Source organism: Nymphaea colorata, chromosome 8 (genome assembly GCF_008831285.2).
Source record: "Nymphaea colorata isolate Beijing-Zhang1983 chromosome 8, ASM883128v2, whole genome shotgun sequence".
Classification (NCBI taxonomy): Eukaryota; Viridiplantae; Streptophyta; class Magnoliopsida; order Nymphaeales; family Nymphaeaceae; genus Nymphaea; species Nymphaea colorata.
This window is the reverse complement of record NC_045145.1, coordinates 16,048,846-16,162,644: the sequence shown is the minus strand read 5'-3', so window position 1 is coordinate 16,162,644 and position 113,799 is coordinate 16,048,846. Positions and strand designations below refer to the sequence as shown.

The window sequence follows — 113,799 nt, the reverse complement described above, 5'->3', positions numbered from 1 at the left end:
TTTTATGAATAGTATAGGGTTACAACCTTGGTGATTATCCTTGCAAACCGATGCCTGATTTTGTTGCAATGTGGTTGCATTAGGATCAGTGGCAGAGCCACAATATGTGCCCACACCAGCCCCCACAAAATCTCTTTATTTCTTTATTGATACTCTTAAAAGTATGCTCATTTATATATTAGACTGCCCCTTGAAGTGTGAAGGTTTTTATAATTAGTGGTTTTCGGTCTAAAATTTATAGCTCTGCCAATGATTAGGATATATACTTTCGGAAACATTTTCTTTACATGACATGGAAATATCTTCACAAGATTTTCAGTGCATGCTAGCCATGTTCTTCAACTTCATCTCCTTAACTGCTATACCATAAACTGCTTCCGCTGCACGGTGTTTTTAGTGATGTCTTTTAACTATTTTGTCATCCGGTAACAGCCGGCAGCTTGCTGATTTTCAGTTCCTCATTTGCAAATATTTTGCGTTTGTACAGTTAGCAGTGCCGCCTTAATTTCTTCCCCAGTAAGGCAATACCTTCTCGAAACTTTGATTGGCAGTCGCTTTTTTCCTGCACCATAGATCGAGAAATGTGAGAACAGAGGAAGGGCTTCTGATCTGGTCAGCTTTGGCATGAATTAATTTGTATTTGACTTAGGTTTTGCATGTGCTCCGGATCGACACTGCACTCACATCTAAGCACCTTTTTCTTATTGTATAAGTAGATGATCGACCACGTAGTCCTTCACTGCTTGGTTATGCATGCATCACATGTGCTTCCCATGCAAGTCTGCGACATTCATCTCCATTTCCCAATATACTGATTGGGTTGTTCTATATGTGCCCTAGCTTGAAGAAATGGCAAAGTGCATTGCTTGGCGCAGTGGGTAAAGTGCTTAGATGATGGCCTAATTTAATTGGAGTCCTCGATGACATCACTGCTTGCTCAACGAGCTCTCTATCTCACGTATTAGTTTGTTATCTACATTTTTCGAACAACAGTTTTATATGTGGCACCTTAAATTATTTACTGAGTTGAATATACTGGACAATGATAAAAACGATTTGCTGATCAAAAAAAAGATGTCGTGAGTCCTTTCTTTAGAATCCAATTACTCGGTGCAAGATGATTCATAAAAGGTGAATTTCGAAAACCATTTTGATGTTTTCTTTTGCTTACGGTTTTCTTGTTTTTTTTTTTTAACACGACCAACTTGGCAGCCGCATTTTCTTGGTGGTCAGTTTTTGTGCATTTCTATATATGAATCATTAATTTCTGTAGAAAGTATTTGTTTTAGATGATCACAACCGCTACAAGGGGACACATCGTAAATAAATCTAAAAAAAAAAAAGGCAATATAGATTCGGTGAACATATACGTCGAACATACCTGCAGAAAAATAAACAATTGACAGAAGTACGAGTTAAGTCTAAATCCAGTCTCCGACCACTCTGAACATTTTCTCACCTAACTCTTGTGTTGGTAATGAAAAGGAGAGAAATTGATGTGTGTGTATATATATATATATATATATATATATATATATATATATATATATATATATATATATATATATATATATATATATATATATATATATATACAGATTCGGTATATAATGTTTCTGCTCGAGTACTTCATCTTAGAGTTGGTTTCACAATAATTTGAATGTTAACCTCAAGAGAGTGAATTAGCCTCGCGGTGTTCCTCCCCACTTTTCTTTGAGAACAGTAACCTGTCTCAACCGCAGCCTTCGAACGTCCTTGTGTCGCGAGCGACTCAAGAGATTACTACATCATCGCAGTTTCTACTGCAGAAAAAGTTGCAATTTAGTATTTTGTTTTATACAAAGCAAAGAACGCTTGTGCGGCCCTCTGTTGAAGATGTGTGTGTGTGTGAGAGAGAGAGAGATGTGCACCTTCCTTTCTCTTTCCCGCTTGGCCCCTTTATTTTCCACTGTGCATGGAGAGATCTCTGTTGGTGCATCATGTTTCTTCTTTTACCACAGGAAGAACTATGTGATGAAGGGAGCAAGTGTGCCCCCATTGGAGGGGCCATCCACCTCCTCCCACCACATCATGTTCCCTTCTGCTTTCTCCATCAAACAGCAGAGATGACGACCGGCTACCCTTTTCTTCTGGCTCTGCAAAATCATCTCCCCGCCGTTACCCGTAATTGGGCACCGACTTCGACTTCATTGGATTTTATACAATTGAATTCGGTCGCAAACTCGAAATCAGATCTTTGCTAACGTACAGGACGCGGCATTCACCGCAATCAGATAATTTTTTTTTCTATTCTCGATTAGTTATGAAGCAGCATAATCTGAACCTGATTAGTAACCAGATCATCTGGAAACTTTTCCCGAACTGGGCAACTCATTTGGCGCTTGGGTCATGTCCCATCGTTCATAATCCCAGCAGTAATGTAGTTGTTCTTGATTAAGACCATTGTTGCTATTATCATATCAAAGTGCGCACTTCTATCATATATATGCATTCTATCGGCCCATTGCCACAACAAAAGTATTGAATTAAAGACCAAAAACTAAAGAAAATCGGCTGGCAAGGGGGCAACTCGAAACCGAGACAGCAGCCATACCCAAGGGCGGAGGCGCCTGTGGGCGTGCGAGGGCAGTTGCCGACACAGTCCCTCGATTTCTCGTAAACTGATGATATCAAACAGATTGTTTATTCCTGTATTGTGTGCCGGACAAATTTTTATTTATTTTCACATTGGTGATACCCAACAGTTTGTTTATTTACATACTGTGTGCCTCTTAATTATTTGTTTAGTGTCTTTTAATTCTTTCGACAAAAAGCGCTCAATGGCTAAATTTTCCTAGTTCTGCCTTTGCTCTATCTACTTTTTTTTGGCCTTGCTCCCTATATCATTGAGATGGGCCAAACAATGTTTTCTTGGTAGTAATAACTAGAAAAAAAAAAAAAAATCAACCCCACTGTGAAGACTGCTAGCAGTTGTGGGGAAATAACATAGTAACTAAGCCCAATTTGTCTTCATATTATTAAAGTCTACAGATTCTTTACATATAAAGCGTGTTACTTGTTAGGACTATACGAGCCCTCTGCCCTGTGCATATAACAAACTGTCGTGACTCAACAATTCCCACTCATTAAAACCTTGTGAAGCTAGATGTTTGATAAGAACAGCATTACGTTTTTATAACACCTACTTTTAAAATACATATTTCTTTTCGTTTGAGAAGCATGGTTGATTACCGATATTTTTCTATATTCAAAAGCCAACCATTGAATATAATCATGCCATGTTATTCGAATCAATAACTTATATGTACCAGTCTAAGTTTATGTATTAGTTTGATGCATACATACATATACATATATATACATACACACATACACATACAAAATTTGATTGCAAAAGAAATTCGCATATCGAACCCTCTAGTCCTCATTTAACAATTAAAAGTTAAAAATGGCACTTTAGGTTTACATTTTTCGAAAGTCCCATGGTGGTTGTGTCACTAATTCTTCCCAAAATCTTTTTGGGCCCCGTTGACCACATAAGGGCAGTATTGGTACTTCCAAGTATTGGATTCCAGCTGTTTTTGTCCCATTTGATTTTTTTTTTTCCTCCTAATTTTTCTTCCCTCCTCTTGCAGATGGGGTGAAGTTGGTAGTTCAATTGAAAAATAGGGCACTTAGGTTTGGTTGCCCCAAACGGCTACCCAAGTGTAGGGAGGTCCATACTCCACCTGTAAATTGACACCTCACTATTTTAATTAAATGAGATCAGACAAACTTGCCCGAGTCAGCTTGGATCGCTAGCAAATCCGGCTACAAGTCAAGGTTGGCCCGACTCGCCCCTGACTTGTCAAAGTAGTGATTTACATTATGGTTATTTGAATGCTCAACTCGCCGAGTCGACAAGCCAGCTCACTGACCCAGTGACCTGACCATCTGTCAATCAGAGCCCGAGTTATGGGTTTGATAAGTTTTTGAAACACATTGTGTTCAAGACATGGTATCATTAGATTCAGTAATCAAACGCTGGACATAATTATCCTGTGCTCCCCAGAACAAGAACATGGTGTTCTTAAAACATCTAAGAATATATATTCTAAGAACTCAATGTTCTTCTTATCAAATGATATTTTTAAAGTGATCTAACAATGTCCGTCCCCCATTGTTGGCTGTACACCGGTTACCATTATAGCCATCAGTGATGTGCCTTTTCAATGGATCCTTCATCCTACCACTCGCATCAATTGGTAAAGGATGAATGTGTCAGATTGATTTCATGTTCGAACAACCAGTTGTCAATGATGATATTAATTTACAAGTAATCTTGATGATTTGCATAAAATATGCATTTAGTGTTCTCATTTTTACCAGGTTGACGGGATGCTATGGGTTTAAATTAATGTGGAGAGGGGTGGGCTGTGTTCAATAAGAACAGAGAGCAACTAGAGATGGAATCTCCACCAAAGTGAGAGTGAGTTGCGTAACCCATATTAGCCGAAAGAAAAGAGGGGACATTTTGGTAATTACTTAAAAAAGTAATATCTTTTTTTATTTTTTCACTTTTTTCGATATTAGTTTTTGTCCACACAAAAAGATTTTTTTTATTAATCGAGAGTATTTTCATCATTAGCTATACTGGCGCATGAAAAATATGTACACCAGTTAAGTGCTGGAAATTTTCCTCACCGGCATAACAGCAGTGACGTCGGTGAATAGTTATTGCTTAGATGAATTGAATAAACTCAAAAATGTCGCCGACTTATGGCAGCGCTACCAATATTGTTTCCATTGCGACTCGAATCAATAGAAAACAATGCACGTGATGATTTTTTGTTTTTTTTAAAGCTTTACAATTTTGTCATATTTGTACATCTTTGAATTTTCTTAAAGTTCAAACTTTGAATTTTTTTCCAGTTCAAAAGCTACCCCTACTTAAACTGATATTTTGAACTTTTTGAAAAGTGATTCGATTCAGAAACCGAATTTAAGAAAATTAGCTTTCCAAAAGATTACTTGTTTGAATTCAAAGCGTTGATAAAGCAGCTTTCATAGCTTTTCCTAGTTTGATTATTCAGCCTAAACGACCCCTATGAAACCGTGATCTCAAACTTTTCGTGAGTAAATCTCTCGCTCTCACTCTCTCTCTCTCTTTCTCTGTGAACCCTTGTTCTTGCTAATTATGGAGCAGCAATTCTAAGGATGTATCTCGTCGTATGCCACAGGCAAATGTTGTCTTGCGGCACCTATTATTTCCCATCATGCAGACATCTGCTCAATTGGTAGGAAGCCAGACAGGAGAACACACATTAGAGGCATGCGTAAACGCATGTGTACACAGAAACTGATAAGTTTGATCTATTTGACACTTCAAGTATTGAAATATTTCTTACGACGTACTTTCAGGCGTGAAGATGGAGATCTGTTCATTAATGTAAGAGGTGCTTAATAAAAAGTATAAACTTTGTCCTGATTGTTTATAATTTTCCTTAGCAACAAGATTATCTTTTGCGCATTGCGTACGTGCATCCGTGTATTATTTTTTGGCAGTACAGAAACACTGGGCATATTTTTATTGCATTGCTACGGCCAGATTCTCCATAAGCAGAAAGATTTGACAACAAAAAGAAAAGGAAAAGAGTTCGCTGCTCGCTTTATATGTTTCGAATACAAGGGTGGTTTCATTTAGGACTTGATAGCATTAAGATACGGCAAAAGGAGCAAGGAGGATCCCACCACAATCCTAAGCCACACAAGGTGTGCTCATAGACAGGATACACTAGGCATTTGTTCATAGACAAGATGCGCTATGCATTTCACTAAATTATCATCGAACCACATTGCTATTGGCGGTAGTGCGAAATAATGTCCCCCTATTCATGTATATTTTGCACTACCAACATAAAAATATACTACCATGAAAAAAATAAAATTACAAAAAGGAAAGTACTAGCAATATGCATAGAACTATTCTACTGGGCATCACCAATCATAGTCTAAAAAGAGTTACTTGCAGCATTAAAGTTGACAGAACACCTGAGTGCGACATCATTGACCGTGCATTCTCTAAAGTGACTCGTGCTACCTTTTATTCACTGATCCAGAGAGCGGTGAAGCTAATTGGTCGTGCATCAGATGGCAGAGATAATCTCAGGTTTAAATACTCACATAATAACTATAAAAGAAAAAACTACGTCATGTCTCCCTTGGTTTAAAAGAGCTAGATCCTCCACCGGATAAGCATTACAATGAGTCGCCGATGTGAAGCTTGCCTGTTTGAAGAGATGATCACAGATTATTGAGGCAAAGGTCAATATTACCATCACATTATTTATGCCACATGGCCTGACCACCAGTCACAAAAAGCTCAGAAAATGCTCTCTCTCTCTCTCTCTCTCTCTCTCTCTCTCTCTCTCTCTCTCTTTCTTTCTGTGACACTGGCATCGACTACCATTAGAGAACACCTTTTGTCCAACCGAATCCACTACTCTTTGTTGGAGAAAAAATTCAAGCTAAGATCTGCATTATAACCAGCACGCGCAGTGAGGCAGGAGAAAAGCTAGATCTTTGCAGCTCCACGTGACTGGAAACACAGTCGATACTGCAACATATGTCCCTGAAAAGGGACATCACCAAACGCACAAAATGCACAGAAATGCAACCGTTGCTCTAAACTTTTCAGTATTGACATCCAAAAACTAAGAAATACATGCCGATGCAACTAAATGCCGAAAAAATGCAGTATCAAGCTGGTCGATGGAAGGTCTATAGAGCCCAACATGCAGAACCCATTTGGTCACAATCTCTAATGCATTACTCCATATGTATAAATGGCTTGAAGTGATTAAATAATTGGAATAAATGACATAATCTCACCGAAGAAAAGTAAAGACCACGTGCAACTTGACGATGACAGAAAGCAGGAAAACAAATAAAAGCAAAAAAGGAAAGGAAAAGCAATAGAAAGGAGAAGAAGAACCAAGTTTTCTCCCTACTTTTTTCCATCTTATTCCACTAGATGTTTGCTTTCGACAGGAGAGAAAGGACAGGAAAACAATGAAATATGAACATAGACCATTTTTCATGGCCTGTCGGTTGTTGTACCAGTTAAAAGTGGGAGAGGAAAGCATGGCATGAACAAAGGCACCATTATTTTTTCTCAATAACGATGGGGAAACCTGACTTCGAAACTTCATGAGGACAATACTATGAGAAAGTTCAGACAACAGCAGGGCCGAGGTAAGACTTGATCCTGCATTCTCAATTTGACACCTTTCTCACCACATTGGAGATACAACCTTATCATGCCAAAAATAATGTAAAAGAAATTGCCAACAACAGGATAATATGCTCCAGTTACCGCCAGGTCAATCCATCACTTGAACGGTTCCCAGAGAGATACCGTTATGGCCTAACATGTGGCACAAATTCAAGACAAGATTATGTAATGTTTCAAAAGCATTAGGCACTTAAGAGTTTTCGATTTTTAATCAAAGGAATGCAACATTTCAATGCTTGAATATATTAATGTTCGGCACCTAAAGATAATGCCTAGTGGGCATGGCATTGTTATCAAACTCATGTAACGCCAAAACTGATAAAGCTCTTTGACGCACTAGATTGTATTCTAGCACTCGGAGGAAAACATGGCTTCGACGCTTATCCACGAAATTGCCATACCAAATCCAAAGTTTGGTTTCTTCTCCGGTTTGCCGGTTGTGAAAGCAATCCAAGGAGATGCTTTTGGCTCTCAAGCAACTTTTTTGGGAATAAATGCGTCTATAAAGATGTGTTAAAGAAGGGGAGGGAGGAAAAAAAGAATCTCCCTCTCTCTCTCTCTCTCTAAGACACAGGGACAGAGCAGTGGATGTGAGAAATACAAGTGCAGTCTCTACTGGATCACCTTAAAAAGTAAATTCCACTTGAAATGTTCTATTCACTATAAATGAAACCTTGAATTGTCCGATGCTGCTTTACTAATATAACTTTGTGAATAGTCAAGTGCATGAAAACACCTAGAGTCCAAATTGCAATCATATAATTCCGACGCAACCCTGCTCGGGGGATCAAATCTCCCACTTTTATTTCAATAAACAAACCGAAAGTTGTACATGATCCTTACGGACAAGCTAAAGACTGTACATGACAGCAAAACAAAATCCCCTTACAGAAGACTCAGGAGATAGATGTTCCATAGAAAAACTGGAAAAACATCATCAAATCAATAGCGTTTTGCATAGGGGTTTCACAGTAGAGTAATCGGGGTGGAAGTTCGGAATAACAATATGGTCCCTCCACTAGCTGATTTTCGTATAACGTCCAATGAAGCAAGCTTGCTGTTGGAGGGCAGATCTGCAAAATATCTAGATCGTTTACTCACACGATTTGAATATAAACTTGATTTCCCATAGGAAAACGGGAGGGGATGGAACAATATCCGATGTCCAGGTTTGAAACTCATGTTCCGATCCCTTGCCTAGTAGAAGAGCCTGGGCTATAGCATGAACATCATGTAGAACAGCTCCACAGATAGCACTCGGAGTTAGCGACTGGTCAGGGAAGAGTTTGTAATTTTGTGTTTGCCAAATCATCCAACAACAAAGTGGGGATCATGGGCCACAGATCGAGCATCCATCCTCGTTTAAATGCAATACAGTGCCATCTAAGTATCCCTTGAATTAGGCCCCTCTTGAAATGAAAACATCTACAGAATTTCTGACTAACGTACCTCCAAACCACTTTTGCCACTCTTACAAGTAGCCAAAATATAGTCGACAGAATCTGGACCATTCCCAGAGACAACACCTGCTGGCAAACTGTATTCCCAGTCTTTTCATTCTCTCCGTCGTCGTAAGGCGGCACCTCGCATGCAAGGAAGAGGAACCACTTTGCCCGCCGGGGAGCCTTAATATCCCAGCTTGCTTTTCAGTTTTCTCAAATCAATAGCAGGTTTCCTAAGGCGAATTTTCTCACAAAGGTCACTCACTTCTAGAAAAGGACTGGGTGTTGGCTCCATCCCAAACCAGGGTATCTTCACTGGAAGAGAGGATGACCTGGTTTGTGACATGCTTCAACCACGAAGCTTCCAGTCCCAGTAAAGTTGCCCATATGGCTGACAGACCGCCTCCTTAATGGTTGCGATATGGTCAAATTTGCTCGGCTATAGTCGTTTCCATTAAGCAAACAAAGTAAGATCCCCCATCCCCAAGGTTCATTCCAGAAATGGACAGACTCTCCACAATACATTGTGACCCACTTCCGACCAAGATAAGCCCTTCCATGACCAGGACTATCTAGGATGGATTTTTTCCATCCACAGGCTCGACCTATTCATATAATTGCATCTAATAAGACCTGCCCACAGAGACCGTCAGCCGCGCCCTGAGTGTCAAGAAAATCAAGTTTTCCCGATTGAGAGTGCCCGATTAACAAGTGTAATCTCCTCACATCATCCTGCCCTCCCCATAGAAACCGATAAAAGATCCGAGTAAGTAGTAACTTCTGAAATGGTGGTGTTGGGCAGTCTAAAAGTAAGCATCCAATAATTTAGGAGCTGCGCCAACACTGATTTGATAAGGAAATGCACGATTTCTTATCTCAGCTTCCATGACGGGGAAGGAGATGAACGATTTCTCACTTTCGAGAACACCCAGTCCATCCAACCATCCGGAATGGAGAGTAGGAACAACAGTCGCATCCTCGTAAAAGCTCTGGAAACGATTAGCGCAGAACTCCATAATCTCATAAGAGTCTTTACCTACCACTCCACTGATATCCATTTCAGCAGTCCAATTTTCACTTGCTCTGTGTTTCACCCAGGACTGAAAGGAGCGAGTACTACGATTCCCGTCCATCAGCCAACTGCAGCGGGCCTTTTGCTTCCAGAATAATGCTTCTTCGGAAAGGGCGGCGTCTAGTTCCAAGAGCAGTGTCTTCTCTAAGTGAAGCTCCTCCGTACTGAACCAATTGCCCCTGTTTTGGATCCTACCCAATTCCTCCCTTCCGCTCGCACCCTGGAGGAAATGTTACCATAAGACGACTTATTCCAGTTAGCCAAACGCTTTCGGGTAAGTTCACGTTTCTTGGCAGCAATAATCATCGCGCATCCTCTAGCAGGGACATCCCAGGCTTCCTCCACTATCTGAACGCAAGAAGGGTGTGAAGCCCAACATTTGTAAAAGCGAAAAAACCCTCGTCCCGCCTGCTGATTACTCGCCGGGGAGAAGGACAGAATGATCACATTGTTGGTCCGATGTCGTTCTCGGATGCACATGATGAGCCGGTCGAAGCTGAGTCTGCTGACGCCATCCAACTGCTAACTAAGGCCCAGTCCAGCCTGCAATAAACTCGTTGCGCTACATCCCTATTGTTAGACCAGATATAAGAAGTTGCGTTGTCATTAACTACGCTGAGATCCAAGCCCCACAGGAACCGACTGAATTCTCTGCAAGCCAGGGCATTTGGGTGCCGCCCAGACTTATCCTCAGGACCTCGCAGGGCATTTAGGTCTCCCACAATGAAATAGGGAATCTCACAGGAGTGAAGAAACTGGCGAAGCCCCTCGAACTGACTCAATATGATGGGATGAAGAGGACTTAGATAAACTCCAACACAAATGAAGTTGCATGCGTCTGAACGCCTTCTGCACAGAACAGCAATCCAAGAGTCCTCTCGCCAAGCCTGTAAAACTGTTAGATGATCCGGGCGCCAACCTAAGATGACCCTGGCAATGCCACCATTGAATTTATTGTTTGCTAAAAACGCCAAACTGGGGTACTGGCATTTCCACCCTTCAAAGTTTGGCACAGTAAGCAGAACGAGAATGTAAAAGAGACACGGATCCTGAAGTTGAACCAGCAATTTCAGGTCTAGTTGCGCAGACCTGCGCACTAGCCCACAAATATTCCTAGCGACACAATTCATTGAGAACTTTCAGGGATGGGGCCACACCCTTGGCCTGACTCTCCACTGTCCTTGTCCTTTGTACACTCATTAGCCTCAACGAGTTCAGAGTCGTTAAATTCGATACCCAAGACTTCTTCCAAAGTTGGAGGAACGAGCTCCAAATCCTCATCCATGGTAGGGGTAAGCGTATTGTTAACATCCCTGAGAGCCTCACGGGAAGCTCTCTTACTGATACCATCATAGGGGCCAATGTCTCTCTTTCCCTTGTTCCTACCTGCAGAACCAGCCGACTTCTCCATCCCACCGTGCCAGTTCCCATGCAGACCCTTAGAGGCTCGTGGAGAGCGAGAGCTTCGAGGGGCGTCCCTACTCTCGGAACAGGGTCGACGGCTAAAGCCCGGAGGCAGTGTTGAATGATTTGAGATCAGGCCAGAAATGGCCTGGATGGGGGCAGGGGACCTCTCTCTGGGCCAGCCGGGGTCGAGCACTCCTGCAGAGTCAGAAACCAAAGGGAAAGGGGTCAGGAACAGTACCTGCGGCGACAATCGCCCCACGCTGGCCTTGACGTGCAGGGGGTCGAAGCTGGGGTGGGGGTGGTCACGACAGGGAAGGTGCCACCAAGAGGAGATGGAGGATGTGCAAGAGTTTGGCTTGGAGGACCCTGTAAACGCGACGGCACAGGGGCCTCTCCTGCCCTTATCTGTAAAGCACCACCACCGTTGCCATTTTCCACCAAAACCCCAAATCTGTTTGCATTTGGGTGGTTTTTTAGTCCGCTCGTCCTCTCCCTAGCGCCCAGCATGTCCGCGCGTCGGGCAGGGCGTATCCCATATCTTCAACCAAGGACGTAGGGGAAGGATTGGGAGCAGACGAGCTCATCCCTGCTTTGCAATCTTCCGTTAAATGGGTAATTTATCTACATTTCGTGCAGAACTTGATCTGGCCTTCGTAGATCACCTCTTGACTTGATTCAGAACTTTACCTCCTCCCAGGGATAAATCCACCACCGACCATGGTCGGAAATTGAGTGGTACATCAATGCAGAGTCTGGCGAACCCTAGAGTAAGTAGGGTTTTAGCAAAAGGGTCCGCCACCAATTCCGCTCCCATCGGTCGGGCGATTCCAGCGAACACTCTTCGACACCAGAGAATCTAAGGTAGATTGGGAAGCCGGATCCAGATAGGCACCTTAATAGTCTCTTCTACGTTCATTTCCATCCCTGGAATCCAACCGACTGGCCACCAGCGTCCTTCCTCCAAGATTCCACGCTCTACTTCGCAGAACGACCTCCAACTCCTCTTCGAGTCTACGACTCTACACGGACCAGGAAAAAGCCTTTCCCAACAAAACTGAAACGGGGTTTTTTAACCTCCCTCAACCACCGACAAAACACGCAATGGCTGTCCAAGTGAACGGCTACATCATCCTTTGAATGTCCTCCTGGACAAAGACGGTTGGGAGCCCCTCCACTGTATCGACTTCCAAAGCTTCAAGATATTCCTCCTCATCTTCACAATTGTGGGAGAGCATTTCTGCCCACGAACGAAGGGATCCTCCTCTGCTGTTCCACCCCTTTGCGTAACTGCTCTGTGCGCCAAGGGATCTACCCCCTTCGCCCGCTTACCAGCTCGAGAAACCCTTTGACCCGCCGGTGGAGGATCGTCCAACTGGTTCGGCGTCATCGAGCACCATTCCCTCGCGCAGAGAAACCCTAGCGGAGCTCACGTTCCTTTTTTTTTTTTTTTTTGTGATCATATGATTCAAAGCCCGTTCTTTAATAAAAGAACCACAAATATCATAGTTTACGAGTTTATCCTACAAACTGTGCTAAATTGGTAATCAACGTAATCAAAGTTGATTAGCGAATTGAAAAGGGAGCCCCATCGATTTAGTGAATCGGCAAGATCAAATCACATTCGTTAGCTAATCAGATTAATTAAAATTATGTTTTTATTTATGTCCTTGTGAAATAACAACAGATGATTAAAAAATATGAAACAACAAACCAAGCATGGTGATTCGTTGATGATCAAATGAAATATGATATTCAATAAGCAAATCACATATCTATCGAGTACCAAGATAATCACAAACTTCCCTTTTGCAGACCAAAAATGTTCTAAAACAATCGATCAGAGAATTTGGGTTGCACGAACATGTGCAACGTAATCATAAATGCATTACGGTTTAACCAGGCGGCCATCCATGGAGGGTCTGCTTACAAATTACAGTGTGATCTAAAATCTGCGCAACTTAGGCAAACAGTAATACCATGCACGTTTCAACACAAATAACTTAAATCATCTAAGTTCATCCATCTTATAAGATCTTTTTTTTTTTCAAGATATTCTTGACCTAACGCAGAACCTGCTGGGTGCATAGGCAACACTTATCACCCAGCTTCTCAAGAGGAGTCCTCTCACAAAATTAAAAACCCAGGACCCCGTCCAAGAGACAACTGGTTGTACCTTACCACTTATACTATGGGTTACTCTGGCCTGAATGGATGACACCTTGTTACAGAATAACAGAAGTAAAAATGATTTGTGAAACCATGAAAACGTGAAAATGAGAACCTAATGGCACGATATAAATCCCCTACGAGAAAATGTTCTGGGCACTAACGGCGAACTGCATGAGAAAGGCCGCCGACATTGGATCCGGGGGATTTTTGCCGATTTTAACAGTACTGCTGCTAATAGCAAAACATGTGCAAATAGATTTAACTTCAAAATGTGCTGGTGTTTTCAAAGCAAAATTGAGTAGCGACAAAAAATTAGAGAAACAGAAAAGGTACCAAAACAACTTCCATAGTCGGCATCAAAACCAGGCAATAAAGCTGTCAATCCTCAACCCAGCATATGATTTTAATCTTAATCTTTAAGCTTCAATAAAACCCATGGACTTGTTTGGAACAGCAATGCGACTTCTATATCTCAAGCTATGGCTCATTAGAACCAGTGTACCACTGCATTCATCTAAAAATCTAAAACAATTACATGTAAATTGAAGCAACCAGACACCACCTCAAATCACTCGTACAGTTTTGCCCTATACTACATAGGTCATATCAAAGAACAAAGATGCCAGAAAAAGCTTATAAAACCAGAAAGCAATGAAGAGATTTTGGCCACAATGCCATGGCCCAGTTGCAGCTACACATTCCACCCAAAAAATTAGTATCTGCTTTTTGATAAAATAATTGAATTGAAACAGTTTCAGGAACAAGCACCTCTTTACGGACAAAAAGGCTGACACCACTTTTACTTTATCCTAGAGCACTATACAGGACCAGATCATCCAGTACGAAAATGAAGTACAATTCCATTAGGACTGGTAATATGGCTTACATATTATGCACATGCAATTGGTACTTGCCTGATGAAAGCCGTCCCAGAACCAATAAAAATATAGTAAACTTTCGAAGCATGCTGCAGCTCCATCCAGATACCAAAAACATCAGAAAATATAAGAGCACCAAAGCATATCGTATACCTAACTTCAGGGATGAACTGTAAATCGTCCAAAATAATAGCTGTGAAAAATGCAGAAATTGAACTTTGGCTGTACTGAGGGGAGGGAAATTTTCAGACGCAGTCAGAAGCTGCCAATGCAAACAAGCCTATCATTATCTGCTGCATAACAGCCAGAACCCCTGTGAATATGCCCACTGATCTCTGATACGATCAAATAACTTTCCCCAATAGCGCAAGCATCATTCTGATTAAAGTAAAAGTAACTCTCTTCTCTGGCCCCAATGCCACCCTCCCCCACTTGCCGTAATGTCATCTCTCTCATTCCCTTTTTTCAATAATCTGTACTGCCACCAACGGCTGTCCAGGGTTTTCCATGGGCCTTTTTTTTCTGTCTCCACTTCTTAGCAGAAACTTTAAGTAAGAACATAAGTTTTCAACAAATTTAATAGTGCATTACTGCAGTTAGCCTAAAGTTGATGACAGATCACCTATCCAGATGACTGTACAGATATCTACAAAAATTTCTTCTGCTTTTATTTTTAGAGCAACATGCTGTTTGGAGAGGTCTCCAGGCCAGCCGCTTCCACCTGTTATGAGTAGATAATCATCTGTATGCAGCAAACATGCCAATTCATATTTATCATAGTGGAAACTACCATGTTTCTCATTTGTACATCTAGGAAGTAGGAACCATTATGGAAATGTTTGCAAGTGGAAAAAAGCAATCAAGTTTTACTAACTTCTAATGCTTGCCAACTCATTTTAATTCAAGCAGGGCATCTGCCATCTTAAACTAAACAATCGAAGATGAATTTTGGTGCACATGTTCAATTTACCAGTTGATGCTCTTTACGCCTTCTGATGGAGCTCAAGCACTTACAAAACAAATAACATCAGTAGTATACAACAGATGCCTCACCAACTTTCTTGTGAAATCTGACAGAAAACGGCATCAACACACTTCACGCTTCAGCAAAATGGAAGATGAAAGTCTCAAACTCTAATGACATAAGATTGCGGCTAAAGATGAAACTTTACACTAGTAGCCTGGGATGGATGAAAATCTATAGCCATTGGCACCTCTCCATGAATAGTACGCAATTCTAGTCTCATAGAAACCTGTAATGACATCACACCAACATTAGTTGCCTTACCATCAGTGTCATGTAATCAGAATCAGCAAACACCATCATAGTACTTACTACTTAAAATTACTATTAACTATTAAGGAATTCTTTCAAATATAAGTTACTAATTACTCATTAGTCATGACAAATAGTTTCAGAAAAGGTATCTCTGAACTGTGTCAACTTGTATAGTCGGGTTTCAGAGCTTCACAACATCCATTAGCCAAAAATATTTACAAATCATTCAGCAGTTTCCCTCTGAATTTTCAAGTTTTGGACACACAGCTTAGCTTAACCTTCTTTCTTTGAAGGCCTGCTATCAAGACACTCTTGAAATCAACCAGGTTTTTTACTAGCTTTTTGTGCATCTGGAGCCACTATTCACTTCAGTAACATTAACAAGCTGAGTTTTACAAGAATTTCTCACAAAACCATAAGATTCATAATATTCTCGAATCACATCCAAACCTTTACTGGGATTTGACCACTAGGGTTCATTACAGTTGTACTAATCAATGTGAATAGACATCATGGCACTTCCAAAGTGGACGCAAAAAGATGTACGCACCAGTGGCAATGATAGTAGGAATATTTGTGAAAATATCAGATGTCACTGAGAAAACTATGAAGTCAAAATATTTAGAAAATGTCACTGAAATTGTGAGTATTATGCACACACAAAACACACAAACAGAACAGAATCTGTTGCAATTTATCCACAAGAGTAATTTGATACACTGCTTTCCATGCCAATCTTATTACAAACAGTTTTTGCCATGCAGCTAGGTTCATGCTGCAGAGTAAATGTTTTAGAATCACAATACCCTACCAAACCTAATCAATAGTGTAAGTTATCACAAATATGTATTTTACAACGACATTCAATTAATATGGCAGATAAATATACCGTCTCATTAAAGGATGTTAACATGAACCTAGATCCATGTCCAACTAGATCTGTCCATATCCAACCAATTTGCATTAGAACTATTATGTTTGTAACCTCTGATACAAATGGAAACCCTTATTTGTCAAATGCAAGTTTTCTAAGAAGTTTCCATCTTATCAGACAGACAGTGGACCTGGATCTACAATTTAAGCCCACCATAATTCAGTCGGCAAGTTAGACATGGGCCACTTGATGAGACAAAGTGGCTCACCCAAACTACAAAAAAAAAAACAAAATGAAGAAGCAAGGACAAGAGCAGTATGGCTTAGGGCTTCCTTTCAATTCAATAGTAAAAATAATTCGCAACATCAGTTAGAACATTTAACTCCAGATTTTCTTCCACAAATCGACCTTAACATAAGGTCAGTAAGAATAAAAGAGATGCATAAATCAATGCAAGCTAAATAAGAAAAAAAGGTCACGTTAAATCCATTCCTCGAACTCATACAAATTTTGCAATCCATTATCCACAAGTCAATAAATAGTAAATGGATCTCCTAAAGCCGAGGTGGGACAAGTCAATCCAAGTCAATTCTCCAGGCAAATTAATGAATGAAGGCCGAAACACAAAAATTGAATTTCCAAGATCAGTTAGAAGCATATAACAGTCAAATAAATAAATTAATCGACATATACCAAAAATGTGGCATGTACATATACTGTAAATGAGCACATACACACACACACATATAACCAGAAAAAAAAAAGCACTGTACAGGAACTAACTAACCACCTAGCCATACATACACATACACAAATATAATACACACACGAAATAGGAACCAAAAATACATCAAAAATTGATCAATTAGTCAACTAAGCACACACACATGCATAAGCAAAGAAGTATAAAGGAATAAAAGGTTACACATGAATCAAGTAATTAACTAACAGGCAACATGGCTATCTATAATTATAAAATATAAATTATGCATGTGCACACAAAAGTAGACACAGCAATTACATATGTGAAGGCTAAATTGGATTGCCGGAAAAGAAAATAAGTGAAAGAGGGAAAAAAAACCTTCTCACATGGTTTTGACCGACTGGTTGATCAACTGACAAGTCAGATTATCTTCTTTTTACTCAGACATCCAAGACCAGCAACTTAGCTAATTAGTCCAGATTTTAACCATTAAGCAACCAGTATAAGATTGCAATCCACAAACAACTCCATGAATTTACTCATTATTTCATGGTAATCTAGCAGCTTGATGTCAAGAATGTATTCCTACATGGAGACCTAAAGGAGGGAATTCATATGGAACAACTGTCCGGGGACACCAAAGGAGATGTAAAAGAATATGATGCATAAAGAGCATAATATATGGGTCGAAGCAAGCTTCACGGTCATGATTTGATATTTTTTCCTCTGAAATTCAAATGATGGATTTCAGAGATCTCGCCTGGCCCACTCATTGTTCATTTACAACCAGTTAGATATCACTACCTTACTATTGATAAATGTGGATGACATTGTTTTTACAAGTAGTTCAGATGGCCACATCAACGACGTAAAAGAGTTGTGGGCAAAAGACTTCAGATGAAGGACCATTATTTCCTCGGAGTAGAGGTTGAAGAACAGAAGATTGCATGACCTTTACTCAGTAAAGGTACCTTCTTGACATTCTAAGTAAAGCAGACATGAAGGACTGCAAAAAGCGACCCTTGGCTACTCCCGATATTTTAAATCACAAGAAGGGAGCACATGATGGCAAATTATATCATGATCCCACTAAGTATCATGGCATTGTTCGAATGTTGTAGTACCTAATTTTCACAGTTCTTGACATTGTGTATTTAGTTAATCGGGTCTCTCAATTTGTGCATGAACCGTAGGGTGGCCACATGGAGGTAGTAAAGCATATCCCACGACATTTAAAAGAGACACTTGGAGATGGTTTCATTTATAGACATACATTGACTGAAGAAGCAAAACATGACCTTTTTGTTTACAATGATGCAGACTGGACAAGAGATCCTGATGAAAGGTAATATGTCTCATGATAAAGTGTGTTCGTAGCGACAAATTTGGTGTCTTGGAACAGCAAAAAGCAAAAGGTCATGGCTAGATCTAGACTGGAGCTGATATAGAACTATGGTGGCTGACTGCTGTTACTTCAGAGGTAACGTAGGGTCTTACTTATTGACTCGAGTTGGAGAGAGAATTTCACAATCTGTCCTGTTTTATGGTGGCCAGTGTCATAAACATGTCCGTTAACTCTATCACTACAGTGATGTCAAGCATATTGAAATAGACCAACATTTCATGAGACAAAAGTTAGATGAGAAAAAAATACTAAACCTGGATTTATTAGTATCAAGAAACAAATTGCAGATGTATTCATGAAAGGCTTAACTAAAGATAAGTTCCAAAAGCTAAAAGGCAAGTTATTCATGGTTCAAACTTCAAAACCATGCATAATTTGAGAAGAGATGAAAGATGTGATTTATTATTTTGGGCGGGGACCTGATCTGAATGGGATCCAAACCCATGCTGTCACTTGCTGAATCCTTTGAATAATCAGTGGCAATATTGTAGTTTTCATCTTTTATTTTCTATTTCAGAAAATAAAAAATAGGGTGATACAAGCTGACAAGCAACAATTCATATGTCGTATCAATGATCGGACCAATACAGGGACAATACCACTACCGACAACATGGGTCGGACCAAGACCGAATACCTAAAGGTCATGCAAGAGCAACATAAGAGAAGGATACCTTTATAACAACAGTTTTTCCCATGAAATGAATTAAATATGAAACCAGGAAGTTTCTGCTCTTTTTCCCATCCTCAGCAGGATTCTGCACCATATCAACTTAGAGCATGTATTTGCAGCTTCTTACGCATTTCATAATGAAAATTTTTGATCGTCCTAAATTAGTTTTATTGGCAGACGGAAGTTCCCTAGACATAAAAGCTCATTATCAGTGAACTCTTGAGATTGCTTCAACCATTTGACAATCCCATCTCATGATAGGTTTACAAGATCATTCCCAACTATGTTTGGGGCATCTATTCCAACGTGGAGGTTGCAAAGAATTTCTGCGGCAGTATGGCAAATTTGCACTTTAAAATATTTAAAAACCAAAAAAGAAAAAGAAACCATACGTGAATAAAACTTTAAAACTATAACATTTCCTTCTAAACATTTGAAGAATAAACTTTCTAGTTTCTGGCAAAGTTATTTAGAATTCTCCATCTTGAAGGTTTGAAGCTTTTTAATAAGGTGGTGCTGATCATTCAGATAACCTACTAACGACGTGTTACTTTCTAAGGTCCTCCGCAATACAGTAGATTTAACAAAAAGCTACCGAAATCACCGTTAGGTTGAGATGGACAAGCGCTTGGAAAGTTTGGGAAGACATCTTACTTAAAAGTACTTGAGCAGTGCTCCTGCCTTACTTCCCATCCTCTCCCACCTCTCTTCTTCCACGCTTTCGTTGTGTTTCCGCTACAGGTTTGCCTTGGATCTTTTAAACAGTATCTATGATCCTCTTGGGAGTTCAATTCTCAAACCAAACAATCAAGACCCACAGGAACTACTCCGCTTGTTTCGTTTAGAAAAAAAAAAAACATCACGATATAAGAACAGGATAAACAGTAAATTTAATTGTTATCGACACAACCATTAACTGTGTCGGTGCTGAATCTGACCTATCCATCAATTAATTGAAAAAAAAAAAGAAAAAAACACTCAAGAATTCACCAACTTCGACTCTAAGATTCATAGAGAGCAATTTCATCCATACAACCATCCACATACAACAATCGCACAAATTATCTTGCAACCAGGAAAAATGAGGACAGCGAATATAGAAAAAGGGGGCGTTAGACGAAACCTGGGAGAAATGAGAGGAAACCAAGGGTGAGGAGGCCGTAGGCCTGGGAGGGGTCGCCGGGCATGTGGCCGGAAAATATGAAGTAGGAGAGCAGGAGGAGGAGGGATCCCAGGGAGACCAAGAAGAGCGCGAGCGCCACCGACTTCCAGGGCACTCGATCCAGGGAGCTCGGCGTGTACTCGAACCGCAGATCCCTCTCATCCTCGCCGTCTGGTTCATCCTCACGCAGCCTCGAGTAGCGAATTCGACGCCTCGCCTCCATATTCTTCATCATCCTCTCCCCCTTTGCTTTCTTCCTCTTCCTCGTGCGTGCTTCTCAAGAAATTGCCGGGAAAAGCCCCGGGAGTTGGACATCGTCTTCGTCATTTCTCAAAATATCGCGCTAAATTCTACAAAGCCAAAATCGTGGGGAAAAAAAAAAGGGAAGTTTTTGCCTTGAAGGGGTTTTGCTCATATAAAAGGTTAAATAGACGTCAAATATACATAAGCAAGCTTGAACATACCCATTACCCGTTTTAGTTGTTCTATTCTGTAACTTGTTCGCCTATAAATGTGACGACATTTCGATTTTTTTAGGTGGTTTTCCTGGTGGATATTTTTCCAGGACCCAAGTTTGTGACGATGGAAGGCGTTAACATAAGGTTGGATTCAGATATTCATGTTCAAATTCGGATTTGGATTATTCTTCCGTGAGCAAGAGACTAGTAAACCATCATTCAGCAAAGAGGCTTCAAGCGATGATAGCAGGCGACAGCAGTGATGCACCTTTTAACTTAGATATTGTGTTTCACCACTTAAGGCGCAGAGACATAGAAGCCACGTAACAAGATAAGTGTCGCATTGCATGCCCCTATAACCCAACCAACTATACTCTGCTTCTTGAAGCAGATTTGGATTCTTCTTTGACACTTCGAGGATTTTTCTTATATTGAGGATTGTTCTTTGTAAGCGCGTTTCAGATCAGATGCAGGCGTTACTGACTGGTACACCCGACTGACCATACCTTGGTCGATCAGATCCATAATCATACTTAATTTGAATGCAGAAAAGTGAAACCTTCAGTCTGGGTACTTCCTCAAAATTTAAGCAGAAGCCTACCCTATCCCATATAAGGAGAGAACTAATGAATCTGCGTCCGTTTAGCCTTATTACCAAAACTTTCGGCGTCATCTTTGGATCACACTTAATTTGTCATAGGCCTATCGGTGTTAACACTGATGATTGTCTAAGAATCCAGCACTTTTTTCCAGCTATAGAACGTGCATTTAGGTGCCAGCGAAATTTATGGTAAAATCTGTCGCGGAGACGAGACAACAATCCAAACCAAATGCACTTGCTAGAACGGAATAGTGTTCTTAATTGTTCCGAAGGCGTTATGTTATTCTAATGAATATGGTGTGAACATGTCTTATGTCTTCTTCTCAAATTTATAAGCATTAATATTTACGTCACATTTCTCAAAGCAACAAAATGCTGTTACTAGAACACGTGTTCCATAAACATGTGTTCTAACTTCGAAGAACACAACGTTCCTATGAGACATCCCATAATGGGTGACCCCTTCAAGAAAACAGGCAAGTTAACTAAGACAAGTCCCTCCCTTCGGGTGGCATCCGATGCCCGTACAGTTATGCTTCCGGCACCCTTTCTCTGAACGAAAATTTTCAGGATACTTATTAGGACTCCCTATGGTGAAAAATCCTGAAAAGCACTGGATGATCTTCAAGAAATGGGATTTGAGGCGGGGATAGACATTCACGGATGTCTCCTGTATGTTTGATAGGGGAAGGATATCCCGCCGATCAAACACACAGCCATCACATGCCTCCTCCCTCTCAGGGAACCGGTTTCCCACAGGAGGTGCTCTTTGTGGGTAGATTCTACCCGTTGCTGCAGGTTACAAGAACGAAACATGCCACTGAGGGAATATGCTCATGGGACTGCATTCGCAGGCGACGGACGCTTACAGCCCTACCCGCAACTCATGCCTCAAGAGCCAGATGATCGTCGCATCAGGCGGCCACTGCTGCATGGCCAGTTGCACACTTCAGGCAAAAGATCTAATGCCATGCACAAATTAACATGAATATGTACAATCTCCAAAGTTCATGAAGCCACTACATGTACGAGAAAGTTCACTCCACTCGGTTCTTATCCACATTACAAAGGAAGTTCCTCTGCGAAGAATCAAATAAAACGAACAGAAGACCCACATGTTTTCACTCTTCAAACTCATTATAGTGATCCAAAAGGTAATTCGCTGCCAGTTGCTCATTCTTGTTGCACGCGAAAAACACTTCCAGCACGATTGCTCTATCGAAACCCATAGCCTCCAGCTGCAAAGTAACATATGAGCCAGAGAGTGAAAAGCACAGACCATACACAAGGAGATCCACCGAAATATCGAAGCTTTAAGATTCACACACTGACAGGACAACTTCCTAAAGATGTTGAGGAACATAGGACTGACAAATCAAGCATTGTCTGGATGACAAGAAAGCAAAACCTAGTTACAAGGAAACCAGGCTTTGCCCATAAACCAAGTCCTTTGCAAGCGAGGCTCGACAAAAAACCTGGTTTTAAGTTTGTTTGGATGCCAAAACCGTGTTTGGCCAAAAAAAATTAAAAAATTAAAAATTAAAACAAAAGAAAATGTATATGGCACTACTTTCCGATCACCCACTTCAGCCAATTTCAGTCAGCACCCCATTGGAAATGACAAGTAGCAAATGAACTTCCTCCCACTGGTAACGAAGTGGAGGAGGGGACCCCCTCCCACTAAACTTTTTCAGAGAAAACCCCAGCCAAATAGATACGAAACCAGGTCTTAAACCTGATTTTGGGTGTCATCTGTCATGGAATGGCCCATTAGCTGTTAACGTTTAATGAAGAATTTCTAAAATTTAATGTGACCTATTTAAATGTAAAAGGATGTGCATTTTATCAAATCAGTGAAACCCATAACCCAGAAAGATCAAGCAGCAAACTTACACGTTCAATGGCTTCACGCTCTTCTGGTGTAACTTGCACAGCTTGGGGCATGTTTGCGGCCAGTTGCGCAAGCAGATCCCTGCTCCACAGCTATAAACAATCAGAAAATCTGATCAACCACAATGGAAAGTGAGTGCAGGAGTACCAGGTCTCTCACCCTTCCGCCCCTTCCACAGGTTCGTTTATAAGACGAAGAAAGTCAGTTTGATGTTCTTGAATGAGCCTCATGAGTTGAGGATTTTGTCTGCCTAACTCTTGAAGCATTGGCTATCAAACAGCACAGGACAATTAGAAAAGCAAAACATCAAAATGGACTGTAACATCCTAATGCAAAGAAAAAAGAAATCAACAAACTGGAAGGGAACTAAAGACCTGCAAAATCTGGGGGTTTGCTTGCACCATGGTCCTCAAAGCTCGAAACTGTAAATGTTTGAATACAAGCTCATAACAGTAAGATAAATTATTGACGATGCCTCGTGAAGAAGTTTTACATTCAACCACAAAAGGTACCTGCTGACTGTTCCTTAGAAAGTCTAAACTACCACCCCCAGCATTGGAGCCCATGCTTGGAAGACCCTATTTTGCATGAGAAGACAAGGGGGAAAAAAAAAGAAACCCAAAATCAACATAACTTACAGAAACAGCCAGGCTTGAAAATCCAGAGACACCAAGTTATTACCTGAGGGAAAAGATCTAAAGGATTTGCATTTGGTCCACTGGAAGGAACAGTTGGTTGAGCTGGTTGAGGTGCAGGAACAGAAGGATTTGCATCTTGCCCTGCTGCAGGAGCTCGAGCAACAGATGCAGGTGGTTCTGCTTGCTCAGGAATACCCTGAAATGGAAAAACAAGTCAACAAGCATAAAATCCACGCAAACCAAGCTTCTGCACTCAAGAGAGAGCAAACGAAAAATATAGTAATAGAAATTGATATTAGACCTAGTTATCAGAAAATATTGCTTACTACACAAATATATTATGTATCTGACCATGACGGGAAAGATGAACTCTTTAATTTTGTTGGCATGCAGCATTTAGACAATACAGAATTTGGAATAAAAAGAACTATATGAGCAGACTACTAATTGGGTCTTTTTCAGAATATCATTTTATAACAATAGATTAAAAATGGAAAGTAAAAAAAAAAAAAATACAGGTTCTTGCTGGAGCCTGATATAATAACCCCTATCAGCTGTCAAGATGTTTCAAGCCATCTTCATTGTAACATACATATGACAATACAAGCAGGAAAGCAAGCAGTAAGAGATCCTGCGCAAAAAGTAGCTCCAATCACATAAAAATCCACATCCATATAGGCTTACACAAACAGAAGACATCCTTACACAGAATACCAAAAAAAAACTACTTCATCATTGGGATAAATATCATAAAATGCAAGGGAACCTAACACAACCATGAGAACAATGATTAATCAGTCAATGGACCAGAAGTATCATGAATTGAGATTCAATTAAATCCAGATGCAGCTACGACATAATCAGGTGCAACAAAATTTGTGCAGCATGGACCGAGCAATACAATTTTGACCAGTATGTAGGATGAAACTAGGTAATCCAGCCCATCATTTTCCCTTTTTTTGACTTTTCTAAGATTCACTTTACGAGTTATAAATCCACAAATATTTATATGCAGGGACTACCGAAATAACACCACCTAGACCAGAACCCCAGATTTGTTAGTTAATAATAAATGAATCAAGTTAGTGAGTGAAGGAAACAAGAAGCATACAGAACAGCTTTCACTAAAGTCACTCGGTCCACCAATAATTCAGTATTGTCAATCCCTAAGGCATGACTTAGGTTCCATATATACATGTAAAGTATCATCTCACAAAATTACCAAGTGAAAATATGGCTCTATCAAATGTTTTTGCTATGCTCTTCAGTCCATCAGCATGGCAGTAGATACGGCCTAATTTCACCTGCACATAAGATATATAGTTGCAATTTCTATTTACTTCTGAAAACACTGCACTTGATTGCTTGAAGCACTTACATGGTCTGTTTACGATCTAGTAGTTTGCCTTCTTACGTTAACTTTTTAACAAAACAACATGACATGGAGGAGACCAATTAACTTTTAGAACTGCTTTTCAGGGAGCCAAATCATTGCAAATTGGAAACCACCATTCTACCAATAAGCTGGAAAAAACACTGCAGCTGTCAGAGTGAACCTAACACGCAATCACTTACCGAATACAAGTACTCGACAGCCCTCTCAGGATTATTATAAGCAGCTCGTAGAGCACGCACAACTGTTTCTCTGTCCCAACTTCCTCCACCCATGTCAAGAATCTGCTGAACAACTTGTTCCAAGTTACTCCCAGCAACAAGATTTGATGCAGCTTGTCCATAGGCATCCACATTAGGACTGAAAAATTAAGAACATTAAGTAGGAATATTGGCCTACAGGGATCTTTAAAGTTTAAACATGCATTGTGAGAAGAAGCAGTTTGGCAAGTCCTAAAGTGATTGTACAGAGGCAGCAAAAGAATTTTTTAGATTGTTACAGAAATCATAGCAAACCCGACAAGGCAGATGAATCTTGACCTCAACAGATACTTGATTTCATGAATGATAAAGGGCTTAATAACACGAAGACAGTCTGTATGTGTTTGACAGACCATATTATAAATCAGGCCCCAACCAATTACAAATGAAATAGGCACACATGCCTTGAGAAGGGCAAAAAAGTAATTTCGTATACCCACTTACAACCAACGCAAACACGTTAGACATATTTTGACATACAGCTACATTGCTTAACCTTTCTATGGTGCAAGATGGTCCAGAAAAATTAACCGTCCCAGATCTGATTATTCAAGCTTAGTATTGATAGTGTATTTATGGTTGATCACCTTGATTTCATATTTGGTTGATACCAAATAAAGTTTATTTGAAACAGGTAACAAGGTAATCTCCATTCAGAACTCAAAGAATGGAGGAGTGACATGAACAGAGTCAGATGTAACCATTCCATGACATAAACTTTGTGAACCCGACCAAAGCTTAATTAAACCAACCTAGTCTTTACTAATTCTTTGTAAGATATGTCCCAGTCATGGAGGTTCCACATTTGACACTAAAACCTTATGAACTCAACTAGTCCTTGATCAAAACCACCCGGCTTATACTCTTCAATCTTCATAAACCTCCAACCTTTTCATATTCCCACACTGTGAGAATATCTTGGGCTTAAAGCACCATTAACTGCCTTGAAATGGAAATGGATGAAGCAATGAACTCTATGTCACCTGAGTGCGGGGTGCCGGTGCCGGAGCGGCACATCTCAAAAAATTTAGGTGCGGCAGTGCGGCGAGGGTATCTTATTATTATTATTATTTTTAATTTATTATATATATAACACAATAAGCATGCATATATTATTATTACAATTTAGTTATTAATGTATATAACATCCTTGAATAATTGTATTACATAGGAAAATATCAGAACAACATATATTATATAAGTAATTTAGTAATATGACATTCTAACTGGGCTCGGGTGTGAGTCGAAGCCACACCCATGTCCGGTGTGCACCCGAGTCGATGCGACTCGGGTGCGGCAGTAAAATAGAAGAGTCTGGGTGACTTAGGATGAACCAAACGAATCCAGGATTTCTAACCAAAACAAGAATTTTACAAACAAAATTAGATTCAGAAAGCTTTCCTTTATTTCCAATCCCCTCTAATTCATGCTCTTGCATAGACAAAATTATGAAACTTTCTCCAGGTGGCCAGTTTCCTAATTACTTGCCCACTGAAGAGCAAATATAGTGTACAGTTAACCTAATGTTAATGGCTAACCACATATGATCATTCCATAGGTCAGCAACCATAGTAATTTTTGCACATGACTAAGAAAAGAAATAAAGTAGGAACAAACATCTAACATTCCTAAACTACACCAAAATATAGCAATACCTTATCACGTTAATTGCTTAAAATGCATAAGCCTCTTTGTAAACAAGGTCAGACTATTGGATAAAAAGCTCTGGAATTTACTAAAAACGAATAATCTGCTTCTTTTCTCCAAGAATGCCATGCAGAAATAAAATTTTCAAATAAAAGGTAGGCAGTTATAAATAAACAGTCACTTACCTTAGGTTAGGGATAACCTAAGGTTTAATGTGTGGAAGGTTACATAGATACCCACTTTCCAGATATAATCATCCCATAAATTAGTGACAACAGAATCTTTTGGACGTGACTTACCTCATCTCGTTAGTTGTTTAAAATGCATAAACCAATTTGTAAACTAGGTCAGATTCCAATCTTGGACAATCAATTCCAAATTTTACTTAAAAACCATCCACCATTTTTAACCATGAATGCCATGCAGAAACAAAATTCAAATAAAAGTTAGGCAGTTGTAAACAAACAACCACTATAAACTATAAAGGACATTTTCTTATTTGAACTACCTTCAGGAAACAGTTTTGGATCCATCAAAGTTGTAGGCCCTAGGTAAATCCAATCTTTTGGGGTCGTTTGATAGCCTCTGAGATTAAAGGTGGTTTGAGATCATTGAGAATCTCAAATCTGCAGATTTAAGGTTAGACGCCCTCCTTTCCAACCTCAAATCTGTGGTTTTTGGCCATAAACTAAGGATCTCAAATCCTCCTTTTTACGTAGCAGTAAAATTCAGTGTTTGTTTACATTGTAGGTCCCACATAAAAGGGGTCTTAAATCAGCATCGCATCTGAGACCCAAGCCTATCAAACACAACCTTATGGAAGCTAAGATACTAAAACAATACTATTGTTGTAATATATTGAAACTGCTCAGTAACTCACGTTGGTGTGGCAGGTGTAGGTGCTGGAGCTCCACTTGCAGTTGGAGTTGGAGTAGCCACAGGCGGGGCACTGCTCATGATGACAAAACAGACAGAGTAAAACAATATAAGGGACATGCCAAAGAGAGCTTTATATAAGTATGAAAATTCCACTGGCGCTTACGGAGGTGGCACTGCTGGAGCAGCTTGAGGAGCTGCTGTTGACAAAGTTGGAGGATTAGAAGGTAAAGGATTTGCTGGAGCCTAGACAAACAAATGGAAATAATACATAGATAAAACATTAACTTCAAAGCAAAAAAAGGAATACGACAAAAGTTCAGAAGACACCTTCATCATCTAAAAACTACAAGAGAATTGACCAAACAAGTAAGCATCATCATGTCTTAGATGACTGGTAATATGGAAATGAAAAATCTCACAAATGCCAAAATGATGCAAAATCACTGGAGGACTTGTGAAAGAAAGGGAAAGAAACATTACTGGGGTTGACGAGGCTCCACTCATTGAGGTCTTAGGCTGCACAAAAACACATAACTTTGTAAAGACTGCAATAGTTGGAATTGCAACAGGAAGCCCATAAGGCTAGAAGGTGGAGTGATAAGGTGCATAAGTGAAAGTGTTAAGATCAAACCCAACTAAAGTATGTGAAGGCAGCTGTTACACAGGTGAGGCATCTAAGAATGGTGGTCATACCATTTGTGCTTCACCTGACAGGGGATGTGAGCCATTAAATGACCTGGCCCTGGGCAAACGCTTCTCACCATCAAAATAAATATGTATACATTATCTGTTAATACTAACAAGATTGTAAACTAGTAAAAGTGCAATCCTTTAACTTGAAAAGGACACCTAGGATATCCAACATATCATGTGAATTGAGACATAAGTCTAATGCCTTTTGAAAGAGTGTTATACATGTTAAGAACACACGGCAGTTGCAAAGCAAGCTTTCAGGCAAGGTTACCAATGTCATTCTCATTTAGAGATTTTGCTTTTCAAGGTGAACTTTTGGGGAAAATCTCAGGAATTGTTTGAAGCCTGAAATGTGTAAAATAATTAAAAGATTGTCACTAATAAGGTCGGTAGTATTTTTTTTGCAAAAATATGAAGGAACAAGTTGGAAAGGTTCTCAAAAACATACAAGGAAAAGAAACATATGCTTAAAAGTATCGAAAAAGGCACTTTCCTAAAATCTCAGGAAAATATCAGAAATAACTTGGATAATAATACATTGTTTTAGGCAGAAGATGACTCCATGGGAACTTATATAGAATATCAATTATCTTATTTCAGCTTTACAATATTTTGAAAATAAGCAGATATATTGGCCGACTTCAAAATGGTGATGTTACTGCAGTATTCTAAAAATGTCACTGAACTTATGTGACTATGCTTTCAGGTAACCACTAATAACCAGGAAATATTACAATATTGGATAAGCACAAGGAATACCAGTTTAAGTGCCCAGCTCACCACTAAAACAGAGAGGTGACAGGCAATGCATATACCTCGATCATCTTTTTATTTACCATAGTGAGGATGGGCTCTTTGAAGGCTTCCACAATTAAGGCTCCAATTTGATAAAGAAAAAATTTTCAGCATAAGCAGTAGATCGCCTTTCTTGCAGAGAAGCTAAATTGCATCAACTACGTGCACATCATATGATACAAAGAGCTTGAAGTATCTCTTACTTGTTGTTCTTTCTTCATTCAAAGGCACTCAACAACTCTCGTAGACACCTCAACCAGATTACCTTTTCCAATGTAGAAAATGGCAATTATTGTCTGTTTTGGAGACAATAACATGAATAAAATAAACTAAGCCAAACAAAAGATATTTCCATGATAAGAAGAAACCTAACAGGAGGCCGTACCAGGCCATTTAGATCAAATTGATTTATGATGACGTTTCCATGATAAATCAAATCAAAAGCTTGTCTTCTCATCAAATGTCAAATCATAAGTAATACAATCCACAAGACAACCAATTTTATAAACCGCCACCAGAATTCTCTAGTTGTATAAGGGGAAAGAAACTTACTTTGGTTAACATTATGACTAAGAAATTATTTTCAGCAACTTTATTGTCAGCCAACGTAGTTTCATCTTTCAGAACCTTCCCTTGGTGAATGAGTAGTTGCTGAGCACATGGATAAACATCTTGACCATGGATGGTTTCTATGTGTTTCTTGACGGCCGCAACCTAGAGAGATTTTTTAAACAGCAAAAGAGAAAAAAAAAAAAGCAAGATATACAATTCACATATTGTACGATATAGAAAATAGAACAAATAAGATAAACAACAGCAAGGTACTAGGTATAACAAATCAACAAGTGAGCAACAAGGGAAACGAACAAAACAGCACTTACGGAAATAAACTAAACAGAAGTGCCACATCTCAAATGTAGTTCAGCACACAACAGGGACACTACAGAGTCAGAAATTCATATGGTTTAATTATAACGTTTGCGATTCAGCAGCGCCGACAATCGAGGAGGGGAGACACCTTATCCATATTCAGCTACAATGGGGAAACACTGCTGCATGAGTGGCACTGGCATGTTGGTTGGAGATTGGTGCGCTCAGTTTCAAATATCCAAATTACCAAAAAAATAGAAACAAGCACTAGACGGAGCAGAAAAAATCCAAATTAACAGCAGCAGTTGAGGCAGACGGATGACAATTTTCATGCCATATACTGAATCCATGAATAGCGGGTTAAAAACCGAACAATTTACAGCAATCCCCTTGAGGAATTCAAGGCCAACGCATGAAAATGCACCACATAATATTAGAAAAAACTTGACGCGGCGTATACATCGTGACGTAAAGAATGCACACAGAAGGAGAAGATTTCATGAAACTCTTGCGGTGAATCGAAAGAGGAAGACGAGTGATACTGATCAAAATTCACTTAGAGCAGATCCGGACCAAAATCGTCTCGGTAACCTAAGCTTGCAACGATACCCTAATTCTAAGGATCAACAACAATTGAACCATATAAGCAGAGAAAAAGAAACAGAAAGAGAGAGATAGAGAGGAACCGTATCGGAGGGTTCCACATCGACCTCGAAGTGGTTCCCCTTCAACGTCTTCACGAACAGCTTCATCTCCGACCAACAACCCCTCTCTCTCTCTCCGCCCTTCTTTTCTGCTTCCGAGCTTCTCTCTCTGGTCTTTGCGATCTATCCACAGCAAGCGTGAGGAAGGGTAAAAACCGATTCCTCCTCGCGCTCTCTCGATTGACAAATGCTACCAAACTTCGCTCGTAATTAATATATTCCACCAGAGTTTTTACTTTCTTTTTAAATATCTGCGGAATTATCCGTCCCCTTTATGCAAATTTCCAGAAACTCATCCCCACCTTTTCCAGAAACCAATGTTTTGCGAGTAGTATAGCCAAAGACTAGTGAAAGTTTGATAGTTACTTAGATTTTTAACAGTTGTTAGTCTTTTGTTCGTAAAAACACTTTAATTGATGGTTGTATCAGAAGTTTACTCCACGCACCTTCTGAAGAAAAAAAACAAAAACTTTAAATTAAATATCAATTAAATTGTTTTGGTTATGTTCTTAAATTCAAAGAAATTTTGGCGCCCACAAGGAAATCATGAAAAAGTTTGGTAGTTGTTTGGAAAATCGAGGACAGTATATCTTTGATGGACTCATGCGATCGTCTCTTGCTTGCACGCCTACACACCACCTAACACCTGCTTCCTTGACCATGGTTAAGTAAACCCAACCTCAGCCTTGATGGGGGTTTAAACCTTCATTTCCAGCTTCTTCGGCACCGACTCTTTTTGTTCACACACATCGCCTCTGTGTGCTGTTCTTCCATTAAATCTTGGAAATTTTGCCAGGAAAGCAGTGTGTTTCTCCTGGATTTGTGAATCAAAAAGGGCGTTCTCCTCTGAAACTCAACGACCAAGACGAGGGGGATCTCCTTCTCCGTGGTGCGATGAGGAAAAGGAAAAGGTCTGAATCTTGCATCCCTTTCATTATGTGTTGACTGTTGAGCGACAAATTTGTTGTTGGCATGAATGTTGATCAAGAATGAAGAGGAATGCGTTGTTTCCTTGGTGATTATTGTGAGTCAATAAGTACTGTGGTGAAGGATAACCATCCAGTCTCTGCCCACATTTCTCATCAAAAGTCTTTCCTTTCCGTGACCTTGAAATAGCCGGAGCTATAAGTGAAAACGAAAATGGGATATTTCAGAGCACGAAATTTGAATTCTGAGAGGTTGCCTTTTATATTTATTTGGCTGTCCAGCAATTCTCACCATTTTTAGCTTGATTTTCATAAATAGAACTCCAAATTTTAGGTTTTAAAAGGGCGGCTGTACATGAACGCTCTTGCCAAACTGTCCGTAGATCAGTTCCTGTTGCCAAACAATCATCAAGGGTTATCTAGTTCCAGTGTGCTGAACCTACCACAATCTTTGGGACAAACTTAAGAGACACTGACTAAAGATTTATGAGACAAAATGTCCTTACTGCCTAAGAATCCCTTAAGTACACCATCTACATTTATGTAGTTGTCAAGCCATTTTCATAAATTGTAAATTGTCATTCATAAACTAAGCTGTATGGATGAACAGGAAATGTCTTTAAGATTCAAAATAAATCATAAATGTTTGATGTATAAAGAATTTATAATAGGGGTTTTAAGCTGAACGGCGTTAGTTTTGCTGGCTTTGTACAATTGATGAAGAACGAAAAAATCTGATTTTTTTCATCTTTTTTTTTTACGCGTTTTACATTCATATATGCCGTCTGGTTCTTGCAAAACCAACTTAAAAATTAGCAAATAATGCGGTTGCTGGACGGCATAATCTGAAAATTCACAAGTTCATTTTATCTTTTTAGATGCAGCTCAGAAAATGGTTTACCCACTAAAAAGTTCTTTAAATCTAAACGTAAATTGAAAACCTTAATGAAGAGTTATGGCACCTGATCTTTCACATAAAGTTTGTCGCTCCTCATAAAAAATCATAATTCATAAGATTGATATATATTTCAAAATCAAATTAGGTATTCTTATTTTTCAATTTTTAATGCAACAGGTGATTGTGGATGAATTTGCAGTTGTGGCTTAATCCTCGGTCATGGCTACTAAGTTAACTGGAGAAACGTGTGGAAGCTATATCCATGACCATAAACATTACGCAGGCGCCGTATATTCAAACACCATGAGCACCCACCTTCAGCATAAGCCAAAACGGATCCTTACCTCCACAGCAGGAAGGTCCGGAGGAGCCACCCGATTTAACGCACTTCGTCTCGGCCTGGTTGTGACTTCCGTGCGTTAATAAGGAAAATTTATATGCATATTATGCAGAGGAGTTCCAGTGCATTGTCTGCCTAACCCCAACATTCATTCAGAAAGAAAACAACAGAAAAACTAGTAAACTCTCATAGTAGCAGATAGCAACAGTTTCTAAAAAACACCAATCTCTTCCCGAGATTTTCATAATTCAAGAAATACACAAATGCCTCAGAATCAGATGATCAGCATATATCAGGTTCCCACTGCTGCGTGCGGAGTTTGTTCCACATTCAGGTAAAAGATCGCAATGTAAACCCAGATTTTCACATGAACATGTACAATCTCCAAGTTTCATGAAGCCGCTCTATGTACGGGCAAGTTCACTCCATTCTGTTCCTACCCATATTATGAAGTTCCGGTAAGAAGAATCAGGTACAAAGAAGAGAAAGACACCACATACCATCACTCTTCAAACTCGTTGTAATGGTCCAAAAGATAATTAGCAGCCAACTGCTCATTCTTGTTGCACGCAAAAAACACTTGGAGCACGATCGCTCTATCAAAGCCCATTGCTTCCAGCTGCAATTACAAATTTGAGCATTTAAGAGAAAAAGCGGAAGATCAGTCACCAAAATTGAAGCTTAGAATTAACTTATATATATATATATAAGCCTAGGACAGTGGGCCATATGATTCATGCTATACCGTGGAATGTGTATGCGTTTACATGCATGCATCCACATTGGTAGATTTCACAACTGATTATAAGTTAAAGCCACTTGCTCATTAGTTTATCTTGAAAACTTCAAGAGATAGTGATGCTTTGCGACCATACCTCCATACATTATAAGTTGCAAACTACATGGTGGATTTTTCCTTGATTATCATCAAGAATGTACAAAACAGTGATAGGCAAACAATGAGATCACCCAAAGTCAAACATGACGATATTATGCATCCACAAAATCAGTGGCAGGAACGAACAAATGATGATCTTGCAGATGGGGGTGAAGCACAGCTTTGCCAGAAGCAGCAGAGATTGCCCGAGTATATATCCAATACATTGCAGGCCAACCGTAAAGCTTTGGCCCATAAAATATGGGTTATTGTTTATATTCACGGGATAGAAATTTAGGAAGACGCTCCAAATTTTTCTGCCACACGACTTTTACTGACTTATCATTTCACTTAATTCTAGCTGCCTACTTTTGTGGAATTTGCAGCAGGACCTTGTACTTTTGATTTCTGGCTCTGCCAGAATCCAATTACTGATATTAACATCAGGTAGTGCACCCAAATTTTTGTTCAAACTAAAAAGCTGAAGGGCTAAGAATGCCGATTTCCCAGCTAGATCTATAGACAATCCAACACACAGCAGCAGGATGCTACACATCCAAAATACCCACATTTTGAAATTCACAGAACAGTATATGTTAAAAGGTGGTAATACCCTCAACATAAAGATGGGAGACTTGGTTGTCGATGCTCCATGAACATTTTTCTAAACTATTGTGCTTCTGCTTTAAAAGTAAAAGAATATAAATCATAAAAAGAACTTAAACCAAACCAACCAATAACTTACACGTTCAATGGCTTCACGCTCCTCTTGCGTAACTTGCACAGCCTGTGGCATGTTTGCAGCCGGTTGACTGAGAACATCCCTACTTCACAGTTATAAAGGATCAGAAAAAATTATCAAGCAGAAGAAAAGCATAGAAGTTATTTTTTCTCACCCTTCTGCCCCTTCTACAGGTTCATTTATAAGACGAAGAAAGTCTGCTTGATGCTCTTGAATGAGCCTCATGAGTTGAGGATTTTGTCGAGTCAACTCTTGAAGCATTGGCTATCAAACAGTAAAAGAGAATTGGAGAAACAAAATATGAAGTATCAAATAATAATCACATCCTACGGCAAACGAAAAGGAAAGCAACAATGAGGAAGGGAATGAAAGACCTGCAAGATCTGGGGGTTGGCTTGCACCATGCTCCTCAAGGCTCGAAACTGAAAATGTTCGTAAGTTTGAAAACTACAAGCTCATAATAGTAAGATAAATGATTGGAGACATCTCATGAAGAAGTTTCTATTGTTCGTACCTGCTGACTGTTCCTTAGAAAGTCTAAGCTACCACTTCCAGCAGCAACGCCCATGCTTGGAATACCCTATCGCCATAGGAGAAAATGCAAGAAAACGAGATCAACATGATTTAGATTCCAAAACTAGTTGGACTTCAAAATCCATAATGCACCCATTTAAGTACCTGGGGAAAAAGATCTAAAGGATTTGAATTTGGGCCACTTGGAGGGACCACTGGTTGAGGTTGTTGTGTTGCAGCAACAGAAGGATTTGCTGCCTCCCCAGCTGCAGGACCACGAGCAACAGATATTGGTGGTTGTGCTTGCTCAGGAATACCCTAACAAGAGAAAACAATAGTACGGAAGTGTAAAGGCTGACTAAACCAAGCTCCTGCAAACAAGAGAATGAACTAAAGTATAAGGTACTTCCATCTGTATATAGAACATCACGTTGCAATTTTTACTTATTTTTTGCACTTATCAAACTCAATTGACGATTGAGGCACTTACATGTGGACCATCATTTCGTACTATGCATTTCTTACAAAACCTTTTGACAAAACAGTATCAAAGGAGACTAATGAAAAACAGAAAAGAGCTCTGGAGAAAACCAATTTAGGACAAAGTAGAAGCCACTATTCCTCCAAGAAACTGGAGGATCCATTGCAGCTGTCTGAGAGAACTCTCTGTACAGTCACTCACCGAATACAAGTATTCAACAGCCCTCTCAGGGTTATTGTAAGCAGCTCGTAATGCACGAACAACTGTTTCTCTATCCCAACTTCCCCCACCCATGTCAAGAATCTGCTGAATAGTTTGCTCCAAGTTATTTCCAGCAACAAGATTTGATGCAGCTTGTCCATAGGCATCCAAGCTAGGGCTGCCAAAGATAAGATTAAGTGAAAACGTTGACCTAAGAAAACTGTAAAGTATTTATATGGCAAAAAGTAATTTGTCAATGATTAAAGTTATCATATGTGGACAGCAGAAAAAGGTGCATCTCATTAAAAAAAAAAAAAAATAGAACAGAGCATACTTGGACCAAAACAAGAACGTCAGAAACTAAACCATCCCGCAATTAAACCAAAAGGAGCTAATCAAGTGATAGAAAGTGCATAAGTCAAATCCTTTGCAGTTGCTTAGAATTCATACAAAGACAGCTCCAATATTTGGACAGCAAACCAACAATTTAATAAAACCTAGACTATCATAAACCAAGAACTTACCAACAGCTAGACCTTTTAGCCCTTTCCCCATCCAGAAACAAAAAATGTTTCAAATAAAAACGAGCAATTGGAAACTTATTATTAACAAACAACATTTGCTCATTCAAACTATCTTCAGGAAAGATACAGACTTCAGCCCATACAAGTTGCAGCTTCCAGCTAGTTGAGAGGGTCATGAATGTGTGTACATACTTACAAACATGAACAAGAGTGAGAGATTATGTATGTATTCACTAAGCATGTACAAGAAAAGGAGCATGGGCAATTACATGGTTGGAATTGTATCTACATCCATATGTTTATGGAACCTAAGATGCCAAAGTTAACATTTCTCAAACAATTATAATTGCAACTGGGCAACAGCATGGTCAACTTCTTCAGCAACTTACGGTTGTGTGGCAGGTGTGGGTGCAGGAGCAGGAGCAGGAGCAGGAGCAGGAGCAGGAGCAGGAGCAGGAGCAGGAGCTGGAGCTGGAGCTGGAGCTGGAGCTGGAGCTGGAGCTGGAGCTGGAGCTGCAGTTGCAGCTGGAGAAGTCACAGGCTGGGTACTGCTTACAACAATAAAATCACATAAGAGCAAACCTTAATAAGAAGCAGCTTAAAGATCGCCACATAGATATTAAAAATGCAAAAACCCAAAAAGTGTAAGAAAATTTATTATCACTTATCAGTATTGAATGACTTACGGAGCCAGAGTTGCTGGAGCAGTTTGAGGAGCAGCCGTTGGCAAAGTTGAAGAATTAGAGGGTGAAGAACTTGCTGCAACCTAGATAAACAAATGAATATCGCACATTTGTAAAGCATTAATCAATTTATTTTAATGATACCAAAGCATACAACAGGTTATGGCAACTCCAGAAGATACCATCTGACATGGGATCTAAACTATAAACTGACCAGAGAACTGAGCAAGCATCATGTCCCAAAAAAGTCGCTTATGTGTTTGAATGTACAGATTAACAAGCATCATGTCCCAAAAAAGTCGCTTATGTGTTTGAATGTACAGATCAAAAATCTAACTTAAAAAATCTGCAAAAGCCAAAAAAGAAGAAAAATCACTACAGAACTTGTCAAAAAAAAAAAGAAGCATTACTGGAGTTATTGAGGCTCCACTTGTAGGGGTCTTAGGCTGCAAACACATAACATCATAAAGAATGTGTTAGTTGAAATGGTGATAGTAACAAAAAGTTCAGAACAACAAAGATAAATGACCATTTAATTGAAGTTGTAACAGATAGACTGTACTGAACTATAGGTATCATTGTCAACCGTGTGGCTGGAGGGGAGAGTAATGTTCAGGCTCAGCTGTTACACAAGGCATGTAAGGTAGCACGGTCATGTAACTTGTGGTTCACTTGGTAAAGTCATGACCAGTTTAGCCCCAGTACTTCGTGTCTCGTGAGGATTTCTTGTCACCAACATAAGTATATGTTCAGTAGTTATAAAAAGCGTACAATAATAAAGAATGTAATTCCTTTAACATGGGCAGGTCACCCGCAAATCAAGAAGTAACCACCCGACCATCTAAAAGTAAGTTTCTCATTATTAAGGTCTGTACACGTAAAGAAATGTGCTGTTTTACACTTCAATGCAAGGTTTCAGCTGACCGCTAATAAACCATAAAGTATCATAACATGCAGCAGCTTAATTTCAAGACAACCACTAAAGCAAACACATGGCAGACAATAAATAAGCTAGATCATTTTTCTTTCAACAGTTTACCGAGGGTAAAACCTCGTTTTGTGAGTCTTAAGTTCTTAACATTAAGACTCCGTTGCTGGAAGACTTTTCAGCATAAGCAGTAGACCAACCCCTTTTATAGAGAAGCTGACTTGCATCAACATCATATGATAGAAAAAAGCTTCACCGTTCTGAAACTGATTTTCTTTCGTCGTTTAGAGAGGCACTTAATATTCCCTAAATAGTTTTCGTAGATGTCCAAACCACATTACTTTCTCACAATGAAGATAAATGACAATATTTATATCTTTGTTTCTTCCGCCCAAAACAAAAGCAAGAATAAGCTTAGCAGGATAAAAGTAACAAAGCCATGATAATAAAACAGGAGATCATGCCAAAAGGATTTAAAACTAATCATATTGAACCAAAAGTTTGTTTTCCTCGTCAAATGTCAAATCATATGTAATAATCAGAAAACAAGTTCTAGAAACAGCCGCATAAGTCTCTAGCTGGACAAGAACGTAAAACTTACTTTAGTTAACATTATGACAATAAAATTATTTTCAGCAACTTTATTGTCAACCAGTGTGGTTTCATCTTTCAGCACCTTCCCTTGGTGAATAAGTAGTTGCTGAGCACATGGATAAACATCTTGACCATGGATGGTTTCTATGTGTTTCTTGACGGCAGCAACCTGCAGAAAATAAATAAAACAAAATAAAACACAAATCAAAGCATCACATATTGGAAGAAATCATACTCACACTTCCACGAGAGACTGCCCAATTTGACAGCAGCAGTTTTCCCAACAACAGAACACTTTGTGACAATATAGGGTAAGAACTCCCTGAAAATAACTCGGTATATCGAGCCCATAAATGGCAGATCAAGAACACTACGATCTGCTGCAATTCCCCATCAGTCCAAGGTGACATCATGACACCACAGAATATATCACTAAAGAAAATTCGGTACCACATATTCCCATTCAGAAGTAAATAAATTTACGCGCAAGCAGAATAGTTTACGAAATTATTGGGGTAAATCAACTGGAAAGATGAATGACGCTAAGCAAAATTCACCAGAAGCAGATCTCAAAGAAGACCGAATCCATCATTTCAACTCAGAATAATGCACTAATGCTAATGATCGATAGAAATTGGATAGCACAACAACCAAAAATGCGCGGGAGAGAAGAGAAAGATATAAAGAGACGGAAAGAGAGAAGGGCACCGTATCGGAGGGTTCCACATCGATCTCGAAGTGGTTCCCCTTCAACGTCTTCACGAACAGCTTCATCTCCGATTCTCCGACCACCTTCTCTCTCTCTCTCGCACACCAAATACCAACGTTATCTCCCTCGGAAACCCGCCTTTGCTTCTTTCCCAAGAGATTCCTTAACCGCGAACTCGCTCGATCTCGCTCTCTCTCACCTAGCTGCCCACATAACGTTCATATTAAAATATCATATCTTTATGTTTTCAGATGCCGGTAAAAAATTTTCTGCCCCATTCAAGCAAATCCCTCAAACACTCTTCCTTTTCCCATAAATTGAAAAATTTAGTTGACGAAGACAGGAATAACATTAAATTATTAAACAACCTAACATCACAAAGATAGAGTCGCCACATATACCAAATTGTACTCACTTTTGGATAACAAGATAACATTGCATATATAAGATACAAAGAGCCTGAACAATATACAAAAAATTTAATGAACTTATTTCTTTGGATGCATAGTTATATTTGATGCATAATCAAAATTTTAAGGGAATAGATGTTTGCAGATATTGTGAATTCCAAAATAAAGGTTGGTGGTGATCTGAAAAACGAAGATACTTTGTTAAGTTTTGTTTCTTATCTGATTGGTCTCTAGCCCTCGCACCTACATTCCCTCCATGGAATCTCCTCTTAGTTTTCCAATGTTAACCAACCCTATCCTCTTTCTTTCCACAACATTCAATGCCGACATTATCAAAGCCGTTGCAGATAGAAAATAAGAATTTGTTCCTTTCTTTTTGGGCACCAAACAGCTCTTTAGAGGAGTAAACTGCATGAATTCTAATGGGATCTATGATGCTAGATTTGAGTCAGACTATGTAAATGAGTTCAACTTTAATTGAATCCTAAACAGGATCGAGCTCATATTTGAGTTTGATTGTGAAATTATATTTGGACTTTGAATCTAATTACTATTTTTTTTTTTTTTTTGCCAAATCTAACTGAGTCTGAGTTAAAATTAATAATATGATATGTCCAACGGATTTATGTATTGTCAATATGGTTCTTTTAGGGTTGAGGCCTAATCATATATAATTCAGTAAAGGTTGTATTGGATAACTTTGGATCTTAGATCTGAGACTGCATAAAAAAATATGCTTTGAAAGATAATCAGTTTAAACAAACTGAGGATCTTAGTAGCATAGATTTAAAATCCATGCTACATGTTAAAAACCATGAATTTAAGGTCGGATGGAAGGTGGTCATGGATCTTAAATCCATGAATATGAGATCTTAGTATCTCAAGTCATCATGGGTCTGAGACACGCAGTGACACAAACACAACCTAAAGGTCTTTTCTTTTAACTTCGTTTGACTTGAACTCTTCTATTTTTCAGTGGCAACATATTTTTGTTACTCGTTCAAACATTTAACAATATGAAAAAAATACACCTGACCTTATAATATTGATAAAGGCACACTTAGATATTTGAACAGTTAATTCAAAAGTTTTATAAGCTTGTTTTTTGTTATATCTACCATTAAGTTGGCAAAATGTCTTTAACTTTACCAATGGAAGTATGTCTTTCATGTTACGCTGCTAACATAGGAAGACATGTTTCCACGTTTTATTATCCGGGTATTTCAATAATTTTATATGGTCAATTTTTTCAAAGTCTTACTTTTTTGCCCTTATAGTGGAGGGGTCTACCATTTAAGAAATAAATGCAGTTTGGTCATTTTCAATATATAACACATGGTCCCTTGACCATAAGATATAATCTTCTCTATGCCAACTGGCATAAATTCCAATTGTATAACTTTTCAATATGAATAATAAAATGCATTGACCTAACTATTTTAAACACTAAATAAACTGACTACAGTTGAACAAGCATTAAAACCAATTAATATAATTACAAAAAAAGTATATCAATGAACCTTAAGCCTGCTTTGTTGAGTATATATATATATATATATATATATATATATATATATATATATATATATATATATATATAGAGGCTGTATTGGCTCGATTGAAAAAAGCCTCATTCTTTGTACAGATCTTTCCGGTACTAGAGTTTGAATTCAAGGAGAACGCATTTGATGCCGCATTACATCAACGGTGACTTCATATACCTGAAAAGTCAATCGCCGATGAGCAAAATCTCCAAACAACTGCTGCCTACTCTCACCGGATACGATTACAACATCCAAGTATTTGTTTCAATATAAAATTATTTTGTTTTTTTTTTATTAAATATATTTTGTAACATCTCAGAAGTTTAGTCTCGTATCGAAGATTGTGAGAGATTTTCAAGGACTTATAAAGGGGGGCTATTAATGAGATGATTGTCGTGGTTTCTAGCCTTTTTAGGATTGGAACCAAAATTGCTAGGGGGCGGGTTGGGATCCGTCGAACCAAGGGCCCGAGCCCGGAAGTGGGTCGGATTGTTATAGTGGTATCAGAGCAGTTTTAACACTGAGACTTGGGTCCCACACGCACGGATGCGTGTGCCTTAAGGGGAGTGGATTGTAACACCCCAGAAGTTTAGTCTCGTATCGAAGATTGTGAGGGATCTTCAAGTACTTATAAAGGGGGGCTATTAATGAGATGATTGTCCTGGTTCCTAGCCTTTTTAGGATTAGAACCAAAACTGCTAGGGAGCGGGTTGGGATCCGTCGAACCAGGGGCCCGAGCCCGGGAGTGGGGTCGGGTTGTTATATATTTGGTAGGTTGAGATGAATGAATTATGCATTTAGATCAAGCTTTTTGTTTTATATACTTCAAAATGCCTCCAAAATAAAATTTTGATCAAGTTGGATCCCCACAATATGGCAATCTTCGGGTCCTATCCAACTTGTACTTTTTAAGAATCCAAATCCAAGAAATGAGCAGTCCAGCTCACACCGCCGCCTGGCCGGATTTCTCTGCGGCTAAATTTCGGTTCGGGTCCTTCCTAAAGTCGACCCGTTTACAAAAGAATTGCATCTGCGGATAACCGCCCTCTTTGCGCGAACAGACGAAGGATTTTATCCATTCCTTCCCTCTTCATCATCATCAGCAGCTACAGCTGAAGGAGGACGAAGCAGCAGAAATGACTTCTCTGGTCTCTTCCTTTACTCATCCCTCTCCAATAAAACTCTTCTGCTCCTCCTCATACTTTAACAAGGTAAACTAATAGAACTCTCTCTCTCTCTTTCTCTTTCCATCTATCTGTCTATCTATAACACAGAATGTCTGCTGCAGGGAACCTCAATTGCATCCTTCCCCCATTGGTTTTGAGAAGAAGGAAGAACCAACCAACCATCTCTATCGTCTGCCGGATTTCTTCACCACCCGTCGCCAATGAAACCAGTGCTCCTGTTGGTGAGTTGCTCCACTGAGCTTGTTGGTCGATTTATATGATGGTTTACTGTGTTGTGGTTTTCCTAGAAATGAGGATGGTTGTGTTTCTTTGTTGTCATTGTTGATATGCTTGATGGTTATCTGGTTTACAGGTAGGTTTAGGCTCGACAATTTGGGGCCGCAGCCTGGTTCCAGGAAGAGACAGAAGAGGAAGGGAAGAGGTATTGCGGCGGGGCAGGGGAACAGCTGCGGGTTCGGCATGAGAGGCCAGAAGTCCAGGTCAGGCCCCGGCGTTAGGCCTGGTTTCGAGGGTGGGCAGATGCCGTTGTACCGGCGAATCCCGAAATTGCGCGGCATTGCTGGGGGTAACTGTTCTCTCTGCATTTCCATCTCCATTTACTTATAAAGTTCTGCTTGATTGTTTCTTGAATTGTTTTGGTAGTCTGAGTTGGCGGTTAAGGTTTAAGATTACGAATAAAATCGAAATCCTACTGAAAATGATATTTTGAAAGCTGGAGTAAGTAGAAGTTTCTGGGGCTTAGTTCAAGATGATATCCTGCTTGGCGAGAAAAAGAAGCCTTGGTGCTTTTGCACCATCGCAATTGAATTATGATAATCAAGCAGCGTTTATTCTTTTTGAATGATAACTATAGGCGACATTCTATGAAAGTTCAGGGAGATCGGTACTACCTATATGTGGGTTTGTTGCATTTTGAAGCTGATAAACGGTGCAACTACTTTCCGTTCTCATCACTTCTGAATACTAAGACCAGTAATGAATGACCAGAAGTGGATTTATACTTTTGCCATTATTTTACGAGTGCCTGAAGAAGAAGCTGTACAATGGCTTCCTGCCTGCAGTCTACAAAAGCAACATTATTGGCTGCTTTTCTTCTATCCTGTCCTCCATTTGTTAACCACTTTGGCTGAACCATCCTTTGTACCTTGATTTACCTCAGCTCTCTCATTTTGTTCTGATCTATTCACTTGTATTTGAAAATCATGTTATGGTTCAACAACTTTCTTGAGAAGCCTTCCATATGAGATTGAAGAGGCATTGCATAAAATAGGATGATACCTCTTTTCCAATGCTTGTGAGGGATTTAGCGGCTAAATCCCGTCATGCCAGTTTTTATTAGTTCTCCTTGATGGTTGACGATAGTCAGTGCATATTCCTAGGTTACATGGAAGAACATTCAAAGGAATGGGGGGAATCTGCATATGTTTCCTCTGCATGCTAGTAAGTCCTAACCTAGCGTTTGTCTACATTCATCATTTACCAGCTACCTTCTTGGAGAAATATGGTCTTCAACATTTGCTGGCTATCCTCCTGTGGACGGATCAAGAATCTACATTTAGTTTGATGATGATCCAATTCTTAAGGGATAATGGACCACATAGTCTAATTTATCTCAGTAATGCCCGTTCATGTTTTGCACAGAAGTCCATAGACAGTTTCTCTGAAGAAAATGTTTGAGTCTTTACTCTCACTCCTTGCAAGTGGCTCCTTATGCCAAAGTATATCCCATTATACCTGGTTAGTCAACAGACTAAGTTAACTTTTGTTTTAATGCCATCGGAGAGAAACAGTTCACAATTTAGTTTCTAAATTTATGTTCTCATAACTATTAGTTTCAAGTCTTAGACATGATTGCTGTCATAAAAGTGTCTCACACCAACTTTAGTTCCAACAGATGGATGGATTTTGTTACTTGGATGCTGAAGTGAGTGCATTGGCCCATTCTGTCAATGTACAAACAGGCAGAGTTATCGTTTGTACTCCAGTAATTGGCTGTTTTTTGTGGTTTAGGAAGCAAATGTATTGAGCTACTCTATGAATGTAAACATACATGTATATCAGTTGAGAATCCAATGAATGAGCCTTCTTGTTCTGATGCCAGAACGGCTTCTGAATTCAAGAGTGTCTGATGTATCACCTCAGTCTCCAATACTATGGTTTTGCTAATGCTGTGACAAACCTTGTGATTCTTCAACATCTTCTGATAATTATTGTGGCTTGATGTGAATCTGTTGTTGTTTTATCTGCTCCACATCTGCCTCCTGCTCTCAACCTTTTTCTTCCCTTCATACAAGCTACTCCTTGCTGCAAAAATTTCCAAGGGATGATATCTGTAACACCTCTTTTATGTATTCTATTGATTAATTGCTATCCCTTGGTTTTCAGGTATGCATGCAGGTAAACCGAAGTATGTTCCTGTGAACTTGAAAGATATTGAAGCCGCAGGCTTTAAGGAAGGGGATGAAGTATCGCTGGAGTCCCTGAAGACAAGAGGATTGATAAACCCATCCGGTAGGGAAAGGAGACTTCCTTTAAAGGTATGCTTTTATTTTCCCATCTGCCTGTTATACTGGAGTTTTAGCTTTCCTTCTGCATGTAATTGAAATTTAGAGCTCTTGTTCTTGATGTTTCAAGCATTGTGATTTTCTCTGGAAGGTCCACCGAGTTGCTTTTCCTCTCTAAATTATCTGCATGGCATTTTTCTTGTGGAAACGGAAAATCTCATTCTACTTATTGTTTTATTTTGTGCCTGAAAACAAATAAGAAAAATATGAAACACTAAGGCCCATCTTATAGCCCATTTCCTGAAATTTGACCAACACTTTCAAGTTTCTTGAAGAAATGCACACATATGGTTCATAGGTCTCATTTTACTGTGCTTTGATTTCTGGATGGTTGATGAGTTTTTTTTTTTCTCCTGAAGTGAGGTTAGAATGGAATTGCAATATTGATCCATTGCTCTCTTCATGTTTCTTCTTTGAAAACAAAAGATTCTTCATGTGAAACAGTTTGTGAAAGGATTTGATGAAAAGGCTAACATGTCTTGGAACAAAAAGTCTCTTCTCAACATAATTAGAGGATGCAAATGTAGGAGAAAATGATGAAATTTGAAAAAGGTGCAGCTATATTTACATGCTCCCCAATATGCATAATGGCAACCATCTTAGTAGGCTGACATGTGGATTTTCTTGCCCTTGAGAATATAGCATGTCCTTTTCCTGGTAGACAATTTGCATGCAAAATTGTAATAGCTAGGATCATTGTAAGGTTGCATATGGCAAGTATTTATGGTTCAAATGCAACCCAAACTGGATGAACAGATCTTAGGAGATGGTGAACTGAGTACTAAGCTGCATGTGAAAGCTCGTACCTTCTCCACTTCAGCTAAAGAGAAGCTGGAAGCTGCTGGATGCACTCTAACTGTGCTGCCTGGGAGGAAAAAGTGGGTGAAACCTTCGGTTGCGAAGAACTTGGCTCAAGCAGAGGAGTACTTTGCAAAGAAGAAAGCTGCGTCATCTGAAGCTGATTCATCATCTGCTTGAACCGTTTGAGAAACATGACCAAGACCCTATTTCATCAACTCAACAAGTATGGAATCGCATACCTATTAATTAGTCCCTTTTTTTTTATCCCTTCTTGAATTCACAAGAACATTACCCTTGTCTTACACTGCAGGTCTTTTAGTTCGACATGCAGACGAAGGATGTTAACTACCTTTCTGTTTGAAGAAATGGAAGAGAAAACTCTAAGTTCTTTTTCTTCCTCACCCAATCTGCTTGTTTGTTGTCATTAGGATATAGTTCTTTTGATTCGTTCTTTATTTTGGTTTCATGGTGGGAGAACTTAAAATCTCATGTTTTTTATTACCACATACCATCATTTTGCTTGTAATTAATACTCTTGGTTCTTCATCACATCAAGGTTGAACTTATTGTTGCTCTCTGCTTATCTAAATAACAAAATTTCTTTGTAGGCAGGACTACGGAATGACCTCTGTCGGATCGCAACTAGAAATCACTTTGGGTACCTCTCTCTCTCTCTCTTTCTTGAAAACAAATGGTTGTCAGGCTTGAGAAAATAGATTTATCATGTTTCTACTCCACTAGAGACAATACGCCACTTTTTTATGCGTGAGGGTTTAATCTTCTAAATATTCGTTTCCATTTCATGTCGGCGAACCTTAAAAAGAGATATACATTGCCAACATGCGTCGGCCTGAACCAGATGCATTCTTAATTTTTTTTAAAAAAATAAGTAATAGAACTTTTAAAATATTTAATAAGAAAAAAGTACTCATTTTTTCAACCCATGTATCGCTAGCACTGTTTCTGTTTGCAGGCTTGACCAGATGTGGATCTTGGTGGGAGCTGCACAGGCTCGCCTTACCATTGTTATGGAGAAATCAAGAAAATAGACGTGGAAGAGAAGCGGATAATGCATTCAGTTTCCTTTTCTTTTCTAGAGCAAGACAAGAAAAGCCCTCCCCAGATAATTACAGAAGAAAAACTTTTGGCCGTGCTTTCTAAGAACATTATGGTATTAGAACACATTCTCTTAAACACATATTAATCAAGAAACAGCATTTTATTACTTCAGAAAACATGGCGTGACTATGTTTAGCTAGAAATAGTATCTATGATCACACCTGGTTTTCTGAAACACTAATATAGTGTTTTTTTCATACATGTGTTCTACAGTGTTTTTTTTTATTAAACACCTTCAAAAGTAAGCTTGGGCATCGGGCTTGGGTATCCGATGGGTACTCGGTATTCGACCCAATCAGTATCAGGTACTTGGCTCGATTGGGCCTGGGCTTGGATGTCGAGTGTCGAGTCTGAACTCGATTTTCGGGTGTCGGGCCAGCCCATGCTCAACTGTTATCGGCCCGGTCCGGCCTGATGCCCAGACCTTCAAAATTATCCATGAATTTTGGGATTGGGATTGTTAACTTGTTATAGAATTGCATAAAACTTACTCAACTTTTAATGCACTTTAAAAAACTGCCTAATGTTTGAAAGATTACAATGACCACTTATGTTGTTAAAATAATTCAAAAGGCATAGTTCATAAAAAGAAAACATTAAGCAAAATTTGTTTTAGTACAGCTTTTTTTTGCAATCTAGTCACAATTCCTCGTAATTTGGCATATTACTAGACTTTCTCAAATTTTACAAAAAACAATGGCATATATATATATATATATATATATATATCAGAGAGAGAGTGAGAGAGGGAGAACTTCTTTTGACCAATATGCAAACCTGTGTCATAATTTTATGAATTAAATGGCGAGGCTGCTCATTCGGTGAATTGTTCAGTTCGCTGATTCAATTGAATCAGCACAAAATATTGTAAAACATTTATTAAAAAAATGAAAATTATAAAAAAATTAACAAGAAATTATTTACTAGAATATGAAAAAACTGATACGAGTATACGTGTATGACACTCTCAGATCGGCTACCTAATGAATCCGGTTTTCCTCGTCAGGCCCATTCCGTGACACCAGATAAAACCAATGTTCATCTGCCCCCATGGGGGCAAACTTTACGAGAAATAACAGTCCTTCCTTCTTGATATTGCTCACAGTACTTTTCAATCGTCATGAGTTTGAGTTGAAGAATAGACTTAAACCATGACTACCGGGAAGTTGCACGCATTCCCTTCTCACGGCAAGCCATTTCCCAACGACGATTTAGGGGTTTATATGAAGTTGGTATATATATCCGATTTGGATTGAATATTTGATGGAATCATTCTAGACAAATCATATATGAGACAAAATTTAATATCTAATTTAACTAAGAAATTGGTTTGGATTCAGATTTAAGAACTGACATATGATTGGACCCGGATCAGATTTAGTTTTAAGCAAATATCCTATATCAAATGCTTTTACATTTTGAAAATCAGCCAAATTCGATTCAAAATTCAGATTTGAATATAAATGTAAAAAATTGGTGTTCTAATCAAATTCAAATTGTAAAAGTGGATTCAGATTTAAATACGACTTTTCTTTTTTCACATGCGAATGCAAATAGTGAATACCGACGAAGTCAGATTCAAATTCGAACACAACTTTTCTTCATTCATATTTGAATGAGAATATATGAATATCCAAAAAAAGCAAATGCGTTGACAGAGTGACCTCAACATTTACACTGATTATGTTCCAAAAACAGAACAAATTGATTAAGCTCTGCCATTAGAATGGTTTCGATTTTACTGCTGCCCAGCTGAGTAGCGATGGTCGGAGAGAGAGAGAGAGCGACGAATGATCTGCAGCCGCATGATGATCTGATCTTAATGAAGGTGGAGTGGCGATCGGACGCCGGAAAAAATGCATGCCTGTGATGGAAAGCTTACTTTTCTTACATGGCTCATGGATGGCCCTTAATTCTTCCCGGACAGTACCATTCATTTCTGAAGATGGACGCCGGCTAAAGGATCGCTTTCAAGATGGAAGGCAACGGAAGCAAGCTCAATCATTCGTGATTCACCACGCGGAAGAAGACGCTTGGTGGAGGCCCAAAGATGTAACTAGAGGCTGCTCGAAAGGCTCACATCCACGGCCGTCGATGCACAACATCCATGGCCGCGCAGCTCCCACGTCCCCTCTGCCAAGACCTCAAAAAAAAAAAAAGGCTTCCGAGGTTTACGAAGAAAATTTCCTCCTTGCACAACGCAAAATTTCTGCAACCCATGAATATAATAACGATAAACAGCATTCGTAAGCACACGCCACACATGCAAGAATCATGAAACGTGACATCCTGAAAACGAAAAGTATGAGCATAATTAGGAGGAACACGATCAAATTGATCTAAGAATTCAAGAGTTATGATGCAAAAAGTAACTTTTCAAATTGAAATTTCAAAGAGGATGTACTATAGGTTCACACAGGCGACCGGAGTTTTTATGCTGAAGGTAAACATTAAGAAAAGTTCAAATTTCAATCTGATTTACGTTTGGATGTCTATTTTGGAGGAAACGAAGGCCTGCCACTTGGAAGTTGTCTTGCGTATACAATATGGACTTTGAACTCCCCTCCCAAGCTTATCTTCATTTTAATAGTGTTGATTTGTTTGGAGAATCTATGGCGAAGCCCACCATATATTCAAATCTCGTGGGTGAGAGTGATCCGATGGATCTTCAGTAGAAGATGATGGGCATATAGGAACAGTAACATTAATTTGTTTTGTCAAATATAGGAGGGACCCAATCTTACCCAACATATCATGAATGTCAATCCCTCTTTATCAAGCAATTGGGTGATATGATTTCTATATCAATTTACGATAGTTCACATGCCTCCTAGAACACTTGGGAGGCTGTCTAAGTCAAGGAGTTGTAATCATATTCTAAAATTTGGTAGGGATGCAAAAGATTCGAATCTGAGCCAACTAAATGCATTGGAATTCTGGATGGAATTGGAGTAGGAATGGGCAGGAAATAAGCAAACGACCCCACCCCTCATTTGCATATTGGAAGCGTTTCGACTCTGATATTTGGGTCCTACTTTGAAAGCTCATAGGTCAATAATGGCTTCTATGACATAAGGAAATACTTCCATATGTGGTAGAAGTCTCTAGTGGAATAGAGTTTATGTCTATCCTTTCTGCAAGTCGGTGAAGCCCCTATGGCAAGGAAAAGAGGTCGAGACTTGGCTTATAAAGGAGGTTATTAAATAGATGGTTGTCTTGGTTCATAGCTTTTTTGGAGACTGGAGCCAAAATCGATAGGGGGGTGGGTTGGGATCCTTTAGACTAGGAGTCTGAACCCAAAAGTGAAGTGAGTCAGGTTGTTAAAGTTTTTATATAATGTCTATGGCATGCCTAACTTTGAGGGAGGGAGAGAGAGGGTTCTGGCAATTTAGTTGACAAGAAGTGGTGAGGCTAGTTAGGTGGAATATTAGCAGCTACACTGAATGATTAATCATTTGTCAAACTCATGGCTGCCATCAACTTGAAGGCCTTAAGTCAAACTCAGGGGCGGAGTCAAGAATTTTTTTTTTCTTGAGAAAGTTGAACTATATTTTTCAAAACTTTTGTAGGGACCTAAACTATATATTTTTCGAAAATTTTACAAGGGCCAAACTAAATTTTTTAAAAACTATAACAAAATTTTTTCCCCAAAACCTCAAAAGGGGCAATCGTCCTAGCATTCGACTCTCCTGTTGGTCAAACCCTGAATCGAGAGATTACGTCAAGAACCTACTCAATCAGTTATCAAGCACTTGATTGCCACCAACTTGAAGGTTTTAAGTTGAATATTTAGTTCTAAGAGGCTAACACACGTGCATGTCGAGCTCGGCCCTAGCTTCTTTTTAAGCTTTAAGGTGAGCGGCGATTGTTCCACCACTCTGAAGAGAAGCCATAGCGGCTCCCCCAACCCCGTGCCCTTTGCCTCATGAGTTCATAGTGCATGGTCGGGGATCTTTTATAGTCGAAAACAACAGCACACTGGGTTGTGACAGAACTCTAGGTCGAACCCCAATTGGTAGATTATGGCAAAAGACTAAATGGGGCCTCTTGATTTCATCAACTTGAAGGTTGAGCAACTCATCTGCACCACTTGTGCCATTGATCCAACAGCATACTTGGAGCTCTTCAACTCACATGGTCAACAAAACAAGCATATGATGTTAATTAGTCAAAGACCATATAGGTCTTCATACAAAAAATTCAAGGGCTATATTGGCATTTCAGTGGGCTCTCAAGGCCTGAGCTTATCCATCAGACACTAGAACTTTCAATCTCATAGAAAATTAACCAGTGTGGAAACACTTTACCTCTCCAACCCCCAAAATTCAATGAGACAGTGAGACGTTTGGATTTCTCCAAATAAAACTGCAAAGAATCTTCAAGATAAGCGCTGGAGCTGAGGCCCCCCATGAGGGAATTTCCTAATACCAACAAACATGTCAACCATTGGAAAATGACGGTGAGAGCAAAATAGTGCACTAGCAACAAAGGCCCTATCCATCAAACATTCAATTGATAAAGAGGGCAAAATAAACATACAACCCTAATTAAATGCAGTTCTTGTCAGATGTGCCTGGAGGGCTACCGCGGACGTTAACATGCATTTGTTGGTGCCAGGGGTGGAGCCAGAGAAAATTTTGGCTAAGGAGGCACTAATTAGAAATATAAAATTTTTAAGGAACACCAATATGTAAATGAGAAAAATTACTCAAAAATATCGGCATAAAAATAAGAAGGCTTTGTTTTTTAAGGAATCTGTGTGGGTAATTGCCCATACATAGCCCAACTCTAACTCTGGCCTTGCACCTGCCCCTGGTTAGTGCCAACAAGAGCTCGACCTTTGAGTTGAATGAGGTCAAGAGTTCGATATTTGAGGTGCGCCACTCTGATCCTAATTAGCTAGTATACGATTACATATGTTTGCTGTTGACAACAAGAGATCGAGATCCGGCTAGGTGGGTTTGGTTTAAGGCCCTTTTGTGTCGGAGGAGGTCAAGATTTCAATACTAAGGATGCACCACTCTTATCCTAATCAGCTAGTCTTAAATTAGAAAGAAAAGTTCTCTCGTTCATAGTAATTGCGCCTCATGTGGCTTGGAAAACATGGGTATGGAGTGCATGTGATTGGGGAGCCATCATAATTAATGCACCCAGTGGGACCTTCCTTTTGAACATAAAAGCACCAAGTCTACTATTACCATATTTTATTCAAAATCACTAGGGGGTTGGTTAAGTTTGGGGCTGGTTGATTGGTTTCCGCTAGGATTTATTGAAAATTCCCGTTAGTTGAGCTAAGACGGGACAAAACATTACCTTAGACCATATTGACAATTTTATTTTAAAGTCATTCAGCTCGTTTGACAAATGGAACAGTTTATAACTTTTTCATGAATCGTTCCAATTTTTTGAGCATATTTATAAAACATTTTTCAAAGTGTTCCATGAATCTGTTCCAATCTTCGAACCATATTCATGCTACAGTTACACACTGTCCCATTTACCAAACAATTCATTCAGGGCCTTTCTAAATGTACCTGAACTAGTCTTACAAAAATAGGATACTGAGTAGAATTGGCTCTAGAGCTAATTAGTGTTATAAAAAATGGTTTGAATAGTGAATTCGACTCAAATTGGTGGCGAACTGATTCGATCCCATGGCCGGTTCAGGAATAATGTGTGCAACATGTCAAGTTTTTGCAAATTCAAGGCTTCATGAATGGTATATAATGCTGCCTTGCTGGTGCGTGCAAAGAGAAAGAGAGGCTGGTAAACCGCAAGGCCCCGGCCAGAATCAACAAAAGACCAGCTAACCGGACCCAGCTCATGAGAAGAACCAGCACCACTAATTAGCCATAGCTGCAAAGAGGTGTGAGGAATAAGGTCGATCCGGGTCGAACCCAAAACAGCCAGAGAAACTGCAAACCCCCATAACCTCACCAACCTCACCTAGCAAACCATGCAAATGGGTCAGGCGATCTGAAATAAACTCGGTTTGAATTCAGTTATAAAGATGATCAGGTGGTTGACTGTAGTTGGCTCGGTTCACTTGATGCTGCAACTATGCTTCCATGTGAAATATCTAGCAATTAGAAAAGAGTTAGTTCCTCAAAAGATGACATCCATATTGGTTTAGTAAAGAAATGAACAAAATACATGCTTGATCAACATAATCGATTGTATGGTAATCAATTTTAAAAAATTCTACACTTTATTTTCAGCAAGACTTTGGTAGAGTCAACTTGACCCAGCAGGCACCACCAAGTCAAAATATTAGTCGAGCCGGGCACCTTTCAGGTGGCATTTGCCCCATGAGCCACTCGGCTGGCCAACCGCATTAATCGAAAGGCCGGGGAGCTCATGTGGCTCCGGTGAGCACGCAGGTCTACGTTGGCGAGGTTTCTTTCTTTCCATTTTGTATCGATATCAAAATTCTCTTGATTGATTGCACCCAATGCCTGTCACTAAACATCACCACACAGTAGTCATGGGCGTGTGAGACAAGTTGTGCCACCTCTCTCTCTCTCTCTCTCTCTATATATATATATATATATATATATATATATATATATATATATATATATATATAGAGAGAGAGAGAGAGAGAGAGAGAGAGAGAGAGAGAGATGGTAAGACCCAGCCATATTAGCTCCAAGAGCGGCAACCTCAATCCAAATAAGCAATCCTTGATATTATCAGGATGGAGAACTTCAGAATCAAATGACGACATGGTTAATGCATGCCACATGGTTCGACTGGTAGCGCTGCCCATCACTTAAAAGAGAAAGAGAGAGAGCGGAGATGTTGAAAGCAAACACACAGGAGTTGTTACAGTCTGCTGCAGATTTATTTATCCTTCTGCACCCTTCTCGTTCTTTCTGTTTTATCTCACTCGAATCTTGTTGGAGTTGTTTTCCACGGGAAAAGTGCATGGGAACAAATGAGAGACTTAATATTGCCTTCAATTCCAACGGGATGTGTTGTCTTGACGTAGAGGTCCAGTTAAAGTGGTACCTGTCAAAGGGAGAGACGTGGCATCCGGTAGACGAAAAGCATTAAGAACTCCGTATAATAAATTTGTGTACACGAATATCAAGTATTTTTTGTGTTTGAAAATACGTCCATACGATTTTATAAACTGAGAAAGGACTGTCGATTTAATATATCACGCCGACCTACGATCAGTTGAAATATGTGGAATTTTGAGAAATTGAAATCTCGGTCGTTAAACATATCAAACTGCTATCAAAAGACATGGTCCAATAAAAAATGTTTGTTAATACATCTATTGCGATGGTTTTTAGCATTAGACTTACAAAAAATCTATCCGTCAATACTTGGCAATCGACAGATTTCAATTCTTTGTGAAGTTTTTGTATATTTTTTAATTTGATTGTTTTGTTATGCACTAAAATCAGAACCACAATCAGTATCACGCAAGGATTACTATATATTTGCATCATTCAACAAATACATACAATGTCACGAGGAACTAATTTTTTGTTGTTTGTAGGTTAGAAATGAAAGGAGAAAATATATTTTTTTCAATGCCCATAAAACTAATAAAATCCTAAATTCTAAGAGGTGCACAAGGAATTTGAAAAATATGCAGATTTTGTTAACAAGAAAGTTGCATATTGAGCATCGAGCTCTTTACTTTCTTCAACCTTGGAAACGCTGTTAGCGCATAAAAAACAATTTACAGGTCGCCGCCGTTTTTAGTGTCAAACTGTGACAAATGAGGAACTTTTCTGGTATGATTTGCCTTTTAAGAAGTCAAATTCGCTAGCTTCTCTATTCCTTAACATATCCTCTTTTTGGCTGTTCTTCGCCCGTATCTTATGGAATGCTCTTTCTCTTTAAACTAAGCGCCATTAGTGAGGGTTCAACTGCAATGTTCTCATTTATGATATTTTTTGTATCCGAAAGAGGGAAGAAAATTTATTTGACGGCTGGATTCGGTCTGTTGTTTTCCCTTAAACCAAGGTTCTATCGTACCATTTGGAGTCTACAAAGAGACAATATACACTACCTCATTGCTGACATTGCACCGCCGCTTTTCTTCTTCTCTTGATATATATATATATATACATATATACACACATGCAGAGATAAATTTATTGAGAGGTTTCTTGCCTGAGTGAGCATGAAGCATGTCTAACAGGAGACACTACAAAAAAATTATTTCCTTACATCCAAATCATTGTCGATTTCATTGCACATTGCCTGTCCTACTGAAATTTACATATGGTTGGCTTTATATAAAGCTTCAACCCAGAAAAATTTACGAACCAGAATAGCTCATAATATAACGAAAGTCATTAAAATTTTTCAAAATCTTTGTATTCTCAAGTCATCTCTTGCACTGGAGGAGAAACGATCCTTGCGTAATTTTAAGTCTATTACCAAGCAATCGCAGGAGTCTCAGTATCAGAAACGTCATCCACACATCTATTATAAGTTAATTCTCACCTGCGGTAGCTAGGATTGAGACCGATCAAACTCTATTAACTTTGCTCGCTCATAAAATCTTATCGAAAGATGAATCAAAATTCGGGCTATGTCGCGAGTCAGATCCTCTGCAAGAATGGCTTTGTTCGAAGCTCACTTGATCTTTAAATTTATCCATAGCACTTAAGAGTTAAGAAACCCAGAAAGGTGAAAGAAATTTACGTGACCCTTAAATTTCTTTACCTAAACAGCAGCAAACTAAACCAATTGCAAAGTTCGATGTATCGTGTATGCAAGTCCAGAACCTTTGGAAAACAAAAAATTCGGTTCATTTTCTCATCACAAAAAGATAAAGACCATGACTCCTCCAAGAATCGCTCACCCTCACCATCGTATTCTGCACCTTTCATGAATATGGGCATGGAGACATGTGTCATTCATCGTATGTACATGGCAGCTTCCATCAATGGTACTGAAAAAAATGAAAGCAGAAAGCAGTGTAAGTAAAAGTTCAAAAGGAAAAACAAACCATTTAAAATAAAAACTTGTATATTTTCTTTTTTTGGCTTCTTCAAGGATGAGTGGGTTCTTTTTTATATTGTCACACCAATGGGACCCTCCTGCAGGAATCGATATGGACGTGACTGTATCGTTATCTTAGTCTCCTAAAAGAGACAGATTGGGGGACCCCAAACCTTCATTCGGTGTCACGAACTTACCCGTCGGGGAAGAGTAAAATCATAAAACCACAAACCCAATAACATTCCAGAGCCATGGTTTTCGAATTTCAAACTTTGAGCTCGCCTTCGAAATTCCAATCGGATTTCTAATAAGATTTTCAGACACCATACCATCTTCACAATTCTCTCTAATTCTCAGCATTTTTCTGGTCTTCTTCAGTGGATTCAAGATGAAGAAAAGAAGTTGGTAGCCCAAGATCAAGTGCATGTTTCTACTTCCTCTTCGCCGTAAAACCAGATGGGTCCTTCTACTTTACCATGAAGATATCGAAATCCTCACTCTAGATTGAAGCTCCAAATATATATATAAATATATATATATATAATGAGAGCTGCAGACGGTCGGTCTGTTGGGTCGTGAAAGGAAGTTGGAGGGGAGAAGAAGAAAAGGACGGCGACGACGAGGAGATGTGGTCCTCAACGGAGGACAGGAGTGACCCATAAAGGAAAGAACGGGGGGGGGGGGACCACCAGAAATCTGGCTCGATGGAAACGTCAACCAATGAGGTGCCGCTATTCGCGATGGACATGAGGCAGGAGCCAATGGGAGACGAGATAAGGCGAGAAGGTGTGGGCCCGAAAGCGTCTCTGACACACGCCCTCGAACCCTAAAAGTGCAGGGGGCGAAGCCATGGTAAAAGGTCGGGTGTGGGACACCACCTCCTCCACAATTATTGCCCTCCCTCCCTCTAAATAAGCTCTGCCCGATATTTCCACTGTACTCTTAATTTCTTATCCGGCCAACTGCTTCGCTCCCCTTGCTGCGGCTGTCTGTCTTTTAGATCGGTTTCCTATGAGTACTGGAATGGAGAAGAAGGTCGCCAACGCCGTTGGCGGCAAGACGGCTCGGCCGTGCGAGGATTGCCGCAAGCGGCGCGCTCGCTGGTACTGCGCCGCCGACGATGCGTTCCTCTGTCAGGCGTGCGACGCCGTAATTCACTCCGCCAACCCTCTGGCTCAGCGCCATGAGCGCGTCCGTCTGAAGACTTCGTCGTCGACTTCGGTCAGGACCGAGGACGGAGGCCTCTTGCCTTCGTGGCACAAGGGATTCACAAGGAAGGCCCGGTCCGTCAGGCCGCACCCACATGCTAAGGCGACTAAGTCCGATCAGTCGGCGGAGCCAGCGTCTGGCGCCACCAACCCGCTGCTGGTGCCGGAGCTCGGAGATGAACTGCAGGAAGAGAACGAGGAACAGCTTCTGTATCGCGTTCCCATATTCGATCCTATGGTTGGTGAATTCTGCTCCTCCGGGTCTAGTACCACTACTGCAACCACCACCACCTATAGTCCTGAGGATCAGAAGCCTTCGGTGGCTTTGGATTCAAATGACCATGACATCGATGCGGCCAATTGTGGTCTTGACAATTTTCCGTGTTTCCTCCCTTCCGATGTCGATCTCGCCGATTTTGCGGCCGATGTAGAGAGCTTGCTGGGCAGGGGCCTTGACGACGATTCCTTCTGCATGGAGGGGCTGGGCCTCTTAGACTCGAGAGACCAGCCTGAGTTGGACTGCTTCGCCAGCAGGGTCAAGGTAGAAGAGGAGGACGAGGCACAAGAAAGGGTCGCAGCAGAGATGGCCGTGTCGAGAGACGCCTTGGAGTTCAATTTCGAGTACGACATGCCCACGACGGGGGATGAAGAAGAAGAGAAGGTTCAGGTGAGCTGCACGTCGGAGGGAGACGGCGGCCATGGCGGATTGGCAAAGCGGATCTGTTTGCGTCTCAACTATGAAGCCGTGATAACCGCCTGGGCCGGGCAGGGTGCACCTTGGACTACCGGAGATCGGCCGCAGCTAAGCCTGGACGAGTGCTGGTCCGACTTCATGGTGCGTATACTCTTCAAGTTAATCATATATTGAGTTCATGCACCATTAATTACAGCGTCAGTGCTACTGCACCGGCCGGCTATATGCTCGGGAAAAAGCCTTAATTTTAGTTAAACCATTATGTGTGTGTGAGAGAGAGAGCGCGAGATGTCATGGAAATAAAGAATGCCAGCAAAAATGGAAAGAAAAAGGGAAGCCTGAAGATGAAGGCGATGTCCTTTTCTGAGGTGTTGTCTCTTTCCATGACGAAATTTTGTTTCCAGCCGGCGACAAATGTTGACGGTTTTGGCCATAATTGAAGGGTTTTCGCTGTCGACGGCGACTGATAATCGAGCTGCTTAACGAGACAGAGCATGAGATTAGCATTAATCACACTCAATTATTAATTACATAAGGAGCAAGAAAGTAAAGCAAAATACAAGCATTGCTTTCTTCAGATTGAAACTTCAAGTAATTAACAGTTCTGAAAATTTCAGGGTATGAACATGGAGATGAGCTCATACGGTGAGGCCGGCGTTGGACTTCGCGTGGGGATTTGCGACGGTGGGAGGGAAGCGAGGGTGTCACGGTACAGAGAGAAGCGCAGGACGAGGCTTTTCTCCAAGAAGATACGTTACGAAGTTCGAAAACTAAACGCAGAGAAGAGGCCGAGGATGAAAGGCAGATTCGTGAAGAGGACCTCTGCTTTTGCTGGGCCTGCAGCTTTTCCTTACTAGTAGAACATGCAATTAAGCGTTTACAGGCGGAGAATTTCGCGGCGCTTCTGATCGGTTGATCAGCACCTCTTTGTGCTTAACCAACCAGAATCATTGTGTTCAGGAAGAAACGCTTAGTGCCTTATAAGGCGCTTCAAATTGATATGCTGATTAAGTTTTTCCTTTTCCCCCTTTTCGTGAATGGAAGGAAAATAACTTCAGAAGCCTTCTTCATCTTCCGCTTCCATTGCTGTCAAGAGTACTACTGACGAAATCCCTCTCTTTTTGCAGGGACTGTTGTACGTATGATCCCCACATGTAAATGCATAAATACATTTAACCTTGAGTAATTAGTATAAATTATCATGTTAATATGTATCAGCGACAGTATCCGATGCTGTACATATGTTTCTTACAATCCATTGACCAAATTATAGTTTTTGATCATTCTACTTCAGTATAGTTCATTCAGGTTTTTGAAGCATGAAAATCAACGACTGCCCATGCATCTAAAATGTTAAAAACTGCACTATGAACCTGATTACAACCAATAGAGCATTTGGGTAACTGCTGATATTGAACTAAGGAAAACTACAAAGGAAATGCAGGGAATGTAAAGGTTGGAGAGAAATAAGATGGACTTGTGCTAGAAATAAAATATGAAACAAATGAAATTAACAAGAGAAAATTTACACTTAAGATTACTGAGCTTTTACAATCGAGCCTTGGGTTCTAATGTAGATAGAGAAAGGTGGATCATAGATATACATCCAGTTACATGGATCTGAACAAACCTAGATCTTGTTACACGAATATGGATTCTAATGTATGGATCTTTATACTATGTATTTAAATTAGGGTCCAAACAACAAAAAATGATCAAACATGATCCAAAACTTCAGTCTACACTCTAAATCAACCGATTAGTCGCCTTTGGATCTAATGGGTCTGGATCTTTTCTGCTGCTCTGCATTGGAACTGTCAAGTATTAACCTTGAGCAGTCGATTAATTGAAAACCAGACCCTTTCCCTATCGATAATAAAGCATGTTGTTCATAAGAGCGCCGTTTGATGGCTTTGCATTTGGATTCTAGAATTAAAATTTTAGAAATAAACTTCCACCTCAAACTGGAATTGGAATGAAAATTCCAGTTTTAGTTTTCCTTCGTATTTGATAGTTTAGAATTTTGATTCTAGAATTGAAAGTGATGTGTTCGATAAAACATGAATTAAATTTGTAGAATTGATTAATTAAAATCACCATGACATGTGTTCCTAAAGAGAGATGAAAAAAATTCTAAAATTTTAGAAACTTACTTCCTCCTGCTAGAGCAAAATCACAATTCCAAAATTTTGATTCAAGAATAAGCCTACAACTCTGGAATCTAAATTCTTTGTTTGATGACACTATTCTCGTTCCATAAAAAAAAAATGAGAATTTTAATTCTAGAATTCTCTAATTCCAGCCTCATCTAACGCCCCTAGATGAAAAGCAATTGCAGAATACTTAATGACAAAAAACCACTCATTTTACAAGATAATGCATGCTTTCGATATTGATTATTCGTTGTAAATGTTGCATCTTTCCTTCCCTCAATTATCCTTGTAAAATGAACGCTTGAAATTGATGAAAAATTTTATTTCTTTGGAGGGTATAAGATGCATGAAACTTTAATTTAGGCCGTTAGTTTTATGAACCTACATGTATGCCTTTGAAATAAGAACTTCCAGTTTAGGTTCTTATACTGACGTACATACATAAATGTAGATGACAGTCACGTATATGGTTATCTTATGAATGCCATGAACACGATTGTGGAATCTAGTTATACTCTCCTTGTATATATAAACTGACTAAACATGAAAATTGTATGAACTGATTATGAGCTGTTGGATCTGTTTGATTGATCGTTTGTGAGATGTTACATGAGAAGTTATTTTAAAAAGAGAGTGAATAACAGCTTCTACTTTCACTTTGAGAAAGTAATACTACATATGACACCTTTCTTTTATATATATATATCGTGAGTACTTTTCTTTTATACAAGTTAAACCTTGCGCTTGAACCCTTTATGACGTGAAAGTGAGTGATAAGCACGATGGGTACTGCATGCATGTTTCTGATCTGGTGCAATTTAACTTTCTCATACTTATATATATTCTATACCACTTGGCTGGTGAAGAACAAAAGCCGAATTACTCATTTTTTGTTAAAAAATGTGGTAACATGCTTGTGAATATATTAATTTGGTGTAAAACATACTTATATTTAAGTTGTCATCATAAAAATATGATTTTTTTTCAACTATCAAAAGTTTTATGGTACAAGAGCCATTGATTTTGTTATAATTAAAGAACTTGTTTAAAGTTGAAAAATGATTGATCCAATATATTTCTATTACCAAATCACTTTTACATTCATATCTATAATGTTAATTAGATCATTTCAAAAAAAAAAATCTCATAATCTATTTTAGTGGGTGTATCCATGTTTATATGTTTTATTTTTTTTCAAAAAGTCATCACAAATTGAAATCAATACTTTGATCGATGCACATAGAACTCTAAATTGCTAGGGCCTCTGAACTGTACAAATATGGCGTCTTGGGTTAAACTAAAGAAAATGGAAATCAGTACCTGAATTGATGCACGTAGAACTCGAAATTACTTGGGCCTCTGAAGTCTGAACTGCACATCGCATGTTGGGTTAAACTAATTTGTTTGGAAGACTCTGTGACGATTGGCCTTGGGACCAAAATCTCAGTGATTTAACGTTGACAAGGTCCATTTCATTGTGCATAAGGCTGTTCATGGTGAGTCGAGTTCAAGCCGAGCTGGGCTGGCTCAAACTTGGCTCAAGTGCTATAAGCCACAACTCGAGCTTAGCTTGATCTTGAGTCAATTTTCGAGTTGACCGGCTCGAACTCACTGGGCTCGAGCTTACGAAGTTCGAACTCAGCTCGGTTAAGCTTGAGCCGAGGTTTGTGGCCAGGCTTGACGAATTAACATGGTCAGCCTCTTCCTCCTTCGACCACTTAATGCTTTCGAAGCATTCAAGACACGCTTTTCACACTTTTTTTAAGCCAAACAAAACTAAACTAACTTACTTTAGCTAGTCCGATGGCATGAATGGTTCTATCAATTTGCACATATAAATAGTAACATGAATAGTTTCCTCTCGTATGTAACTACAACAATTGTTGTGTTTAGACATCTTTAAATTAAATTTGAAGATGATCGGTATATCTCGTTACGATAGAGAAGTAGTTTTCCATTTCTTTCATCTTTGGGATTCACTTCTAAAGTGAGAAAAAAAAAACCAACTGGAAAAGAAAATGAAAGAATGAGATAGAAAAGACTGAATAAGAAATAATTGAGTAACGTAAAACAAAGTTCGTCGGTAACTGGATCTTGACAAGTAAACGGTTATATTTTTCAAAATCAAAAGATTCATATCTTTCTTAGGAAGTTCAACCATATGACTTTGGTTTAGATGATCTAGAGCCTAAAAATTGATTCTTAAACTAGCACAGATGATTCGTTTCTTTTGAAATTAAGTACGAAAAAAGTGGTTAGATTAAAAAAAAAAATCAAACTTAGGCGTACTTATGTGATACCATCTAAAGTTGGACCTGTTTTGAAGTTATTTAATAAATTTTAGGTTCTAAAATGTGGGGGAAAAAATAAACCCCGATTTTTTCAAGATATCGGTTCGATCGCCCCTGAAATGGTGACACCTTGTTTGCTAAAAAAGGGGAGATATTTGTCGCGCGGCTTCGCTAGTTGCTGCTGGAGACTTTCTCCAGCTCTCTTGTGTTTTTGAGAGAGAGAGAGAGAGAGACAGAGAGAGAGAGAGCGCGAGCCTGAGCCTGTTCGACCCTCCGACTCATCTTGGGGAGCGTCTCCAAAGGAGGTGAGTCCCGTTCCTTTATCCTAATTAGTCTTTTTATCTTCTTTCTTTTCCTTCCAGCTTCGATCCTCAGAATTAGGGTTTTCAGTTTTTGTTTCTTTTGTATGAAGCTTTTATAATATGTTCAGAATTTGGTTACGTTTAGTTTTAGATGTTCTTCTTCTTGTTCGTGGCTCCCTCTTTTCTGTTTTTTGTTTTTTGGGGTTTCGGTCTTGGTTGGTATGGTTGGAATTGTTTGGCAATTTGTTCTCTTACTGTACTGGTTCTAGCTTGCGCCTTTTTGGGGATGACTCGTTATGTGTGTTTGGTTGCTGATTGTCGATATCTGAGGGTTTCGGTTGTTGTTTACCTGCAACTCACGATGGTTGTTGGGTGTTCAGATCCACCAGTTATCTGGGGAAGTGGGGAAATTGTTCTGTGGAGTAGAATATGTGCTGGTCCTACCCGTATTGGTGCCCAATCGGAATAACTAGTTTCTTTTCTGTTGGTGGTGTTTAGGGCAAACCTTAAGGTTGTTTAACGCCACTTATATGTCCAGATTTTTTTTTTTTTTTTTGGTGGCGTATGGCCATGTATTTGGTTTTCTATTACTCTTTTTAATAGAGAAAATGCAAATAGTTGGCTCCGACTATTTTTTCATGGTGCTTATTTTGATGTAAAAGTCGCGATGCACTTCTGTGATGCGCATTTGTATATGTCGAACTAAGAGAGGAAGTCATTAGCAGGCTTAGTAAATAGAATCTGGCAAGGGATGCAATATGGAAATCCTCTCTTTCGGTCCAGAAAATAGTCTATTCATGGCCCAGTTCGCCTAGGGAAAATGAGACTTGATTGGTGTTGAAAGACCTAGAATAATGTACATAGTGCTCGTAGGATGCAGAAACAGCAAAATTGATGCCTTTGCTGTTTTTCGTGTTTCCTTTCTTTGTTAGGGATGGGAGAGGGCGTGATTGGAAGGTCGGATGATGTAAAGCTTTCTAATGTTATAAGAGATGACAAAGGACTTTACAAATTTTACTGAGGAATTCCCAAGTCATACGACAAGATAAATGGTTTATGAAGTCAATTGTCTGCCATCATTAGAAAGAATTCGGTGGACATGCACTGAACCATGTCAGACGGCTGACCTGACATTGGGAATTTCATTAATCTTTGTCCTTTATTTTTATAAAAATGTTTGAAGTTTTGAAAATTTATTTTATGATTAATTTTATTCTGTTCTGCTCATTTTGATGTTAGTTGGAAGAATCACATGCAGAATAAGAATTATATGTGAAATAAAATTTTGGCTTATTATGCTGATCGCATTATTGGAAGAAAAAAACAGGTACAGTGATGTACCTGTTTTGTTGTTCAGACTTTGAATATACACATGAGCTGACTGTGGTGTATATTCGGGCTCAGTCAGCCTTATCAGGCTTAGGCCCCTGGTTGGATTCTACTTACTACTATGCTTGAGACGTTAATGAGAAGCGGTTAAAGAATTAGTGGGAGTGTGAACTGTGAAGTGTTCAAGAAGAAGCAAGTAAGAAACCGTATTACAAAATAACAAATGAGTATCAAGTATGACCAAATCAAATAAGGTGGTAAATGACAAAAGAACTTCGACTATTATTTCTGTTTTGATGCAAACGCAGGCTTATGCTGCCTAATTAGAATGAAATTTCTTTTCTGTATGTCTATTTTGTAATATGAAGCGTCAGTATTTTAAGATGAGATCACAAAGCAGATTGTAGCTTTTCATGGCTCTAGATTGAATTTTTTGCAGTTTTGAGAAGCTTTGGTAAACAATGGTTTAACGTGGCTACAGTCCATCGCCCACACCCTAAAGTGCATGCTTGTGAAATTTCCTCAAATTTTATTGATCTAATAGATCAGAGAGGCTGAGGCCATGGAATGGTGGAAAATTGAAGAGGACCTGTTATTAAGAGAGTTTGAACTCTTGATAGTGTGATTCCTTCGATATTGCATCAATGTGATATACACTCGTTGTCACATTCATGAACATAGTGCAAACTCTTCAATTGTTGGCTACTTTTTCATAAAGGCTTGGTTAATTGTAGCTTTGTGAAATTGGTCTGGTAATGATGCTTGGTGATCTCAACCCTTGGAGAGTCTTTTAAATTGTTTGTAGCACGATCTTGTAATAGGATGTCAATATTTGATCTCATATGGTCAGTTCCTTCTCCCTTTCAGTTGAATGCACTTAGAATAGGTTTCCTTGTGAGAGCTGGTTTCTGATTATCTGGGAGATAAAATGGACAAACAATTAGTATTTAGATGATTCTTGTATATGTTATTATGTTTTGGTTATTTGTTGATTAGTGTGATCTCTTGATTGAGTTATGCTGAATTGCAGATTGCTGAAGTTTACTTCCATGTGAACAGCTGGTTTCAAGATGTAATGCATATTCATTTATTTCCTTGACTATAAATTTGTAGTTTCCTCTGCAGGATCCAGATGGCAGGAAGACGAGTCCCTCGTCACCTTATAAACAATGGGCATCGAGGTTTTCCCCCAGGAATGCATGAAGGACCTCCAATTCCATTGGGTCCAATGCGAGGACCACCTCACCCACATCCTGCTGCACTTGAGGAGGAGCTTGAAATTCAGCATGAAGAGATTCGGAGGCTTCTAACTGACAACAGGCGGCTAGCTGAAGATCGAATGGCATTGCAACATGAACTTGTTGCTGCAAAAGAAGAATTGCACAACCTTGGTCAGCTGATACCTAAACTTACTGCAGAAAAAGAAATGCAAACTAGGGACCTGATTGAGAAGGGATTGAAGCTTGAGGCTGATTTACGAGCTTCTGAACCTCTGAAAGCTGAAGTCCTGCAATTAAGGGCTGAAGTTCAGAAGCTGGATGCAATCAGGCAGGAGTTGTCTGCTCAAATCCAGGGCCTGACGCAGGATTTGACCAGGATGCAAGCAGAGAACCAGCAGATACCTGCTCTTAGGGCTGATGTAGACGGCCTTCGCCAGGAGCTTATCAGAGCAAGGTATTGGTTTTCATGAGATGTTCGAAGCCTCCAAGTTCTTGGTGGCCATCTTGTAGGCTTATATTTATTTCATCTCATTTCCACTTGCAGAACAGCTTTTGAATATGAGAAGAAGGCCAATGTGGAACACATGGAACAGAAGCAAGCTTTGGAGAAAAATCTTGTTTCCATGGCACGTGAAGTAGAGAAATTACGAGTTGAACATTCTGCTTTAGATAAGAGATCCTGGGCTCCTGGTAAGTTTTTTTACTCTCACAATTTGAGAAAAATTGATGTATCCTCTTCTCCTCTTCAGAAACAAAAGAAGGGTAATGATTGCAAGAGGAAAAAGAAAGAAAAAATGTCACTATTTCATTTGCGCTGTTTCTATAACAAACATTGGCCTGTTATCTACATCTTACAGGAGCTGGGGGCTATGGGATGGTGAAGGGAAGTCCAGAACTGGGATATCCGGGGGCTTATGCTGATAGACTTGGAAGTGAGAAGGATCATTTGTATGGCTCTGGTTCATGGGGAGCCTATGAGAAGCGTAGCCTTCCTCGCCGTTGACCGTTGACACCTCTTTTGCTTTTTCCTAACAATTATCCTCGAGGTATGGATGGAAGTTTAGCTTGTGGAATTGGAGAGAGATTCTCATCAAACAGAGGGAGGGTACGGTTAGCTGCGTTGCACATGAGTGCTCTTGTTGATGCTGCTTTGCAAATGCCTCGCCTCTTGAATTAGGCTTGGACGGCCTGTGCTCTTCTAATTATGAGAGGTGTACACAGAATTTATTCATAGTTTTCTAAGTTTCTTGAGTTATGTTCGTGGATCACTTGCCAGCGTCTGCAACACTGAATTTTCTTATTTTTCTCTGCTTTGCGCCCATAACATTTCCTTTTATTCTGCCGTTTTGGTCAATCAAAGTGAACGTTATCTGGCTTGTGATTATTACGCTGTATGCAGTGAATTGCTTTTCAAAAAGATGCAAAGCACATCCGCCTATATTATGTATTGAATGGGCGTGAATCCTCTAAAAGGAAACAGTGGGACGAAATCCTTCGCGTTGAAACTGCGGAACGAGGTTTTATGGATCCCTGACATCCAACGCTTCCGTATCATATATTGACAGGATTGTCGATCTCGGCACAAGCTTCTCCCACATTTATCCTCGACTTATGGGCAGCTGTATATGTATGTTTTGCTTATTGGATCGACGAATTTATTCATCTTATTTAAATTTCAAGACAGATAGTTTCTTTTGTTTAATTTTTAGTTAGCGCGCTACCACAATTGCATATTTTAAGGAGCGGGTTTACGTTGTTTGAGCAATACTTTCACAGGAACTGTCTGCGTACTTCTTTTTTGTGGCATCTATATCGTTCCGTTAGAGCAATTCAATTGACAAATGTGTGTGTTTTTTTTCCTCTATCGGCAAGAGTCTCCACGACAATTTACCTGCCATGAGAAAGTTTAGATAGCAAAATAGTAAGGTTGAAATTTGATCCAAAAATTTCAACTCGACGCCTTTCAAGGACGTTTGTTTGCCCTTATCCAAAATAATCAGGATTTGAAAACTGTAAGTTTAATGCTAGACCTCCTCTCCGCTTTTAAATCAAACCTTTTGTCATCGTGAAAAGATAAAATAAGGATTTTAAGTATTGATTTTAGGTTTGACATAAGATCCTTATGAATCAGGAAAGCCACATCAGATCCACATCAAATTAATGGATTTCAAATCTGAGTGATCAAACATCTTTTCTTCTCGTCCCCTAGTTATTGCAGACAATAACATGGTCATGAGATTTTGGCTTTTCTTTTTTCTTTTTCCTGGTGACCAATTTATCTATGATCCCTGCTGCTTCTTGGAAGTTTTAAATGCACCTTATCTTTTAGCACCTTTCTCTATCAAGTTTTTAAGTTTACTTTTGTCAAATAAGAAAGGCGTTCTAAAATATTAACTACCATTGTGGCTTCAACAAGATACCACACAATTATTTGACAAGGACGTACGACCTATCATTTTGGAAAAAATCACTTTGTAGGCAAGGAAATTTTAAGAGTGGTTTCAATTAGCCTCTTTTTTTAATATGGATTAATTTTCAGAAGTCGGCTAAACTAAAATATTGACTTCAAATTAAATATCTATCTAATGCCAGAAAATCATCCTGCTGGTCGATAGGCCTCCACCCTTATTATTGAAAATAATAAGCTGTACAAACAAAAAGCAACAGAAAACCAAAAAGCACAAGACGGCGGTCAGAAGGAATCATAAGATTACATCTTGGACATAACGAGAGGAGAAAAACAAAAAACCAAGAAAACAAAAGGATCGGTTCAGGAAGATTCGATCTTTTTGTCTTTTTGGTTTCTGGTTTTTCTGCGTCCTTGATGTGTGAATCAAATAGCAATAGTTCTCTCTTTTCATGCGAGTAAATTTTCTTTTTGAACTTGCAAGGCCATGATTCATATAGCTCTCGTATCAACAAAAGCAGCTCATCAATTTTTCTCTGTGAGTTGAAGGCGATCTATTCATCTAATTCCATAAAAAAATGTATCAACACTTTCGAGAGAATTCTGGCATCTTACTATATGTGTGGGAACCTTTTGGAACCTCCCCTATTGTTGGCATCTGCTTCTTACGACAAGTAGTACATGCTTGGCCTTGCAGATCAGGTTGAGTTGCTGAAAGCTTTCATTAGAATTCAGGTTTTACGTTAAGAAACACTGAATCCTCTTCGATACTTAAAGGCAAGAGATTTGGCTTTTGATTGGGAGGACTTTTCTAAGCCGAAAAACCTGAGCAAGAGCAAAACCTTGATGTAAGGGAAATTTTCCTTTATTTTTTGGACAAGGACGTCGTGCACGCCAAGTAATTATATCTTAAGACCAGAAGCTCTCATTTGCAGGCCCAACATACTGATCACGATCCTCAAGAGCGGAAGCGATGAGCTGGGAAGGCATGCTCTCCATCTTCTTTCTGCCCATCATCCTTCTGCTCCTCTCTCTCCTCCTCCTCTTCTTCGTTTTCCATGGACGCAGGGACAGTTCAATGGCGGCAACCAGAACGCCTTGCCCCGCTTCATATCCAATAATTGGCAACCTCATCGCTTTCTTGAGAAACCACAACCGCTTTCTCGAATGGGCAACCGAAATGATCTCCGACACTCCTTCTGGCACCATCAAAGTTCATCTCTTTTTGAGGAATTACGGCGTCTGCACCGCGAATCCAGCCAACGTTGAGCACCTCCTGAAAACCAACTTCCGTAACTACGTCAAAGGCCAGAGGTTTGGTGGTGTACTTGGAGACTTACTTGGCAATGGCATCTTTAATGTAGATGGTCAGCTCTGGAGCAAGCAGAGGAAGACTGCGAGCTGCGAATTCAGCACCAAATCCTTGAAGAACTTTGTGATGGAGATAGTGCAGTGGGAGATCACCAACCGCCTCATGCCCCTTCTGTTGGACGCAAGCGACAGAGATGCAACCATAGATCTCCAGGATGTCCTCCACAAATTTGGGTTTGATAACATCTGTAATCTCGCCTTTGGGTATGATCCTGAATGCTTAGTGGCCGGAAAACCGATGCCCACATTTGCCCGGGCATTTGATCAGGCCACCAAGATCTGTACAGACAGGTTTTACGCCCCTATTCAATTTCTTTGGAAGATCAAGAGAGTCCTGGGCGTCGGCTCTGAAAGGAAACTCAGTGAAGCAATTCAAACGGTTGATGAATACGCCATGAAGATAATAATGTCCAGAAAGGAGGAGCTGCAGACGAACAATGGGGTACTCTTCAAGCAAGACTTGCTATCTAGATTCATGGCAGATTCTAAAGCTCGGGAATTTGATGAACCAGAACTTGAAGATGACCAAAAATATAATTTAGTTTCACATGATGACCAGGATCAGCGGCAGTGCAGCGACAAATTCCTGAGGGATATTGTCATAAGCTTCATCTTAGCTGGTAAAGATTCAACATCTTCAGCAGTGACTTGGTTCTTTTGGCTGTTGTCAGTCAATTCCAAAGCTGAGCGGAAGATCTACAATGAGGTGCTCCAGATCGCTGAACAGCCAGAGTTTAAGAATAGGACCTCAGGATGGGCAGTCTTTCGTTACGAGGAATTGAAAGACATGCACTACCTTCATGCTGCTCTTTCGGAGGCCCTTCGACTGTTCCCACCAGTCCCAATCGACTCCCGACTCGCTGTAAGTGAAGATGTTCTGCCAGATGGTACATACGTTGGTGCTGGATGGTTTGCTGATTACTCTGCCTACGCAATGGGCAGATCAAAGGAGTTGTGGGGAGCAAATTGCCATGAATTTGTGCCAGAAAGATGGTTAGACAATGGCAAATTTGTGCCTGAAAATCAGTTCAAGTTTCCGGTTTTTCATGCTGGGCCACGAACCTGCTTAGGGAAAGATATGGCTTATATTCAGATGAAATCACTGGTTGCGTCTATTCTCTACAGCTTTGAGATTCACGTGGCGAATGGTGGCCCAAACCCACCCCCATACACCCTCGCCCTTACCATGAAGATGAAAGAAGGATTAACAGTCAGAGTGAAGAGAAGGCGCACACTTACTTCCAGGGATTAGGAGCACGCATTTAGCTATAATTGCAAGATAGAAAGAACATCGTTTTGTACAAGTGTCTGTAGAATGAGGAAGACGTTATTTCATATGGCTAAAAGAAATTGTCGCGTCGTCTTAGCTATAATTACAATACGAAGGCGAGTCAATTGTTTCTGCAAGTAACTGTAATATGTGGCATCATGATGCTACTGTGTATGGCTAAATAAACCTGCATAATTTCATGATTTTGCATCGTTCTTTGAGCTCAGTAAATAAGCAACTAAGCCAAAGTAAGGAACAAATCTTAGAACATTTACTATTTTAACTCTATTTTCATCAACATTTTGAATGTTGTCACTAATTAACCATGGTTGAAATATGGAATAAAGGCAAATGTCCCAGATGAAAGCGTAGGTTGGCCGATCAGATCCCAAATACGCAACGAGGAAGTCCCACCGATCAGCCAAAGTTCCAAAGCCTTCGTCACTTCGACCAAGGGCACCCCAGAAAATGGAGGTGACACCCATGATAGCACCAATAACTGCTACAACAGTAGCTCCTCCTGTCATTACTAGGGCCAACCAAGAGGGATCCCTTTTAACCCTGCTAGTGCTATTCTTGATATCACCCAGTCGAATTGCCATGTAAGGTATTAGGAGAGCTGTTAACAACACGATATTAGCAAGTTAGAACATGTAGATTTGCACCTGAAGATACCATCCCATGCATCTACAAGATAGCTTAAGGGTGTTCTGGAAGATGATCGACTCACTATTGGTAAGAAACATCTGAACTACCCATAGAATCTCCAGAGACCCACTGAAGTTTTCTTTCCTCCGGTCCTTGAAAAGCAGTGGGGCAAACATGAGTGTCCAAGCAATGACAAAATTGAACAGCGCTTCACTGACCTGATAAATGAAAATAAGGCGTAAAGCACTTAAATGAGAACCTTGATTATCAAGTGAATTAGCATAAACACAGTCAACATTTGAAAGAGATTCATACAGGATGAATTGTGGGTGCCTCCATTACATGAATACCAACTGCTCTGCCATGAAACATGGATCATCTGTCACATAAGCTTGTTAAAAAGCAAAGGAAAGACAGGCCCCTACGGCAATCTACAGCTGCAAGAAGAAAAACTAAAGGAAGAGTACTACCATACTGGTAGGGTAGACAAGCTAAAAGTTTTGCAAGAAGCCCACGCCCTAACAACCTGCTTCAGGCTTATCAATTTACAAACAGAAGATCGATACTTTTAGGCACATATTACAGATGTTTTAGGCAAAAGGAACTGATCATACCGCAGTGATTGTTAAAGATTCCTCTAAAACAGGTTGGCAAGTTCAAAATCTTATTGCCTCTACAATAGAAAAAGTACTCATATATTGGCAAGTTTGAAATTCCATTGCCTCTGGAGATAAGATGTATAAAATTTTTATCAGATACGGCTGAGATCAAGCCTGATCTAACCCAAAGTTGACCGAGATAAAGACTGGTATATCATTTATTTAGCCGAAAGAACCACGCTTAAAGTCCATTTGGCTGGTCTTCCGCAGTACTGATACGCTTGCACTTGACCAGCTCTAGACAGCAGAAAGAGGACTTGAAATTGAGCTTTGTTTGATGACAGAAGGTTGCAATAAAATCATTTGTAGCAGTTACACATGCCACTTGTTAGTATCTTAACAAAATCACGAGAACCTTCTACGCAAAATTTTGAAGGAAACTGCTGGACTTTTCCCGTTTCATATTAAACATGAAAGTAGATGAAATTAGTGTGGTAGCAAACGAAACAGAAAGAGGTCAGAGATATTAGATATAACATTCGTAGTAAAAGATTTCAGTTGAGAAGCTGATAGAATCCGCAACAACATTTGGGTTGCGTGCCTAAGAAAAGAAAAAGAAAAGCCCCGTTTCTTGTTTCAAGAAAAATCGTAAAGCAACTTGCAAAGTGGGGTCAGTTTACAGAAGATACCTGAGTTTGTTAATGGAAGAATAAAGAAGAAGTTGAGGGATAAATCCACCAGAAGTTTAATTGTATCAGTCTTGATTGCCCAAACAGGGTCACCCTGCGAATAAGATCACAACACAATCCGGTTAGGCGTCTTAGGTTTAAGAGTGACATGTGCTCTCCTCGTATAGATGCAGTGTAAAACAAGAAAGAGAAAAAGATATTCTTGAATATCTGCTCACGTGATAGCACGCAAAATTAACTTACGGGTAAATTGAAAGAAAAAGAAAAAAAAAAACAGGTACCATTATTGCCGTCTAAAAGTAACTACTGCAATATCAAAGATCTACAGGAAACAATTTCTGATAATGTTAGTCACGGAAAAGCAACGACACTGAGCCCTGTCACTAAACTCAACAGATTCTAACAACCTGCAAGAGTGATCCACACAACATCCGCCAAGACAACTTTGAAGATTCTGGAATAACAAACTATAGAACAACAAAAGAACTTTCAATTCCGAATTCGCATTTGCTCCAAAGTAAGATATCAAAGCAGAGAAACTGATCAATAAACAACAACTCGATAAGACATTTAGAAAGACACCGCAAACAATCATGTAAACAGTAGACTGTTAGTAAGCAATAAGTTCGAACGATTAGCATACAGGAGCATAAGGTAAAAGAAAGAGCCAACCGATGTACACTCCCTCCATAGCCCATAAAGCCATCTGCAGTATTCTTCTCCTAGGCCCATCATCATCATCATCATCCAGGACGAGCGGTCTTTGAGGGGTGTTTGCGTCCTTCCCGGATCTGCAGAGACGAAGCGAATCCCTTCCATATAACACCCTCCCGTACACCGAGCTGCGCCCACTGAGACCCGGTTTATGGAAGAGGGAAGGAGCAACACGTCTGCTTTGTGCAGGCTTAACAAGCCACCATGAAGGAACAGACGACGCAAACATCGTCATCGTCATCTCCCTCGGTGCCTCCCTCCCTCTCTCTCCGCCCTCCCTGTGTTCTGTTTTGTGTCTTGCTGCTAACCAACGTGGCTCTTTCCTTTCCTTTTATCTGCCAGCCGCAATTTGTCGACCCGTGAAATACGGAGATGTTACTGTTATATTTCATATCCAGTAAAAGCATAGGAATAGCAAAGGAGAAACGGGGAGATTTTTACGGTTCAATGACGTTAACTGCTTGGATCTAAGAGAGAATAAACGAGTAACAAGTCCGACCAAATAAATGACAAAAAAACTTGGACTTCTGTTTCTCTTTTGACGCAAACCCAGACTTATGCTGTCTAACTAAAATGAGATTTCTATTCTGGATGTCTATTTTGTAATGATATAGAGCATCAGCCGTTTAAGATGAAACTCAGAAAGCGGTATGGAGCTTGAATTTCTCAGTTTTTTGAAGCTTCCTCAAATTCTATTGATTTAATAGATCCGAAAGTCTGAGGCCATGGAAGGGTGGAAATGAAAAAGGCCCTGTTATTAGGAGACTTTGAATTCATGATGCTAGTCAGCTAGTGTGGTTCCTTCCATATTTCATCAATCAAATATATACTTGGTATCACATTTATTATAGAGAACATGGAGCAAAACTTTTCGACACTTGGGTACCTTTTAATGAAAGCTTGGTTAGCTGTAACTTTTGTGTAATTGGTTTTGGTAAGGATACCAATGACCTCATTAGTTTCTAGGAACAATAAATACCCCCAAGGTTAAGCAAACTTCCCAGTTATGGTGGTATGGCTCCTTCAAACAAGTTGGAAGCCAGAGACATTTGCTCAAGCTGGAAGCAACTGCTTGAACTCACAGTAATGGCTCCCTTCAGTTGGTTCCTTTCCAAATTCAGAGTCCCCAAGCGAGGAGTTGGCCTAGTTCATGGGGAAGATCGCCCTAGAAGGAGTTGTTGGAAAGATCCAGAAGCTGAAGAAAAGAGAGGTTTGCAATGTGGGGGAAGACGGTGCCGTCCAGACCTATATCAGACGGATTTCTAGCAGTGACTCTCTGCTCCGATGACTGCAAGAGACGCCGCTCCAGCTGCGAAATTTGGTGCTGCTGTTTCAATTGCCTAATGCATCATATGGATCAAATGAAGTGGATGGCTTGAAAGAGAGCAATGCAGACTCATTTATGAAGTTGGTATGAAGTACAAAAATGGAAGTTGTACAAAAGTGGAAGTTGTTACAGGCAGGCAACAATAAACAGAGGAAAGCAGAAATTGGCATCCATAGCACACAATTGAAATTGAAAAATCTTATACACATCCAAAATTCGAAATCTGAAAGCCAATATCAATACAAACTTGAAATATATAATCTTGAAATAACTATAAACCTTGAGATTGGAACAATAAATGGCTTCGGGAAATGATATTCTTTTTTCATTCGCAGCAATCTTTGAGGGGAAACGAAATCTTATTCTCAGAAACATATACATTGTGGTTTGTGAAACAAATTGATAGCGACACTTTCACAATTCAATCATCACGGAAGAGCCGAAAGATCCCAATATCCTCGCTCTGCCAAACGGGGTGCAGGTCCTCGGAACCGATCTTGCGCCACCGGAACCCAGCCCGCCGGAGAACCTGGAAGCACTCGGTCGTTCCGGCGCGGAGCTCATAGGAGAGCAGGATCAGTGTCTGGGCGTCGCTCAGAGCCCTGATGCTCTGGCAAAGTCCCGGCGCGGCCGAGACGTTGTAGAGGAGGTCGGACATGAGCACGACATCAAAGGGCGGGCCCAGCGCCGAGCAGTCTCCTTCGTCGCCCCACCGGAGAGGCCGCACTTCGACGCCGTCCACGAGCTCGTTTGCCTCGACGTTCCGGCGAAGCCCCGGAATGAGTTCAGGGAGGTCCGTGAGGACGACGCGCGACGAGCCAAGCTTGGCCGCCGTCAGGCCTGGCAGGCCCGTGCCAGCGCCGAGCTCGACCACGCTCTTGCCGGCAAGAGGGACTGATGGGAGGTAGTGCGCAAGGACGATGGCGCAGTCCCATAGGCTGGCACCCACCGGAGCAGAGGACGATGCGTCGCTGTCAGGCGGCGCGTCGTGATCGTAGATGATGAGTTGGGTCCCTCCAACCTCCATCTCTCTGCAATTGCCCTTCATCCTTTTTGGAGTTTCGAAGGGCCTAGGGTCTCTTCTCTTGGGTTTTTCTTCATTTTATGAACCCCATTGCCGAGAGAGAGAGAGTGGAGGGCGAAGGAGTCCAGAAAAATGTTGGTGTAACCCAAATATCAAGACCATGCAACAGATGGTGCCACTTGTATGGGGTCATTTTCTTAACGGTCTATAATGAAGAGAACCAAGCAACAATTTCACAGTGAAAACCCTGAAAGGTTCCAAATAATAGGAAAATTTGCAAGATTTGCTGTCAATTAATTCAACTTTGTCAACAATTCACGGCTTCTTCAATGGGAAAATATCCAGTGCACCATGTCGGCAGGTAAGAACGCAATTTTCATGCTAAAAAATCTAACAATAAGCTTTTGTATGGTGAGGGATGGATTTATATGAGAATAAGTTTTGAAATTTAAGAGACGAGTGGGTTCTTACTTTCTCCATAAGGAGATCACGTTGGCACAGCTAAATTAACGAAAACCAAACTGAACGCCTCTCTTTGGTACAGTATGTCTTGTCTTGCTGTTGGTGTTGAATGAATGAACAGTTTGGACATATTCAAGAAGGATTAGAGAGAGTCACATTTGACTGAAAGTTGATCACAAGTTCCTGAATCTCATTGACAATTACTTCTATGAAAAGTCTAGAACAAAAGATTATTACAACAGTGGGGACAATTTAAAGAAAACTATTCTAGGGGAATAAGCCAACCCCTTTCTAGGAGAATAATTCCATCTCCTTTTGCCATGCAACCCAAGAAGAGCAAAAAAATGTAGCCTTACTCTTCTTTCTAAGGCAACAAAACAAATGAATAAAAGAATGATGTTGAAGAAAGGTTTGGGCACGCATCGACTAAGAGGGTTCCTGTTCACCGCATTTTTAAGAGAGGAGGCTGAGAGATTCCAGAACAAAACTTTGTTGTTCAGCATCAGACTACTCTGTGCGCGGTAACAAGAAGGCGAAACCTGAGTTCTCGCGAAGCGTTTGCGGAGGTTCGACATCTGATATATCTATCTGCTCCATCGACTTTGAAATGTCATCCACCGAGAAGGGAATGCTGCATCATCAAGAAGATTGTAGGATCTGAGTGCCAACAACTGCAGTAAACCAGAAGCATACCTAATGTGTACGAGGTACGATTTCCTCTGTTGACATGGAGTTGCCGGATTCAGGTTTCTTTTTATTGCCCCTTTTTCTCTCAAACTCTATACCAGGTAATGCAAAATCTAAAGCTTGGCTGAGCAAGGGCCTTCTGCCCCTTGATATATCTCATTACTCATTAGCACCCATTTTTGCTGTTTTAGACTCATTAGTTAAGGACTACCCTGTCTTATAAGAACATAGGTGCATCATTCTCATTGATATCACTAACCTGGAATCATCATCCAACAAGAAAGAATTGCTCACAGCATTATTTGAATCCTCAGTCATCAACACCCTCATGTTAGAAATAACCTGAGTTAAGCAAGTGAACAAAGTATAAAGTCATTCACTCAAATTTAGGTCCAAGATCATTGAAAATATAATGACAGTCTTCCATCCTAACCTAGTGTTGAATAACGTGGTCTTATATAACTTACTTCCGAGGACAAACTGTGCGTTCCATACTTATCATCCCAATACATTGTGCTGATCCTGTACAGCTGCTGTATACTGAGCACCTGAATATAATGAGGATCACAGACAAGTTTGTGAGGATCATTTGATGAACCACTTTAGAGAGAAAGATGTGGAGAGGAAGACTCACGGGACAAAGATCGTGGCTTATTTCATCAAGTGTTTTCTTTGGTTTCTGATGTATAACCTGAATCATCAAACCGTTACATGAACAAGTCACTGGATTTGTCAAAGCATGAAATTTCAAACATTTATTTCTATAATTTAGTGCTTTCAAAAGTTTGAGAATTTTCAAGAAAAAATGTGAGAATACCCAACCATGTTTTATTCTGAAACTGAACACATAATTTATATCTTCCTATTATGTTAGTAGGGCTAGAGTTGGATCTCCCCAGCCCACCCCCCTCAAAAAAAGCCTGTGCACGTGTGCACATACGCGTAACAGATAATTACCAGAAAACCAATTGCCTGTCGGATATGCTTTAGCTCATCCCATGCAGAGCCCGCATACTGCAAAAAATAATAAATTAGGCAATTGGAAAAGCAAGAATAGCAGAGCGCGATGATAGACAGAGATGGAATACTTCATCAGTAGCAGTGTAGCACCAATGCTCTAGTTCTGCCAACCCTGCCTTAACATATTCTCCATTACTAAATGAGCAACACTCACGCCTCAACAGAAGGCTGCACAAAAAGGCAAATCAGTGGAAGAAAGAAATTTCATTGGCAAATGTAACTGACATCAATCTTTCGAGCAAGACAGAATCATCAGGTTCTTGCCTGTTGAACAGCTGTACATTGATAAAGGAGAATATCTGTGTGAAAACCTTTCGCACTAAAAATGGAGGCACCTGAGTTGAACAGAACAATCAAAATACAACATCAAATAGATAGATAGATACGGATTACAACAATATGTGCAGTATGAAATATAAGGATACAAGCACCAGTGTGAGCCTTTGGTCAAATATGTTCAAATGGCTTGCAACTTACCATGTGCAAAATAACTTCTCAAAAGGATGAATGACAACTAGTACTGATTTTAAAATGTTGCTTTTCACATGGTAACTTGTAAACCACTCAATGTAGTTTGTCAGATGGCTCACGATTAGTTCCCACAATCCTCATATTTACTTAGTGGCATATTTCAATAGGCTATGTACAGCACAATGATTTCCTTCTTTTTGTCATCATGAAGACTAGCTGACTTAATGGTATGCTGGCTTCAGCTTGCACATCAAAAAAATTCAAGATAAGAAAAGCAGAAGAAAGAAAAGAAAACATGAAGCTTGCTGCTTACATGATTGGCTTTCAATGTGTTTAGGCAATTGCCAAGAGCTTTCACTATCCCTTGCCAGTGGGCAATTAAAGTTTGTTGAGCAGCAGAGCTTGCAAGTGAACGTGCTGATCCCTTCACTAGACTTGCACGAGATGCTCTAGGTGCCTGAATGGGTAATTTTGTGCACAAATTGCTGAAGAGAAAAAAGAAAGAAAAAGAAAGAAAACTGAAATATCTGCAATACCTGAATGCACAGTCCAAGCAGCGGTGATATTTCTTTCTTCAGATTATCACGTATCATTCCATATATCTTCTCCACATAAGCCGTAAGTTGCTGCTTGAACAGTAAAGCCGGGTATTTGGCTTCAACTTGCCTTAGAGGATCTCCTCCACTGATCACAGTCCCGTTTATGAATGAAAGATTAGTGCCATGTGGCAAGCCCCGGAAACTCTGAATAGTCATGAAAACGAGACAATTAATGCCCAAATTCTACCCACATAAGAAAAGTACGGAAGCAAACAGCAGGAAAGATGTTTGCAACTAGTGAATGCAAATTTGCATTTTACTTGAGTCATCCTCCCAAATAAGGTAGCTGATGATGATCGCCGGCGCTGGGGAGCCATGCCAGCTGCGCCACTTGCTTTTAGTGTGCGTTGAAGCAGTAATAACAAAGTAGAGGCATTGGACAACCAATAGGCTAACACATCATTGTTGTCCTGGGGCTGCAATAGCAGGCAATTAGTTGGGGCCAAATGCACGAGATAAGCAAGACTTTTGATAGGCAGGGACATACCTCAATTGCTTGACCAATTTTCTGAATAATGCGGTCGAAGACACTGGTTCGCTCAACTTCGAATGACCTCCATTGCAGAAGGGATTTGTATATAATGCAAGCGGCAACTGGTCTGCTTCCAGTGAAACCCAAGTCTTCCGAGATACACTTTATTAACAACTCTTGATTCTCCTGTAGACGGAGTGTGCAACACATTATTTTGGAATAATGATCTACTTCAAGTAAAGAAACACACATACGGAGCAACTAGGTGGATTTAGAATAGAGTATTACCTGCTGTCTTTCATTGAGAGATTTCTGTGGCTTGTCCTCTACTTCGGAAGCATCAAGTTGGCTTGATGTGGTACTATGTGAATCCTGGGATGGTTCATGCCATGGAACCAAGACAAGTCATGAAGAATTACTCACAAACAATTAAAAAGACAACATTTATGTGGAACAGCAGTTATGTTGATGGGAAAATGACTAAAAGAGACTCACTGTGGCTGCTTTTGAATCACCGCCCACTATGTGTCCATTCTCAGCATTCCTCTGCAAGCATAATAAGGGTTTTTAATAAATATAATTTTAAACGAAATAAGTTTTTAAGCGAAATGGTTGTTCATGGTAATAAATTGGCTAAAGGCTCCATTGCTTATCTTGCCTGGACAATTGACCTAGATCGCCCAGTGAGAAGCTTGCTGTTTGGTGAAATAGACAATGCCTGCTGACGAAAGACCTGATTTTCTGACTCCAAGTTGGATAATTTTTCCTCTAACCTAATTTAAAAGCACAGGAAAAAGTTAGCTAAGCATTCAAGCAACTGCCAGCATAAAATGTCGTAGTATACCAACTTTTTTGAAGTTGTAAGGCATAACAGTAATTATAGAAAGAAAGCCACAAATGTGCAAAACGAACTGACTTCTGAAGAAATTATGAGGACCTGTGCAAGGATTCTTGAAGCTGAGTAACTTTTACTTCAGTTTCTTCTAGTTTCTTTCGTCTTTGTTCGCTAATTTCTTGTGCTTCAGCAAATCTCTTCTCAGCATCCTCAGCCTTTTCTTTCTCAGATTGCAGTGATGCCTGTGAATGTTATAACGGTGTTTACATCACAAATTGCCATAAGATACATACATCAGGAGGTCTTCAGTCGAAAAGCAAGTAATCTTTCAGTGACATGCTCAATGGCCTGTAACAGATTGAATGATCTTGCAACCTGGCCATTGTTTATGTGGAAACCCAGTAACATGAAAATGCTATTTATGTACCTTCAGATCATCCACTTCGGCTGTTAACGACTCAATTTTTTTGGTGTCCTCCACAATAACCTGTGTTTCTTTAATTACGGGAGGTGCCTCTTCAATGGCCCTGCGTGCAGCTTCTCGTTCTTTCATGAGCATGGCATTGGCCTCATCAATTGTAGTTTGCATAGTCTGCAAAGACGCTTGCAATTTTGATATCTCTTGTGCCTTTGACTCCTCCAAGTCTGCCTGCAAACAATAGAGTTGTAATCCATGAACTATATGTTGTTAACTTGTTATGTATTTCAATTTATGAAGTTGTATATTTCCCACTCCTAGAAATTTTAATGAAAAGCTCACTATGGCCAGGGATATGACAGTGGAAGTTCTATAGCAAAGCGTTAAAATTCATCACCCTCATGCGTTTTTCCAATTGTAGACGCCATGTAAGCTCTTCCACTTGCTTCTCAAGCTTGTCTTTGGCTTCCCTAAGTGCACCAGTTTCTCTTGCAGCCTGAGTAAAACTCAAAAATGTGGTGTCCAAATTATTGTAAGTAAAACCAAACTTGGCAAGAAAGCCACTGAAGTTATAAATATTCAATATTTAGAAACTCCATTCTTTGACAAATAAGTCATTACATGTGAATGTCCTAAACCATGGCCTTAGAGAAAGTGAAACAAATATTTGGAACACTCCAACTTTATTTGAATCTGACTATAATTATTATTAATATAGATGCATATCTGTATCACTAACCATCCTGAGCATCCGAAGTTCTCTTCTTGCAACTCTTCCTCTCCAAGCGCATTGAGACACAATTATTGCCCTCTTTAGCTTTATATAGTATGAGCAATCTCTATGACAGCGCCATTGAGCCTGCAATATACGTATAAGTACATATATGAAGGAAGATCTTAGAAGTGGTAATAATGTTCAGGTCAGAACCTGTATAATTATTGTAGCTTTGGTTCTTCTCCTGTGACGGAATTCATTGCGAGCTGCCATTGCCCTTAAGCCAGTTTGCAGAACAACTGCTGAAAACTGCTCCTGCATGTAAGCTTTCCTAGCTATATGCCTCCTCAAATTCTTCTGAATTTTCAGAGCAGCAGATTCCTTACGCATGCGTTCATAGAGTTTGCAAGCTAAATTTCCTGTAGCATATTTCATCATGCAAAAGTAAGGCATAATAGAAGTACAAGGCAATGAAAATGCAATGTAAGCTGGCAAATGTTACTGTGATAAATACAACAACTCTACAGAATTGGGAGAGGGCTTTGGATGTGGAATGGTGAAAAAAGTAGAATGCACGTGAATGCACGTGATGAAAGACATTCCTTGTGGGTAAAGGAGGCTACTCTGTGTAACAACCTGACCCACTTCTAGGCTCAGGCCCCTGGTTTGGTAGATCCCAACCCGCCCCCCAGCAGTTTCGGCTCCAAACCCAAAAAGGCTAGGGGTATTACACTCTGGACTAATTGAAGGACAAACCAGAACAAAGTACAATCAAGTTGCACCTCAAGATCCAGAAAATCCATATCCAAAGAAATTGGTGGCTCCACTTTTGTTGAAAAAACATATAAAATAAAAAGGTAATGAATGTTCCATGTTGTCAACAAGCTCTCAGACAAACCTCTCCAAATGGATTGGATAATGATGGTAGCCTCCCGTAGTGCTATGAATTCTTTCCGCGCAATGTGTGTTCGTATTTGGCGTTGAATAGTTTTGGCTGCCCTATTGAGGACCTCAGCCCTACGTGCGTCTAACTCAGCCATTTGACCAGCCCTCAAGAACACCTTTGATTTTCCTATCTATGGAAGACAACAGAAAAAGCCAAATGGTAAAGAGAAAGATCTCCAGAGGTGATGATCAAATGAAACACATTGCAGGATTTTCAGAGAAACAGCTAACAAAAAACAAGTAAAATTAATTCAGATAAATGAGTTCACAGTTTACACACAAGCTGAATTACTGCCCATCATAGATCAAGTGTATTCATCATAAAATAGCATTTTGGCTATCTTTGCTTTGATGCTACAGCAATCACGGGACATGGTATATGGTGCTATGAGGTAATTGTCTCTCTCAATTCTTTCAGAAGACATTGTGATGTATATAGTTTCCGATTATTACTAGCCAGAAAATGTAACTACAGGGATGCAGATGCTTCATTTATCAAGACCCATAAGCTTTTTTCCATCTTGTCCATCTTTCAAACCCAAGAATTTTATGCTCAATAAGAACTGCATATAGAAGTGGCCATCTAGATTCATTTTCTGAAAAAGGAGTTCTCTTTGCTATTACAGACATAACATTCCAACAGCCCCATGCCATTGGGTGAATATATATAGTTGTTCTCCAACCCATTGTGTTTTCCATGACTACCATAACAAATATGTGATAGTTTGCGGACATATACCTGAAACCCTTTCAACCCGTTCTTCTGCAGAAGCTTCTGACAAGCAACCTTTTCATCATAGCTGTATGAAGCTGCAGAATGTTAGAAAAGAAATACACACACCCACAGTGCTTTTGTGTGGCCTAAGAAAATGCAATTTCTTGTCGAATACTTACTTTCCTTCCAATACTTCTGTTGCAAGAAGTCCAAAACGGTGAAGAAATTCATAAAATGTTCGACGAGTAGGATATCCAGCACAACTAATTCTAATTGCTTCCAGAACACCCTGTACAGTCATTCATATGAGCATGGAATGAACTTAATACCTGTAATGAAGGAAACACACGAACTGTTGCACTATGTGTAAGCAAGATAATCAGTTCAGAGAAGCGCTTACACCACATCGCAATTGTTGGATAACGTTAGAATTTTCAAATATGGTAGGCTTCAGGAGATTGTTTGGCTTCACACACCGGATGTAGTGTGGTTCTGTTGAGTTAAGAGTTTCCATCAGAGATTGAAGTTGCAGCTGCATAAAGAGTTCAACGCAATCATTGCAAATGGCAAAACCATTATATGCTCCCAAATGTTCATAAAAGAAATGTTACAAAGAGCTTTTAAATCCTAAACAGGTCACCTTGAATCGTGAACCAATGGATGAAAATTTGGCAGACTTGGATGATTCTTCACGAATAGGAGGGAAAAGTGCTCCAACAAAAGAACATTTTGAATTACTCAATAATTCCTGATGCTCAGGTACCACATAATCTTTGTTTTTGTCAAGAAACTGATCAGCTTGATACGTAACCTGAAAAATTATTGTGAATAAAAGAAGGGACTTGTTCTCCAACATGTAACCATTGCTTCTGCTATGAATCAATAAGGACTAGAGAAAAATCTTACCTCACCAGCATAGTGAGAAATTGTAAAATCAGTTTGTGATAGCTTTGGTTTGGCAAAGCGCTTGTTAGCTTTAAAGGTCTGATAGAGCTTCTGAGCAAAGGTCTCATGTGTAGACTTCGGAAACATGCTGAAACATTAGAGAAAAAAGTGTCATCCTTTTTTTAATCCATATATTATGTTTTATCAAAATGTGTAATTACACTGGCTTTATTTCTAATTCAATTTCATTTACTATTTGTCTTGGTAATCTTTATCACTTGTTCTAGCTCCTGCTTTCTACTTCTGCATTTTGTTCATTTTATTGCTGATTCAACTGTTTCTTGCTTCACATTATTTTTTAGACCAACTCAGTTTCTCAACTTTGCTTCTCCTGCCTCGTACTATTTTAAAATTTAACAGGGGCTTACTTACAGGCTAGTGTCACTTATTAAGAAATTGCATTGGATTAAGAAAATTACAGATTAACTCCATTATAAATGGCAAGGAAAACCGAATGGCACTTAAAGGATAAGAGTAAATACCATGCTTCATCAAGAAGGGCTACAATACCTCCAGGTTTCTGCAAAACAAAAATATAACATCATAACTTCAGAGAGTGGATATGTCTAAGTTCCAGGCATAAACTTGATTCTTAAGATTGTTACGAAAACAAGTCTATAAGGTTAGTTGTTCATTAACAATGTTTCCAACAAGAAATGAAAAGGATCATGAAAGTGAAGAATACCTTCATTAGTTATGGCGGGCCATGACAACAAAAATCACAATTTTTTTTTGTCTTGTTCATCTTTAAAAGCAATGCTCTATATTAAAGTACCTTTTACCATCATTAAATGCATATCATGCATGTGGTAAATATATGATTATATGAAGCGCCTTAAATATTAGTGCAATTGCAAGCTGCACCAGCTGAACCTATATTGAAGCAGTCAACAATTTCATACAAAAATAAAATTATGAAGAGAAAAAAAACACCTTCTCAATTAAATCGAGGACATCTTGGTTATCAACAAACTCTATGTAGCTCCAATTAATTTCCTCCTTCTTATACTCCTCCTGCTCCATCTTGAATACATGCTGGACAACAGTAAACAGACAAGTCAGTTCGAGTGTAAGCTCAATGTAGCTGCACAAATGAAAATCTGTTCACCTGATTGAAATGTTGCTGCAGTTTTTCATTTGTAAAATTAATACAGAACTGTTCAAAGCTGCAGATCATTGGACAAGGAAGTATCAGTATACGAAGAAAATATTCAATCAATAAAGTGGCAAGATCTGATCATGGAAGTTACCTGTTGAACTTAAAGCTTTCAAAGCCATAGATGTCAAGAACGCCAATCAGATGTTTTGAACTTGGATCTTGCCCAATTGACATATTTATCTTGTCCACTAGCCTGTAAAATTTGAACTATTACATAATTACATATACTTCTTAAATAATTAGAACAAGACTCCTGGTACAGTAGATAAAAATCTTGGAAACTTAAGGGTAAGAGAATAGAAGAAAGGGTGATTAAGCGAATAGTGTTGCAGAGAAATAAACCAGTCAAACAGGCGAGAATATATGGTCTTTGCTAAACCATCTCTGCTAGTAGCTGCACCAAGAGGATCGAGAGTTCTTGTGATGACTTCCTCTGGAGTTACCATTACACGCTTAATCAATGCATTTTCCAGGGACTGAGGATCGCACCTGAAAGTAAAACAAGCAAACATCAACGTGAATAGCTGCATTGCATCCAGAAAACTGCAAACGTGCAAGGCAGAACTGAAGCAGAAGCCTCAAGGGTGATAAATAAGAGGCCCACATGAGTAATTCAGCCGTCATGCTGAGATGAAATCTAGATTGATCGTCTTTCAGAACTGAAGAGTCAATTTCCTTTCCCTTAGCAAAAACAATATTTCCAAGATGAAGAATTGCTGCGATGACTCTGAAAATTGCATCCTGGAGAAAACTTGAATCAGAAAATGTTCATAATGGCAGCTTTTCCGAGCTTTCTTTCATATAAAATCTCATACGTAGATGCAATTTTTTCTTTCGTGGAAGCACCAATACCTGGTCCTTCTCACTGATACCAACAACATCCATAGCTCTCCTCGTGGCGATGTAATCATGTGCATCACTCACACCAGCAAGTTCATAGCAGTTGGATTGGTTCAGGTAATGAAAAGATTTAGGATTTCCCAGTTTATACTTCTCAACGATCTGCAAATGGTCAGAAAAAGGTTTTTACGTCAATCAATAGAAGCACCAAAAATTTATTAACAGTAGAGTGCAGTCATACATTAAGATGTTGGAAAACTTGAACATTAAAATTTTATGAATTTCCAACTTCTTGATAAATTCTCACTCAAGATCCTTGTGGGAAATAACATTTAATTTGAACATACAAGAAATCATTTACTGTCGTAACCTTGTGAGGCAACATCAAACACTGTGTTATTATTGGCACTACCATAGATTATATAGTTATTTCTCACCTCTGAGGGTGCAGCACAGAGACGATAAAAGCAATGGTAGTTTCGTTCAGGATCTGAAATTTGGCAAACACGCGATCTTTCGAGAAGGTAGGTTCTGATAGCAGCTCCAGATATCCTCCCACTGTTGTCGAATTGGATCTCAACAAATTTGCCGAAGCGACTGTCTCCAACCAAAAAAAAAAAAAATTGAAACAGTGATGACCGACTCACTCATGTTCATAGATTCTTGGAGTCCATATACTACTAAAATGTGTAAGAAAACACAAAATTCGGAATAAAATTGCTTCAATGGTGGATTCAGCCACTGATAACTTGGTTTTGGATTCAACAACTGATATGGTTCGAAGCCCATCTTAGATCTAATTGGGCTGGATAGGTTCGGATGAATGTGCCGCCCTATCCGATTAGCCTGACCAACCTCAGTCTTAGTAGTCGGACAATCTTGGTAGTCGTTCAAATATTCAAATTTATTTTTTAAATCTAACAAATTCATGAACAAGGCCCAAGCAACGACGCGTATCGATGATCAAGCCAATACCATGCCAAGATCGATATCTACAACGATGGTGGCAACCATCTAATAATGTTTCATATTAAAACAGCTACCGATTACAAAAATTGGTCCGTCAAAAACCAAATGCACTTTTTAAGTTTTAATCCGTTCCGTTCTGTATTCGAATTGAACGATTCATGAGGTTGCGCTCCCAACCGCATACAAAATCGACCCAATACTAAATAGAGACCCGATCCACTTCTACCCGAATTCATTAACGTGTATAGTTGTATGCGCTCCAGCGTGCACCGGCGCAAATCCAAGGAAATTAGGTTTGGTAGGGTCTAATTTGATCCCACCAGTAAACACCAAACTCATACACATGACCAATTATCTGAAATATTTTGAGTTCTAAAATCGTCCTGCGAGTCCCAAAAACAAAACAAAAAAATCATTTTCATTTGTATGTCCTGAAACACATAAATCATGTTTTATTGGAAGTCAAAATTTAAAAATTTGTTATTTAAAAAACAGTCATTACATTTGCTAATTATGGTGACTTTAGTTATGATTTGTGTTTCTTTTAACCAATTTTCAAATTTTAACCATCCGGCAAACATAGACATCTAACAACACTGACTTTTCGTATATGAATTGAAATCAACCGGCTGCTTGAATGTTGCCGGATGGCAAAATTTTTTAAACCTGTCGTTAAAAATAACTTGTAACAGAAGCATTAACAACAGTTTATGATGCTTTTTAGCAGCAGATTAAATATTTAGACATCCAATGATATTTGGTAGCCAATATATATATATATATATATATATATATATATATATATATATATATATATATATATATATATATATATATATACACACACGCGCACGCCACGACTCGAGCAGCACACAAGGTGAAGTAGTGAAGCAGCCAGTAATCAATACAGAACAGGTCGGATGGTGCTGTATCTTATGTATCTTATGAATGAGAAGTACCGCTAGAATCATATTCGTTTCTTAAGTCGATGGTCCATCAGCAAGGCATATTCTATTTTCTAATACACGTATCGTGTGAAACGCAACCTCGCCTGATGTAAGTTCCATTTCATAACTATCTTATCCCGAACTGTGCTTATAAAAGCTAGTATTTGGCAAGAGATTACAAGATTGGAAGCAGGAAAGAGAAGACAGCGTCTCACCTGGAGTTGTTGTTTCTAACAGTTTTGGCGTTGCCGAATGCTTCAAGCACTGGATTTGACTGCAACCATATTAGTTAGTTGGAAACTATATATAAGCTCCAAAGATTCCTGATTTATATTTCAATGAGGAGCAAACATCTAATGAACAGAAAGCAAGTTTAAGTAAGAAACCTCCTCCATGGATGAAGTCTTGAAGATCATACCTCAAGAACTTGTTGCTCAACTGTGCTTCCTTCCGTGGCAGCTCTCCCTCCCAAAAAGGCAAGATAGCGCATAAGCATCTTTGTTGTCTCAGTTTTACCAGCACCACTCTCTCCACTGACCAGAATCGAATTACTTTTCCCCTCGTTGATCATTGCCCTACACTCCCAAGAAGCAAGAACACATTAAGAAGAAGAAAGAACCAAGAAGAAAAGAGAAGGAGAATGCACAAAAGAAAGAGGAAACAAGCTCTAACCGGAAAGCAGCATCTGCGACGGCGAAAACATGAGGACTCAAATCACCTAAGGGTGCGCCTCTGTACTGTTCCATCATATGGACGTCATACAAATGAGGCAGCCTTTGGAACGGATTGATTGCAATCAAAATGCTTCCGGTATATGTCTGCCATGGCAGCAGAAGGAGAGGGTCAGATTTTTTAGATGAAGCGGAAAATTTTCTCTGCAACTCTGAACTTCAATCCGCGAGTAGTTTTTAACATCACAAAAAGAAGAAAGGAATGCCCGATACACGAAAATAGATGAAGACCCACACGGTGAAATACGCATATTTATATAAGACTCACATAGATTTCATTGAGTTCATATCTGGTGGCTAAATTCTGCAAGACACCAGGCTCATGCAGATAAGATAGCTTGGTCATGTCATCGACTCCAGCAGGAGGAGCTTCCATGTCCTTGGGAAACGTCTTCGACAAGGATGTGACCACCTGTGTAATTTGCAATTGAAAGTCAATCATATAATAAGAACGACAAGATTAATATCATCGTCTCTGTTACAAGCTGAGGGTAGACTGAGAGAGAGTGTGTTACATACCGTTTTGCCATTGGAAGCGTTGACGGTCACTTTGTCGCCGCTTATTTGGGCAACTTCGCCGTCGATCCAGGCTTCTTTTGGGTCCTCAATCCATACGCGAGAACCCACAATTATGTTCGCCGGAGAATCCTGAAAGTACAGAAACGTTCAAAAATAAAAACTAAACAAAACATACAGAATTCATTTGGGCCCTTAAAATTTTGAAGCCAACAACCACATCCACTTAGAATTCTGAAAGTGTGAAGCCGTTCAAAACAGGCAACGAAGAACATTCTTGTATATCGATCAATCGTGGGTGTGGAGAGAGAGAGACAGAGAGAGAGAGAGAGAGATTGTCAGAAAAAAAAAAAAGAGAAGAAAAGGTTCAGGAAGGCAGAGAATTAGAAGTTAATTTCCGTCGATGTGTTGGTAATAAAATAGTCTATCTTGGCTGTAACTATTTTGGCTTGGACCGTCACCTTCTGTCTACTAATGCCCATCTATTGGTGACTTCTCAAATTCACTATCTTGTTTTGAAGTTTTCAGTCAGTTACCTAGACGTAAAAAGCACTGGTCTTTATGGCAATGCATTTGGTTTTGCGCATGAAATTGCATCTGCATGGTCAGTTTCATAGAAAAAAGGTCCGTAGAGTTATGAAGAATTCACGTCATACTTGTTAAAGACATTTTTTAAAACATTAATTAACCTAAGGTAAACCGTGACTAGGTTTACTTGGCTGGTTAGTACAAGGAAGAACGAATGGGCATGCGGAGAAAGTAAAAGAAAAAAATTAGACTTGAAAAGTTATAAAGCCAATAATATAGGAATCACCATGAAAAAAAAGCTGAATATTATAAAATGAATTAAGAATTAAAAAAAATGTCTTTGTAATTTTATATCCTCAATAAAAAGCAAATACTAGAATCAAGCAGCAGTACGTTAGAATGAAAATAAAACAAGAACATTTAGAAACTTACACTAGTAAGTGACTTGTCCATGTTTTCCTCCGACCTCTACACCTAAAGAAACCACAATTGAAACGCTGTCAATGGAAACATCGAGAGAGAGGGAGAGAGAGACAGAGAGAGAGAGAGATTTTACCTTGGTCTCGATGTTGTTCTGCCTACGTTCAGAGAACCTTGACCCTATGGTAGAGAATAAAGAAAACCAAAAAGTTAATGTCAAGAAAGATGATATGTGAGAGAAAGAGCAGACAAAATGGAAATAGGCTAAATTCTAAGGATGCAGAAGCTTCATCCTGCATGACCAGGCAGACTTTTATAGCAGAATCAGAGCTTTTAGTTTCTATTGGAGGGGAATTACAGAAAGGTTGAAGCTCTGAGCCCACGATACATCCAGCCACTTTTCGATAGCTGATGCCTGATGGTGATTCAAAAGTTTTCCGTCTTGCAAGCAAGTGCCTCCGGTGACGTTGACCGGATTCCGGTGGCAACGCAATCAGCAAAGTGTAGTCATAAGCTCAGCCCCCCCGACCTTATTGTTCTCCTACATATGAATCTCCAGGCATGGACAAAATGCTCTACCTTTGTAAGGATTGGGCATGTGTCCTCCACAAAGAATCCCTGCACAGAGAGAGAGAGAGGGACAGAGCGAGGGTGGGAGCTTTGTGGTTCCTTGCTCTGTACTTGCAAAAAAACGAAAGGGAAGGGAATGAGGAAGAAGAGGGAAGGAAAACTCATTCTGGTTGAAAGGGAGCCTTCTGGTGGCGGTGGAAGGAGAGAGGGAGAGAGAGAACGCATGGTGGTGGTGAAGCGGGAGAGTAGGCGGCTTTCCCTCTCTTTCGATATCTCTCTACCTTGTTCAGAGCTGAGGAGAAAGAGAGGGGACGAGCTCTCTCTCTCTCGGGTAGCCATCAACGAGCGAAGAGATCGCCTCTGGCCTCCGTTGACACCACGATGGCTCCGATGCATGCGTGATCAAGGGTCTACAGAAGAATCTCAATCGGCGTTTCCCTTATTATCCCCGAGCTAGGAAGCAAAGCTCATCTAGAGAAGCGGGAGATCTCTTTGTTGTGGGATGGTAATTCCGTCATTCCCTTTCCCTCCGAGACAACTGATTTACCTCCCGTTAGAATGACAATAATACCCTTACTCCATTTCAGACCCTTCACATTTGTCCGAACTCTCAACTCGCCCGAGGAATCTACTTTTTGATTAACTTTTAACTTATTTTAGTGTTAGACTCGCATATTTAGTAAAGAGGCTTAGGTGTGGGCCTGTACTGTATAAGACATTATATTATATATAGTTTTACAAAAATTGCTTATTTTATTTTCATATTGATATTGCTTTCTTGCCCGATAAATTGTTTTTTTTTTATATATTTAAAAGTTTATACTTAATACCCCTCAACAAGAATTTGCTAGCTCGTAAGCGTATAACATTAATACGTTGTTAATAAGTCACTAACAAATTTATTATTTATTTTAATTATTTCAGTGACTTTTTTTCTTATTTGTGTTCGAACCGTTTGGATCGGTTCCATCTTTTTTGTGTTTTTTGCAGAGGTTTTTCCCTTGGGAGTTCGGGAATGATGTCGATCGCCAGCAGGCGGTGGAGCCTCCGCTCCTCATTCAAGTCATTGAGAACCACTAAGCTCTTGCTCTCTAAGCAAACATTGGAGATTTCTTCGAAACTTTAAGATTAGACAGAAGAGAGACGTTGGAGATTTCTTCTTAATTACAGAGGGTTGTGGTTTTGCAGAGTTGCCGTTCCCGATGAACATTCTGGTGGCGATCGCGCACTCCGTCTTCGTGAAAGGTGACCAGACAAATTTTGAGATAGAGGAATCGTTCGGAGTGGAAGCATCTGAGCTGTACCCAGATGTCTAAGTATACAACCGTGGAACAGTACCTGGATCAATTTGTTTGAGCTTTGCTCTTTCTTCAGATGCAAGTACTATGGTCTGAACAATTCCAGTTTCCCAAAAGAGGTGTTTGAACAATTCTAACTTCGCATTCTTTTGCTGGTGTGGGAAAAAGGTTCACACTACAATCAATGGCTGCAGGAAAGATCTTAAGTTAGAAATAAGTTGCAGATCATACCCTCGTTTTGGTTTCTCTCTTAACACTAACAAACGGTTGGAAGAGGGAGTGAATTCGGATCTTGAATATCTAAGATCACACTAGAGCAGAAGTAAAGAATGTCTTCATAAGAAAAACTCAGGTTCATGGTACTCTTTTTATATATCAGATACAACAGAGAGAAACAGTGGCCATTGGTGAAAGAAGAGAGATCATAACGTGCTGTTGCCATGCGTTGAAAAGAAAAGCTTGGGTAGAGAGAAAATAAGAAAGGGAGAAGGGAGGAGGAGAAAAACCTGTTCAGGACTGTCTTCTCAAGCCCTTCTTCAGGTTGCATTTTGTCTGTTCTCTCTTGAGTTGTGACAAATCAATGGCGGCTGTTAGCGATTTTGTTCCCAAAAGTATTGATTTGTGAATTGGGACCTTCAAAGAGTTCTCCCTGTTGTATTCACATTTCAAGTGCATGGTGGATATTTTTGGCCTGTGGTCGTTTTACCCACCATTGGGGTTTTCTTCCATAAATTTGCGCGTACTTATTTCGCCATATCTCTGCACTTTCTTCGTCTTGTGTTGGAGTTATAGCTTGATAACAGCGCTACCACTTGGGGTCATTTATTTTCAGCAGTGCCTGACAGGTTTTGTCACAAAAATAATTTGCTAGTCATTCTTTTGATGCTCGACGTTGCTTCACATTCACAATGTTCATTTATATATATTTGCTATAAAATATTAGAATTCAGCTATAAATGGGAATTAAAGTGGTTGTGAACACTGTATGACGGTGTTAATTAGTTTTTAGATACTTGAAATGCACTGACTTTTGTTTTCTTCTGCACACACACGTACTGCTTGAGATTTTTTTTTTAAAAAAAAACACACTTGTGCGCTCCTTGTCTCCAGCAAATGCAAATGCAAGAATGGTGGACTCAGTTATCTAGAAATTCATCTTTAAGACAATATTTTTCACTACAAGTCTATCATATAACTTGTTCACATTATAATATGGCACGTACGAATCAAATATTTGTAAATACGGTTTTGAACTATGGGTATATAGTCACAGTTTTTTAATTTGTGGTGATGGTTTTTGACGTTAAAAATGTATTCTTTCGCTACCGAAGTTTAAAGACTGTCTTAAAAATAGCTTCCGGTAAGGGGCTGTTTAGCAACAATAACATAATGTCACTAAAACACTATTATAAGTATCCCATAAACTGGCTCTCTCTTTTCGGAGCATATTCATGAAATAGTAAATATAAAATTTCAAAAAGTGTTGAAATTTTAAGTAAATTTGCAGCGTGGCGATTAAGTTTTTCATTAGTTTGAATATGTTCCTGCCAGGCCTCTTGTACAACCTTCCCCATTACTTGCTTTTCCTTCCCAAGGATCCCCAATGAAATTCACACTTTATAAAAGAGAAGTATAACAAAAAGAAGTCTAGTCGCACCAATGACCATTAGCGGGAGAAAAAGCCCAGTTTATCAAAACTTCTACAGCCCGTTCTACAGATCCAAGAATTATTAAAACTTCTATAGTCTGCTCTACAGATCCAATATAACATAACAGTATGATTGCAAGTTAGCATAATGGTCGGGATAAGAACTAATAGGCAGAGTTAGCTCCCATTTCGAATCTCCATGACATCAACACCTTTCAGTGCAAACAAAGAACCACCAACATACAAATTCAAGTGTGACAGAAGCCTCGAAATCCCAAAAGTGTCATAACCATAAGAAGGCAATGGGTTGAATAAAAGCTTCGGCTCTCTCTTGGTATGTGTGTGCACATGGTATGCTTGTTTTCACAAGCAAGTTCGAGTGGATATCCTGAGAGCAGGAATTACTTTCATTTTCGAGTGCATTCAAATGCATTTCAAGAAAACTAATCACCATTCAATTGATTATTGTGATTCAAACTCAAAACAGAAGACAAGTCAATCTTTATAAGTCTACCCAACCAACTCCTTGTAGACATAATGCATGGCAGTACAACCTGCCCATGAATCAGAATCAGAACAAGCAAGCTGTAAACCAAGTAGTGGACAGAAAATTACAAAAGAAAAGAATCTGTAATAACACTTTCATCATCAACACTAGAACATTCAACTCTGGAAGGATAAAGCACATCCATTAAGGAGAAACATACCCTTTAAGTGCCTCTTTTCTTATCAATTCTGCATAATGCATGGGGCCAACAAGGTTGTTGTTTGTCGATGACCTACACCAAAAGTATACTTGTAACATTGTTTACACGATAACTGCTAGCCATAATCTAAAAACATACATCCTTACAAGCACTTTAACTTTGTCGCTTCTCCTAAGGGTTTAAGCACCTCACCTGTCAGGTTCTTAAAGCATAGGCTAAAGCAAGAAAAAAGAAAGCAAAAGCAGTTGCTTCATAAACACCCATTGTCCTGAAAGAGGATAATCCCAGATGGCGTACAGTCCAGCAATACCCTTACCACAAGGTCATAGTTCATAACTTCCATCCTACGCTTTGAGAAACACAAAATCAGAGGAAAACAATGTAGCATCAGCAGAAAGTTCAGAAATACCTTCTTTTTTACCCATTGATAACAAAAGCAACAGAACTTACTGGAAGAATGTACGTGAGCACTTATATATTTGAATATCTTGTCGCACATGACTATTTCTATATGGCTGTGTTCATAACTTCATGTAGATATACAGTGAGCAGTATTTGTGTGATTTACATATATGGATATTTCTTGTGCATAGGTTTTTATGTAATTTTTTATTTCTTTTTTGATGTCCCCCTCCTCCTTCCTCTCCGCTCCTGCTGATGCTGATGCTGCTGTGAGCTTCTTTTCTTTCTTCACTTGCTGCCATTGCAGCTTTTCTTTTTCTTTTTTTCTTTTACTCTCACGTACTCTCTCTGCTCTCCAGCTCACTTCCTTTTGTCTCCTGATCTCCCTCTGACTTGCTCAACCTCTCAATCTCCCTCTACCTCGTTCTGTCAGTGAGCCCCACCTCTCTCATCTCTCGATGTTTTTATTTTGGAAGAGACATGAGTGGTGGGGAGTGGGGTTGAGCTGCTGTGGACCTTTGGGACAAACCCAACTCCCCTCCCTCATCCCCATCATGTGTCGTGTCATGTTTTGCACACACATATACATTGTATAAATGTTAGACATATACATAAACATATATTATTATCCTTTTCAAGAAATAACTCTAATCAATATTAACTAACACAAGAATTCCCAAAAACACTCGCTTCCAATAATACCCTTTTTGCTATACGCACACGCCCTCACACACATATACATTCTACAATCTTCCAACTCATCACTCTTCCAACTTTAGACAATTGGGCAAAATGATGCATCCGCAAGAAAATTCGTATTCCAATGAGACAAAACAAAAACGTTCAGGGTTGAGAGCGATGAAGAAGGAACAAGAAAAGAAAATGCTAAAGAACACGAATAAGATGGAAACATGAGAGGGAACAAGAGAAGTGCTTATTTAACGTGCAGTGATTTAGGTATGAAGGAAAGAAAACAGAAACGAGCAATACCTAAAAACTCACCGTCCGATGGCTGCCAGGTAGGCGAGCAGGCTGCGAAGGGATTCATGTGATGCGACAGAAGGTTTAAAACTGCCGATCAGACGATCTTCAAAGGCCTCCGTCTGATGCTAGAGATCCGACATTGCGTTCCTCGGATTCACAAACCCAGGGAACCCAGCAAAGAGGTCGCAGATGCCGGAAATGTTCGTCGCATTCCACCGGCTCTCCGCCTGAAACTTAGGGTACCCTGCATCCTCTCCCATTACTCCGTTTCTTTTATACGATTGCCATTAAGGCAAGAATGACTGAAACCACAAGACCCATGCACGAGGACGATCCCTTCGGAAGGAAGGCAATGCCGATAGAGAAATAGATAGAGGGAGAGGGGGGATGGAGTCTTGGAGAGAGAGCGCGCGCCAGTCGAGTGCAGAGCGCGAACTCTCCAGTCCTTCTTGTTTTACCCGCGAAGCATTCAAAACCGCTCTTGAAACTGCACATTAGCTGGCAGCAGCTCCTCCTTCTCACCAAGGATGTCCAACCAAGCTGCTTCAAGCAAATCCGATATGAAAAAAAAAATATTTGAGATTCGATTAAGAAATCAAATTGGATTTAAATGTAGGTTACTCAATGAGATACAATAGGATTCAGGTTCAAATTCAGATTTGAGTAATATCTAGTTGGAATTGGTCTTGGGTTGAAGTCGAATTAAGTTAGTTCAGATAAATATCTTTGTCTAATGTCCATATATTTAAAACGACGTATTTTGGATTTGGTTCTAAGGTCATAACTCATATTTCAGATGTGAATCAAATATCAAATATGGTATAAGCTTTTCGTCACTCTGGTACTTGGAACATCCAAAGGGGCATTCAATTCCGATCCAGTGACATCTCTACTTCTCGCCAGAAAATAAATAGGTGGAAGTGGTAAATGATGACATTATTTCATTGGGGCTCAACTCAATCCGGCCAGTGCCCTTCCTACCGTTCACCCGTCACTAGGGGGCCGTTTGATTGCCTGGGTAAAAAGGGGAAAACAGGTGAAATGTGTATGCCCGACGTATCAAATGTCGTAAAAGTTCACCGGTTTTTCTTCTTTTGAGCGGGTGAAATTTCACCCGCTCCATTTTTTCCTTCCCTCATTTCTTTCACTCGTTTCCTCTGCAGTGGACGGCAACCCTTCCTCCCTCGCAACCCTCGACGTCAACCCTTCCTCCAGTTGACGGCAACCCTCGTCTTCCTCGCTCTCACGATCCAGGCTCCGCTCTGCCCTCCAGCGCTCCCATCTGCCCTCCTTCCCATTTGAAGCCCATCTTCCCCTCTTGACCTCCAACGCAGCAACACTCCCATCTGCCTTCCTTCCCATTTAAAGCCCATCTTCCCCTCTGCCCTTCCCATTTTAATCTCGTCCCTTTTCTGTTAATTTCTTGTATTTTTGGAATTTTGATTAGTCCATGTTTCGACTCTCTCTTCCTATGAAAACCAGATTCAGCCGCTACCAACATATAAAATTGATAGATGTGCTAGTAGATCTGCTATTGATACAAGAAATTGATAGATCTCTTGTTTTGTTGACATTATCTTGATGAGGGAAACATTTTCTTGAGTATTTTAGAAGTTCAGACCTGATTTGCAACATGACATTGGATTATTTCGAATTTTGGAATTAAGTTAATACAACTTTAGTCCTAGGTAATTTTGGAATATTATCTTTCAATTTCTTCCTACTTTAAATTGGAGAAGAGAATAAAACAAAAAACTAATAATTCTGAAAAAGTTTCATCTTAAATTTAACACGTTAAATTATTCTTAACGACCCTCACATTAAAAAAGTAAATTCATCCCGTAAATTTTTCAAAAAAATTTACGACGGTAAATTTACGACGTTAAATTTCCCCCGTAGTTTCGAGGAGTTCGATGCATCGGTTTTGAATTAATGTGAACAATATCGCGTTATTTTCTGCACCACGGTTTCCGTCTTCTCTCGCTCTTTTCCTCTCCATCTTTGCTACCCGCTATCTCGTTCACTCTTGTTCCCTCTCTCCCTCTTAGACTCTTTCCCCGCCAATCCTCTTTTCCCGCCAGAAGATGCCTTCAGAGGCGTTCTCCCTCTGCAATTCGCGCTTCCCCTTGAACATGGCTGCACATCGAAGGCCCAAACGGCGAAGATCTCCGACCGCCCTCTCCTGCTCCGGCGTGGAGGGTCCTACCCAGGAGGGACCCTCCACCGTGAAGTTTAGGAAACGGTGGACCAACCACGAGAGAAGGCGAATCAAGCACTCGTCGCCGCAGGCTCGCCGATGGGTCACGAACGACGATTTAATATCCTCGGCTTCCGAAGGTATGGCCGCGAAAGCACAGAATTTGGGGAATTGAACTCCTCAAGTTTCGCTTGGATGATCTCTTGTTGGTTGTTTTTTATTTTTTCTCCTTTCGCATGATTTAAAAGAACGGAAGCTCATGAGCCGCAGATTCTATGGTCTTTTGCTCGAGTGTAGAACATACGGCTTTTTTTTGGGTATCAATCGGAATTGTTGCTAACATCAGCGCCAATTATGAGGTGGCCGCTTCTGTTCGTAGAAGATTTCTGGTAGTACATACAGATAGTGTTAATGCAACCGTTAGATGTATTGGATATGTGATGTTGTTTTCATTCTAAGCTCATATTATATTCTACCGTGGTGTTTCCGCTTCGTAGTTGTCTTCTGTTTATTTATTTGTTCATTAACTAATAATGGTAGTTCTATTTGTATGAGGAATTATTCTCTGTTTAGTGATGGTTTTACTTATGATCGCCATTTTCAGTTAGCTGCTACCTTTTGTGCAGTAATATAGGCACTTTTCATATTGAATTTCCACGGCTCTTTTTCCTGCGATGTTGATGAACAACCTTTTCCTAGTTCCTTATATTATACTTAGCTCTTTACTTTTAACTCTTTAACAGACAGGTTTTTGATGGTGTCACACAACATCCTTGGAGATGATAACGCTGTCAAACATCGTGATCTCTATCCAAATATTCCTTCCTCTTTTCTGAAATGGAACAGGCGCTTGCATCTTATATGTGAGGAGCTTAGGTTGTGGCAACCTGACATAGTGTGTCTACAGGTAGCATATGTAGCTATAGCACTGTTTCATTTTGAGATCCAATTGACATGTGAACTCATATAGCGTTGCTTATGATGAAGCTGATGCCTGTGCTTGTTTTTTTTCATTGTTTTCATTTTCTCTGTACAAGGAGGTGGACAGATTTCATGATCTCATGAATACTCTAAATAGTGGTGGTTATGTTGGTAGCTACAAGGTTAGTTTCTGGGGACGCTATTCCTAAAAATCATGTTACCAACATGTGAAATGATATTGTTAGTCGTGGCAATAGTCCATTATTATCATTTTCATCCAGCATTTCGATGAACTTTCTTTTTGTGCAATCTGTAACTATTTTATCTTTCAGAGGCGCACGGGAGAGGCTATGGATGGCTGTGCCATGCTGTGGAAAGAGAATGTGTAATCACTTTTAAAATTAAAGCTTCATTTTTTATGTGTGTGGTTGGTGAAGAGATTTTTCTCATAAGGTGTCTGACTCTCTCAGGTTCCGCGTGCTGGAGGAGGAGAGCATTGAATTCAGAGGGTTTGATCTTCGTGACAATGTTGCTCAACTTTTTGTGTTTGAGGTAGCAACATTGAGTTTCATTTGTTGACTTCTTGTCTGGAACCTCATCATGCTGCCTTATTCTGTACATCCACGAGTTTCTGCTTAAAATAGAAAAGGAAAATGACTTTGTACAGCATACATCATTAAACTAAAGTCATTTTTTCTGTCTGTAGTCTCTGGAGTTAATTTGTGGTTTAAGGCTAAGATGCATAAACGTTACCTTCTGTAGATCAATTTTGTTGGCACTACTGCTGCTTGTTGTAGTGTTTCTATTATTTATACTAACCTGTCATATTTAAAAAGAGCAATATGCATTTGAAAAAGCCATATATGCTACCTAACAGTTATTGTTTGAAATAGGATTGGGATGATTTTATACCTTTCTTTGTTTTCCTTAGCTTTTTGGTTCATCTCATTCATTGTGGTGAACTTTGGAAAGTTTTAAATCCTCTGATGTGGAGAAGCAAGAGATGACCACAGCTGCAATTTACATCCTGTGGATTAGGAAAATATGAAGGCATCAGTCAATTAACAGAGTCATTCTTTCTTAGCTGAAGTCTGAGATTTTAAATTCATCCTAAATTAGAACATAATTTTAGGATAAGAGATGAAACCTTAGGTGTACTTCTAGTCTAGAGTCTTCCTGTGTTGGCTGATTGTCCTTGCATTGTCTGTAAGGTCACCAATGGCTATCCTAGGATCCACCAGGTTCCATCCTGGAGCTTGCCTAGATATGAATACAAAAGCCTGTTATTGATTATTTTTTCTTTTGTTGTGTTATAGAACTTTATTGTTTTCAAGTTAGCTTAATTTATCTCCAGAATGAATTGTTTGCTGATTTTTGTTGAGGACAGCAATACTTTACCAGCTGCTTGCTGTTTTTTGCTTTACTTTTGCCATGTAATGCAGTCTGATGTGAAAATTAGTTTGATTATATTATCTATCTTAAATAGTTTGCTCATACTTGTACTGAATACTGCAACCTTCTTGTACAATCTATATATCTTACAAGTTTTGCTCAGGCAGATGAAGAAAGCTAAAACAAGAAGGTTGGTGGTTGGTAATATCCATGTTCTTTTCAACCCAAATCGAGGAGACATCAAACTAGGACAAGTACGTAATCACCTTCATCAAAAGTCCTTGGAAAATCTTGGTGAAAACTAACATGGGAGCTAGCCTAAGTCTTTGTTCTTATTTCATTAGTATTCACAATCTTTTTTGCAATTATGGATCGGCATAGTTCTTTGTTTTCTATATTTTGTAGATTGTATTGCTTTTGTTTTGACATAATTCTTTGTTCTGCAGTTCCATATTGTATTGCTTTTGTGATAGATTTTGTTTATCTGGCAACAGAAGGAAAGTTGCTTGATATTTCTTGGTTCCATCATTCTGAAACTTGAAATTGTGACTCCGATTTTACTTTCCCTTTTTGGTTGGTTTCAAATGATTATTCAAATTTGCATCTAATTGCAAAGCTAAAACTACAAGTTTGTACTGTTTTGTCTCATAACTTTTGAACTTAGTTGATATCCTTTGTGTAGATTGTAGAGTAACTACAATGTTGCGTAGATTTTAGAAAGATGCAAACTGCAATTATGAACTGAGGAAAATAAAGAGCAAATATAAAAATCCCTTCATGAATTTTAGAGTATCATCTGGACATAATAGACTTCCATTTATTTTTGTTAGCTTTTGCAATGTCGTCCTGCACTCTTACCCTTCTATGTCTTTTACAAAACAAACTGGAAATTCAGCAAGTAGCATGCTGTTTCAAACATTTTCCCTGATCATGCAGCTACTGAGCTTGGGACCCACTGTTTTAGGTAGTGCAAATATTGTTTTTTCTAGTCTTTTCATGACATCAAATTCTGGCATTGCTCTCCCTTGTATTTGATTCTGGATTGTCAGTGTCCTCTATCATGATTTGGGTTACCAGATTAATGTTTGTTCAGTTCATTAGGAGTTAGGACATATGGCCTGGTAGACCGGATTGATTTTAACATGCTTCTCATTCTGATTGTCAGTTCATACATTTGATTTGCCTGTCATGTTGATGAAAAACATGTTTTGGACCATGTTGAGGCAATCCATAAACATATTTTTGAAGAATTTCAAAAGCTAATGTAACTAAATTTCTGCAGCAAATGGGGGTTTTCATCTCAACATGGCTTTACTCAATCTTTTCTTTAAAATTAAAAAAATAAAGAAAAGAGAGAGGAAGTGATGCAGGAGCAGTTCATCTGATATTAGATTCAGTTTGGATTCACATTGGATCCTTGTATTTGATTTATTTATTTGGTTCTTCATTTGTTTTATTTATTAAGTTGAGCTTGGGCCTTTTATTTTAATAGTGGATCTGAGATCCAGTGTAGTTAGAAATCTGTTTGAGGGAGACTTGCAGTTCAATTGGAGATCAGTGAATTTGATTAATTGAAAACCCTAGAAATTTGTGTTTCCTTTCCATTCAATTCTCTTTCTTATTCGTCATTAGATTCGTAGTTCTTCCTTGGGGATTAGAGTTAACCCTCTAATCACTGCATCAGGAAGATGACTTGATTAAGCAATCCTGATGAGCCCATTGGATCTGATTTTTCCAAATTAAGTTAGTCTTTCTTTTGCAGATCCGGATGCTGTTGCAGAAAGCACATGCTCTCTCTCAGAAGTGGGGCGGCGTGCCAGTGGTGCTTGCTGGGGATTTTAACAGCACACCACAGGTATAATGTTGATGCAAAACTGTTGGCTGGTTTTCTATGAATAACAGTTTCTTTTCTTGATCTATCTTGCTGCGATACACTAAAAGGGCTTTTGTTACCATTGTCACTTTTTGCAGAGTGCAATTTATGAGTTTTTGGCATTGTCTAAGGTGATTATGATCAATCTGGAGCAGTCTTTACTATTAAAGGGAATCTATGTGTACCTCAGCACCTGTTACCTTATAATTCTACTTGGTATGGTTCGAGCTGACAATTCTGTTGTTTGACAGATAAACATTACTGCATATGATAGGCGGTGTCTTTCAGGCCAGATTGGTGCTGGGCCAATAAGGAGACCATATGTCAGGATTGACAGGCAAGCTATCTGCTAAACTTTGTGGAAAGCACAGTTATTCATATCCAAAATTTAGCATTGCTCTCCAACAGGGAAAAAATGAACCTGATGTAATGTTGGCCCATTTATCTACTTTGTAGTTTTGATTTTTCCTTGGATCCTGTTATGCTCTGAAACCAATAGTGTTGTGTTTCAGGTTTCCAAAGTATGATTGGACTGAGGAAGAGTTGACAATTGCATCAGGAAATTCAAAGTGTCGAATCCTGGAAAATCCATTGAAGCTCTGTAGCTGTTATGCCAATGTGCAGGTTATTTTATGAGTTTTCAATCTTGACCAACTTAATTACCTTTCTGAATTAATAATGAATACTAAATCTACAAACTCTCTCGAGTCTCAACCCCAGGGCATGAGAACAAGGGGCGCTCATGGTGAACCTCTAGCCACCAGCTACCACTCCAAGTTTCTTGGAACTGTTGACTATCTTTGGTAGGAAAATTTCTTGTCCAGGCCTGTATCATATTTTGTAATTATTCTCAACTTAGTGGGAGGCTTGGAGCATATGCAGGTACTCTGATGGTCTTGTCCCAACGAGAGTTCTTGATACGTTGCCTATTGACCTTTTACAACAGACTGGGGGTCTGCCAAGTGAGGTATGGAAGTGATTTATTGTCTGAATTTTTTGGTTTCAAAATGTGACTGCGTCTTCATACCTGAGCTTTTGTGCTTTTTTGAAAAATAAAATATTATATGGGGGCTTTTTTTTTTATTATGATTTGTGCTCCATGTTTTCTCTGTTCGTACCTGACAAGTTTCCATCTCTGCTGGTATATCTAGCTTCTTTCACTTATACTCGGATTGAAAACATCTGCTGATGATCTTTTGTTTCATTTCCTTTGCCCTTCTCTAACCAAATGCCTTTGCATTCAGAAAATTGGGAGTGATCATCTCGCCTTGGTGTCAGAGTTTGCATTTGCACAGGATCTGCTGAGCCGAAATTGTAAGCCTGTGTTGACAAAAACATCAGGAACAGTGGAGGATAAATGGATACTGTCCTCATCGCAACAGAAATGATATTACAACTGGTACGCAGAATTGCCTGGAAGCAAAGGCGATTGGTGCTGCAGTCACTTCAGGAAGCTTGCGGAAACCCTCCTACTATGTTCTGCATCATGAACTTGACATCCAGGTCCATATCTGCTGCCATTGTCACACCGGAATCCGTCTCTCCCAAGTACGCCAGTTGTGAGAAGGTCAATGTTACGTGATTGAGTGATAACAACCACGTGATCATTCTTCCTAGGAAGATCAATGGTGTTCCCTAGACGACTTCCTCGAGTGCCCATTCGCGTGTCTGCAGCTGCAGGAGGAGAAAAGTTATTTCTAGCTAAGAAGCTAAAATTGGAGGCTGAAATTTAAGCCGCTAGTTTCCAATTTAAATTTAAATGCCATGTGGATATTTTTGTCATTATCGGATGCACGACGTCGAGGTTGGAACCTAATTGGTCTGTATGGTTCTATGATTAGATACTTGTTTATCCAAATTAAGATCCAGATGAATGTTTATGATTTGTAGAAGGCTTACTTTCCGTGTGTTTGAAGGGGTCGCTAATGGAGGTAGACCCTTTCACAAAATCCATGCTAAAAGTAAGTTTTCCGAGACTGAGGATCAGCGTGAAGCTCCATTTTTCCTGAGGTCTGTTGTCGTTCTTGAGGCGGGTTCCAACCGAGTCGTTGCCCGTGAAGTAATATATAAGGACCGGTTACGTTTCTGCGCTAATTACAAATCAAACACCCATTTCACCTAAAATTGCGAAGCAAATTCTGTGGTTAGCATTCCTGCGCAGACATAAGAGAAAACCCCTCTGGTGGAGCGTGGGCTGAGGCGCCGATCCTGAAGAACCAAAGGAAAGAGGCCCTGCCCTAGGCGAACTTCCAACCCCCACAAAGGCGATTACCTGCAACACCTTCCACATACTTCCAGAGATGGAGGTTGCGGAGGGCACTGCTGAACGGCACCAAGGGTCTGCGATGGCATTCAAGGACTTCAGGCCCATTGTGTTGTGCGATAGCCTATACAAATTTATCACCAAGATTATTGCCAACCGCATGAAGCAGATCAGAGGCCGTCTTTTGAGCACAGAGCAAGCAGCCTTTCTTCTTTTAAGACTTATTCTGTGTCAATTTTTAACAGTGCACGAGGTGGTGAACAGCTTAGATGGAAACTCGACATGTCTAAAGTGCATGATCTGGAGGTTCCTTAGGTTGGCCCTAGAGCATCTTGGTCTCCATGAACAGGATTTGCAGTCGCGTCACTAGTGCATCTCAGGCGAGGTTGATCAATGGAAGAGAGGAGAAATTCTTTGACTGCCATAGGGCGTGAGGCAGGGCGACCCCTGTCGCCATATCTCTTTATAGTTATTATCGAGATGCTCATCAGGAAATTTAAAGCTGAGAAGATTAAGAACTGCATCGAGCTTCCTCGTCTCCATGGTTTGCACATGGTCTCGCTAATTAACTACTGGTCCTGTGTATTTCTGTTACCTTTGGGCGTTACTAGGAGAATAAACAGGGTGTTGCTGATTTCTTATGGGTCCTTACTGGCGATGTCCGCCTTCTTGGTTGGGAATCCTAGTGCACCCTTATAAATGCTTTCAGAATTGGCTATCAGTAGAGAGGTTTTTCTGGAGAGGTAATCGACTGGAGGAAGAAAGAAGACCGAGTCTGGAATGGAAAATGATAGATGCTATTCTTGGCCTGGTCCCTAAAGTGAGTCGTAGTCGGCTGGCATCCTCTATGTTCTATACTCTCAAAAGTTTTGATCTATATTTAACCCACTGCTGAAGTTATTGATCTCATCCTCAAGCCCTGTAACATGGCCTTTGAGACGTTTTGGGACAGCCTACCTTGTTAGAGCAGATCAGATCCTCTTTGGCCAATTTTGTAAATTTTTGTATCTCCCTTTTTTTGTCAATGGGGCTTACCCGCCAGAAGGGTTGCATCGGAAAGTATAGCGGTTTAGGAGCCTCATAAGACCAAAGGAGCCTCATAAGAAAAACAGGTTGATTACATTTGTCCACTTGATGAACCAAAACACAATTGTTGCAGAGGTTGACGAAGCCAATCTAGATGACTACATTTGTTCACTAGATGAACCAAAAAATAGTTGCTAAGATGGAAGAAATGTCTATCGAGTAAGAAGACGCCATCTAGGAAACCCTTAGACGGCATGGAGATAAATGACCGTTAGACGGCGATTGAAGATATGTCTATCGTTTAACTCGCTCGAGTAGAATATGGCCAAACTTAGCCAGATTGTTTTTATGTGCTTCTGAAAATGCCATAACACAAAACACCAAAAATTTTGTCGTCCTTCAAAGTTGCTGAGCCTTAGAGATTTCTTCCTTTTAAAGCTTTTTATTGGGGTACTGCTTTGTTGCATTCGCACACCAGCGGACTATAAGCGTTGACAGCAGCTGGAGATAAGGAAAAGATGCCACGAGTTGAATATCCACCGTGAGGAGCGCGACCCTTGCTCAGCTAACATTAATCGGTCAGAAGCGGAAAGGCGAGGGAAAAGAAGAAAGCACGCACGTCCTGTATATTCTCAACAAAGAAAGTAGCATAGACGCTTTTAAACGCAGCAAAGCAGGGCAATACATCAATAGGAAAAAAGATCTGCAACACGCAGACTCCTGTTGCATCGCTACACGCAGACTCTGTAAAAATGCAACAACTAAGTAATAATGTCGTTCAACAATTACACGACCCTTGCTTGGCTAACATTAAGAAGAAAAAAGGGATCAATCAGCTTCTTCTGAAACTAACCTTTATCCCCTCGCCCACCACCCAGCCACCTCAATCTGGGCGGCTCCTGAGGCAAGGGAATCATCACGTCTCTTTCCTAGGTATAAAAAAACAACTGGTAGGTAAAACGGTTCACATGTGCGGTCAAGACCCTATAAATATCCCAACAGCAATACATAAAATGATTTCATGGAATAAAACAGGACAGAGGTCATTTCTGCATGACATTTGACATATCACTGCTGCCCATCGGCTCCTGCATCAGCTTTTGGTGCAGCCTCCTTGATCTCCTCTCCAGCATCCTCCTGACAACAAGTATGAAGTTGAGAGAGAGAGAGAGAGAGAAAGAAGGTGATCTGTATCAGAGTGAAAGAGAGAGAAGGTGAGCACCTGTATATCGGAGGTCCAGAGAGTCAAATTGTCACGTAGAAGCTGCATGATCAAGGTGCTGTCCTTGTAGGATTCTTCACCCAGCGTGTCCAATTCTGAGATTGCTTCATCAAAAGCCTGAAAGGACAAGGTTTATGACGGCACTTATCAGTACTTGGGGCCCTGAAAGATGCTTGGCATAAACAATTCAACAATTCTTGGACACAGGATTTAGACGACCAGTCGGCCTTTACAGAATTCAAAGCTGCTGATTGGCTTCCATGGTTGAGGTAAAGGAAGAAATCGTGAAGTACAAAAATTTAAGGGTTTGCCGCTCTTGGAAACAGGAAGTTTAAAAAATAACGGGATGAGTTAGGAAAAGGGCATACACAAATATATTATATATGGGGTTCAATATCTTTACCGGAAAGACAGTAAAAAAATACTTTGGGTCATGACAGTTTCATGTGCCAACTTGGCCAGATTCTCTTATCCAAGTTACGAAATTTAATCACACGTGACATCCAACTGCAACTGCAAGGGAGTTTTGAGCCGAAGAACCAACACAGACCAAACTCCCTAGATGTCTAGCCTCTAATTTGAGCCTGGATTATTATGAAAGTGGCTTGAGACAATGAAGCCAATCATTGGAGGAGTAAAGAAAGTCCTACCCCTAAGCCTGGGTTTGGTCTCCTAAAACTAGACGGTGCTTTGCAAGTTAGCTAAAAACTAGAAGCATTGTGGTAATAAGAGCCTTAATATTAGCAACACTAAGCAAGAGCAAAATGCAACAAAGTTAATCAACTGATCATCGCCCACGACGATCCCCACAACAATCAACCAATAGTTAATAGTTTATACAACGTACAAAATTTTCTACTCAATTTTTGAACATTCATAGTACCACTTTACTTTAAGGCACAAGCATCATTTGTTTGTGTCGCTTTAGTTCTATAACTGTATAAGGGACTAGAGATGTCCACTATCCTCCACATCAAGAAATCAGTACCATTTTGCACAAGGGCCATAGTACCACTCCAAAAGCATTACATGTTAGGAGAAAAGGTTACAAGTCAGGCCCAGAACATCTCCGATGCATGACAACATGGCCAACATGCTTCTAGCATGATTCCTCATTTGAATGATACTGACGGTCTATGGAACAGAACAAACTTAGATATTATATTGTCAGTATCTAGGAACAGAACAAACTTAGATATTATATTTAGAACGTACTTCCACAGAGTCCTTGTTTCTAGCAATAGCAAACATGTTTAACAAGTCCACAAAAACAGATAATACACATGGCTATTAAAGGCAACACAAGCGGATTACCATTAGCATAGAGAAGTATGGAAAATCCAAAAAACCTTTTCATGGCATTGCATCACAGAGAAGAAGATGAAACAGGACAGACAAAGTCGAAAGCAAAACAACATCCACTAGTTTATTGAGAACTCCAACTAATCTTTCCATGACATTGCAATGCATACTAGACCATTGAAGAGGACACACAAGGTTTAAAACACGACTATGTTGAGTAAACTCTCCACTTTCACATGCAATTGTTATTGAAATAAAGTTCTATCAATCATGCCAACATACTTATCTATCTGATACTACAAAACAAGATAATTCACAACTCTGTGATGACGATATGCAGCTTCTTGCATCCATCTATTGCAGTAATGACTAAACACACGGATAAATGAAAAAATCCAGAGATGGGATCATCAATTAGTGCGTGACTTTAAAGTGACCGAAGTGGTTTATCTGGCAATCAAGGATTACGAAGCACCACATGTCCAAAGGACCCCAAAAAAGAAAACCGTGCCACATAGCCACGAGAAAGCAGGAAATGAAAAATCTAGCTAGGTATAAATCTGAATGACTAACGAGCCAAAAGAAGTGAAAAAGCTTAGAAATGCAATTCCACATGATAAGGGACACAAAGTCCAAAACGTTAAAAGTGCTAATGCAATCCAACCAGCATCGATATCAAACTTTATGATGAAAATATAATAAAAGACAGAGAAATACAAAACGAACCTGCTTTGCTAGGTGGCAAGCTCGGTCAGGTGAGTTCAAAATTTCATAGTAAAACACTGAAAAGTTAAGGGCAAGTCCAAGTCTAATTGGATGGGTCGGAGCCAAGTCAGCCAGAGCAATGTCCTGTTCAACAGAAATAACGAAATTACTTAAAAAATATACATTTATGGTATGCTTATAGAGGTAAAAAGACAAGAACTGAATACACAAAAGTGGAAGTAAGATTGCATTTGGCAGACCTGTGCAGACTTGTAAGCCAGCAAAGTGCTCTCAGCAGCTTCTTTCCTCTCAGCACCAGTCTTAAACTCTGCCAGATATCTGTGGTAATCCCCTTTCATCTTGAGATAGAACACCTTCGACTCAGCAGCAGTAGTAGCCGGGATGAGATGGGATTCAAGAAGGCGCAATATGCCATCACAGATCTTGCTAAGCTCGGCCTCGATCTTTCCCCTGTACTCCTTAATCGCCGCTACGTGATCCTCGTTACCACGGCTTTCTTCCTTCTGCTCAATGGAGGAAATAATCCTCCATGAGGCTCTCCGGGCTCCGATGACATTCTTGTAAGCGACAGACAACAAGTTCCGTTCCTCAACCGTGAGTTCCTCGACGTCCACAGTTTTCGCTACCTTCTCCATAAACTCAACCATCTCCTCGTAGCGTTCGGCCTGCTCGGCCAACTTGGCCATGTACACATTCTCCTCTCTCGGGGACTCAACGGCCGCCATTTTCCTCACAGAAAATCAAAGCACGAACCTGCAGGCATTTACGGGAAAAGAGAAGGGAAGAAAATCACACCTCCATAAAACAATAGAAATCCGTACAACGACACCCGCAGGTATATACTACAACCACTCAAACGATGACGGTTAAGAGGATCAGACGTCCAAACTAGAGAAAAGAAAAAAGAAAGAAAGAGATCCCCAAAACGTTATCCGACCGAAAAAATGCTACTGTGCAAACAGATCTAAAGAGATCAATTCCCAATCTGGGATTAAGCAATGTGGAAACGGGCCAGAAAAAGAAAAGTTACAGGTCTAAACCACGAAAAGATTCAATTTCCGTGTGGAACATCAAGAATACCTAATCATCCTTCACCCGCCGGTTAGCATTACAATCAAATATCACGAAGAAAAACAAATTAAAATAAAGAAAGATCACCAGATCAGAAAAAAAAACGAGGCCAAATCGAACAAGAAAAAAGAGATTCCACTGCCCAAAGTGCCGAAAACAAGACAGAGAATGATCCACCAAACACAGAGGCGAAGAAGAAAACGTCCCCTAACCGAAACCCTAAAAAAAAGGAATCAAAAGCCAAAAAGAATAACAGAAAAAATCCAGTCAATAACACGAAAAAAAATAAAAAAGAAGAACATAAACCCAAAATAAATGCACAAATAAATGGTGAATAGTAGTACCTCAGATCTTCCCTCCTCTCAAGAAAAAAGAAAAACGAGAGACCCGCCAGGAACCCGCTCTCGACATTTTATACTCGCCTTCTTGTAGAACCATGTCCAATCATTTTCTGACACGTACACAACATACGCTAGCGAGGAACACGTGTCGATGAGATGGGAGAAAATGACGGAGTCTAGTTCCCTTGGCTGTGGTTGTCTGACTTTTATTCCACCGTTAAACAAATCAAAACGAGAATATTAGAGCATTTGGAATCTTAACATAGCCGGTTAGAGCATAGTGTGTGTCATTAATTTGATTTTCATTTTCATGGGTATTATTTTTTATGAACAATATGATCTTATAATAATTGATAAGTCCGCTTCATACTCATTTGTTTGTATCAATTGAATGATATCTTCCTCAATTGAATCAATTTAGGGAGTGGTTGATCGATATTGGTATCTAGTTATGTAAGAAATACTTATGATTCTCATTCCATTATATAAAATGCGATGGAACATTGCATCTTTTAATAACAGATCTACATGATCCATATACAGAAACTTAGCTTGGGGTTGACAAAAGAAGAAATTCAATAATAAGCAAATTCAGGAGCTTCATATGTATACACATTTGCATGTGAATCCGAATCTGACTTGCCCAATTAGTAAGGTCATGTTTGATAGCCTATCTGATTCTAAATGCATGATTGGTCAAATCTGCAGGTTAAACAAAACAAACAGTAGATTTCTCAACTGGGCATCTCAAATCTGTGTTACCTTGTGAAAACCATAGATTTATGGTCGAAGGGGGAGGAGAAAAGCCTAAAACGAAATAAAGATCCAGAGCTTTGATTCAAAATTATATAGGTTCATCTGTTATCATGGAATTGCAAGAAACCCATGAGAGTCTAAGCTATAGTCACAAAAAACATGTTTTTTTCAAAAAAGAAAAAACATGATAAATTAATTGGCCGTTAAAAAAAGGGTTTTTTGAAAAAAAACGTTAAAAATGAAAAAACGTGTTTTTAAACGAGTTTTTTTAGTTTTTTAATGTCAAACAGTTTTTTTTTATATATTTTTTATTTATTGCAAATCTACTTATCTTTTGATGTTTGTGTTATTAGTTTCCCACTTATTTGATTTTACTCTCATTTTTAGTTTTTAAAATATTTTAAAAATTTGCCATATTTTTCAAGCTCTCCGTATTATACTCAGAAAAACCTCGCCGTTTAAAACTCTGAAACGTTATTTGTGATTATGGACTTTTAACTAATCACTTATTTGATTTTGCTCCCATTTTTAGTTTTTAAAATATTTTAAAAATTTACCGTATTTTTCAAGCTCTCCGTATTATACTCAGAAAAACCTCGCCGTTTAAAACTCTGAAACGTTATTTGTGATTATGAACTTTTAACTAATCTCTAAACCAAATCGAGATTGTATTTACCCTAAGCAAATTGCGTTTGACATCTAGTTGGTGAGATCATTCATGGCGGGGAAAGCACATGATCACTGCAAGTTGAGAGCACAAAGGATGTCAGGGCTCACGCTTATGGTAAAATAACTGCAAGTGCTTAACCTTCATATGGCTTTATGACATATGGGCTGATGCCCATAGTTAGCTGCCATTCAGGTAGGCTTATGCAGCACCGGTTGTGTATCCTTCACATTTTCGTCAACCCTTTTCGCGCTGCAATAGTCACTCACATAAATGCAGGGCACATGTGAAGAAACATGGAGTCAGAAATCTAAACTCTAGAGAGCGTTTGTATATGTGCATGCGCATTAAGTGCGCGTGCACACATTGTTAGAAGAACATTGTGTTCCTGAACTACACGTTCTTACAACACATGTTGGGAAAGAAAACACAGTGTTCTTGCTGCAAGAAATATGGTGCGATTAGGACATTTGTAATTACATCCTGCTTCTTGACAATTAGATAAAAAACATTGTATTGGAATATATATTTCGAGGCATGCATTACAAGAACGTAAAGTTTTTGTTATCAAACGGTGTCTTTTAAGTATAATAGACAAGGGTAGCTCTCTCACTGTCAGGAATGAGACGTATTGTCACTGAGAACAACAAATTTTCTGCAAGAAAGTCATCGTCTTCTTAAGCCAAGCATGAGATTCCAGTTTCCCGAAAGAGGTGTTTGATTACTACTGATCTCATATCCATAATTCTAACTTAGCATTCTTTTGTTGGTGTGGGAAGAAGGTTCACACCACAATCAATGGCTGCTGGAAAGATCTTAAGTCAGAAATAAGTTACATTATCATACCCTTATTTTGGTTTCTCTCTTAACACTAACACATAGTTGGAAGAGGGAGTAAATTCTGATCTTGAATATCTAAGATCACACTAGAGCAGAAGTAAACAATGTCTATACAAGAAAAACTCAGGTTCATGGTATTCTTTTTCTATATCAGATACAGCAGAGACAAACAGCGGCCGTTGGTGAAAGAATAGAGATCAGAACGTGCTGTGGCCATGCGTTGAAGAGAAAAGCTCGGGTAGAGAGAGAATAAGAAAGGGAGAAGGGAGGAGGAGAAAAACCTGTTCAGGACTGTCTTCTCAAGCCCTTCTTCAGGTTTCATTTTGTCTGTTGTCTCTTGGGTTGTGACAAATCAATGGCGGTTGTTAGGGATTTTGTCCCCAAAAGTATTGATTCGTGTATCGGGACCTTCGAAGAGCTCTCTCTGTAGTATTTACATTTCAAGCGCATAGTGAATATTTTTGGCCTGTGGTCTTTTTACCCACCATTGGGGTTTTCTTCCATAAATTTTCGCCCACTTATTTTGCCATATCTCTGCAATTTCTTCATCTTGTATTGGAGTTGATAACAGCGCTACGACTTGGGGTTATTTATTTTCAGCAGAGCCTTACAGGTTTTGTCACAAAAATAATTTGCTGGAGTTATTCTTTTGATGCTCGACGTTGCTTCACATACACAAATGTTCATTTGCATATATTTGTTATAAAGTATTAGAATGGGAATTAAACTGGTTGTGTGTAAGGCTTGGGCGTCGGGCCGGGCCGGCCGGACGGCCAGTTTGGTTTAGGTCAAGAGTTTTGTCAATTCTCATTTCATTTTCTGCCGGCTGCGCCTTCTTTCTTTCCCCTATTCTCATTTTCCATCGATTGAGGGAGGCAGAGACAAGGAGAGACGAAGACGACCGTGTGCTACCGTCGCCCTTTCGCGGCTCCGCCACTGGTCCACTCCACCGTCGCCCTTTTGAAGGTACACGCTCCAGAATTGGTGCATGCTTTTTTTCGTTGTTATTTCGAGTTTTATGCAAAAGTGTGCTAGCATGAAAAATCTCGTGTCAAATCTAAATTCAATGGTAAAATGGGGATTCTACACCAACTTAACACATGACACAGATGAACTGACAATTTACAAACTTTTTCAGTTCATCATAAAAGAGAAAAAAAAACTTAAGCGTTGTTTTTAGAGGTGTGAAAAGATTGGGTATATTTTTAACTAATGGTTCTTTAGGAGTGGCTCGAAAATTTTTCCTATATAAAGTTGAATATCTTAACACAATATAACCCGAGGGAATATTAATAGTCATCTAGGTCAGGCAGCTTAATAGGAACCCATTAAGTCTGGTCAAGTCATCAAGTGTAGGTTAGTTTCAGGATAGGATCACGCCCAACTTGATTCTCAACTGCATAGATGAATGTGTTTCCTGAAACAGATTTCAGGATATGATCACGCCCAACTTGATTCTCAACTGCATAGATGAATGTGTTTCCTGAAACAGATTTCAGGATATGATCACGCCCAACTTGATTCTCAACTGCATAGATAAATGTGTTTCTCGAAACAGATTTCAGGATATGGGTCATAATTGGAATTCGGGAGTAGATCTCACATCACATGATTAACCAATAGAATGGAGTTCTTGGGTGAGCATCTCATCTGATGATGTCACTGTTTTTACAACATGACAAGTGTTGCAATAATACATGAATATGCCTACAGAGACATCCTACTTGAAATTATGATATATACATGAAATTACACAATCCCTGAAACCCTAGATATA

General features: G+C 39.6%; 12 protein-coding genes and 1 long non-coding RNA gene across 20 annotated transcripts; 5 read left to right on the top strand and 8 right to left on the bottom strand.

The window, feature by feature from the left end:
- Positions 1-8,057: 8,057 nt before the first annotated feature.
- On the bottom strand, positions 8,058-20,661 carry LOC116258559 (uncharacterized). 3 transcript variants are annotated; one of them, XR_004173741.2, is made up of 4 exons: positions 20,298-20,661; positions 15,414-15,494; positions 15,212-15,311; positions 8,058-14,962 (listed from the first exon to the last, which is right to left on the bottom strand). XR_004173741.2 is itself a non-coding variant. In XM_031635749.2 (3 exons), exons 1-2 carry the CDS (start codon positions 20,569-20,571, stop codon positions 15,415-15,417), a joined length of 354 nt encoding a protein of 117 aa, XP_031491609.1. In that variant the 5' UTR covers positions 20,572-20,661; the 3' UTR covers positions 15,088-15,311; position 15,414. The 3 variants fall into 3 exon arrangements, 2 of the variants coding, with proteins under 2 accessions (XP_031491609.1, XP_031491608.1); XM_031635749.2 differs by lacking the exon at positions 8,058-14,962 and having other exon boundaries at positions 15,088-15,311; XM_031635748.2 differs by lacking the exon at positions 8,058-14,962 and having other exon boundaries at positions 15,088-15,494; positions 20,298-20,660.
- Positions 20,662-22,347: 1,686 nt separating this feature from the next.
- LOC116258875 (ubiquitin receptor RAD23d-like) lies at positions 22,348-31,357 on the bottom strand. Of its 4 annotated transcripts, XM_031636312.2 has the most exons (12): positions 31,148-31,357; positions 30,144-30,305; positions 28,584-28,619; positions 28,267-28,346; positions 28,105-28,173; positions 25,500-25,677; positions 23,968-24,120; positions 23,799-23,864; positions 23,661-23,708; positions 23,446-23,555; positions 23,289-23,367; positions 22,348-22,633 (listed from the first exon to the last, which is right to left on the bottom strand). In XM_031636312.2, exons 1-12 carry the CDS (start codon positions 31,211-31,213, stop codon positions 22,517-22,519), a joined length of 1,164 nt encoding a protein of 387 aa, XP_031492172.1. In that variant the 5' UTR covers positions 31,214-31,357; the 3' UTR covers positions 22,348-22,516. The 4 variants fall into 4 exon arrangements, with proteins under 4 accessions (XP_031492172.1, XP_031492173.1, XP_031492174.1 ...); XM_031636313.2 differs by lacking the exon at positions 30,144-30,305; XM_031636314.2 differs by lacking the exons at positions 30,144-30,305; positions 31,148-31,357 and adding an exon at positions 29,795-30,120.
- A 2,127-nt stretch (positions 31,358-33,484) lies between these two features.
- On the bottom strand, positions 33,485-39,784 carry LOC116258873 (ubiquitin receptor RAD23c-like). The gene is made up of 12 exons (XM_031636309.2): positions 39,581-39,784; positions 38,880-39,041; positions 37,761-37,796; positions 37,354-37,433; positions 37,057-37,215; positions 36,144-36,321; positions 35,627-35,779; positions 35,463-35,528; positions 35,323-35,370; positions 35,103-35,212; positions 34,952-35,030; positions 33,485-33,948 (listed from the first exon to the last, which is right to left on the bottom strand). Exons 1-12 carry the CDS (start codon positions 39,644-39,646, stop codon positions 33,832-33,834), a joined length of 1,254 nt encoding a protein of 417 aa, XP_031492169.1. The 5' UTR covers positions 39,647-39,784; the 3' UTR covers positions 33,485-33,831.
- Positions 39,785-42,586: 2,802 nt separating this feature from the next.
- Positions 42,587-46,662, top strand: LOC116258876 (50S ribosomal protein L15, chloroplastic). Its single transcript, XM_031636315.2, has 6 exons — positions 42,587-42,746; positions 42,824-42,943; positions 43,075-43,287; positions 45,108-45,259; positions 46,043-46,310; positions 46,398-46,662. Exons 3-5 carry the CDS (start codon positions 43,182-43,184, stop codon positions 46,262-46,264), a joined length of 480 nt encoding a protein of 159 aa, XP_031492175.1. The 5' UTR covers positions 42,587-42,746; positions 42,824-42,943; positions 43,075-43,181; the 3' UTR covers positions 46,265-46,310; positions 46,398-46,662.
- A 10,401-nt stretch (positions 46,663-57,063) lies between these two features.
- On the top strand, positions 57,064-59,257 carry LOC116258306 (zinc finger protein CONSTANS-LIKE 16-like). Its single transcript, XM_031635390.2, has 2 exons — positions 57,064-58,219; positions 58,696-59,257. Exons 1-2 carry the CDS (start codon positions 57,188-57,190, stop codon positions 58,933-58,935), a joined length of 1,272 nt encoding a protein of 423 aa, XP_031491250.1. The 5' UTR covers positions 57,064-57,187; the 3' UTR covers positions 58,936-59,257.
- Positions 59,258-62,664: 3,407 nt separating this feature from the next.
- Positions 62,665-66,757, top strand: LOC116259502 (protein FLX-like 3). Of its 2 annotated transcripts, none has more exons than XM_031637364.2 (4): positions 62,665-62,827; positions 65,279-65,827; positions 65,918-66,063; positions 66,231-66,757. In XM_031637364.2, the coding sequence occupies exons 2-4, from the start codon at positions 65,286-65,288 to the stop codon at positions 66,374-66,376; spliced, it is 834 nt and encodes a 277-aa protein (XP_031493224.1). In that variant the 5' UTR covers positions 62,665-62,827; positions 65,279-65,285; the 3' UTR covers positions 66,377-66,757. The 2 variants fall into 2 exon arrangements, with proteins under 2 accessions (XP_031493224.1, XP_031493225.1); XM_031637365.2 differs by having other exon boundaries at positions 62,671-62,827; positions 65,267-65,827.
- Positions 66,758-68,370: 1,613 nt separating this feature from the next.
- Positions 68,371-70,624, top strand: LOC116258683 (cytochrome P450 94B3-like). The gene is made up of 2 exons (XM_031635984.2): positions 68,371-68,628; positions 68,716-70,624. Exon 2 carries the CDS (start codon positions 68,754-68,756, stop codon positions 70,401-70,403), a length of 1,650 nt encoding a protein of 549 aa, XP_031491844.1. The 5' UTR covers positions 68,371-68,628; positions 68,716-68,753; the 3' UTR covers positions 70,404-70,624.
- Positions 70,596-73,645, bottom strand: LOC116258684 (uncharacterized). The gene is made up of 5 exons (XM_031635985.2): positions 73,001-73,645; positions 72,358-72,451; positions 71,385-71,422; positions 71,152-71,287; positions 70,596-71,040 (listed from the first exon to the last, which is right to left on the bottom strand). Exons 1-5 carry the CDS (start codon positions 73,310-73,312, stop codon positions 70,619-70,621), a joined length of 1,002 nt encoding a protein of 333 aa, XP_031491845.1. The 5' UTR covers positions 73,313-73,645; the 3' UTR covers positions 70,596-70,618.
- Positions 73,646-74,446: 801 nt separating this feature from the next.
- On the bottom strand, positions 74,447-75,512 carry LOC116258685 (uncharacterized). The gene has a single exon (XM_031635986.2). It carries the CDS (start codon positions 75,444-75,446, stop codon positions 74,820-74,822), a length of 627 nt encoding a protein of 208 aa, XP_031491846.1. The 5' UTR covers positions 75,447-75,512; the 3' UTR covers positions 74,447-74,819.
- An 868-nt stretch (positions 75,513-76,380) lies between these two features.
- Positions 76,381-90,755, bottom strand: LOC116258641 (myosin-11-like). Its single transcript, XM_031635908.2, has 41 exons — positions 90,175-90,755; positions 89,953-89,996; positions 89,829-89,870; positions 88,872-89,000; positions 88,621-88,764; positions 88,294-88,439; positions 88,040-88,196; positions 87,837-87,895; positions 86,143-86,302; positions 85,718-85,867; positions 85,470-85,606; positions 85,208-85,354; positions 84,957-85,058; positions 84,815-84,872; positions 84,640-84,741; positions 84,189-84,226; positions 83,668-83,794; positions 83,402-83,572; positions 83,162-83,293; positions 82,941-83,050; positions 82,786-82,846; positions 82,000-82,177; positions 81,315-81,520; positions 81,126-81,245; positions 80,784-80,882; positions 80,396-80,617; positions 80,071-80,210; positions 79,792-79,906; positions 79,629-79,679; positions 79,422-79,505; positions 79,149-79,319; positions 78,922-79,077; positions 78,599-78,805; positions 78,376-78,519; positions 77,856-77,926; positions 77,660-77,759; positions 77,529-77,585; positions 77,206-77,262; positions 77,039-77,119; positions 76,831-76,913; positions 76,381-76,515 (listed from the first exon to the last, which is right to left on the bottom strand). Exons 3-41 carry the CDS (start codon positions 89,847-89,849, stop codon positions 76,392-76,394), a joined length of 4,617 nt encoding a protein of 1,538 aa, XP_031491768.1. The 5' UTR covers positions 89,850-89,870; positions 89,953-89,996; positions 90,175-90,755; the 3' UTR covers positions 76,381-76,391.
- A 2,978-nt stretch (positions 90,756-93,733) lies between these two features.
- On the bottom strand, positions 93,734-95,963 carry LOC116259318 (uncharacterized). The gene is made up of 3 exons (XR_004173898.2): positions 95,444-95,963; positions 94,040-94,383; positions 93,734-93,886 (listed from the first exon to the last, which is right to left on the bottom strand). It is a non-coding gene; the product is annotated as an uncharacterized LOC116259318 (long non-coding RNA).
- Positions 95,964-97,177: 1,214 nt separating this feature from the next.
- LOC116259450 (carbon catabolite repressor protein 4 homolog 3-like) lies at positions 97,178-103,693 on the top strand. Its single transcript, XM_031637279.2, has 13 exons — positions 97,178-97,762; positions 98,366-98,529; positions 98,660-98,725; positions 98,876-98,928; positions 99,014-99,095; positions 100,103-100,189; positions 101,698-101,790; positions 101,907-101,939; positions 102,060-102,145; positions 102,321-102,432; positions 102,529-102,611; positions 102,691-102,775; positions 103,053-103,693. The coding sequence occupies exons 1-13, from the start codon at positions 97,510-97,512 to the stop codon at positions 103,194-103,196; spliced, it is 1,341 nt and encodes a 446-aa protein (XP_031493139.1). The 5' UTR covers positions 97,178-97,509; the 3' UTR covers positions 103,197-103,693.
- A 2,003-nt stretch (positions 103,694-105,696) lies between these two features.
- Positions 105,697-109,903, bottom strand: LOC116259451 (14-3-3-like protein). 2 transcript variants are annotated; one of them, XM_031637280.2, is made up of 5 exons: positions 109,763-109,903; positions 108,587-109,100; positions 108,348-108,470; positions 106,320-106,436; positions 105,697-106,234 (listed from the first exon to the last, which is right to left on the bottom strand). In XM_031637280.2, exons 2-5 carry the CDS (start codon positions 109,070-109,072, stop codon positions 106,166-106,168), a joined length of 795 nt encoding a protein of 264 aa, XP_031493140.1. In that variant the 5' UTR covers positions 109,073-109,100; positions 109,763-109,903; the 3' UTR covers positions 105,697-106,165. The 2 variants fall into 2 exon arrangements, with proteins under 2 accessions (XP_031493140.1, XP_031493141.1); XM_031637281.2 differs by lacking the exon at positions 109,763-109,903 and adding an exon at positions 109,506-109,650.
- Between the last annotated feature and the right edge of the window lie 3,896 nt (positions 109,904-113,799).

Excerpts from the sequence above, each read along its gene's own strand:
- LOC116259451 (XM_031637280.2), bottom strand. The coding sequence starts at position 109,072 with ATGGCGGCCGTTGAGTCCCCGAGAGAGGAGAATGTGTACATGGCCAAG. Across the intron at positions 108,471-108,586 it reads TGGCTTACAAGTCTGCACAG|GACATTGCTCTGGCTGACTT; the intron begins GTCTGCCAAATG and ends TCTGTTGAACAG. Across the intron at positions 106,235-106,319 it reads TCTGGACCTCCGATATACAG|GAGGATGCTGGAGAGGAGAT; the intron begins GTGCTCACCTTC and ends ACTTGTTGTCAG.
- LOC116259450 (XM_031637279.2), top strand. The coding sequence starts at position 97,510 with ATGCCTTCAGAGGCGTTCTCCCTCTGCAATTCGCGCTTCCCCTTGAAC. Across the intron at positions 101,940-102,059 it reads AGTTTTTGGCATTGTCTAAG|ATAAACATTACTGCATATGA; the intron begins GTGATTATGATC and ends GTTGTTTGACAG. Across the intron at positions 102,433-102,528 it reads GCTGTTATGCCAATGTGCAG|GGCATGAGAACAAGGGGCGC; the intron begins GTTATTTTATGA and ends TCTCAACCCCAG.
- LOC116258684 (XM_031635985.2), bottom strand. The coding sequence starts at position 73,312 with ATGACGATGACGATGTTTGCGTCGTCTGTTCCTTCATGGTGGCTTGTT. Across the intron at positions 71,288-71,384 it reads AGGCACCCACAATTCATCCT|GTCAGTGAAGCGCTGTTCAA; the intron begins GTATGAATCTCT and ends TTCATTTATCAG. Across the intron at positions 71,041-71,151 it reads TCAGATGTTTCTTACCAATA|CTCTCCTAATACCTTACATG; the intron begins GTGAGTCGATCA and ends TGTTGTTAACAG.
- LOC116258685 (XM_031635986.2), bottom strand. The coding sequence starts at position 75,446 with ATGAAGGGCAATTGCAGAGAGATGGAGGTTGGAGGGACCCAACTCATC.
- LOC116258876 (XM_031636315.2), top strand. The coding sequence starts at position 43,182 with ATGAGAGGCCAGAAGTCCAGGTCAGGCCCCGGCGTTAGGCCTGGTTTC. Across the intron at positions 43,288-45,107 it reads ATTGCGCGGCATTGCTGGGG|GTATGCATGCAGGTAAACCG; the intron begins GTAACTGTTCTC and ends CTTGGTTTTCAG. Across the intron at positions 45,260-46,042 it reads AAAGGAGACTTCCTTTAAAG|ATCTTAGGAGATGGTGAACT; the intron begins GTATGCTTTTAT and ends CTGGATGAACAG.
- LOC116258875 (XM_031636312.2), bottom strand. The coding sequence starts at position 31,213 with ATGAAGCTGTTCGTGAAGACGTTGAAGGGGAACCACTTCGAGGTCGAT. Across the intron at positions 28,347-28,583 it reads GTGGAGCCTCGTCAACCCCA|GCTCCAGCAAATCCTTTACC; the intron begins GTAATGTTTCTT and ends TTGTTTGTCTAG. Across the intron at positions 22,634-23,288 it reads AGCGTGAAGCCATTGAACGT|CTGGAGGCTATGGGTTTCGA; the intron begins GTAAGTTTGCTG and ends GTTACTTTGCAG.
- LOC116258559 (XM_031635749.2), bottom strand. The coding sequence starts at position 20,571 with ATGATGAAGAATATGGAGGCGAGGCGTCGAATTCGCTACTCGAGGCTG. Across the intron at positions 15,495-20,297 it reads TTTCCTCTCATTTCTCCCAG|GTTTCTATGAGACTAGAATT; the intron begins GTTTCGTCTAAC and ends ATGTCATTACAG.
- LOC116258641 (XM_031635908.2), bottom strand. The coding sequence starts at position 89,849 with ATGGACAAGTCACTTACTAGT. Across the intron at positions 79,907-80,070 it reads CTTCAAGAATCCTTGCACAG|GTTAGAGGAAAAATTATCCA; the intron begins GTCCTCATAATT and ends CTTTTAAATTAG. Across the intron at positions 76,914-77,038 it reads CGCACAGTTTGTCCTCGGAA|GTTATTTCTAACATGAGGGT; the intron begins GTAAGTTATATA and ends TGCTTAACTCAG.
- LOC116258683 (XM_031635984.2), top strand. The coding sequence starts at position 68,754 with ATGAGCTGGGAAGGCATGCTCTCCATCTTCTTTCTGCCCATCATCCTT.
- LOC116258306 (XM_031635390.2), top strand. The coding sequence starts at position 57,188 with ATGAGTACTGGAATGGAGAAGAAGGTCGCCAACGCCGTTGGCGGCAAG. Across the intron at positions 58,220-58,695 it reads AGTGCTGGTCCGACTTCATG|GGTATGAACATGGAGATGAG; the intron begins GTGCGTATACTC and ends TGAAAATTTCAG.
- LOC116258873 (XM_031636309.2), bottom strand. The coding sequence starts at position 39,646 with ATGAAGCTGTTCGTGAAGACGTTGAAGGGGAACCACTTCGAGATCGAT. Across the intron at positions 35,529-35,626 it reads CTTTAGATCTTTTTCCCCAG|GGTATTCCAAGCATGGGCGT; the intron begins GTACTTAAATGG and ends CTATGGCGATAG. Across the intron at positions 35,213-35,322 it reads CCAACCCCCAGATCTTGCAG|CCAATGCTTCAAGAGTTGAC; the intron begins GTCTTTCATTCC and ends ACTGTTTGATAG.
- LOC116259502 (XM_031637364.2), top strand. The coding sequence starts at position 65,286 with ATGGCAGGAAGACGAGTCCCTCGTCACCTTATAAACAATGGGCATCGA. Across the intron at positions 65,828-65,917 it reads CAGGAGCTTATCAGAGCAAG|AACAGCTTTTGAATATGAGA; the intron begins GTATTGGTTTTC and ends TTCCACTTGCAG. Across the intron at positions 66,064-66,230 it reads TAAGAGATCCTGGGCTCCTG|GAGCTGGGGGCTATGGGATG; the intron begins GTAAGTTTTTTT and ends TACATCTTACAG.